Genomic DNA, 122,125 nt, shown 5'->3' with positions numbered 1-122,125 from the left:
CAAAATACCCGGCAGTGATCTCCTACAGCAGAGAAACACCAGCCCCAAGGTACTCCATGGGTCGCTCCAGCCTCTTCAGCCTCTAATTAGCAACTGTTTCAGGCACTGCCCTTTTTAGAGCAGCATTTACAGCTAACTAACTGGTTATGTGCCCAAATGTCATTGATAATCACCAGGGCTTTCACATCCCTTCCTCTGGTTTACAGGAGAGAGCACTGCTGCCTCTGTTTACCTGCTGAGATGTTTTCAAATTCACTTCTGTTCTCAGTCAGGATGAGACCTTGATCCTAGATCAGATAGCAGATACCAGCTAAAAACCAGACTAACATAAATCAACAACAGAACTGCTTGTTTTTCCCAGGCTGGAGGTTATGTATCTATGCAGGTGGATCCCTGTGCACATCCTGAACAAAACCCAGGTGGGCATGCACGTGGGAATTCACAGCTCTGTTGTTAATAAACCCAGAATTCAAGCAGTATAACCATCTCCAAACTGCAGCCCAGCCCTGGTGGCTGCTGGCAGGTGCCCACCGGGTCACATTCCTGTTTCGCTTTCGAGCCTCTTTCGTTTTCATCCCTCTCAGCCCTTTACTCGCAGGTCCAGCACACTCCAGCTGTTTGTGACAGTAGAGTTTCCTTCTTCACTGGATTGGAAGCAAAATCTTTTTACTTAATACCACAGTTTCTAAGCCAGTTTCTGCCCAGCCTCCAGCCTGATGTGGGTCAGTGGAATCACTGACTTTGCCCCAGGAGGGGATTTTTGTTCTCAGCCAAACCTGCGCTGACGAGCACTGCTTGAAGCTTCCCTCCAGGCAGGTCTGCTCCTCACGCTCCCCCAGCCCCTCTGCACCTATTTTCATCCCTTTTGTATAACTTTTCTTCTACAGGGAGGCAGGAAGCAGCTCTCAGAGCTGTCACCAGCTCAAAGCAGGAGCTCAGGGAGCCTCGTGAGCGAAACTGGTGCCTGGGCTCTGCCTCGTGCCTGGAAAGGGCAACGTCAGCTCAGCTGTGGAGAGTTTCTCAGTAAAGCTCAGTCACTCTGGTTAAATAACCACAGGAAGGAAGCAGATGGAATCCTCGTGCTGTACAGAGAACAAAGGTTTCCAGAGACCTGATGCCACAGGAGTTGTTTGATTCAGAAGAAGGAGGAGACGGAGCAAGTCAGCATTCCGGGTGGGATGGCTGCCTGCTCGTGGGGGATCAGCGCGGGAGAGGAGGTGGGGAGAGGCAGCTGAGCCCCTCTGAAGCAGAGCTGGGGAGCTGGAAGGACTACAGGACTACAGAGAGGGCTCCCAGCCCCAGTCACAGGTCTGAGCCGGGGGGACATTCCCTGCTAGATTCCATGCAAGCCACATGCAAAGATGTCTGTGCCATTTGTCACCAAAACACGGGGATGTTTGTGTCATGACACAGATCTGGTGGGCAAAAGCATGTAAACATATCTCATCTCTGACTAAACATACGTATCATGTCCGAGAAGATTTAGGAAATCCCAGCAGAAGCCATCTGGGAAACCAAAGGCAGCACCTCCCCTGGAGAAGTGACATTTCCAATGGAGGAGGAATCCCCGTGATCCATTTCTGACCATGTCCTCCAGCAACATTTTCCCATTGCTGGACCAGCCCTGTCCACAACAGCCCATCCCTGCTAGGATGCTCTGCTTAAGTAAACCTTCTGGGGGTTTTTTTCCCTGAACTGGGAGAGTCAGGGCGCTGTCACAAGTCATCCAGGCGACTCCTGGCACCTCCCTCCAACCAGAATTCCAGCACCAGCATCACTCAGTGTCTCTCCAGGCTGCACCCTGACCCAACACCTATGTAGGGAGCAGGAAGACCCTTTGGGCCCCAACATGAACTCACACATGCCAAAAATATCAGTGTCTGGGGGGGGGGAACCAACAAAAACCAGTCTTTGAATGCAGCAGCACGATGCCATCACAGACTGAAGCAGCAGTGGGTGAGATGAGCTGAGCTGAGCTGCAGCACTTGGATGGGGTTCAGCCCTGCCTCTGCTGTGCTGGATCCCACCAGCTGCAGGATGAGACCCCAGGCACAGAATCACTGAGTGGTTTGGAAGGGACCTTAAAGATCACAGTAAAGATCACCCAAATTCCAAGCTGCCCCCGCCACAACCAGGGACAGCATCCTCTTGCAAGCCAAAATAGGACAGTGTTCCCCTGCAATCCCCTCCTGTGTTCAACCTTCTGCTTCCCCTGCAGCCCCAAAAGCTGCTGCATGGGGCAGCTGTGTGTCCCTTATCCCCCAGCACTTAGTGCTGAGGTAGTTCCTGCCAATCTCAGTGTCGGTCTGGGTGTTACAGTAACAGCACAAAACCATCGCCTAGATCAAAGGAGGTGGTTTTCTGGTTTTGTTATCCCACAGAAGCAAATGGTTTCCTTGCTGGGTATCTTCCCCCTGAGAGCACAGCCCGCTGCCTGATCAGCAGCCCTGATGCCTGGGAGCCTGAGTCATTCACCTGACCTTGGCTGTGCTGACACAAGGATGAGCTTCCCACCAGCCCAAAATCTGCATCTCCACCAGGTGCCACAGAGCTTTCTGTCTGCTGCAGGCTGCATGTGGTTAAAGCACTTCTCAGGTTAAAAAAAAAAAAAAAAAGTTTAAATAGTAAACCCTAGAGGAAAATAGAGTTGGTCTAAATACAGAGAAGGATTATCAGACCTGCAGTTCCCTGCTCTTGAAGAGCAGAGAATCACCATTAGGCCAGAAACAAACCTGCTGTGAACTCCATGACCAATCCAGACATCATAGCACAGCCAACACTATATAAAAATCCCATTTCTGCCTCCCAGCCAGTCAGTCAGGGAAAAAACCGGTGGTTTCACAAGTGCTTTGGTTCAATTGCTGTCATTTGTGCACAAACACCCAGAGAAAAAACTCCTGAGGACTCCAGAAGTCTCTGAGCATCAGCTGCTCCCAGGACACGAGAAAGTTTCACTTGAAATAAGGAACATACCAAGGGCAGCAACATGAGAGCATCTGCTGTCTGGGGGAGCTGCTGCTTCTGCTTTTGCTTTTTTCTTTTTGGAAATTGTCCTCAAAGCCATAAGCACCCAGTGCTGGACAGCATGCACTTGCTGTCAGCAAAGTAATTAACCTTTGTCATCTCCTGTTGGCCAACATGGGGAGGGCAGACGAGCTGATCCCAAGCTGAGCACCGTGGTGGAAGTGTCTCCTGGACACAGCAGGACAGACAGACTTCTCCTCTCGTGGGCTGGGATTGAGGGATGAAACCACACTGGCCTCTTGGAATAGGAAAAAATTCTCAGTTGGCACAAAGCAGATGAGAACCTTTTCCAGGACCCTTCAACCTCCCAAGGTACCACGAGGACAAGGGACACGTCTTTTGGTGACAAGAGGGACCTTTAAGCACAAAAGGAGCAAAATCAAAACAAGCAAACTCTGGGGTTTTTTGAACTGCAAAAGCTTTCAGAACTTTCCACGTTTTGCTGCGGTTACAGTTAACATTTGTCATTTAACTTCAAATGGCTGCAACCACTCAGCCCCACGCAGCTCCTGCTTTTCTGCGCCCTACATTTTGGCAGCTCGTGACCGAAATTGGGGCTTTTGGCATGAAAGAGGCCAGAGGGAGCAGCAAAAACAGGGCTGTGAGCCCCAGCTGGGCACTTACATCACCCGGGGGAGAGGAGGGAAGCAGCACAGCCCTGGCTCTGCCACTTTCTCATCTCAGGTGGCGAGAGCCTGACTAATACCGGGTGCAGGAGGGCACAGGATCACTAAAGCCAGGGGCTCAGTGCCACAGCTGCACCTTCAGTGCTCAGGGGCCCGGTTTCTGGGAAGGGCTTGTCTCCATCTCCCAGGGCCAGTGTTCCTTGGGCCCGCTGGGGTGCAGCCAAAGGGCAGGACACCAGCTCTGAGCAACCCTCTGAGCCCGGGGAAGCAGCACATCTCCCCCCTCCCCGTGGGGCTCCACTTTCAGTGTCTCAGCAAGTGAAATCTAAGCCTGACACCCTTTCATCTGTGCTCTGGCTTTACACAAAAGCTGGAGCAGCAGCAGTTCCAGTTGTCTCATAGTGAGAATTCAGGGGCACCCGTGGGGTGTAGCACACGTGGAGGGGCTGGGAGCTGCCCTGTCCCACTCTCAGCACTGCCAGGAGTCTTTTTGGCCTCAGCATCAGTGCAGGTGGCAAACAGGGCACCCACAGGGCTCCCACACGAGGCTGATGGTGGGTGCTTCTGCTTTCAAGAACCAACAACACTCTCTGTAAGGGCAGGCAGGTGCTGGCAGCATCAGCCTTGCCTGTGTCCCTCTCTGGGGACAGAACCCAGAGCTGCAAAGTGGGAACCCCACAGAGCTACAGGTTATACAGGAACAGGCTTTGCTCCTCTGGGAAGCCAAACAATTGTTCAGCTGTCACTTTGTGCCCTGCAAAAGCCCAGTCATCATTTTTCTAAAGGCTTTAAAGTCTGAGGACGGATTGTTTGGGAGGAAGGATTTCACCAGCTGCCCTGACATCAACTTTTCATCTCTCCTCTAAGGCTGCACAGCAGAGCTTGCCCTGACCCTTTTCTGAGCTCTACAGGTTCCTCTCACAAACTCATCTGCCCTCCAACCACATGGGAAGACACAAGTAGGAGAAAAGTTAGGTTAATAGATCCTAACAAAAAATGAAGCCCTTAAGAACAAGCCAGCACAGTGATCATTGATCAGGCCCTGTACACAGAATTTCCACCCTGCTCCACCAGGAAGGGTCCAGCATTCCAGTGCAGAGCTTCGGGAGTCACCCACCTCCCTCTCCAGGTGCAGCACCAGGACAGTGAGGGGAAGGGGGTGTCAAGCAGCCCCAGGACTGCACCCCACGCCCCCCATCACCGGGTTACAGACAGTGGGTGGAAGGGCCCCCGGGTTATAGGAGCAGAAGGGATTCAGCCCTGACACCCCAACCCGGTGGAAACCTTGCACGATTCCTGCTGACAGTTTAGAGCAGGAAAAAAGAAAAAAACAACAAAAAACATTACAAAAGGGGTTATGGGACCAGGAAAGCCACACCATTCCCCCCGCAGACGGCGAAGGGGGGGGTTGAGTGGTGCTGCAGAGACGTTTGGGAGCGCCGGGGTTCTCAGCAAGGCGCCCGGTTTCGGCGAAGCTCCGTTTCCCACGTGCCGCGCCGGGCTCCGCCGGCAGCCGAGCCCCCGGGAGCCGAGCCCCGGCTGCCCCAGAAGGTTTCACAATGACTCAGGGCCGGTTCCCTCAGCGGTACAGAGCCCAGGCAGGCTGGGGGAGCAGCACCCGGCAGGAACAGCCGCCGCTCTCGCTCCCCGCGTTGCGCTGAATCGCTGGGTCCCGGCACATCCTGGGGCTCCGGGGAGGAGTCGGCTCCAGGCATCAAAACTCAGCCCTGGGGAGGTTCATGAGCAGGGAATCACAGGCTGGTTTGGGTTGGAAGGGACCTTAAAGCTCATCTTGTTCCACTCCCTTGCCATGGACAGGGACACCTTTCACTAGCCCAGGTTGCTCAGAGCCCTGTCCAACCTGGTCTTGGACACTTCCAGGGATGGGGCAGCCACCACATCTCCAGGCCACCTGTTCCAGTGTTTCACTACTGTAAAAACTATCTTCCTCATATCTAGTCCAAGTCCACCTTAGATTAGTTTAAAACCAGTATCCCTTGATGTCTCACGACAAGCCCTTTTAAAAAGTTTGTACCCATCTTTCTTAAAAGCCCCTCTAAATACTGAAAGGTGACAAAGCAGCAGCCTGACAGCATGAGGCCACAGAGATGCATGAACCCTGTGACACTTCTGAGTGCCACCCCAAGCACCAATCCATTAATTTATGGCAGTCTGTGGTACAGAGGCACTGACTCGCTCTTGGGGCCGTTAGATGATGATGCAGAGGAAGGAAGGGGATTGAAATTGTTCCCATCCGTGCCAGATCTTCAGATGCTTAAACCAGAGTGCTTCCCTGGGCTTTTTGATGGAAGAGGAGATGGAAATTTCAGGCCACAATGCAGGGAGATAACCCCAGATGGACAGGGATGGCAATCCAGCAGTTTAACCCAGGCAGTTCTCATTTTCTGCCTTGTGACCTGCTGCCTTTCATCTCTTGGCAGGGTCTCTCCACCATTTCATCACACCCTGAAGCAACAAAACCATCTCCTTTGCTCCAGGGCTGGACTACAAGGTTCCTTTCCTGGCAGTAGCACCAAGTTTACTTTTCCCTGAGCTGAAACTTCGTTTCCTGACTCTTTTGCAATGCTGAGCCCAACTGCTGCGACCGGCACATCTCACACACCCTCTGCACAACCTGCCTCCTGCTCCTGCCTCTGCCAGAGCTGCTCTGATTTTGCAGAGCACTGAGGAACAGCTTTGCCTTGCCCTGTTGGAAAAGCTGCTGCAAAAGTCTAGAGCCGGATTCCTGAGGGCCTCTTTTAACCTAACGGGACAATTTCTGGAGGGAAAGTTGCTGTTAGCAAAAAGCACACCTTGTTCCTTTGCTTTTACAGCCAGGTTTCCATTAGCCCCCATCACTACCTGTCATTTTCCAGCCAGCTCCAGCCAGCCCTCAGCAGGATCCCTCCAATTCCAGGTCTGAGCAAGCCTGATGCCAACTTATCTTTTATAAATCCAGCATTTTTGAGCATTAAGAAATTTAGCTGTGCTCATCCCAAGCTTCGCAGCAGGAAATCCCGACAATCCTCTGATGTGCCCGATTCTAACTCTTAAAAAAATACAATTTTTGCTTTTTTGAGTTGTCCATCTTACCAGCAGCTGTACCCAGGGTACAAACCAACCTAGGGCAGAAAGGCAACCAAGTCAAAGCCTCCTTGGCCAACAGAAGACAACAGATGTCTGCTATTAGATTTAGAGCAGGTCTGCAAGTACTGAGAGCCCAGGCACAAAAAAACATCTAGCCTCAAGAGTAAATCAGTACAATAAATAGTAAATAACCCTCATAATTAGAAAACAAGGGGCAAAAGTGAAAACAGCAACCAGCTGAGTACTCCTCTGGTGCCATTGCACAATGTGCCTTCCTGTCCTGCACATCCACACAGGCCACAGAACGTTTTGTCCTCCTGGGGTTGTCCAGAGTTGACCAACACCACGGGAGCACAGCAAACCACCTCTGGAGGAAGGGGAGAGGACAGGTTGTCGGCCATCCAGGCTTCACCTCCATCCTTGCAAGAGCAGCAGCTCTTTTCTTGTGTTGACAGACTAAGAACAGAGCCCTACGTGATTCATCTCTCCGGCAGCAGCAAACACCGATGATCGACCTGGAGCAGGGCCAGAGTTTTGATCAAAATCGCCTCAATAGCGAGAAAAATATATTTTTTTTTTCCCCTCAGCAGGAAGTTTGCTGCTAAAAATAAAGGGTGAGGAGAGAGGGGTTATTTTCCTGCCAGCTACTGAAAATTAAAAATATTGCAGTGAACCTTTCACATATTCCTTTGGAGTCAGCAGGTCGTGCATCCCCAGGTTTCCGTGCTCTGCTCCCACCGCAGCTGACTCCTACAAAGAGCCATGGCCATCATCTCCCACAGGTCCCAGGCCAGCACCTTAATCAAAGATATTCTCTCCTGGCTCCCCTTGGAGTGTTTTTCCCAAGGGTGATAGAACCACAGAATCCCAGAACGGTTTGGGTCGGAAGGGACCTTAAGGCTCAACTCGTTCCAACCCCCCTGCCGTGATGTGCAGCATCAACCTCACATCCCCCAGCCAAAAACCAGATGCCTTCCTGCTGTCTCTTCCATCCTTACCTGATCCCAGGAGCACACAGCCCCCCAGCATTCCCCCAGTTCTCTCCACTGTTCTCCAGCCGATTTATTTACAGTGCCTCGTGACCAAACCTGCCCCAAAATTTTGCTTTCAAACCTAAAGCAACAAAATCTCGCCCTGCATGAGTAAGCCCGTTCTCACCCGCCGCCCACACTGCCCCAGCTATTCCTTTTAGTATCAACAGCTTTACAGAAAACAGACCTGGGGTTTATCCACCCAGGCACTGAAAGCAGTGACAGAAAGAGAGAGTCTGGGTGCTGCAGCGAGTGCACGGCCCCTCTGAAGGGAGATTTCTGCTGGGGAGGGAGGAAAAGCGGAGGGTGGAGGGGGTGACACCATGGGCACCCCCTTCTCCAGGAGTTGGGATGTTCAGGAGAGCCCTGGGAGCTGCAGGATTACCCTGGGAGACCTGCTCTGCACTGATGGCTTCAATAATGCCAAAATGGGGGGGATGGAGTGGGGAACCAGCCCTGGGAGCAACCCCACAGCTGGATGGTCACCGGTGCTCGTTCCACGCTGCTCTTTCCTCCCCAAAACCAGACAGAAAACATTTCAAGCCACAAACCTTCCCACTGGAGTCAAGATTTGTGTCAGTGAGCCCCGTAATTTCCAGAACAGGATCTCAGTAATAAAGGAAACCTGAACCTCAGCCCCCTGAAACGACCTCAGGGTTGGGTTCATTACCAGGATTACGTTTGTTTAGGAAACCTATTCTTTTTTTCCAAAACGTTGAAGCTGCGCAAGCCCGCGAGCCCCTGCGGCTGCTGCGGGATGGAAAATCCTGCCTGTGCTTCACACCTCTGAGCTCTGCTGTCCACGTTTCCTCCCTGTGCACGCAGGTGTGAGGCACTGCCGGGCTGTGAGCTCACTGTTTTGGAACTCAGCAGCTGAAGACGCAGCTCCTCCCGGCTCGGCTTCCGCAAGGGAAGACCAGAGGAGGACTCTGAAGCTCCAGCTCCCTCCTCGCAGAACCTCTGTGGGATTTGACCCCCACTGCTGTACCTGCCCACCCCGGCAGCCCCTCAGCTGCTTAGAGTCACAGAAGGGTTTGGCTTCAAAGGGACCTTAAACCTCATCTCATTCCACTCCCTGCCATGGGCAGGGACACCTTCCACCAGCCCAGGTTGTTCCAAGCCCTGTCCAGCCTGGCCTTGGACACTTCCAGGGATGGGGCAGACACAGCTTCTCTGGGCAACCTGTGCCAGGGCCTCCCCACCCTCACAGGGAACAATTTCTTCCTAATATCCAATCTAAACCTGCTCAGTTTGAAGCCATTCCCCTTTGTCCATACTCTTGTGAACAGAGCAGGGATGCGCAGGAGAACCATGAGAGCTGTGGCAGGACCATCCTGCTTCTTCCCCAACATGAGCAGGAGGAGGATGAGGAGACCACTCCCTCCAGCTCCCAGCAGCCCCAAATCCCAGCACAGAGGTGACAGCAGGGACCGTGCACAGCTGGTGGCAGCCGCAGTCCCCGGGGCCACGTGTGCCCGGCACCCACGACACCGGATGCGCAGTGTCCCCTGCTGGCACCCGGGTGCAGCACCCACATCCACCTCCCGCATCCCACCTCCCACATCCTGCATCCCGCATCCCACATCCCGCATCCCACCTCCCGCATCCCACCTCCCGCATCCCACCTCCCGCATCCCACCTCCCGCATTCCGCATCCCACATCCCGCATCCCACCTCCCGCATCCCGCATCCCGCATCCCACCTCCCGCATCCCCCATCCCACGTCCCGCATCCTCCATCCCACGTCCCCGCATCCCCCATCCCACGTCCCCCATCCCACATCCCGCATCCTACATCCCGCATCCCCCATCCCGCATCCCACCTCCCGCATTCCGCATCCCACATCCCGCATTCCGCATCCCACATCCCGCATTCCGCATCCCACATCCCGCATTCCGCATCCCACATCCCGCATCCCACATCCTGCATCCCTCATCCCACGTCCTGCATCCCACGTCCCCCATCCCATGTCCCCGCATCCCACATCCCGCATCCCGCGTCCCACGTCCCACCTCCTGCATCCCACCTCCTGCATCCCACCTCCTGCATCCCACGTCCCGCATCCCACGTCCCGCATCCCACGTCCCGCATCCCGCGTCCCGCATCCCGCGTCCCGCATCCCGCATCCCGCATCCCGCATCCCGCGTCCCGCGTCCCACGTCCCGCATCCCACGTCCCGCATCCCACGTCCCCCATCCCACGTCCCCCATCCCACGTCCCCCATCCCACGTCCCCCATCCCACCTCCCGCATCCCACATCCACGTCCCCAGAGCCCCAGCCCAGGAGAGCACGCACGTGCTGGGGAGGAAACCCTGTTTGCAGCAGCCGGGACAGACACAGCCCTGAGATCTCAAGCAACTGTCCCCAGGCAAAGGGATTCTGTGTCACTGGAGAACATCCTGGGGAGCTCAGCCTCTCTGGTGGAAAACCCAGCAATTTGAGAGAGGCCACCCAGCCTGGAGCACTGAGGGGTCTCTTCACAGCCACACAAGCAAGGAGGAGAGACTGGGTGACGCTTTAAGTGTCTTTAATCCAAAGGACTGAAGAGCAGACCGGGAAGATTAGTATAAGCCAACAGACAAAAATAATTAAAAAAAAAATAAAAGGAAAAAAAAAAAAAGGGATAAAAACCGGTTCTTAAAACAAATTGAAGTTCCATACAGTGTCTAAAAGATCACCTAAAAACTAAACATTGCCTTAAAAAATCATTCCCCCCCCCCCCATTCGAACACATTTAACGAAGTGAAACATCGTGACAAATAATAATAATAATAATTCATGGACTAAAGACTTCAGAGCAGCTGTCCTGCTCCCAGCAGGAGCCACGCTGGGGGGGGCAGCAGGACCCCCAGCTCCGGCCAGGGAGGGGTCAGTGCTGCTGTCCTGGCTCAAGACACAGCCTCGTGCCACCCGCTTGTCCCCAGGGACCCCCCAGGACAGCATCTCCCTGGAGTGGGGGCTGTGGGATCAGGGAGGGGCAGCAGGGACACATCTTTTCCCCAGATCCCTGCAGAGCAGGGGGATATATGGGGGGGCGGGCACTGGCCTCCTGCTCACCCCCCCTGCCCACCCCTGAGGTCAGAACTGGATTCCAGGCACAGGCACAGACTGTGGCGGCCACGGCAGGGGAGCCACGAGCAGCTCCGGGCCCACGGACACGACACACACCCCACGCACAGACAGACCACACGGACGGCGGGGCAGAGGCCAGGCTTCCAGCTCAGGGACAGCTGGGGGGCTGGGTTTGGCTACTGTGCTTTAAAAGCAGCAGTTTCCTGGCCAGTGAAGCAGCACGGTGACCACAGGGAACCCCCCATGCCAGCCCTGCCACGTAGAGCAGGACAGGGGGGAAGGCAGCTCTCCTTCCCTGTCCCCCCAACCCACTCCCAAGCCTGGAGCCCACCTCTAGCCAGCATCCACACAGGGAACACGCTGCCTGGCTTTCAGCTCTACAGTAGTTTGTTTTTTTTTAAAAATATTTATACGTTATATACCCTAAAAAGGTCACCACAGGCGTTTTCCGTGTCTTTGGAAGGAAGGAAGGAAGGAAGGAAGGAAGGAAAAAAAAAAAAGAAATATAAATCAAAATCGTCTCACGAAAGAAAAATAAAAATCCAATTATCGGCGGCGTTCACCTACAGGACAAAATCCCGGGGGGGCCGCAGGTGTGGATCTGATGGGGATCTTACCACCTGCTCCAGAAAGGTCAGAAACACAGGTGAGTAGCTAAAAATAACTAGTCTGGTATAAATGTCTGAATTCCATGCGCTCGGTACAACAGTCCGTCTCGTCTTTTTTTTTTTTTTTTTTTCCTTAAAAAATATATAATATATATAGTTATTGCTTTCTCGGGGGCCGGCGGGCGCGGGGCACCCTCAGTGGGGGAGCGCGGCGGGCTCGGTGGGGTTGGCTTTCTTCCTCCTCTTCATCAGCAAAGGGTTCGAGGAATCTTCGATTTTCTTGATCTTGATTTGTTCGTAGTCCACTCTCATGGTGGCCAGAGCGCTTGTCATCTCCTCCTGCGGGCAGGAGGCACAGGCAGGGCCGTCAGCAAAGCCCCCCCAGGACCCCCGGAGCAGTTGGGAATAAACTGCAGCAGGGCCTGAGTGTCCCACTGATCATCTTTCCAGCTCCCTCCCAAGCACGGATCTCCCTGGGAGCCAGCGCGCTCACACCAAGCCCAAATTGGAATCATAGAATTGTTAAGGTTGGAAAAGCCCTCTAAGATCATCATCCGACCATATTCTTCCCCATGAGGGTGTGCAGACCCTGGTACAGGGTGCCCAGAGAAGCTGTGGCTGCCCCATCCCTGGAAGTGTCCAAGGCCAAGCTGGATGGGGCTTGGAGCAACCTGGGCTGGTGGAAGGTGTCCCTGCCCATGGCAGGGGGTGGAATGTGATAATCTTTAAGGTTCCTTCCAACCCAAACTGTTCTATGATTCTATGGTTAACCCAATACTGCCAGGTCCACCACTAAACCATGCCCCCAAGTGCCACATCTACACAGTTTCTGAGCAATCCCAAGGCTGGTGAATGAGCCTTTTTTGCAGTGAGAAGGCAGGAGACGACAGTCCCCAGAGGACACCAGGGGGCAGAGCGTTGCAGACAGCAAAGGAGAGAGTTTTTTTACCTTCACATCTTCCCACAGATCCTTCTCCTCTTTCAGCACCCGGCTGGTGTGCAGCGGGGTCTGGGGCACCTGCATGGATTGCTGCAGGGAGAGGAGGAGTGTGAGCTCGGAGCTGCAGCCATCCTGTACCATCCCATCCCATCCCATCCCACCCCTGCCCCATCTGTACCCCCCCACCATCCTGCTGCTCCTCCCCCCAGCACTCACCATGATCCAGGGGTGGTTCATGAACTCCGTTATCGTCATGCGCTGGGTCGGGTCCGTCTTCAGCAGGTTACGGATCAGCTGCTTCACTGGAAGGGTTTGAGCAGGGTCAGGCATCAGCAGGTCCCAGGGGAATCTCCCTAAGCTCCCACCTGAGCCAGCAGCCCCAAAATACATGCACACACACCCCTTCTGTGCCACAGAGCTCACCCTGGTCAAACCCTTCAGCAAAAGCCTCTCAAGGAAAGAGGTGAAGCTGCTGCATCACTGAGAGCTGACCCATGACGTGCCCAGGCTCCCCTCAGCCCTCACAGCACTGCTGGACACAGGGCTGACCCCAAAGTGAGACCTCAGCCTGGGGACGAGCCACCACGGGGCCCACACTTACCTTCCTCTGACACCTCGGACCATTCAGGATTGGGAAACTCGTACTGGCCCATTCGGATTCGCTTCTTCATGCCAGGAGAGATGGCCAGGCCGTGGTTGGAGTAGAAGGGGGGGTACCCACACAGCCTGTGCCAGGAGAGGGAACAGAGTCAATGTGTCACCCCAAAAACCTCCCCAGCAGCACCTGCAGGGCACGGGGCAGTGCCAGGAGCAGGAGCAGCTGAGAAAGGTTCTGCCCCCTCTTCTGACCCCGGGAGGATGGAGAGGGATCATCAGACTTACAGAATGTACATGATGACACCGAGGGACCACATGTCACAGGACTTGTCATACTTCTCTGGGCCCAGCACCTCCGGGGCTGAAAGAGAGGAAAATTCCTGAGTCCATGTGGCAGCACCGGGTGAAAGAGGTGTGACCATCCCATGGATCCACCTGCAGCTCCGGGCACTCTCGGCAGCGCTGCTTGGAGCAGTGGAGACTGTTGTCCCCAGCACCAGGCTGCAAATGGGGCTCCAGGCTGGATGCAGAGGTGATGGGCCACACGTGGCACTGCCCAAACCCCCCCAAGAGCTGCCCTCCAGCCCAGCAAACCTGCAGACCCCCCAGGCACTCACCCACGTAGTACGGCGTGTAGCACGGAGTGGCCAAGGAGTTGTGCGTGGTGGTTTCTTTAGCAAAGCCAAAGTCTGTGAGTTTTAGCACAGCATTGGGCCTTTTGGAGGTGTACAACAGGTTTTCAGGCTGCAAACACACAGGGAAGAAGAAGTGAGCAGCAGTGCTGGGGCAGCCTGGCATTGGCACAGGCCAAGGGGGGTGAAGGTGCACTGTACCTTCACGTCCCTGTGCGCGATGTTGATCGAGTGCAGGTACTGGATGGCTTCCCCAATGCTCTTCATGATCTCTGAAGCCTCTGAAGCAGCAAAGAAACCATCATCAAGCCTTCATAAGCAAGTTAAAATGAGCACTACTCCCTTGAAAACTCTACAAACCAAAGAGCCTGGCTGAAGCCAAAGGGGTTTCCTCTGAAACAAGAGCTCCTTTCCACAGAGGCCCACCCAGCACCCATCCCTGGGTCAGGAGCCTGCAGCAAATGGGACAGAAACTCCCAGGAGAAGGGATGGAGCAGGCTCCAGCCCCTGACCCCAATATCCAAGGAGGGGTTCACACCACTAAGTACCCCCAGCCAGCAGGGAATCCAGCTGGGAAAGCTTTCTCCGTAGGATGGGAAGCCAAGGGGGCAACAGGCTCAGGGTTTGGGTTGTGTAGTTGCTTTTCCTGGCAGTAAGAGTAAAAGGGATGAGATGAATGAGATTCATGAGAACCACAGCCCCTGGACTTCATTTTTTGAGGAAGGCTGGAGTTTCTAAAGATCACTGAATCTCCTACCTGCACTGGACTGGGACAGAGAGGGTGTGGGGGCAGCTGAGAAAACATCCCCCTACTCTGCTCTCAAGAGAACGTGAAAAGCAGGAGCACTTGCACCCACATTCCTCATTCCCTGAGTGCAAAACTCTGCTGGGGATCCAAAGGAGTCACTGAGGGAACAGGCTAGACCAGAGACACTTCTATAAACATCAAAACATGGACCAAAGACAAAACCCCAGCACCCTGTGGGCTCCATACCCCGTTCTGTGAAGGCCTGGTCTCCCCTGTCTTGAATGCGGCTGAAGAGCTCCCCACCATCCAGGCTGGAAGAGAAGCAGGCGGTGTTAGATGCTGCAGGTCCACCTCACACCGGCACAAGCTGTGCCAAAACCTCTGATGCTCACTCAGGAGCTGCACAAGCTCAGCAAGAAACAACCCCCTCCTCCATCCAAGCCCTTGGGTCGGTGCTTCTTGGGCGTGGGGCGTTTCAGAGCCTCCTCCTTCCAGAAATGAGCAGGGCAGAGGCTCCGTGCCGGCCGTGGGGACGCCGGGTGCAGGCGGACGTGGTCGCCCCGCCAGCCCACAGAAAACACATTTACAGTAAAGACAGCAGATGTGGCTTGAAGGTGGTGAGAGCACTCCCAGCACACCCTGCCCTCCTTTTGCTCACCAGACAACCCCCTCACCGGCACACAAACCCCGGGCAGAAGTGCTGAGTCGAGCTCAGGGCACGGGAGAGGCGTCAGCAGCACCGAGACGGGCTCAGCAATGGGGTGGGGGAGGCAAAGGCTGGACCCCACTGCAGCACAGCAAGGTCTCATGCGAGGTGCTGGAGAAGCACCATGGGATCCTTGGTGTGGCTCCCTCCCTGGGTATCCTGAGGAAAAACTCAGCTCCCAGAGAGATCAGGAGTGAGATACGGGAGAATTCTCCGTGAGCAGGGATAATGGCGTTTCCTGTCCCTGCCTTATCTGAGTCAAGCAGAAACAGTTTCTTGCTTTCCCAGCACTGACAGCATCTCCTGCCAGCGCCCCTGACGTTCACTAGACATCTGCAATACCAATAGTGGGCAGCCCTCAGGGCCCTGTGAGGATGGAGACACACCGAGCTCACGTCAGAACCAAACACTGCCTTGTGACAGGCGCTACACCCAGAGCACCCTCGGACAGCACGGAGCTCTCACAGACACAGCCCTGGGGACCTGTTTTCTACCACTCAGCTACTCCTTCTTTCCACACCACACACACCTTTCCCACCCCTGGCTGCCCAGTGTGGTTCTCGGAAGCCTCTTCCCCCACAAGAGCTGCTGCCTGTGCCGCCTGCCCCAGCGCTGCTCCTCGCACCCGCTGCCCCCCCGGGCAACCTACCAGCTTGCCAGAGGAGAGGTTTTGGCAAGGAAGCTGCATCAAATCACAGCTGCGGTTGGGATGTGGTTTCAATACTTTCCCCTTCATTCCTCCTCCTCTTCCCCAGGTTGTATCAAACATCTACCCAACTCGGAGCCACCTGACTGCTGCTGCAGGAGGTGCCACAGCGTTAACAGACGTGTCGGCTCGGCGTGGCTGCTGCTCCACGGACCCACCACAGGCTGCCAGGCTGCCAGGAACATGCTGACTACCCCAAATTTCAATGGCCAAAGCGAGTTTGGTTATGATCTACCTGTGAGAACCACAGGCCCTCAGCCTCCCGACAGCCAAGCGGGTTTTCAGAATGACTCAGAGCCAGTGCAGCTCCCGCCGCCCCTCCAACACCAGCACTGCAGCTCCTCTGCCAGGGCTGCCATCCCTACGGCTCACAGGCCGCATCCCCCGGCACGGCACCTCCCCGGGGTCCCCAGCACCCCGGCAGCAGCACTGGAAGGTGCTCACCCCACTTCTGGCATCACCTCACCCCCCTGCAGGGCTGGGGGTGCCCCTCAGCCGGGGACTCACCACTCCATGACGATGAGCAGACACTTCCTCCCCTGGTAGAGGTTCTCGTAGACGTCCATGATGCGGACGATGTGCGCGCACTGCGACGCCCGCCAGTGCAGCTCCACTTCCCTGCGGGCCTTGGGGCAGTCCTGCAGCATCTGTGAGAGAAATGAGACCCCCGTCAGCCTCGAGCCTCTCAGAAGAGCCAGGCCATGACCCCTTGCTGGCACAGTGCCCACCCGAGAAGACTCAGGGGCCGAGCAGGGTGCTCCCTGCGGGCGCCGGGAGACGCGCTCTGACAATGCCTCCATCCCCATCTAGTGGGAAGAGTGAGAAGCCGTTTGCCCTCAGAAGCTTCTTGCCCTTCCTTCCAAGGCTGGCAGAAGCTTATCCCAGCTGCCTGTCACCTCACTGCCACCCCCAGTGCCCAACCAGCAAGACCTACTGTTTTCATGAGCCAAATTCTGCACCCTGACACCTACACCACTGCACCCCTGAGTGCCACCAACCACCCTCACACCTTGCTTTACGCAGCCCCTGGCACTTCCCATCCCTCAGCCTTCTGCTCCGTGGGTCCAGCAGGACCCTCCTGCCCTTACACGTGGGCTGACCACAAAAGCTCCCTCACCACAACTTCAGAGGCCACCAGCACGTGGCCACGTGTGCCTGGGGAGGGGACAAAGCAAACAGCCAGATGTTCCCTAAATAGCAGCTCTTCTCCCGGGCACCAGAAGGTCTTTAATGAGGCCCCTGTCCTTCCCAAAGACAACTCACAGTTCCCAGGTGCAGGAAGGATTTGCTTGTCTGCCACAGACTATTAATTACCGTGTTTGTCAGGATAAACAACCAGCCTTAATTATGCTCCTAAATATAGAGCAACAAACGTGTCTATCTTGAGCACAGTTCATTTTCCTTCCTGTCTCTGGCAGCTCTCAGTGAAACACCCTCTGGAGCAGGTCTGCATCTCGGAGCAGAGGGATGTGGAAACACACCCCCCCCCTCCGTGTGCATGAGCAGGAAACAGCAGGTTTGGTCATTTCACCAAGATTTTGACAGAAAAGTACTTCTGACCCCCCTGGCCTCTCCTGGACAAGCTCCAGGAGCATGGGAGCATCAGCCCTGGGATGCTTTGCTGGCCTGGTAGGACGCAGAGTGGTGCCCAGCACAGGGGGGATTTCACAGGAACAAGGTTAATACTCACTGCAGCCCCAAAATCCCACCCCAGTGAGTGTTTAGAGATGAAACACTCACTGATGGTGCCCTGGCAGAGTAACGGCAATCTGCACTCCTTGCCTGGAACTGTAACTGTCCTTTGCCACAGGAAAAGGCAAAACAGGATGTGCCCTTCAGCCACCCACCCACAACCCCATCCATCCATGGGGTTGGTTTGGTCACACCTCTCCCACCTCCTCGGCTCTCTGGCTTCCTGAGGTGGAGGAATCCCATGCCAGTGGAAACCTGTGACAGCACATGGGGTGTAGGGTGGCATCTGGAAGCTCAGGGAGGACCAAAGTGGCCAAGCCAACCTTTGCACAACTGCTTGACATCATCTGCACCGACAGCCTCGGGGTGAAAGGAAGACAGGGCAGGAGGTTGGACGGCCCCTCCTTGCTCCTCTATTGCTTAATTACCCTAAAAACTGGATCCTGCGGAAGCCAAAACCGTAAGCAAACATATCACCAGCCCCCCGAGGAGCCACGCAAGGAGCTTTGGAGAAAAGCTTGGCTATTTGCAGCCCCGCTCCGAAGATCCTGGCGTGGGGAGCCAGGAAGCTGAAGAGAAAAAAAAAAACCCGATTTGTAATTATGCGCTGGGAAAATGGAACAGCAGGAAGCAGCTAGTTAACATCATTCTGCACAAGACAAACAGGAGAGGTACAGCAAAATACATCCCATTTTTAGAGGTCACTCAGGGCGCTTTTAAAGGAGATTAATTGTATTTTTAATGAAGTAGGAGGCAGCAGGCTCCATTACCTGTACCAGCACAGCCCTGACGTTTGTGTCTGTACTCGGGCACCCGCCGGGAGCCAACAGCTGCCCCGGTGCTCTGGGAACACCCGGCTGTGATCCAGCTGCTCCCTCCACTCCCCTGCCAGCCAGGGATGGAGATGTGATGGAGAGGCTTTGAGAGGAGCAGATTAAGCCTTGTTAAGGGAATGATTTGGTTAATTTAGGAAATGTTCCCGGTGGCGGAGGACAGCGGCGTCACGGGGAGCTGAAGGCCAGATGCGATGAGGCTGTGTGGGGAAGGCCATTACCAATGCAGGAAGGACAAAGTGATGCCCAAGCCATGGCAGAACCAGCCCACAGGCCCAGCATCACCTTCTGCACCCCACAACATCCTGCCCTCAGCACAGGTACCAGCTCCCTGTGCCTGGGGCAGCCGGGGATGTGCTGAGCATGACACGGGGGTAGCACATCACTTAGGTCCTGATCCAGACAGGGCAACAGCAGTGCTTCCACCAATTTCTGCTCTTTAGGTGGGTGCCAGAGGCTCCCACAGCCAACAACTTTCCTTCCCATCCCTTGGCCACAGCCAGCAGTGAAAGCACTGGTGGGTGACGTCCCAGCTCCAGTCACAGGAACTCCACATCGAACGCACTTGGGGGGTGTGGTAACACTGCCCACGTCCCTGCTTCAGCTCTGGAATGCAGGGCAGCCTATGGCCACGGCAAGATTTGTATTTCTTGGCTTGCAACGAGGAGGCTGGGATGGGAAAAGCACCTCATGTTTCCCTGAGGTTCAACAAGGGTCAACTGCCCCCATCCCACCCCAGCAGATTTTGCAACAGCAGTAATCTGGAGCACAACCAGGGTTAACCCTTTGCAGAGCAGCAAGGGCAGCACATGGGACAAGCTGCTGGAAACCCCCCAAAAGCCCACAGCTGCTCTCAGTTCAGCTTTTCCATCTCCTGTCTTCTGTTCCCCTTCCAAGGGAGGGCTCCGTGGGGATCAAACCCTTCATTATTTCAGATGGAAAACGCTGCTCTACCTGCTCACTCTGGCTGGAGCAGAGGCTCCGGCAGCTGAGCCGGGCAGTAACCAGATCCCTGAGTTACACAAGTGTCCCCAGGAAAGGGAACAAGGGCAGTGCTGCAGAGGAGACTCCACCACCACCTCAGAGCAAACCCAGGCAGGATTCACACTCAGAGGAGTTGCATCCCTTTCCCATTAAAGTTGTTATGTGCTTTAGGTGTCACATTTGCAGCCAGTGCACATCTCCAACCATCATCAGAGAGCATCCCTGTATCCCTTCAACATGGCAATGGACAGAGGACAACCAGGAAAGCTGTGGCAACCCAGAGCTCTGCCCCATCCCGTTTCTGCTTCCCATTAGGGCACCTCCCTGCAGGAAAGGAGGGAGAGCGGGGAAAGGGACACTCCACCCTCCTGGCAGTGAGGGAGGAAATTCAGCTTTCAGCCACATTCCAGCTCCCCTTGCAGCAGTTTGACACCTCTGAGATTTCGGCAGACGGCGTTTGCTGCCATCCTGTGCCTTGGCTCAGCCCAGCTCCCCCAGGAGCCATTCCACACTGTGAGAGAAATTAGTTCTGAGCAAAGCTAAACACACTCATTAGCTTCATTAAAACCCTCAAGCTCCAAAACTGGTCCCATCAGGGGATGGCACAGCCCAGCCCCTACGTGCTCAGCACCCCGACAGCAGCAAAGGCTCCTCAAGGGCTCCTGCAGGAGCTCTGGGCTTTTCACCAACTCTGAAAGACAAACCCTGGAAGCAGCTCCTGAAAAGCAAACGGCTCATTGGGATGTCTGCAGGGAGATGGCACCCCAGCAGCAAACCCAAACCCAAACCCAGACTCAGCCTGCTCCCAAGGGCATTGAAAATGAACTTCAGCTCCAATGGAGGGCTGGGGGCTCTGTCCTATTTGCTCAGGAGCACGTGGAGCTGAATTCTCCCCCCATCACCTCCCAGCAAGCCCAGCAAAGGTGGGTGGGCACGAGGAAGGAAGGAAGGAAGGAAGGAAGGAAGGCACTGGAGCAAACAAGGGGGCTGGAGCCGCCCGCGCTCACGTTCCCTCTCCTGTGTGTGTCCTCAGGCACCACTGATTCAGTCTCGCCACCTCCTCCTGGGATGATGTTCCATGAGTCATGGCAGGTTGGAAAAGGAAGGAAAAGGAAGGTCCCTCCTCCACTGGCACGGCAGGAGGTCCCTGAGGACACTGTCCTGCCGCTCCTTGCCCTGGGTGCCACCGCAGCCCCAAACGCTTCTGCCCCTCGGCGAGCCAAGAACACGCTGCACTCCCTCAGATTGGCCAGACATCCCTGTCCAAGAGCTTGCACAGGAGAAACTCACTTCCCACAGGCTATTTCCAAGGAAAGTAAGGATCAGGCCCATACTGGCATGCTGAGCTGTTCATTTTCCAAGGCTGCCCCTCTTCACCACACGCTCACCCCGGGCGCTCCAGCTGCTCTTGCAGGCAGAGTGGTTTTATTTCCGTGTGTATTTTGATCACACCTGCTTCTCCACAGTCCCCCAGCAGAGGAGCACACCCCATGTGCCTCACCTGTGCAGCAACCATCCCTCTGTCAGGACCTGCAGGAGCTTACCCAGACCCCACACCACCCCCAGGAGCTCCCCTCAGGGCCTGCCTGCACCACAGGGGTTAAAATAAACCCTTCTTAAGTTGCAGCAAGAATAAACCTACAGCAAAGAGAGAAAAGCTGTCATCCTCCCAAGTTATCAGCAGGGAAGCAAAGCAGAGGTTCCCCCTGCCTGGATCACACACACAGGCTTCGGATTCCCCTGACCCGGCTGACACGGGGCAAGGAGCATTTTTTCCTAATAAAGCAAAAGGGTTTCTCTTCAAAGGATTTTCCTCTCCTAATCTTCCCCTGCAAACTCGTTGCCAACTGGCGTCAGCTGCTTTACACATTTGTAGAGCCAGTCCTGGAAGCTTTGCACATGCTGTTCCCACCTCGCAGCGCTGGGAAGGCAAACCCCATCACCCCCAGGACCCACAGTGCAGGGGGACCTGCATTGAACTGAGTCTTTAATGCCAGAATATCTGGGGAGCCCACAGGCAATCACCCCAAAGCTGCCCCAGTCTCTGGCAGACACGGTTCAGAGGGGAGGGCAGCAGAAGGACGTGGGAGCAGCAAAGCTTCGTTCCGCTTTTACTGTTTATGAACTACAGAAGAGAAATAAAATCACGAGTCCCAAAGCCCAGAAGAGGAATTATGTTACCAAACGGAGGGAAATTCATGGTTCGACCACAAAGCAAGAACAATTAAACGTGCAGCTCAGGAAACCTCCCCCACATCATCGTGGCTCTTACATAAACCTTTACATTAACCCCATCCCCGCTGCTTACACCCACCAGGACAGACAGAACTGGCGGGACTTTCCCAGGCTGGGGATCATTTCTGCCCTGCCCACGCACACAGAGCCACAGACAGAGAGTTTGAAGCCCCAACAGACCAGGCAAAAGCATCCTCCTCACTTTTGTTTTGCCCGGGGAAAAGCCAGAGAGGAGAGGTGACGCGTCCGGAGGAGGAGCCGTGCGTGGGTCCGGCAGTGTTCTGCCTGCAGCGTGTCCCGGCCTGCCACGCCAGGGTGACTGTTTGGAAGGGTGGCTGCTGCTCCCTCATGGAGGTGGCTTCATCCAACCTCATGGCTCGCAAGGCAGGACAGCACCAGGCATCAGCTACCCAACTTCCAGAGGTGCCATGAGGGCCCGGGAGGATGTTGAGGCTTTGACCACTCAGGCAAGACACGAGCGCAGCTGGCCCCATCCTTCACAGCCACGGACAAAAGGTTCCTCCACCTTCTCTTGCCTCAAGGAAGACGGAAAGGTTTGGAAGAAAGATCCCAGCAAGAGAGAATTATTCAGATTAGAAAGAGCTACAAAGAGGGAGCAAGACAGGAGACGCAACTCAGGCTGAGCAAACGCGAACTGACACACACACACTCGAGCTGCTCGGCCGCATTCTCACAGCCGGAATTATGGGAGCGCTCGGAGGAAGACCTGGAGCCACCGCAGCGAGCTCAGGGAAAGCCTTCCCAGTGCGTGGCCTGAGCAACAAGCCAGGCATGAAGAGGCGAGCTAAAATCCCTTCCGGGAGCAGCCGGCAGAGCAGAGGTAGATGTCGGAGCGGAGGCAGATGTCGGAGCGGAGGCAGATGTCGGAGCGGAGGCAGATGTTGGAGCGGAGGCAGATGTCGGAGCGGGCGCCTCGACCCGGCTCCTGCAGGCGATTTTGCAACGGGGCGGAGGATGGAAACGGGGCGAGGGGAGAGGCGGCTCTCGCTCTTTCACAAGGGGCCTCGCTCGCCTGCCGTGGTTGCACAACCCTCCGTGCCCGTGTGCTGCCGGTTCCCCTGCCCGCAGCTCCCGCGGGGGTCCGTGCCCGGCGGGGGATGCCCGGGACCCCCCACCCCGCAGCTCCCCCCCTGCCCAGGGCATCTGCTGAGCATTTCCTCGCCCCGCTCTCCCCCGCGACAGATGCAGCAGCTATTCAGCCCTTTCAGGCTGCAACAAAAGCCTCTCGAGGCGCACAAAGGCGAGGAGCAGAAGAGAGGCCTGGGCTTAAATAAGAGCCACCTGCCAGGGGCCCGTGCCCCCCGTGCAATCGGGGCGCTGCCCCCCGGCCAGCCCCGCTCTGCAGAGCCCGTTCCCCAAGCAGCAAAAAAAAATATTCTTGGCACACGGATTTCAAGGAGACCAAGTGCCAAAGTGGGTACCCAGGAACGGCACCGTGGGTGTGGAGGGAAGGGCACCAGCACGGTGGGGACACGGTGGGTGAGGAGGGTGTAGGGAGGAGACAAGGAGGTGGGTGGGAGGGGGCTGCAAAACTCACAGGGAAAAGTCAAAGCAGGTAAATGGCAACAAGGCAGCAGGCACGAAGCATCCCCACTGAGTCACGCAGCAGCAGCAGGTTGGAGCTGGTGTTTAATGAAGAGAAATAAAGAGCTTCAGCTTCATGTATCTGAGAAAAACAAACTTAGGGGTCTATTCAGTCCCACGTTTTTGTTTTGGGATCATCCTCTTCCTTCCATCCATCAGCAGCAGCACTGGGTTTTGTTGACTCACCGGATGCTCATCTCTCCTGGAGACACCAGGGCTGGCATGAGGAGCCAGGATCAGCCCAGGCATGAGCCATGGTTGGCAAGGTCCCATGTCCTGCTGTGCATGGAAAAGGTCATGCCAGAGGTCCCAGGGAGCAGGTCAGGCTGGAGTGATGGAGCCACCACCCTGGCCAGGACCTCCCCATGAATCCAATGGGAACAAAGGGGGTCATGATGGCCAAAATGCCTCAGCCCAACCCTTTCTACAGGTATCCAAGATGTCCCTTCCCACCAGGAGCCACAACACTGGATCTGAGCAAGGAAGGGACAAACTGTCTTGGGCCAGCAGAAGCCACAGCCCAGTTCCAAACGGAGCCACTCTGGGGGGGATGCTCAGAGACCCCTCTCTGCAAACCAGACCCCTGCACCCTGCACGCCTCTGCTGCATCTGCCAGGGCCTTTTATCTGCACAATACAAAGTGAAAGGAAAACAGGGAGCCACGGGAAAGGCGGATATGTTCCCGCGAGAGCAGCCAGCGGATCTGCTCCACACACAGCCCCTTCACTTCCACCCCTTTGCAGAGCTCCAGGCCGGGGTCAGCTCCTCCTCCCGACCCCTCCCCAAGCCCTGTCCCTTGCCAGGTTTCCTATCGGAGCTGACCACGTGGCGAACGGAAAAAGCGCCCATCTGTGCTTTTACGATAGGAAGTGGTTGATATTTGCAGGTGTGATTAACACCGAAGCAAACGCTGAATGTAAACCATTAACTCAGCGTTGACCTCTGTCCTTTGCGCTCCCCTCCCACAGGCACAGCTTGAAAAACCCCTTATCTCCAGCTGCCTCCACCAGCCCCATATCCCGGGGCTTCCCCTCCGCGTCAGACACACGGACCACGCAGCCCACGGACAGCACCGGGCACTCAGAGCATCTTTTTTGGGTCCCTTCCTCACACCAACCCTGGGGACAACCCTGCCTGACCCCACCGTCACCTCCGACCCCAGGGGCAGCTTTGGATTCCCCACACCTGCATCCCAGAACTGCTTTTGTTCTCGGACGTGCCCACCCCATTCCTTACGTTTAAGGCTGGAAGTGATTTCGGGGAGAGGCCTGGGATGGCCCAGATCCACGCCTGCAAGCGCTGGAGCCGTGAAGCCCTGCCAGAAGGCCCACAACACCCACCGCTTCCCGGCAGCTCCTGGGCTCGTGCTCTTCCCAAAAATGAAGTTTCTCAGGGCTCGGCCCATGGGCAGGGCCCCCCATGGGGTAGATGAGTGTCTGCCAGCCCCCCCCCCCAGCACACTGATCCTGCCTGCTGCCTTTCCACACACATCTTAGAGCAGCATAAATAAATACACGTATATTTAAAGGAGGGGAAAAAAAAAAAAAAACCAAACCAAAGCACAAAGCTGCATCAAGGCCAACCTCTCTCGAAGCATCATTCACCCCCGGCGCTGGGAGCAGCACGGCCTCGGGATGTGTTTCCTGCACCAGTGCCAAGCCTGAGGAGGGTTCCCATTTACGCACCCTCGAAGCTCAGTGACGACAGCACCGTTTTGCATCATCCTGTCCTTTCTCAGCTGTTTATTTAACACAGTTTCACCTTTGTCACGGGCTTAGTCAACACCAGGGCACAGCAAACACCTCCCTTAGATGAGCCCAGGGTGTGCAACCCCGCTGTGATGCTCTGCTTTCGCCGGAGATCCCTGCAGGGATGCAGAATGGAGAATCCCCCCGGCTGCTGGGACCCACCACCCACCTTGGAATCACCTGAGCAGTGCCCAAAAGGTGCTCCTGCCTGGTGAACCCACACCCAGCACGACATCCAGAGTGGTTCAGAGGCTGCCAGAGTCTCGGGGCTGGGACTGTGGCTCTTCCCTGGGTGAGACAAACAGCTCCCACGCTGGGTGGCTGCTGCGAGTTTGTTTGGAGCAGGGGAAGGCCAGGCCAGGAGCAACACGGGGATTTCATAACACACCTCTGTCTGGGCAGGGACCCAGCGAGGCAGGGGCCCCTCAGCCACCAACAGCCCTCCTCCTCCTCCTCCTCCTGCTCCCTCCACCCCTCACATGGCACAGCAGCTAAAAACCTCCAGCACTGTCAGCTCCGATGCAGCCAAAGCACGAGCCCACCCCGGGGGATGCACAGGACAGGGAGAGGGGCATCAATATGTGTAATGAGAGGGGACAGTAATGAAGAGGCAGAGGGAAAGGAGAGGATTGAACCCCTCTGGATGATTAAGAGCTGTTTAGGGGCAGGCATCCCCCCCATCTTCTCCTTCGCCATCTCCCCCAAACACCCACCAAAGCAGAGCTGATCACCAAGAGCCAGGGCTGCTCATGGCTCTCACTGCAGTCTCCCTGTCCAAGCCAGGCTGTCCTTGCCCCACAGGCTGCTCTCCTCCTCCCCTTCCTTCCATCACAGAGCTGCTGCACAGCCCCAGTGTTCAACAGGACCTGCAGAAGAGCTGGAAGAACCCGCCTGGGTTAAGAGCTGAGCAACACTTCAGACTTGAGACTCAACACTATCTAAGGTCACACACTCCACATTACCCACCACTGCAGTATTTCAGGGGAAATCCTGGACTGTGAAGCAATGCTATGAAAATCCAGGAGCCTCCTGCCACCCCCAAGCCCGAGGGGCTGAGCAGGGCACTCCTCCTCCAGCAGCCCCTCTTCCCACCACAGCAGCCATCCCGAGACTCCTTCAGCCAGCAGGAAAACACAGTTGTGCTTCTATTTTTAAAAAAAGCCCTTCTCTGCATCCTGCTGGCACCACATTAAAGCTCTCAGGACAGGGGGGCTATTCTTAGCTCCCTCCAGGCTTTTGGCAGCCCCGAGATCCTCCCTTGGCACCTGTCAGCAGCAGCCGCACGGCCCCGGAGCTGGGGAGGTTTGGTGAAGCTGGGACAGAGCCCGGACCACCAATGTCCCAGTCAGCACCATAACCTCAAAATACCTCAGCCAACAAGTGTGCAAAAATCGTCACGAAGCGCCTGGGTGCACAAACTTCCAAAAATACCACGGGGGGGAAACTCCCTCCTGTCAGCGTTACCAAGAGGGAAAGGCCGGTCTCTGCCACGAACACGTCCTGCCCAAAAGACAACAGCACAGAGTGAGGGGTCATAGAATCATGGAATGGTTTGGGTTGGAAAGCACCTTAGAGTTCATCTTGTTCCAACCCCCTGCCATGGGCAGGGACACCTTCCACTAGACCAGGTTTTTCAGAGCCCCATCCAACCTGATCCAGCCTGAGTTGACAGCAGAGGTTTTGTGCTCTTGCATCTTTTCATTCTACAGCAAAAACACACGTGGAAAACACGTGGGAAAGACTGGCTGATCCTCCCATGGATGTCCAGTAATCCACTGCTCGTCAGTGTTTACCAGCAGGCTACTTGATTTCTTACCAACTACAACAGGCAGCAAGTGGTTTGGACTCCTTTTGCCTGTTAGATTAAACCGGAAAGGGAATAAAAGGATAAACACAGGGATATTTAAACAAACTATCAAAAAAAAAAATCTAGTCCTGCAGCTACTGCTGCTCCCCTGGCAGACCAGGCTGTTCTTCTTGGACATTCCCATACCCAGCTTTTAAAAAGAAACCTCTCCCAACAGACAGCCTTAGAGACACCACCTCCTCCCAGGGCAGCATTAACCGGGACCCCCAGGAGCAGAGGCAGCCCCGGGGCACAGGGTGAGCAGGGGGCAGCTGCCCTCTCCGGGTCGGCCGGGGGCTCCTGGATCCTGCTTTGTATGAATTTAAGCTTTTTCAATCCCACTTATTCACGAAAAGAGCTCAGGGCTGGGGGAAGCCAAAGAGCAGACAGGGCAGCCTTTGTGTGGCTCGGCCGCCCGCCCACCCCAGGGCTCCGGCAGCCCCCACGTTTCCCCACACAACCCCTGCAGCAGCCTGGAGCTCTCTGGGAAGCAGCAGGGCTGGCATTGCCCCTGTGGCCCCACAAAGCCTGGAGTAACACCTCGAGTCAGCAGAGCTTCCGTTTCCTAAGTGAGAGAGAGAAGTTAAGCCTCCAGTGGCCCGTCGGAACAGCACCCACACCGTGTTACCCCCACGCCTCACACAGTGAAGGTTAAGGCTTTTTCCAGAGCTGCTGGGAGGGTTTGGACTTGAGGCAGGTAAGATCTGAGGAGGATAAGATCCAGATGTTCAGTGCTGGTTAGGAGTTAAGTCACTAAAACCCTCAAAGCATCACCACCACGTCCCAGGTGAACCCTCCTTTGGCGATGCTCACCTTGTTGTTTCAGTGCAATCCTTGGGGAGAAAGAAACACGAAAGGGATGTTTTGGTTAAAGCCAGAGGTGCTCGATCTGCCAAGGACAGGCTGCCCTGGCTGCCAGAGCCCAGCAAAACTGAGTTAATGGGCTACACCAAGAGCAGCCAAAACCCTCTCCTTGCTCTCATTAGCTGGACCCTGTAGGGCCAGAGTCCTCCCTGCCCTGCAGCTCCTCGAGGTGAGGCCCAGAAATGGGAATATCACCCCAAAGCACTGCACTGAGGCACACAGAGAACATCATCTTCCATGAACTCTCCAGACTGTGGCAGAGGGCATAAGCCTTAGACCTGCTCCAAAGCTCCTGGGAAACAGTTCCAGCTCCCAACCCTCCTGCCCTGCTGACACCTGGGAGGCGCCAGAGCTGCTGCTCAGCAGCACTCAAAGACCACATTTTAATCCGTTCAGAACCTCCTCAGCACCTTACTCACCCAGCCTTCATCAGCCCAGCATCTGCATCCCTAACGACATGCCAGGCTGGCTGCCTCCTCCAGCAGCAGGGAGCTGGGGAATCAGAGCACCAGGACACTTCCAAAGACCCCCGAGGACCTGGAGCACTTCCCTGCTGAATCCCACCACCCACGGGGCATCTCACATCCTGGCAGAGAGTTGCTCTTTACAGCAGCTCTGCCTTAGAACAAAAGATACCGGGAGTTTCAACTCCAAAGTGGAATAAGCAGGGTGGGAAAGGAGGTGGAGATGTGAGCATCCTGCTCCAACACAAACACACAGCTCCTCATCCCACAAACAGGGTCCTTCCTTGCAGGGAAAAGTACTTGAGGACAAAAGCAAAAGCCTCCACAAGCCTCTTCCAAGCTCCTGGGCCAGCAAGGGGGTTGATGTCCTCTCCAGAAGCTCAGGAAGGTGTCCAGCCAAGGGCTGCGACGCCTCCAGGCTCCCCAAAACAGCCGTGTCCCCGTGCCAGGGCTGCTCTGCCTGCAGCACAGGAGGCACCCACCCAAAAATGCCAAAGTCACAGCTCTGATGACTTCCAGGAGATAATCTGAGTTTAAACTTCCTGGCAAGCCCGGCCTTCCCAGCACCCGGCAGAGCCGCTTACGCAAGAGCCGCCCAGGTTTTCTCATCTGTCCAACACGGGCAGTGAGGTTGTGAAATGGCCCAAGAGGAAGAGAGCCTCGAGGGGATAGGGCTGCCCAGAGGAGGCTGTTACAGGTGACAGTGGCTCCCACAGCCTGGCTGCACCCAAAAGCAGCAGCCACAGGAGCTGCAGGGCCGTGGGAGCCAGTGCTCTGTGCTGACAGGTCACTGACACCCACAGTGGCACCTGTGAGCAAGCACAGCCCCTGCCTGTTTGCTAAAACAAGTGGAAATATAAGTTTAAATTGTTTCTAAACACTGAGCTGGTGGATGCCATAAGGCTGTCATTGCTGCTGAAATTAAAACCACATCCCTGTTACCAGAACACCACCCCTCGCTCTTTTGTTTTATTTACTACTTTCGTTAAATTAGGCTGAGGACAACACACTTACTTTCTGATTTGTTTGGATCTGACTGCATCTGCTTTGCCCCCCAGCCCAGGATTCCAATCCCATTTCCAAGCAAGGCCAACTTGGACCGGGCTCCCACCCGCACCTACGGGCGCGAGAGCCGAGGAGCTGCAGCTACTGGAACTGCAGCCCGACGGCACGCGCTGCCAAATTTCCTCAGCAGCCCCAGCTTGTGTTCCAGCCACATTTCCCTGAAAACACACACACTTGGCAGGACATCCAAGGAGCCTTTCGAGAGGCTGCCCCAGCTCGGTGCCATGTACCACGGCCGGAGGACACCGGGAGGGCAGAGGATGGGGACAGCGGCTGCTCCGGTTCCAAACGCTCAGCAGAGGATGCTCCCAAACACAGAGGTGCTGTAGACCTTTAGAAATGGACAGCACAGAGTCCCAGCCTGCTGTTACACAGATTTAGCCTGATGCATCATGAGAGGTGTATGGCAATGATGACCCCAAACCTGACTGACCCCCTTCTTCTGGGGCCAGCAAAGAGAGGCTGAACTCAAGAGGGGCACCCAGGGGATCCGCCCGCAGCCAAGGGCACAAAGCAAGGCAGCAAAATTAATTATGATGACAAAGGAAAATTAATCCAGCCTTCCACTGATCCCCAAATCTACAGACCAAACTGGATAAGGATAGCAAGAGCAGAGCAGCAAAGTCCCAGCCTGGCTGGGCGCCCCAGGAACATTCAGATCTGGGTTTGCATTTTGAACTTTATCTCTAGTTTAGGCTACGGCTCGCAGGACAGCCAGGCACAGAATCACATGCAGCCCTGACGCCAGCAGCTTGAATAATCTCATTACATATGAGGGCCAAGGCTGTGCCAGCTGCAGGCTGCCTGAGCCAGGGAGCTCACCTGCCCTCTCCACTGGCACAGTGCACTTTGTTACAGCGAGGCAGGGCACTGATATAAGGCTCTAATCCGTGGGAAAATGCCATCATCCTCCTGGGGAGCATCACACTGAACATGGAGCCACAGTGGTGCTCCACAGGCTCCCAGCAGCGCCCAGAGAGCAGCCACACTGATACCCTCATCCTGTACCTCCCATCCAACAGCAGATATCACCCCACCACTCTCCAAAGGATGTTTTTGTGGCTCACAGCAACTCCAGCAAAACTCGTGTTTCGGGTCATCTCAGGTCAGGGGGATCTACAGCACTCACAGACTCGTGGCCGTTAGTCCCTTCCCGAGGCCACAAAGGGAACAGCGAGTTAATGCAACCATTAAACCTGCCAGGCGCTGTAATCCCTGCCTCAAACTGGTAAGATCTTAAAAGGCTGAAATCTTTGAAATGACTCAGCCACCAGGTACAAAGGAAGAACAGTTTAAAAGGCTGTTAGAAGAGCTCTGTGCATTCAGACTTGCTCTTGCGTGCCCTGCTCCGGCCCCCGCGCGCTGCTCCCCATCCACCTCCGCAGGGACACGGCCTGGACGTGAGAGCCCTCTCCAAAATGAGCCTCCAGGCACCAGTCATGCACACAGTCCTCGTGCCAGGGCAGCTGAAAGGAGAGTACATTTCCACAGAATAAGACAATCATAGAATGGTTTGGTCGGAAGGGACCTCGAGGGTCGTCTCATTCCGAGCTCCCCGCCGTGGGCAGGGACACCTCCCACTAGACCAGGTTGCTTTTAGCATTTTGCAGTCACGAAGGATGAGGGACATCCATGGAGGGGACAAGACTCACTTTCAGTGGGATACAGGTCTCGGGGGCTTTTAAAAATCAACGTCCCCACCAGAGATGACCAGGATGCTCAACAGCTCTGGACCACACTGAAAGGCTGACTCAATGTGACTGCTCAGCCTGAAACAGGTTTTCTTGGGGAGCGGTCAGGCAAAGCCCTGCTCACATGCCAGCCTCTGGAGCTGGTGGAGGGATCACCCTGCTCCTCACAGATCCACCCCCTCCAAACTCTCCAGCCTCCAAAACCAGCCCTATCCCAGCTCCTCCACAAAGGGCAGAGGAGCTGAGCAGCCTGGGGTGGGCATGGGGCTGCCTGGGGGCATCTGGCAAAAGCCAAACCCCTCGAGTTGGCCGGTGCCGGGCCGTGGCAGCCACCCTCACCCACTGCAGACAGTCCCGGCGCGGCGCAGGGGAGGCAGCACGTTATTCTTGGAAACCAGGAGGTGAGGTCATGCTGCCTGAATGCTGCAACTTGAGGCCAGACGCGCGGGGCCAGTTGTGCTTGGAGAGGAGCCTGACTTCTGCAGCGAGGGCCGCCTGCAGGTCGGGGAGCCGGTTATGGTGGGAGCTAGGGGGAGGAAAGGGTTTCTTAATGAAGGAGGGCTCTTTCCTCTCAGCTTCTCAGCAGACAGTGAAAACCACAGCAAAAGGATGGGTTGGAAAATGGCGTTAGCTGCTGTCTCTGCTGCAAAGCCCTTAGACCACCCCGGTATGGGGCACGCGAGCCCACCAGGAAGGCTCAGGAGATGCCAGAACATAAACTCCAAGTCACACTGCTGTCCGTGCCACAGGGATGGCTCAACAGCCACTTCCAATCCGGCCACTCCTCTGGATGCCTCCCACATAACCTGCACCACCCTTCAAGACATCAAGAGTTCACCCATCTCATCAGATACCAGAGCACATCCTGGATGTTTCTGGGAAGAGAGAGGTCATCAACTCGCTCTTTCAGGCTTCCCTGGCAGGAAATTTCTGGGAGTTTTCATCACCTGTGCCTACCCATTGTCCACCAAGCACGCTAGGAGACCTGGCTCCCAGTCTGCACAGCTTCAAATTATTCTTTATACACTGTTTTGAACGCTCTGGAGCACGTGTCTGATAAATCCCAGTGCCTGCTCTGTGCCGGTCGCTACCTGAGGCAGAGCCACCACCTCCACAGCCCCACAAGCCAGTGCTGTCCCATACACTGGGCTCTCCTGACAGCACAAATGGGAGTTCAGTGTGAATGACAAAAATCACCCTTTTACCTGGTTGTACTTGGCTATTAAATCACACACACACAGGGGCTGTATTTGTGTTCAGCAGGACACCAGCAGCTCAGTTTCTCAGCCCGGTGTCGCCTCTGGCGGGCTGCAAGACCTTCAGTAAATCACTGCATCTCAGTTCCCCGCCTCTGAAAACATGGGAAACTTCTTTTGCAGGACCTGGGGTTGATGGCATTAGATTATTACTAAGAGGAAGAGCCCCACCACTTCCTGAGCACGTACCAAAGTGAAAAGCAAGCCCCTGCTCCCAGGCTGTTATCAGCCCATGGCAGTCTCAGGTCTGACTGCTCAGAACATGTAAAGTATTTAGAAGGGATTATGGCAAATCCTACATTTTTTAAACAAACTCAAACCCCGAGTCAGTAGACTCCTTTGGTCAATGAGATAATAAACCGCTGCTTTGGAAAAGTCCCAGTGATGTCACCACACTTTCCACAGCTTTTCAACCACAGCTTGCACAGAAGGCCACAGTGAAGACATTTCTGATTATATTAAATACATGGTAGAGTTAATTAAAAAAAAAAAAAAATCTTCCCACTGAGAGAGGGACAGAAGTACAGCAAACACACGGTGAGCTGTTTTCCATGAATATAAGCTCAGGATCTTCATCTACTCCCTCACTTCAGGGATATTTTCCCAGCTGGATTTTCTGGGGGACAAAGTATTTGATCTCAATCAGAGCTGCAGGGAACAGGGCTCTTTGCTCCCCTGAACACCTCTGTAAGAAACCTCTCCCCACGGTGGGAGAGAGAGCACAAGGCCACCAGCTCCATGAGCTCGCTCGGCCACAGAACTGCTCAGTTACCAGCTCTGAGACCTGCCCTAATTCCACCACAGGCATCTTACCAGAATGATAAACCACGAAAGCACCAGCCTCCTTCCTCCTTCTCCATCAGAGGAGCCATCACTCACAGATTATCTGATGAGGCTGAGAGTGAGACTGAGAGCGTTTTGCAAACGTGCCCCAAAGCACCGAGGACGCTCCAGAAACGGGGCTGCCAGAGAGGGGCAAATTCACGAGCCCTGAGAAGCTCTTCCAGCCCTTCCAAAGCTCACCAACCCAGGGGAGGATCTCCTGCTTTGAAGCTGGGGTCAGGAGTGAGGTTTGTTAATTTGTTTTAAAGGTAACCTGCTCCATGAAATGCCACTAGTACTCCTCACTCTCCAGCCTGGCTCACCTGTGATTTCCTCGCTGAATTAAGGCAGCCAGCCACCAACTCGGCATCTTGCCTAAAGATTAGTCTTAAAAGTGGAATTTGCAGCAGGCGAGACAGCCCTCACTCCCAGCCCCACCACTGCAGCCTGACCACAGCAAACCTCACCAAGTCAGGCCAGCAGTGACCTACATCCAGCAGCCTCGACAGAAATTACGAGTCTGATTTTGCCTAATAATAAATCACACCGAGGTACAAGGAAAAAAGGGGTAAGGAATCACTGAGACCTCATGTTTCAGTTCCATTCATCATTTCTCCATGGGCTTTATGTTCTCACCCTGCAGCAGATCACCGTGCATCACACAGGGTCAGGTCATGGGTGACTGGGACCGTCCGTGGCTGCTTCACAGCAGATAATTCAGGGATGCCACACTTCAGGTATTGCTTGGTACCATAAAATAAAATAAAATTGAGGGGGTGGGAAACTGAAAGATTAACAATAATCTACAAGAAAAATAAAGGAATCTCTCATTTTCACCTGGGGACTGCAAAGAAAGCAGAAGTGCCATCCATTAACTCACACACAGCATCATTTTATTTAATGATGCGTCTCTGCCACGGACTATTGCACTGGAAGGAGAAGAAAATTGGCCTTAATGTTTTCACTGCTGCTAGAACACTGTCTCCAAGCTCTCTTCAGCTTTCCTGAAGCACTGAAAAGTTCTCTTAAGCAAAGTGACTCTCAGCGAAACCCTTACCTAAGTGCATCTCTCAGTTTGGGAGAAGGAGTTTTAACAATATAATAGTTGCTCGTGACCCAAGAGGAAGCACAACACAACCAGAAGACACCACTAACATCAGGGAGAGACAAAACTGTGTCTCATCCTCCAGTGGAGGATTCCAGTGTTATACAAGACTCTGAAATATTAAATGTAAAGAGTTGACGTTCCAAATGGAAAGGTTCACTGCACAACCAAAGCAGGCAGCAGACAGATTTCAGCTGTGGCTCCTGGCGATGGGCCATCAGGATTCTTTTAAGCATCATCTGAAACATGACAACTCGATGCAATCACTTCTGTGGATCCTGCTTTAGGTCATCTTTCCACTCTGATGCAGCCCATGAGTAATTTGGACCCAAATACCTCTCCACAGGTCTCTTGCAGAGACATCATCCCGCCTGCGTACCAGAGGAGGGGATGAAGTCAGCACACATCATGTCTAGGGTAGTCACCCACACCAAGTTTGGGCTTGGCAGCCCGGTCCAAATAATACAATCAAACAACTCAAGTGTGCAGCTCACCCTCACGAGGACAAAGCGGGTACCCACCGGCTCGTCCCAGCGCCCAAACTCACAGCGTAGGAGTTTTTAAGGTGCTGGAAGGAATCACTTACAGTAGCAGCTGTGCTGCTCTTTGAGAAGCCAGGGACACGTCCAACCACTCAGCTGAACTTGTCCCTCCCCGTCAGGGACGTGAGAAGAGGCCGGGGCAGGGGACAGGGAAGACAATCCCTTTTCCTGAAAGGGATTCGGTGTCAAATATGCCTCACCCCCGGAGAGCTGCGCAGATGCTCCGTGGCACCCTCCTACATCACAGCAAGAAGTCCTGCCCTCCAGGACGCTTCTCAACAAGGCCAAGGAGCTTGTGGCAGCAAATTCTGCCAGACCCATCTCTGCTCTGGCACGGGCAGGGTGACAGCACCAGTCCCAGGTCCCAACTGCCCTGCCCACGCTGGGCAGAGGAACCGTCAGCGCTTGGTCTGCTGTGCCATCCTTCCCCTTTCAGGGCTGCAAAAGGGAAGTGCTGGGATCTGTGCTTTAAACACGAGTCAACTTCAGAGGCGAGGAGGAGCCCGTCTGTCAAAACAGAAGAAGATTTCGCTAATTTCCAACCCAACAAGATGACAATATATGTCACCCTGGAGTACAACACTCGTGAGAAATGCTGGTGTTTCTGACAGAAAAGTCAAACTTATCATCCAACTGCCCCCCACTCTTAAACCACAGGTGCTCAGCACCATCCTGTGCTGACCCCACCATCCCTGCAGCACAACTTGTGCCTCCAAAGCCCCGTGTTCACTCACTCACTCAGGTTAGGAACCCCGGACACCAACAGAGGGGCTCCGCTAAACACAAAAGGGGGGAATTTATGGGTTTAGGTGGGGTTTTTTGAGCCTTCCCAGTTCTCAGGGTAACGCCAAGGGTTCTAACAGCTCATGTGTGGGCGCAAATTGCAGGGATGCTGGAGAACACGGCGCTCCCGCTGAGCAGACTGCCTGTACCCGCGTCACCCAGCGCGTCGTGAATCCATTCAAACTTCCCAAAGTCTCTCCTGCAGAGAGACACGCTCTTCTCTTTCCTCAAAGAACCTCGTGTGAAAACGAGGAGAGGGTGGCATCACCTAAAACGCAGCTTTTCAGCCACTGTTTATCTGTGTCTTTCAAAGAGAAGCAAGTTAGGGGCAAAGGGCAACATCGTAACGCTGTTAAATATTCCCTGTGTGAAGGGGGGGAGGACAGTCACTCGGTGTTACAGCCAGGAGAGACCTGCCATCAAACGGGGATAGGGGCAGCTCCTGTGCTTACAGGACACGCTATGAACAGCCCCACGGAGGGAACCCCATTTCCACGATGCAGACCCCACATTTCGAGACGCAGACCCGAGCTGCGCATCCCACAGAGGGGATTCCAGCCAGGCCAGGGGCTCCTCTCCACTCGAGACCACCTCCCCTCTCCCCGCCGTGCTACCGAAGATGTCATTTCGCTTCGTTTTTCACACTAGGAAAGCTGGAAACCCACGTCTCGCTGCTCTCAATAGGGGGAGAGGGGGGGGGGGAAGATGAGATTAAAGCGCGGCCGGAGGGGCGGGCGGCAGCTCATTGTCCGGCCGGCCCCGCTGCCGCCGAGCGGCCCCCCCGGGACCCCCTTCCCCCGCAGCAGACACCTTCCATCACTGTCAGCGGCGCCGCTGCCGCTCCCCGGGCCCCTCCCGGCCGAGCGCCCGCCCGGTCCCCGCGTCCCTCCCTCCCTCCCCATCCCCGGCGCGCCGGGACGGGGCAGCGGGCGGGGGGGGGTGGGGGGTCCCTCCGCACCTTGAGCGCGAACTTCTCGCCGCTCTTCTTACTGAAGATCTCCAAAACTTTCCCGTTGATGCCGAGCCCCAGCACTTGCGTGGTGACCTTGTAGTCGTCCGTGATGGCATTCTTCCGGATCTGCAGGCCGCCCTTCCCCGGCAGGAACGGCGGCGGCGGCGGCGGCCCGTGCGGGGGAGCGGCGGGCGGCGGCGGCGGCGGCGGCTGCGGCGGCGGCGGGCTGGGGAAGCCGGCGGGCGGCGGCGGCGGAGCCCCGGAGAGCATGGCGGGCACGGCGCGGGCACCGCGGGGCTACCGGGAGGACGGCGGGAGGGCGGCGGGGCCCCGCGGGCCGCGCGGGATGGGCCGGGGGATGCGGGGGGTGAAGCAGCAGCAGCAGCAGCGCTGCCGCCGCCGCCCCCCGCCCGTGCGCCCCGGCCCCGGCAAGAGCGATGGCTCCGGTGCGGCGGCGGCGGCGGCTCCTCCTCCTCCGCCGCCACCGCCTCCTCCTCCTCCCCGCCGGGCCGGCTCTGATGTCAGCGCCCCGGCCGCCGGGGGAGGGACGGGGCGGGGCGGCCCCCGGGGCTGAGCCTGCGCCCGCCCGCCCGGCCCCGCCGCTGCCCAGGGTGGGGGGGCTTGTCCCGAGGGTACGGGAGACACCCCCGGCCCCGCCGCCGCCCGTGCTCCCGGTCCACCGGAGCCCGCGGTGCGATGGCAACAGGTCGCGGTGTTCCCGGTCCACCCCCCCAGTGACAAGAGGAATCGCAGAATATGCCGAGTTGGAAGGGACCCACAAGGATCATCGAGGCCAACTCTCAGCCCTGCACAGACCCATCCCCAAGGGTCACACCATGTGTCCGAGAAGACCATCCAAACGCTCCTTGGGCTCTGGCAGCCTTGGTGCTGTGCCCACTGCCCTGGGGAGTCTGGTCAGTGCCCGACTACCCTCTGGGGGAAGAACCTTTCTCTGAGATCCAACCTAAACCTCCCTGACACAAGTTCAGGCCATTCCCTGGGTCCTGTCCCTGGTCCCCAGAGAGCAGAGCTCAGTCCCTGCCCCTCCTCTGCCCCTCCCAAGGAAGTTGGAACTGCAATGAGGTCTTCCCTCAGTCTCCTCTTCTCCAGCTGGACACACCAAGTGCCCTCAGCTGCTCCTCAAGACCCTTCACCATCTTTGTTGCCCTTCTTTGGACACTCTCTAAGAGCTTAATATCTTTCTTATATTATGGCCAAAACTGCCACAGTATTCAAGGTGAGGAAAGATGAGTAGGTTTAGATTGGATTTTAGGAAGCAATTCTCCTCTCTGAGAGTGGTGAAGCCCTGGCACAGGGTGCCCAGAGAGGCTGTGGCTGCCCCATCCCTGGAAGTGTCCAAGGCCAGGTTGGATTGGGCTTGGAGCAACCTGGGACAGTGGAAGGTGTCCCTGTCTTCCCACTGTCCCAAGAGCATTCCCCAAGTGACAAAGGGCCACTCCAACAAGAGGGCAACTGCTGGTGCCCCAGCACCTCCATCTGCAACCACATCCCACAAAGATGAGAGATGTAACCACTGCCACAGCACACAGAGCATCAGGGGATGGGAAACCAGTCTAAAAAGAGTAGAGGTCATCCTGATGGTAACAAATTAACTCCTATTTCCATGTTCATTCCAAAATCCAATAAAAACAAGGCTAACAGAGAAGATATCCACTCTTGAGCTGCCCAGCATCCAGCAAAATCCAATGAACATTCCTTCAGCTGGAGCACAGTGGGAAATCAGGACATTTAATTCATGGACATAAAAAGCACCGCCTGCTCTCCACTGATAATCCCTGTTTTCTAAGTAAAGAACACGTGTTTTTTGACATCCATCCCTCTTACCCAGCTGTCCCACAAAAAGCAGGGAGTGTGCCCTGGGGAAGAGATGAAGGAACATGCCCAGAGCCATTCCAGGAGCCAACGGCAGAGCCTGGAGCGATCTCCCGAGGCCCAGTCACCGCTTTTGGGCAGCCACAGGCAGAAGTCCATCCTGTGTGGCACTGCCAAGAGACTGACATGCCACCAGGACAGCGAGGGGGACACACTCCCAGGCCTTGGAGTGTGTCCACGGGGCTGGGCTGTGACAAACAGCCCCAGCCTCAAGCCACCAATCTCGCTGTAAACCATGAGGGGCTCTGGAAGCCCCTCAGAGATGCACTGATGGAGGGTCCTGCTCAGAAACCACCCTCTCCCTCTGCACTGGTGTCAGCAGTTTCACCAGGGCCACAAGGACACAGCGAGCCATGGAAGTGGCTCCTCTTCTATTTCAAATAAAGGAGAGCAGTAGCAAAATCAAATGAGTTCAGGAGAGGGAACACCAAGCCCACAGTGCACAAAACCCACACCAAGTCCTCAACAAGCAGCTGCCACCAGAAGAAAGAAGAATCCTGAGCCTGAAAGGGAGAGGACAGTGAAGGGCAGGACAGAGAAGGGCAAGCTGTGACCTCTATATCCCTACACACAACGAGGCCACCCGGGAGCAGGAGGCATCTGGTCCACTCCTGCCACCCCAGCACCTTCTGTGGTCAACAAGATCCTCCCGTTATGTTTTTAATCAGCCCAATAAAGCTGCTCCCACGTTTGCACAGCCAGTTATTAACCCATGACCGATCAATAGGTGGGTGAAGCAGCGGATCCAGCTAATCAAAGCACGTCATTAGCAGCAAGAGACAGAGCGTCTGTCAGGAGGTGGCAGTGACAGCCACCAGATGGGAGAGTGAGTAAACCTACACCAGGCGCTGGCAGCTTTATAAATAAAACTCTTGTCGAGTGCCTCCCACCACGAGTCCTGAATTTCCCTGTGAAACCCAGGGAGCAGTGGAGGCCTTTGCCCGCTCCCGGCACATCGGGGGCTAAGCAAGAAAATTTCCTGCTGGGAAAACGGATTCGTTCCGGGACTTGCAGCATCTCCCAGAATCTGATCCTGCCTCCTTCACCCCAGTTAACGAGGAGTTTGGAGGGTCAGAGTAAGATCCGATGTAACCCTGTAACAACAGATCAAAGATGCTTCAAAGCTGCTGCTCTGTGGGGTTTTCCCAGCGTTGGCTTCCCCTCACTTGGGCTCGTCTCAGCACGTCTGGGGAAAGGAGCCTTTAAGCCAAGTTTTTCTCCACAGAGGAGTCTGGTCAAAGGAAAATGATTGACCCACTTTGTTGCTGTGTTTCCTTTCGTTTCATTCATATTTGCTTTGTAACCCGACCCTTCAGCTATTTCAAAGATAAACACCAGGAAAGAGGAGGCACAGTTTGGGAGCCTCGGGTCCTGGGTTTCCCATGGAATTACTCCTTGGTTACTCACCCGAGGCAAGGGCTGTGCTGGCTCTTCCATCACAGGCAAGGACAGCCTGGCCACCCCCCCCCCCCCCAGAGCTGAGACACCAGAGCCCCCACTTCCCTCTGCCTTCAAGCCTTGGGGGCTGACTCAGGGACAGGGGTTTCCTGATCTAATCAGCATGTTGATTATGAATTAATCATGGAATAGTTTGGGTTGGAAGGGACCTTAAAGATCATCCAGTTCCACCCCCTGCCATGGGCAGGGACAGCTTCCACTAGCCCAGGTTGCTCCAAGCCCCATCCAACCTGGCCTTGGACACTCCCAGGGATCCAGGGGCAGCCACAGCTTCTCTGGGCAACCTGTGCCAGGGCCTCACCACCCTCCTAGGGAAGGATTTCCTCCTGACATCTAACCTCAACCTCTCAGTTTAAAACCATTCCCCTTTACTTGTAGGGAGCTCATACTTGCACTGCTCCCTGTCTTGCTTGTTGATAAAGTAAAACCTTCTCTTAGAAAATCCAGTTTATGCAGACAGATGTCTTCTGTCCAGGTAACATATCGTTACACCTTTTTCCAGCTAAGTGCTACAGCAGAATCTTCCACCTGAAGTCCTTAGGAAGCAATGGGCCCTTCGGTGTAAATTTATTAAGAAATAAAATAGTTTATTTAAGAAATAATCAGGGAGGGGAAGGCAAGAGACGGCCCAGCATGACCATAAATACCTGATTTACAGTTCTGTTCTTCTCACAGCAAACCTGAACAGTAAAAGCTCGCGGAGCCTCGGCGAGGCAGAAGCACCTGGTTATGGCGATTTCTCCGACGTTATTCCAGTCTGTCCTAAAGATGGGATAGAGGCGTGCCGGGTCCCTGATTACGGGGGTGCCAGGTCCCGGGTCGCCGCAGAGCTCATCCCCCCGAGCCGCCACGAGGTGGCCCCCGGTCCCCGCGGGACCGCCGAGCCCCCGCACCGCGCGTGGCTGCGGGACACGAGCCCCGCGGCTCCCGGCGGCCGGACGGCGGGTCTGGGGTCCCCAGCCCTCCCCAGAGGTGCCCCTTCCCCCCAAAAGGGAACCATCCCGGTGGCTGGTGGCTCTTCCACATCACACGTTCCCGAGGGAATGGTAGGAAGCCGCATCAAAGGAGGTTCAGGTTGGATCTCAGGGAAAGATTCTTCCCCCGGAGGGTGGTCGGGCACTGACCAGGCTCCCCCGGGCAGTGGGCACGGCACCAAGGCTGCCAGAGCTCCAGGAGCGTTTGGACAACGCTCTCAGGGACAGGGGGGGATTTGGGGGCTGTCCTGTGAGACCTCCACTGCTCAGCCATGAGACAATTCATCCGGATGTGAATGGGAACCGATTTTTCCCTCCTTCCTCTCCCATTTCCATTAGGGATGGCAGCAGGTTCAGCCTTTGCATCTCCATGACACAAGCGGCTGATCTGCAAACACACTCTCCATAAACCAGATTGTTATTTGATTATAGCAGAGTTACCAGGAAAAAGAGACTATGAAGATTAGGGTAATGATCATGAAGGTTGTGTGCATCCTGTTCTTCTCCCTGGATGGATTTGTGGGAGCACAAGGCTGGTGAAAAGCTATCCCACATAAAAAATGATAATACCTTTAAATAATCCCACGTGCTTCTAGGAGAGGGGTAATAGAATGGAAAAGATGTTGTTAATCACCATTATAGCTATTAAGGCCACTTGTAAAGCAACAGAAGGATTGGAATAAGGACAGGAGGTAGCTCTGGAAGTCTAGCACTGAGGGTTTTTTCCATTGCTCTGGGAGCTCCAGCTCTGCTCTCACCAGCTGCTCGGCTCTCCCAGGAAGCGGCTGTGCCTCAGTGCTTGGAAGTGATCCTCGTGCATGGTTTGCAAATCTATTTATAAAGCACTGTGGGATCCTTCAGGATGAAAGGAGCTATTCTAACTTGGACTTATTTCCCAAAAACTTAACCACAAATTTTCTCCGCTTCGCCCTTCAGTCTCCTGTCTCAGTGCAAGTCTGAGCAGCAGCGTTTTTATGGAGACCCTCTGAGGTGGTTTGAAGCCGGAGCATGGGATGCTGCTGACTGGCAATATCAGCCCGTTGCCAGGGATATTCACCACTGGCACCACCCTTCTGCGGCAGAGGGAGATGGAGCAATGCCCCTTGGCACATGGTGGGGAGAGGCAGCAGCTCCAGGGCTGGGCTTCCCGTCGGCAGATTAGCACCCGGAGGGCCCCGGCGTTGCTCGCATACCCGAGCGGGACGGCTCCCCAACCCCTTCCCGCTGCACATACTCGAGCTGACACACAGAGCCCGTAATTGCAGGACACGGCAGGAAACGCTGGTCAGGATTATATCTGTCTGGCTGATGGGGATAAGGATTTTCCTCCCCGTTTCCAGGCCGCCCTGCACACAGGGCAGGGGAGGGGGGACACACCTCGGTCACTGGGCTCAGCAGGACATGAGGGACGAACCAGCTTGTCCTGGGTGCATCTTACGTGTGCCTACCTCAGGCAGTGTCTCCCCCCATGTCAGGGAGCGTTTAGCACAAGGAAAGAGAACACTAAAAGCACACAAACCCCCCCAGCACCGACCTGTTACTCTGCTTTTCTCAGCGCGGTGATTTTTCCGCCCGGAAACTGGATCCTGATTCATCGCCCACGAGGTGATGCCAAATGTACTTCCCTAACTCACAGTCACAAAAGCCACTACTCAGAAAGACAGAAATACATCAGTTCTGAAATAATGTGCTTTGAGAGGGATGGAGTCCAGCTGACAAGCAAAAACCCCAGATCCCACGCCAGGGAAAACCTAAGGCACACCTGAGCAGCAGAGCAGCCCCATGGCCTCAGAGCAAGGGGTGATCAGCACCTCATGTCCAGCCCATACATCTCTTTTTCCTGAATGCAGGTTTGTTTTATGTATTTTCTAAAAAAAAAAAAAAAACAAAACAAAACAAACAACAAACCAAAAAATCCCCAGTAAAGCCACTACAGATCAGGAATCAAAGAGCCTCCCATCTTTGGAATAAACACGTGTCCCTTGTGCACCAGGCATCTTGTTGAAGAGGTACCCAGTGCTCCACAGCTCCTGGGTCCACACACTGCCACTGTGGTCCCTGGGGATCTCCAGCCAGGAGTGTCATGTTTTGTGGGATGGAGCTGTCGATTCCCTGCATGGCACCTCGATGACAGGCGGGGGAGGCAGAGCCTCTCTCCTGCTTCCACATCACTCATCGCTCCGTGGGACTGAGCAGGCAGCTCTGGAGCAGAGATGGGGAGCCCAGAGGCTTTTCTCTGAGTGCAAAATAACTCACATGAACTTGAACAGACTCAGCTCCTCCAGCAGCAAGAGGTGGCATTGGACCGGATCAGGCTGCTCGGCTCAGAGGGACCCCTCAGAGGGGCCCAGCCAGAGATAGTGATGATCTGAAAAGGTTGTCATAGGCCCAACACAAGGAAATAAGCTAAACCAGACCCAGAGATGGACAGACAGTCTCCCCCAGCCTTGTCCCAGCTCATCAGCCAAGGGTGGCTGAGCCACAGGAGGAAATGCTGCAGGATCATGCAGACACTTGGCAATACCTTGGAGGTACAGCAGGAAGGGTGAAAAGCAGGCTATAAACTGGCAAAGGAGCACCCAGGGCTTACAGGCACCAGGCTGGGGCAAAGGGACTTGCTTTTAAAGGCAGCACCCTGAGACACACTGTCCCTGGACAGCAGCTCACCCACACTGTGAGAGCAGGACACAGGAGTGGAATCTTCACACCAGCCCCAGCAGAACCCAAACTGGCAGTGCCCCCCAGGAGCCCCAGATGTGCCTCCTCTCCATGCCACCTCCTAGGGCACTTATATCTGCTGGCATCCACATATAACCCAAATCCCTGCTGCTCTGCCAGCAGAGAGGAGGCATTTGTGTGACAAGATTATGGAGATTAGCTCACTCAGCATAAGCAGCTCCTGGGCTGGCCCTAATCCAGAGGGACATATGCAGCCCATGCACTGCTGCTTCCCTGGCTGTCCTGAAGGACCCACATGAGCTGGAGGAGACAATTTTCAGTGTCTCTATGTCAGGGTGGGCACTGTGTGCCAGTGGGGACCCCACAAATCCTCCCAGCCCAGCCCCTGCTAATGGGATGGCCACACTGGGATGAGTCTTTCTGCTCCCTCACAGCAATCACTGGGCTGAGAGGCAGCTAACACAAGTACAGGCTCCTCAGGGCAGAGTTTGCCCTCTGTATTTTTTTTTGACACAGCCTTTCCAGGTGCTCTGTACAGCAAACAGAGGCAGTGCCAGCGATCTGTAACCTAAAAACACCCACATACATGGCAGCAACTGCTCCCTGCAATTCTCCAAATAATCCTGGGCAGTTACACATCCCAAATGAACATCTTTACACACCTCACTGCTTGACTTGTGCCCACAGGAGTCTCGCTGTTGGGAGTCCAACTTAGCCACGGGAAGAGCCCAAAGCAAAGCACTGCAGGGCTCGTGGGATCAGCTGTGGAACAAGCAGAGATCATCCTCACCCTCCACAGCAGCACAGCTACTCCCAGCTGGGAGGGAGGACCAGCACTGCTGGAGGGGAACTTCTCCCATGGCAATTAATGCTGTTAATTGGCCTCAGTCAGGCCTCACTGAACCCCAGGCACTCAGGTGTGTGAGCAAGGAGGAGGCTGCCTGCAGGGAAGGGGAAAAGGGGGGTGAGATCCACGAGAAGATAAAAATTGTGTGATCTCTTGAATCCCATGAGAAGGTGGCTGAGAAGGGTTGGGAGCGATCATAGAATCACAGAGTGGCTTGAGTTGGAAGGGATTTTAAAGCTCATCTCGTTCCATCCCCTGCCATGGGCAGGGACACCTTCCACTAGCCCAGGTTGTTTCACCCTGGCCTTGGACACTTCCAGGCATCCAGGGGCAGCCACAGCTTCTCTTGGCAACGTGTGCCAGGGCCTCCCCACCCTCACAGGGAAGAATTCCTTCCCAATATCCACTCTGAACCTTCTCTCTTCCAGTTTAAATCCATTCCCCCGTGTCCCATCGCTGATGTCTCAGCGTAAGGCACAGAGTGGCCCAAGAGCTGCTCAGGCTGAGGGTCAGCACCGGTGTGAAGAGCCACAGTTGGGGCACAGGGGACTCCCACAGTCCCTGCTCTGGGTCAGGGGCTGGAGGGCAAGACAAGAGGTGCAGTGACTCCCCATGGGCACAGCCCTCCCCACCCCGCACAAGTGCTGGCAGCACCGGGGGCTGGCAGGGCTTTATCGGGGCTTTCTGAGCGTGCTGGAAAAACACTCGGGCCACCGAGCAACAGGCTAAAAGTGGCCGGGTCAGGGCGAGCAGCTGCCGGGGCCGTGCCGGGAGGGCTGTGCTCCCGCCCCGCCGCATCCGCCCCGACGTGCTCGGAGCGACAACACGAGATTACATTGCAGCAGGCTGGGGGCTGGCATGTGGAGCGAGCCAGAAATAAAACTGTTTGTGTAGCAACTGAAAACACAGCAACAGCAGCTAGGTGAGATGTAACTCTCTCTTTTTTTTTTTTTTTCCTTCTTTTTCCTTCTTTCTCTCTCTTTTTTATTTTTTTCGTTTGTTTTGGTAGGAAGAGATGTGTTCACCCTTTAAAGGGGTTTTTGCTTGGGATGTGAGCTCCCCGGGGCTGCAGGTGGCAGCAGGATGTTCCCATGCAGGTCTGGGACTCCTTGGCACCAGCAGCATCTTCGTTGCCCTTTCATGGACCACAGGCTTTTGGATGCTGGTGTGCATGGAGAAATGCTGGATGCAACACAAAATGGAGACAGCAGGATGCAGGTACAAGCTTGAAGCTGGTGTATCCCAATATTCAGAAGACATCTCCTTCTAGTCCCTTTCCAGCTGTTAGTGCACCTCGTGGATCAGGAGTTAGAAATTACTTCACATGGACTCAGGCTCAGGATCCAGGACTGTGCCAACACACCCCTGCAGAGGCAGGATTTGGGTGAACAGAGGAAGCTCCAGGGCTGGCAGACAGAAAATAAGGAGAATGGCCTGATAAATGAGTCCAAACAAGTTATATAGAAAATAAGAAAAATAACTGCCCTGTAATTATAGAGGAAAGGACAAGGTCACCCCGTGGCTGTGCCAGAGCAAGGACAAACCTCCCACCTGCCATCCCTCCTGCTGGCAGTGCTTAATCCCTCAGCAGTGCCACGTAGGAAGAACTCTGCAAATGGCATCAGGAAGGACAGAGAGAGGGAAAGGACAGGGGGAGCAGGCCTGAAATGGGGCCCTTCAAAAGCTGCATTTGTTGTGGCCCTGTGGGAAGGTAAAACATCTTCCTGTAATGCTGCCAGAAAGGGCCATGGAATGAGACCAGAACCTGAGAAAGCAGCTCATAAAGGCCAGTTTATCCTCTGTGTGTAACTGGACCCAATGGTGTGGATGATGCAGGGAGCTCTGGGTTTAATTTAACAGGGAAAAAAAAATCATCAAAGAATATTTATAAAGGTTTGTGTCATTCTTGTGAGTTTCTCATCACATGGGGATGTGTCAAAGGATCAGGCTTAGTCCTGCAAGTGCTGAAGAGGGGTCTGGAAATAGTTATAGCAAAGCACATGACCCACTAGACCAGGGAAAAGAAGAAGAAAACCCAGCCTGGAGGTCCTGGCTTTCTCTTACACCCCTTGCCACCTTATTCCTTCTCCTAAAGGCACCACCAGTGTCCCAAGAGTGAGAAATAAGGTGATGAGGGAGGTAAAATGCTGCAGCACATGGAACTGCAGCCAGAGTGTCACGGAGCCCTCGGTGGCAGCTCAGCTCCACGCAACTGTCGCTGCAAAAACATCCTGAATCAGCACCAGCTGGCTGGAAAATGAAAGCTGGGCTGTTTGCTCCCCTCTTGCACCTCCCAAAATAACCAGCAGCTTCCCTATACTCACCCCCCTCCCAGCCACAAACACTCCCACCTTCCCCAGCAATCAGTGACCAGCAGGAGCCACAGCCACGTCCTCCCTCACCCTCTCTGTGCCCCTACAAATGACCTACAAAGGGGCATTTCTGAAGATTACCAGGGTATACATGTCTGGAAAGTGTTGGAAAACACAGCTGCCCCCTCCCAGTGCCCGGGGTGCCACGCAGAGCCTGTGAGGTGCTGCCAAGACACCTCCAGCAAAGAGGCAAAATCATCTTAAAACCACCCCCGTTGTTTCCACGTGTATCTCCATCTAAAGAAGAAATGGAGCATAAAAGGGTGGGCAGCACATTTCTTCAGGCACCTTCAAAAGGCCAAGGAGCTGCAGGAGCCCTGAGAGCTGCCCTCCTCCAGCTCCTTTCTGTCCCAAGTCAGGCAGGGGCCGGCAGCATCGAGATCAAACAGTGCCAAAGGCTGAGCTCTGCACAGGAAACAGCAGTGAAGGGAATTGTGCAGGGCATGTACAGGGGATCTGCAGCTCATGTCTCAGAGATTCAGCCTCAGACAAAAACAAATCACCCCTCCCTGCTCGCCTGCACACATTTATTCTGTGCTCGTGGCTTTGAGAGCGGAGATCTGGTGTGAATTACTCGCACGACCTTTCCTGTTTGATGACTTTACAGCTGGCTGCACACACCTCCAACGTAATTTCATTTATGCCATCCATCATTAACACCTGCTGGGGAGACTGGCAGCTCTTATCAGTGACATTACTGGTGCTGCTGTCACCCAGGGCTGTGGCAGTGGCAGGACAGGGCACGGGCTGGGGAGGGATCACTGCACTCACAGCCCTGGGCAGCACATGGATGAGGGCCTTGGGCATTATCAGCCAAACCTGGCATAGTATGGAGTAAAATCCTCCTGTTGTCCTCCCCTTCTCATCCTTCACCCACGCCAGAATGAGCTCTCAGGCTCCTGCTGAGCGTGGCAGGGTGGAAATCATTTTTCCAGCTCTTTTTCTTGCCCTACAAGATCTCCCTCCACGTGGCTGCCCTTGAAGGCCACCAGCTGAGCTGCACTTTCCCAGCAACTTCTTGGTTATGATGGCTTGCATTTCCATGTCCACAGCAGCCAAAAAACCACCCAGGGCAAGACCTGGCTGCCTTATTTCTCATCTGGAGATGCCCTTGCTCACAGCCCCCTTCCCTAATACACCACATCCAACGTGTTCTCACAGTACAATCAAAACTGTGAAGAAATTCTTATTAAATTCAACCTGGCTTATGTCACTGGTCTGTACAAGAGCCTCCAACGGTGCATTCTGTGGGCTAATCAGGCATGGGGTTTATTGCTTTCAATCCCTTCTCAGCTATGCTTAATTACACTTAATTATAATAATCATGATCTCTGCCTTCCTACCTACAACCCACTTGCCCAGGAAAACAGTCCTCTCCAATGGGCCTCTCTGCTTGTAAAGCCAAATTCCAGAGCTTCCCAGCGGGAGGAATGCAACCCCTTACATGGCTCCTCTGCTCAGAGAGCCCGGGGCTGCCTCTCCTCATCTTTAGAAAGCTCCTCTCAGCGGTGAAGAATGGACAGACTTAATTCGGGCAACTATTCCAGCCCCGCAGACAAAGGGAACAAGCCGAAGGCCACTTAAGGAGCAATTATTTAAATCCCCCTTGCGAGAGCTGAGGGAAAAGCTGCGGGAGCGCTCCTGCCAACAATCCCATGTCCCTGCAGCTCCTGAGAGCCCCATCCCAAACTCTCCTCGGACTCCTTATAAGTTCAGTGTTCAGAGGTGCCTGGGAGCACAGCTGTCTGCATCTGCACCCAGGGGATCCCTGCACATTCATCAGTCCTGGATAAAAACCGGGCAGGGAGGAATTGGGACCGCAGGAAAAAAACATTCGGCGCACGTCACGTGTGCTTTGCTCAAGGATCTCAAAATTCAAGGGAAGGGAGAGCAATCTTCCAGAGGAAAGGGCATCCCTGACCCTCTGTGCTGCCCTAAAAGTGTTTGGAAAGCCCATTAGGGCTAATTTGACAAGAGGAGAGAAAACAACCCCAAAGCTGCCTACCACTCACTCATCGCCTGTGCCACAAAGAACTGAGTTTATAAAAAGGATTAGATGAATCATACCAAGACTGGCACTACTAGTTTGCTTGCTGATGCTTAAAGAAAATGGAATTACGGGCAAAATTCACCCCTTTGGTTCACACAGCCTCGAGCCATACACTGACCCACACTAAGGTCTCCTCTGGCAGGGAGAGCAGGGCAACATCCTGCATGGGGTGAGTCCAGGCACCAGAAGTCCTTTATATCATTAGTTACTGGAAGATACATGCAAAGTTTTCAGCCTGGTAATTTTGAGGCCCTCTGGAATGGCCCCAGGAACCTCCTGGCCCTTATTTGCAGAAAAATCAGCTCCCTTTAAACCTATCAAGCAGAAACCCCCAAATCTGAAGCTCCCAAACAGGACACCACTGAAGAGTCTTGGCATCCAGGTACTAACTACACAGGCAGCTTAAAAAAAAAGCCCTCAGCCCGTGTCTTTAAGCAGGAAAAAATTAAATGAGACAAATTTGTGCTATGCAACAACTCACTTGCTGGACTGATGCAGCTGCTTTTTAAAGCACTTTGTGCTAAATGAGTCTGGAACAGCATCAGCCTCTCAGCAGGCAAAAGTTAAACCCAATGAACCAAAGGAATATTGCTAAATGCAAGTAAATCTCTTCTTCTTCTGCCTGTCAAAATGATTCGAGAGTCTCCTGGTTAATTTTTCCATCAAGAAATCACATTAATTAACCACAGAATGGTTTGGGCTGGAAAGGATCTTAAAGTTCATCTCATTCCACCCCCTGCCACAGGCAGGGACACCTTCCACTAGCCCAGGTTGCTCCACCCTGGCCTTGGACACTTCCAGGGATCCAGGGGCAGCCACAGCTTCTCTGGGCAACCTGTGCCAGGGCCTCCCCACCCTCCCAGGGAAGGAATTTCTTCCCAATATCCCATCTAACTTTCCCCTTTTCCAGTTTGAAGCCATTGCCCCTTGTCCTGTCACTACAATAGCAGTTGGAATACACCACAAGTGACAACAGGCCAGATTCCAGGCTTCTGCCCCACGCTCTGCACCTTTGTGCTGGATGTTTTTCCATCACCATCCCAGCAGAATTTAACCAGGCAGAAAGAGGTGAACACAGCTTTGGGATCGGATTCCCGGCTCCTTAGCTGGCACCAAACAGTATTTCCCCTCCCAGGGCACTGTGCAGCTCAGACAGCAGAATTTGGGATACAATACCTTATCATGTTACATCAACAAGCATTACAGCATGGCAGATAAGCTTATTTTTATAAACTGAGGTGCTGTGCCTGAGAAAAATGCCACTCAGTCATGCAAAGTGACACTGACTGACTGTCCCATGGGCTCAGACTGAACACAGAGCTACACACACACACATATATATATATATATATACACACACACCATAAACATCTAAATGTCTGCATACATATATATATATGTATTTACTGTTTTCGGGTTGCAAACTTTTTAAAAATCGAGTATTTTCCATGAACACCTAAATGTCTGCATACATACATATACATATACATATATATATATACATATATATATATATATATATATATATATATATATATATACTGCTTTCAGGTTGCAAACTTTTTAAAAATCAAGTATTTTCCAGAAACATCTGAATGTTTGCATATATATATATATATTCTTTTACTGTTTCCAGGTTGCAAACTTTTTAAAAATCGAGTATTTTCCATAAACACCTAAATGTCTGCATACATATATACATATATATATATATATATATATACTACTTTCAGGTTGCAAACTTTTTAAAAATCGAGTATTTTCCATGAACATCTAAATGTCTGCATACATATATATATAATATATATATTTACTGTTTTCAGGTTGCAAACTTTTTAAAAATCGAGTATTTTCCATGAACATCTAAATGTCTGCATACATATATATATAATATATATATTTACTGTTTTCAGGTTGCAAACTTTTTAAAAATCGAGTATTTTCCATGAACATCTAAATGTCTGCATACATATATATATCTATATCTATCTATCTACTGCTTTCAGGTTGCAAACTTTTCAAAAATCGAGTATTTTCCACGAAACATCTAAATGTCTGCATACATATATATATACATATATTTTTTTACTGTTTTCGGGTTGCAAACTTCTTAAAAATCAAGTATTTTCCATAAACATCTAAATGTCTGCATACATATATATTTATATTTTTTTTTACTGTTTTCAGGTCGCAAACTTTTTAAAAATCAAGTATTTTCCATGAGCACCTAAATGTCTGCATACATACATACATACATATATATATATATACACATATATATATACTGCTTTCAGGTTGCAAACTTTTTAAAAATCAAGTATTTTCCATAAACATCTAAATGTCTGCATACATATATATACATATTTTAATTTTTTTTACTGTTTTTGGGTCGCAAACTTTTTAAAAGTCAGATGTTTTCCATTCACCCACATTAAAACAAGTTAAAAAAAAAAATCTCTTGGTGCTGTCTGCAAACTCCCCGCGCGTAACACACGTCGTTTAATCACCCAGGTCGTAGCTCCAGCCCCTTTTTACTGCAGCATGATTTCATCTTCAAACCATCCCAACATCCACTTGTGTACAGTAGGTTACCCATTTATAGGTTTCTAATAAAAGCAGATCTTCCCTAAGTGGCTATTACTGGATTTCTCCTTTCAGCCCGGGGGATAAGCGGGATTCTGGGCTTTAAAAAGACTCTCCAGTGGGGCTGAATAAGAAAAGTGACACTGGAGAATGTCATGGCAAAAACTCTGGTGGGTTCTAATTAAAGCCCCGTTAACGAGAGGAACATTTGTCACACCAGGGCACTCGTCACGTTCAGCACAGACACGCTGAAAGCATCTGCTCACAGAGTGAAAATTCTCTCTCCTCTCTAGTCCAGATGCCACAGGAGGTGGTGTCTGGCAGCACAAGGTAAGTCCCACCAGCTGGAAACAATTAATACCTTTTTTTTTTTCCCCCTCTTTTTAGGAATTTGCACACTCTATTGCTAATGAAAATCACGGATTTATTTTCTTTTTAAAAACGACCCGAAATACAACTTTAGGAAATCAGTGCTCGTTACATTTAGATACATGGCTTGAGGCTGACTTATTTCCAAAATGTTATACTCACGTGCACCTTCGATGCTTTCCAACATTCCCCACCATCTTACACCTCATCATAGTATTTATAATAGAAAGGCTAACCTGTGAATTCTGCAGACATTTAGTGGGAACATCTGCAATGCATAAGAAACCCTGGATGGTCGTTTGATTGAGACAGATGTTGGCTGGTGAAGTCCTAAGGCACAGTGCTGTGTGTAGGGGTCTCTTGTACAACCCCCTGAGCCCCTCTGCAAGGATTTATTTGGATTAAAGTCCCCGCTCCCTGTGAGTCCAGGACAATTTTCACCTCCCCACGGCTGCTCTGGGGAGCCACGGATTTCACACGGGACACTGGGAGCTGCTGGAAGGGACCTGTGGCATTTCAGAACATCAGGGCTCTCTAGTGGGATGTAGGAAGTGTACACATTTCCCAAAATCTTTGTTAAATTAATAAAAAAATATTGATCAGGTGGTGTCTGCGACCTTGTAGCTCTTACAACTCCCTGACAGAAAGGGGGAGCCGGGGGGGGGTCGGGCTCTGCTCCCAGGGAACAAGGGACAGGAGGAGAGGGAACAGCCTCAAACTGTGCCAGGGGAGGGTCAGGTTGGACATCAGGAGGAATTTCTCCCTGGAAAGGGTGCTCAGGCATTGGAAGGGGCTGCCCAGGGAGGTTTGGAGTCCCCACCCCTGGAGGTGTCCAAGGAAGGACTGGACGTGGCCCTCAGTGCCCTGGGCTGGGGGACAAGGTGGGGATGGGGCACAGGGTGGGCTCCATAACCCTGGAGGTCTTCTCCACTCAAAAGATCCTGTGACCCTGTGAAGCATCAGCATGAAAACACAATGCCCAAGTTCCCAAACTGCCAGGTAGCCACACTTCCAAGTGCTCAACACACGCAAAAGCCCCAGGTTTTCTCATTCAAGTCTCTGAGCCCAGTTTGTTTTGAACCTCAGCTGGGTGCTGCACACAAGTCCCACAGATCTTTCCATATTATTTTGGCTCCCCACTTCCACAACGGCATTAAACTTCGGCAGGCAGGGGATTTGTATCAATCATTTCAGCAGAGATCTCTGGGTGCAGCATCAGCCTTTTGCTTGTGTGCCTGGGATTAGCAAGACATTGCTGAGATCATCATGTATAGGTTTCACAGCCAGAACAGCTATTAGTATTAAACAAGAAAAATAAAATAAAATAAAAAAAAAAAACAAACAAGAAGAGCTGCAGCCTGCAGTGAACAAGCCTTTAAAAAGGACCCTGGGTTTGTTTCAGAGGTGGTTTTTAAAGAGGCTGATCACTGCAAGGAACCTCTGCTGACAAACTGCTGCTTGAGAAGTTTTCAGCTGCGTTAAATCCTAACAGGTAAAAAAAAAGACCGTAAGCAACACACCCACTCTTTCACAAAAGTCACATTAAATCTTTACAATTAGCCTGCTGTGAAATTTTAGGTCCCTGGACAACTAGGACTCCCATTCAAGCTGGCTGGGAAGGATAAAAACCACTAGTGAGGAGTGTCTGTTGTACCCAGAAGATCTCTAGAATCGGGTCACTGCTGTCAAACAAACCCCACATTGAGCAGCTGCTGTGACTGAGACCAAGCCTGCAAAGAACTAAACCCAGCCTGGGTGGGTGTTCCACAGGAAGAATTCCTCACTGTCCCACCGAATTCCAATAAAAACAGGCCTCTCCCTGGCCATGTGGACAGGCAGGACCCTATTTGGACCCTGTGTACCTGTCAGATGTGATGCTCATGCCCTGTCCCTCTTTTATATAAAAATATTCCTAAGCCAAATAACTCAAACTGCAGGCAAAAAGCAGCGTGTTATTCACCCCACAGAGGCTAATGGGGCAGTAAAACTTTATAAGCAACATCTGAAAACAAATTTGGGTGACTTTCAGAAATGCAATGCCTACGAACTCAGGCAGCCTGCATGTTTTGTGCTAACTTCCAAGAAGAACAGGACTGAAATTCCAGTGCTGGCAGATCAACAAACCTGCAAAGCAAAGCTACCACAAAAAATAATAGTTGTTCTCTTAATCTATTTTGACAAGTTTAATTTTAGACCACTTTCAACACTCTTAGCAGTAGCAAACTCAGGAAAATGATGGACACTGGTGATTTTAGACCTCACCAATGTTTAGCTCTCCAAAAAAACAAGTGTGACTTTGAGGTTTGACCATATCTGGTGAGCACAGACACTGTGACTGTGGCCACCCTTGATAAATGACAGTCCAGTGACACAGCCTGTGGTCCCACCCTCCACCAACTCACAGGGAATTCAACAAGTCCAGTACTACAGGGACAATTCCTCACCTCTCCCCCAAATTATTAGCTCACCTGGAGGCCTCTCCCAGTTTGGGAATACTGTGGCACACAGTTCAATGAAAGCAAGTGCTTTATGAAGGAAGTGGGGATTAGGAATTGGAAACAAGACCCCAATATTCTCAGCTATGTTCCCTGGGTTAGGAAAAAGCCCTTTCCAATCCAGCAAATATCTGCTGAGGCTGCTTCCTTTTCCTTCTCACCTGCATAGACAAGACACTGAAGCATGTGTTTGATTTTCAAATATAGTAGTCCCAAGTAACACTCAGTCTTAAACACAACCCACAACAGGCACCTCGTGCAGTCAGGGCATGTTGAACACAGTTTCTAGATAAAAAGCCATGGTTTTGCCAGCTAATTACTTTATCTGCAGCTTTACAGCACCAGCCTTAAGTGAGATTACTGTGAGTGCACCAGAGCTGCCACCTTAGGGGTTACCTTGGAGTCACTTCTTCCCAGAAGTCACAGGAGAATTATTATTCTGCATGTGGCACTTTATAGACAAAATGGTTTAGAAGCAGGACACTGCTGGGTGTTCCTAAGAGACCTGTTTGTACAGCTCCCAGCACACCAACACCCTGCTCCTTCTGCCACGCTCCATCACCATCATCCCCTTATAGCCTCTGCATAAACTGCTTTTAGGCATCTTTCCTACCAAGTTTGGCTCCTGAAGGGTTCATTTCTCCTAATCCACCAGGTATATTTTGTTTAAAAAAAAAAAAAAAAGGGCAGAGGAAGAAGAAGAATATTTCTGGCTTCTGAAAATGTGCCAAATCTATTAGAGATTCTACTAAAAATCGATGGTGTCTTCTGCCACTTCCCCACAAAATCCACTTCCCCTGGTTCTCCATTCAAATAAAACTTCACTCAGCCAAGCAAAATAAAAAATACCAGCCATGTGTTATGAGGAAGTGACCCATGAACATGCCATACATGCTGGTAGCTGCACAGATAAAAGCTAGACTGTTATTTTAATGTCATTACTAAGCTTATTGAATTGACACTTGGGAAACAAAACAACTCAGAAAAGCTCCGTACACGAGAACCTCAATTCCAGCTCCTGGGAACCTCAGTTTAAAGTCCTGGGAAGTTTGGAGCTTTGGCTCTGTCTTTTTGCCTTTTTTTTTCTAAAGGCCTCCACCCAGCATTTCCCCAGTGGTAAATTAACCCCAGAGAGGACAGAATGCAGCCCCATCTCCTCAGAGAGGGAGATTCTCCTCCTGGACCTCTTAAAAATCACCCTGGCAACTCCTTGTTTTAACATTCAAACCCTGCTACAGAGAAAAGTCATTCAGCTTAAAACCTTCTGTTCATAAAAGCTCTGAACTGCATTTAAAATTGTGTTCAGACACCTGGCAAGGGATCAGATGATTTTGGAGATGGACTCAGGCCATGAGGCTGCAAGAATGAACCACCCCAACAAGCTGTGCTGTTGTCATGACAGGTCACACCACCCTTGTCATGTTCTTGGAAGATAAAGGAAGAAGAAAAATACAAGCTCATGGATTTCAAGAAAGAGAAAACGTAGGCACCCAAAGGCCTGAAGGAATACAATTAAAAATAAAGCAGCTCTTCCCATATGATATTTTCATTTGGATCCACCAGTTCTTGCACTTTATCAGTCTTTCCTGGTTATGTTTTCACAGATTTTTTTTTTTTTTTTTTTTAAGATTTCAGAGCACACTTCCAATTATCACACGTGTTTTCCCCCACCCCCTCATTTTCTAGTCACAATCCCAGGCCTTAAAAACTTTTACTTGTCTGACAGGAGTGGCATGTTTGCATTTTATTAAAAGAGCTTCACGTAATTCAATGGAATTCACTCTACACAAAAAAAGATAATTTTTTTTTTTAAATGACCAAAATTTCAAACATCTATATAAACCAGTTCAACATTTTTGTTTTAGGAACAACACAGGAAAAATGAAGACACACACCTGGCAGAACTGGTGATTGAAATTTGAGCTCCAAAGAAACATAATTGCATCATTAGCCCTGAACAAACTGGCTCACACTTGTGAGGGACCAGGCCTGATCTGGAATTCTTGTGATGGACCAGGCCTGACCTCGAATTCCCCTACAATTCCCACAGACTTTTATGGGAAACAGCAAGTGTTACAGAAATTCATAGTTTTATTTAGCTATATCTTGTGGTTCATGGCATTTCTACGCTCCTTTGAAATTTTATCATCTAAGTGTTTTCCTTTCCAACAACAAATTCCTTTTTTGGTATCTACATCTCGTGGCATTTTTTTTAAAATCTCAGGATAGATAAGGGAAAAAAAACAGTGCAGAGAAATAAAATCCTTAAAACTTTAGCAATTTGCAAGTTCCTAATGCATTGCATTAATGCACTTGTGCTTTTGACAAGAGATGTAAAAACTCTCCCCAGAATAAAAAGAGCTCAGTTGGAGATAACTGAAAATATGTAGTTGAAATCAAGTTCCTTTTCTGTCTTAAGCAAAAGAGTCTGTTAAACCATGATAAGAAATAGCTTGATTTCTAAAACAACATTTTTAAACAGCACATCTGCCACGCTGTCCTTGTACCCACCAGCTGAGCTGACCTCCCCAGGAATGGAATATCCCCCACGGTGTGAGTGAAGCAACTGGATAAAAGTTAGCCCTTTAAATGTGAACATTTTGACTGATCTCTGAAAATTCAAGATGTAGCCCCTAACAAAAAGTAACTCCATTAAAAACCTCTGCATTTAATTTCCTTGCACGTCGTGAACAGAGAGTCAGAACACGAGGGGCGTGTTCCGGAAATCCAGCATTCCCCACTAGCTGACCAGCTTGGGGAGCACGGAACAGAGAGGAATATTGCTACCAGAGTCAGATCCCAAGTTAGCCCTCAGCTTGTTGGCTCCTGCAACCACGGAAGGCAGCCTGGAACCCGTCCCTTGGAAAGAACTTGTGTAGCTGGGGACCCTCCTGTTGGTGGTTCTATCCAAAGGGGGCGGTTTGGGCGCTCGTTTACAAATCCAGGGGTGCCGCAGAGCCTGGCCCGGGGTCATGCGTGCGGCGGGATCCCAGCTGAGGCATTCCTTCAGGAAGTCTATAAACAAGGGGTCATCACAGCCCTTCAGTGCTGTCACCCAGTCCTTGTTCCCTGGAGCTTCCCGAACTTTCCCCCGGCGCGAGCGGCTCCCGTTCAGGGTCACTTTGCCGTCCGCGTGCGTCGTCACGGTGCAGTAGCGAGGGTGACCCTTGGAGTTGATGAAGTTCTTGGCTCGCTTGGACTGATCCAAAAGCTTCTGGGGTGGCATTCCAAGAAGTTCCATCATACAGGCCAGCTGGTCTGCCTCATCCTCCCCAGGAAAAAGAGGGTACCCAGTCAAAAGCTCCACCAGGATACAGCCAAAACTCCACATGTCTATGGGCAACCCGTAGCGGCTTCCCAGGATCACCTCTGGCGCCCGATAGAATCGAGACTGGATGTACGTGTAGACTCTTTGGTGCTCAAAACAGCTGGACCCAAAATCTATAACCTTGATTGCACTCCTCCCGTACTGCTTTAGGAGGATGTTTTCTGGCTTCAAGTCACAGTGGATGATTCTGTTCCTGTAAAGAGCAGCCAAACACTGCAGGATGGAGTGAGCAAACTTCCGCACCAGCTGGAGACCGAAGCCCTGAAACTTATTCTTTTTAATCAGCTCATACAGGTTCACACTCAAGAGCTCGAAGGTCATACAGATGTGGTTCCTAAAGGTGAAGCTTTCCAGCATGTGAATGACATTCATAGTGTCTGTTTTATCCTGCTTCTTCAGGTGCTCCAGGATCCGGATTTCCTCTGCCGCTTGGCGATGGAACCTCTTCTCGTTACGAACCATCTTTAAGGCCAAGTGTTGGTGGAGTTTGTGATCGTAGACTTTGGCAACTTGTCCAAAACTGCCCTTGCCAATGATTTTGAGCACTTCATACCTGTAGGCAAGGTGGTCATGGGGCACGTGGATGTAGCTGCCTTGGTCGTCGTCGTAGCCGCCGTTGTTGGGGCCGCCGATGACTCCTTGTCTCTTTTTTGCAGCTGGACCCACAAAGTAAATCTCAGAAAAATTAAATATCTCTTGCTGCTCATAAGCAGATAACTGGTGCCTGTACTGTTTGACAGCCTGCTCTGGAGCTTGGGAAAGACATCTCAGTGCTCTGCCACCAGTTCTAGAAGAGCTTACGTTGTCTACGATTTTATCTTTTGACAAGGAAGGGAGAGGTCTTTCTAAACCAGAAACTCCTGCACACTGGAGAGAACTGCTCCTTTTGTTGCCAGAGTCCTCAAATAACTGCTCCACTTTGACCTGATTTCCAGGCAGAGACTGATCCTTCATCATGAGTTTGTTGATAGAAACCTACAGACAGAGGAAAAAAAAAGGACTTTAGTTTATCTTTTAAAGCACAGACTAAGAACAAAAGCTACACCAACATAAAACAAAATCACTAACACCAATGTGTTTGGCATTTATTGGGAACAAATATAAAATGCTGGATTAAATTAAGTTACAAGCACAGTTATAAAAAGGTACACAAAGAGAAAGCAACTCACTGAAACAGCACTTGCACGGACGCAACGTGCTTTTGAATCCATAAAGGGAAACCCTAGAGAGCCAAACACTCAGAAAGGACACAATACCTATCTCTAGTCAGCAAACTGCCAGGGAGCAGCTATGTTTAGCTTTAAACGTGGGTGCAGCGACACAACCAACGACAGATGCAACTTGCACCTGTCTGGAACAGGCAACGTAACGTGAACGTGCCGAGAAGCAGCAGGAATATCACACAGACAAGTTGCCAAAGGAAGACAAAGAAACCCCAGCAGGTGACATATGGCTGGTGTGCCCCAGCTGAGAGAGGAGCAGAAGGATGACAGGGCAAGGCAAGGTAAACCATCCTTTAAAAAAAAAAAATCTAACAAATATGTTTTTTCTTTGAAGGGCAAAACATCGTTGTATCCATTGTATGGCAGAATCATAAAAGTCCTGAGCTGGAAGGGACCCACAAGGATCATCCAATCCAACCCCTGACCCTGCAAAGGACACCCCAAAATTCCACTTTGTGCCTGAGAGTGTTGTCCAAACCCTCCTGGAGCTCTGGCAGCCTTGGGGCCGTGCCCACTGCCCTGGGGAGCCTGGTCAGTGCCCAACCACCCTCTGGGGGAAGAACCTTTCCCTGAGATCCAACCTGACCCTGCCCTGTCCCAGCTCCAGCCGCTCCCTTGGGTCCTCTCTGGTCACCACAGAGGAGAGAGAGCTGCACAACTATCTTAAGACAGACTTAGAAGCTTTGAATAATTAAGAATATCTCCTACTCCCACTCAGCTGACAGCAGGCCCTAACCACTGCCTCTCACTAAAATATTTACATCTGAAACGAGCCCACAGAAGGTGAGAAAAACACTGTGAAATGTTTCAAGCTTGTCATTTTTGCAGTTTAGTAAATGCTGCACTCCCCAGAGGTCAGTTCCCCACTAGCACAGCAGTTATTCCCTTTTCTGCTCACTGACACCCCACGCTGACAGACAGCACAGAGGTGTTGTCTCATCCCATGCAGCCCCGAGGAAGCCCTGCCTTTGCAGTGGCAACATCTGTTTTCCATTTTGTCCTTTAATCTAAAAATAAAGATCTCAGACACATGCCAAACCGAATCCCTGAAAACCAAAATAACTATACAGGAATCAAACAAAAAATATAAATAAACCTGTAGCCCCACAGCCATAAAACCAAATTCCTTTTTAGTTACATCCAGTCCAACATCTTGGCTTGGTCAGTAAATAAGGGAAGTGAATGTTCTCGCCAAAAACAACTACACACATCTCTGAAAAGGGTCTGTTTGTTGGTGCTGCCTTCAAATGTTAATTCTTGCTCACCAGCCCCCCAAAAATGGGCATTTCCTGCAGAAGTCAGTGCTTATCGATGGTGAGGAGGGGCCATTGGATACATCCTGCTAAGTTCCACTCCTCTGGGTCCTATCAACCCAAAAATGCAGTGTACTGGGAGAGACACGCCTTTGCAGAGAGTCTGAAGCAAAAACAACAAAGCCCAGCCCTGGTAACTCCGAATAAATGCCTTTTTCTTGGAGCCTGGCTGAACCTCTGAGATAAGAATGACTTTTTTTTTCAGAGCTGGCTAAAAGACTATCCAGTCCAGCAGACCCAAACAGCAAGTTTACAAATAAACAGAAAATATAAACACAGAACTAGGTTCACATTTGTTTTAATATTCTCTGTTCAGGAGCAACAGCAACTCTGCTCATTCTGCTGTTCATAGAAAACATTCTGTACCTTTGAATCCCTAAATAACCAAGGAATTCATTATTCCATTTATCCTGGAACGATTTCTTAATGAAGGAACCTTGGCTTTGGATTTCAAACCTGACTCAACAGTAGTAAGGTCTCAATTTTCATTCTTAGAGGACTCCCAAAATCATTTGCCACGTGATGGTGAGACACAAATATAGATCCATCTTCACTTGAACTCAGAAGAGCTGCACTCAAAGTCACACAACTTCTGGGCAGCACCAGCTTTATTTCACAAACCACAGCTTTTGTTTTACTGGTAAAAGCACTACCAGCAGGCAAGAAATAAGGCTGACAACTCAAACTCTTGCTTACAAAACTTCATTTTCATTGACAAGGAAACAGCCCAATTCCTACACAACTGGCTTTGCAAAAGTGCATCAGATATTTTCTGAACTCTGAATTAAACAGGCTGAATTCAACCCATGTATTCTCCAAGCAGAGAGACTTATGTTCTCCTACAGCTCAGCTGAAGGAATGGGCAGCTGCAGTCACCAGGACTCAATTCTCATGTAACATTACATCCTAACAGAAAAATCTTGCCAGGAAACTAAATATCACTTAAATCCAGATGCTTTCCCATTAAAATTGAGTATCATCCTTGCATGCTGTGCCTCAGTTCCTGCTTCCATGATACCACTGAGGTTGTATTCTATTTATGTATCATCATGGAAAATTGGGCATGTTATAATCCTTAATCTTGCCTTGGGAAGTTAACAGGCTTCAGGGTCAAAATACAGATGAAGATAAGATACACCAGTCAAACAAAATACTCATGGAGTTATACTTGTATTTAACTGGAGAGTTCCATTCTACTGACTTTTGTTCAGTAATGAACAACTGAAGTTACACTACAACTTAAAACAACTGCAATGTTTCCATATCCCTGCAAACAAAAAAACCCAACCAACTACTCTTCAAACTTTCCTGCTCAACAAAACCCTAAATTCCTTCTGCTCTCCCTCAACATTGCCAAAAAGGGAAGACACAGACCCATGCCCGAGTTTGCACAGACCACATTAATGACTAATACCTGTTACCATAAAATCCCACAAGGTGATGATTTCCAAATGCATCTTACTCAGGGACATGTCTATTTTCACTTTTTAGAGAGCGAGACTTTTTTAAGCTCAAGCTCCTTCCCTTCTGCCAGAACTGAACAAGAGCCAAAACACATTAAAAACCCATCTAAAAGACAGATCAGTGTACAAAAGTACAGCTAAACATGACCACTAGTGCTCAGCTGAATCAATTCAAGGAAAGATCTCCCAACTCCACAACTGCTGAGGGAACACAGCCCTTGTGGAGCAGCCTGTTAACACCTTCAGTCCATAAAGAGCTATTTTGGTAGCAGACGAAGTGACAGATAATGCCCAAGTTTTCAGAGGAGAAAGATACTTTTGTGAGATGTTTGGCAGCCATGCAAACCCACACTGCTCCTTCTGCTGTTCCTAAGTACTTATCCGTTGGAATTTTCATGAGGGAAACTAAAATGGAAACGTGCAGGAGGTAAAGCAAAGTGTGTGTGGATTTACTTATCAGCACAAGGTGACATGGCAGAACACTTCAACCCTCTGTAAAGCGACTTTTTTGATTAAAACACAAGCTGAGGACACTCAGATGGGATTCCTGAGGCTGCCAGCAAGTTCTACAGCGAACACAGCACATCACTTTTATGCTTAGTGAACACAATAATGTTAATAAACTACTACAGATCTGCAAAATCCCACTTTTTTTTTGGTCTATAGGGAGATATCTCACTCCTGGATAGTTCTCACAGCCACACAACACAACGTGAAGACACAGATGACTTTGAAATACTCACCTGAGGTCTCGGAAGGGAAGAAGGTCCAGAGGCGCTGCGTTCTTCATTTGAAGGCTCTTGGTATCTTAAATCATCTATCCTCATATAGGAATCATATAATCCATCTCCAAACCTGCCTGGAAATGCCCCATATACAAACCAGTTAGTCACAACCACTCACATTGATAAGAGACAAGAGTCAAACGCTGACATTTATCTCCCTTACCACCTTTTCATCTGCAAAATCATGGATCCTCATTCATTTATTAAAAGATCCTCCAAATTTAACTCTATTTTAATACCGCGACAGAGCCAGAAGCTCTTGGGGAATCCCGATGTGCGACAGCCACTTCTCAATTCAGAGCTCCTCTTTTGTTAATCAAGTTCTGCACTGCGAACACATCCTGGAGAAACCCTGAAAACACCACGCTCCCTGCAGAGACATTTAAACCCACCACGCTGCCTTCAGAAACGCTAAAACCACCACGCTCCGCATCGGTGTTTTTCCCCATTTTAAGCAGGGTAATCCCAAACGAGCACTTAAAACCACTTGATAGCGGGCTATCCTTTAAAGCAGGTTATCCCTTATAGAAAGAGAACGAGATGTGCGAATTACACTTGGGGGGGGGGGGGGGGAAGGAGGAGAAGGCGAACGGGCGGAACCACGCGGGGTTCCCCCGACCCGCAGTGCCCCCCTCCCCTCCCCCGAGCCGCGGGACCCCCTTCCCGCCGCCTCACCCGCTCCGAGCGGCCCCTCCAGCTTCCTGCCGAGCAGCATCGTGTCCGGGGGAACCCCGACCCCGGCCCCGGCCCCATCCCCGGCGGGTCCCGCTGCCCAGCGCCGCCGCCCCGGCCCCGGCCCCGGCCGTTGCCCCGGGAACGGCCCCCGCCCGCCGCCCGCCCGCGCCTGCGCAGCGCGGCCGGGGCGGGTTTGACTCGCACCCAAATCTGCCGAGTTTCGCCTCCTGCTTCTCTCCCCTCTCTCCCCCTTCAACCCCTTAAAGCCTCCCTGGCTCACTTAAGGGAGAAGTGCCGTGAGGCGCGACCGCCCCTGCGATGTGCAGCAAGCCCTCGGCGGTGGTTTGGGTGAGGTTCCAAGTGCGGCGCTGTGGGGGTCTCTCGTGCGAGGATTCTTGCGAGAGTGTATTTGGGTTAAAGTCACCGCTCCCCTGCGAGTCAAGGGCAGTGTTTGCTTAATCGGCGGCTGCTCTGAGGAGCCGCGGGTTTCACACGGGAATCCTGCGTTTGTGAAACAGAACTGGGAGGTAGCAGTGGCGTTTTACAACATCAGGGCTCTCTTACAAGTGTATGTATGTATGGAGTGTATATACTTCACCAAACCTTTATTAAATTAATAGAAAAAATAATAGTAAAGTGTTGTGTTTGTGTGACTTTCTCACTCTCTCCAACTCCCTGACAGGAGGGGTGAGCCGGAGGGAATCGGGCTCTGCTCCCAGGGAACAAGGAGCAGGAGGAGAGGAAAGACCCCCAAGCTGTGCCAGGGGAGGGTCAGGTTGGATACTTGGGGAAAAATTCTCCCTGGAAAGGGTGGTCAGGCCTTGGAAGAGGCTGCCCAGGGAGGTGGTGGAGTCCCCGTCCCTGGAGGTGTCCAAGGCAGGACTGGCCGTGGCCCTCAGTGCTCTGGGCTGGGGGACAAGGTGGGCATCGGGCACGGGGTGGGCTCGGTGATCTTCGAGATCTTTTCCAACCTCCAGGGCCTCTGTGGTCCCGTGAAGGCTGTAGCACTGTATCGCTCCTACCCACTCCACGCTCCTTAACCTCGCGCTAGAAATCAATCAATCAATCCAATCAATCAATCAATCAATCACTAAGAGCCCAGCAAATCGCAGCGAGAACGGCCCCACTGTTAAGAACAAAACAAACACACACACACACACACCGAATCTCCGAGCAGCCCCGTAGCGACGCGGGGCTCGCATCCCCTCCACCTTCGTGCGGGGGGACGGGGCACCGGGACCCCCTCACGGTGTCCGGGGGAGCCGGGAGGGCTCGGCGGGGGCCGCTCGGGAGTTCGGCGCCGTTTCCAGCCGGACGGTTTGTGGGCGCGGACGGCGCCATGGCGGCCGCCGCGGGCTGAGGGGGACGGGCCCGCCATGTTCGCCAGGGCGTTCCGCGTGAGGGCCAACACCGCCATCAAGGGCTCCGATCGGTGAGTGCCGCGCCGGGACCCCACGGGGGACGCGCAGGGAGCGGGCCCGGGCTCGGGGGGCTCGGGGGCTGCGGGCGGCGCTGCCCCCGGGACTCGCCGCTTTCACCTCCTGCTCGTGGTAAACTCCCGGCCGGGGATGGTGCGTTTCGCGTGAAGGTGGTGCGGTATTTAAAGCAGGTTTAATTGAGTTGTTACGGTCGGATGAGGCTTCTGTGCTTATTTATACCGGCTTCTTGTACGTAAAGGGGCTGCAAGCGAGACAGAGAGGGGCTTTGGGTGAGGGCATGGAGTGACAGGACAAGGGGGAATGGCTTAAAGCTGAAAAAGAGTAGGTTTAGACGGGATATTAAGGGGAAATTCCTTCCCTGGGAGGGTGGGGAGGTCCTGGCACAGGTTGCCCAGAGAAGCTGTGGCTGCTCCATCCCTGGAAGTGTCCAAGGCCAGGTTGGACGGGGCTTGGAGCAACCTGGGCTAGTGGAAGGTGTCCCTGCCCATGGCAGGGGGTGGAACCAGATGATCTTTAAGGTCCCTTCCCACCCAAACCATTCCAGGATTCTATAATTCTGCTTCACGTTCCCGAGCAGCGATGCTGGGCTGACTTACTGATCGCTCAGATTCACTTGACAGTTCTGTGAGTGGCCACACGAACCCACTCTGTGCCGGTCATGTAGCCTTAAAATCCAATTAAACGCCAATTAAAACTGGGAGACGGGGAAATCTGGCTGCCCCCTGTTCCCCCTGTGGCTGTGAGTGACGGGCTGAGCAAGTGGGACACTCCCAGGGTTTGTGCTCAGGAGCTCGGAGTAATGAAATCACAGCACAAAACAGAGGCAGAGGCAGCAAACAGGAGCTGTAAGCAGATGTTTAAGGAAGATATGAGCAAGGCAAGTATCTTGGGCCTTTTTCCAGTATTCCTCCACCATGCAGCTCCCTCATTTGTAAACCTGGGCACAAATTCCTCAAATTATCATCTGGGAAAAGGTGGGAATCTCAGGAACAACCAGCAAACTGATCTAGGAATTATTCTAGATGGTCTAGAACAGCTTGGTAACACATTTGTGGCTTCATCATTGCAGGAGAAAGCTACGAAATGATGTTGCAGCAGCTTTTCCCAACTTTAGTGCTGAACAACTGGCTGAGTTTATTCCATACAAGCAAGAGCTCAATGTCATCAAAATATACTGTCACAAAGGGGAGGCCGTCACTGTTTACATGAATCAGAAGAACCCAATACTGTTTGAAGTGGAGAAAGCTCTGTATCCAACAGGTATGGGGAGGGAACTGAAATAATCCTCCCTCTTTATTTAGCTTTCTCCAAAATATTTCCTTGACTTAAGTACTTATCTGTTAAGTACAACTTACTGTTGTGTCTGTACACTTCATAATCTCTAGTGCATTTATTCTACCAACAACCCTGGAACTGGGCAGTGAATTACTCTAGTATTCTATGCTTTTATTTTTCTCATATGCAGTCTTACCTGTTGCAGTGGCATTTTAGCTCAAAGTGTCTGTGATTGAAGGAAAATAATGCAAAAATTTATCTGTAATCTTCATAATAATTCATAAGAACTTGAATCAATTAGCAGTTTGCTTTTCTCCATCACATCTAATAATTATTGCAGGATTATCCTAACTTCAGATTTCTTGATTTTTTTTTTTTTGAAATTTGGTTCTGTTTTGGGACAGTGTACTCTCTGTGGGCCTACCCAGATCTTCTCCCTGCCTTTTCAACATGGCCCCCTGTGCTACAGAAACTTGCAGGAGGAGCAGGTAAGAGAACCAGAACTCTGTGACTTTGCACTGCAAAAAAGAGTTGCCTTCAGGTTTTTTGGTTTTTTTTTTTTTTTGGTCTTATCTTTCCCAGTGGCAAAAATATACCTGAAACAAGTATAAAGAATTAAGTACTCGAAGGTAATTCGTGGTGGTGTCCTAAAAAGGAAAATAAATTAGCTGTAAAAAAAAAAGATTTATGAATGAAACAAAGTAGGTTAAGCTGTTTAAATGCAGTAACCTGTTCCACGTGGGAGTCTCAGATTTGGAGATGCTTCTCAGGGTGATGAGCAGCTCTGAACTGGGACACAGAGCTGCCTGAGCCACTGGTCTGTCTCTTTTATAACTTCCCTTGAGCAGCTGAGTTCCTTTGCTCCCACCCTGCTTCCTGTCAGTTCTGAGGCGAACTAACTCATCCTGTGGATAAATTCACAGAGGTGAGTTTATATTGGAACCTGCAGTTGCAAGCACTGTCAGGTAAATTGTGGATTGTGCAGGTGAGGTTTGAGTTGAATTCCTGGGCTACTGGCTCTACCACCTCATTATGGATCAAGACTAACAAGAAAGGAGTCTGTTTTCTGGAACCTGCTTTGGATGCAGTTCAGCCTCAGGAGAATCAGGTCATTATAAACTTTAAATTGCTGAACTGCTCAAGCAGAAAAAGATTAAATTGTAGCTGCTGCAGCCTTGTTCTGTACCTGGCAGCGTTCACGTAGGAAGAGATGTGATTTTCCATTACACAGTGTCTAAAGTACAACTCGGGTCCCTTTGTTTGCTTTTGGGAAAATAAAGTGCTTGAATGTGTGGCTGTGATAGACATCTGAGCAAGCCTGGCTGCTGACTTGTAATGACCCAGTTTCTGGGGGGAAAATAAAAAGACCTACTAATGGGGGAAGGACGTGGATGAAAGGGCTGTGGGTCATTCATCGCCCATGGCAACCAGGCTACCTCTGGGTAGGATCCAAAGATAAGAAGCTGCCCAGGAGACAATGGCCACAAAGGCAGTGGGAGAGGTAGAGCCACTTCTCAGAAGGGAGAGGAAAGGCATGAGCAGTTCTGCAGACGTGGAGTGGGGGGGAGCAGATTTGGGGAGCAGTCAGTTACAAGGAAAAGCATAGTAGTGCTTTTCCTGATATCTCTTCCATGAATTCCAGTATCTCCCATCTGCCCTGGTTACTGACATAATTTAATGCTACTTACCTGGTCCCATTTAGGTCTTTATGTGGTTTCTGTCCTCAGCAGTGTGGAGCTTTGGTTGCAGTTGCAGAGTTCATTCTAGATTGGCTGAAAGTATTTCTGAGAGTGAAGGGGGAGAAAAAAAATCTTGTTGGCTTCTTCAGCATACACATTAAATGTGGGATGCTGAGGAAAAATGGGTGAGATGCCTTCAAAAGCACACAAGTCAGTGCAAAGAGCTGCTGTGGGGGAGAGCAGGTGCCCTTTACACAGTTTGGTGATGGCATCATGCCATGCCAACCATCCTTTACTCACATGCCAGGCTGCTCATCCCAGGTGTGGAAAGCTGAAGGAGGCAGGTGTACAGTTTCTGTCCAGATCAGCGAGGAGATGGTGAAGGCATCTTCCTGAGAATGCCCAGCTGAGTGCAGCTGCTCTGTCACATCCAGGAGGGCTGGGGCACCAGTGGCAAATCTCAGGCAATTTTCAGGGAGAGAGCTGCTGGGATAACTTGCCCTTGGCACAGGAGAGAGGAAATTATTCCAGATACATCTCCTTGTTCCTTTCTCTTTTCATGTCATTAATGAGGAGTGATGCTCTCTAGGCTGGGAGCTCGTACCTTTCTGTTCAAAACAGTCCCTCAGGCCTGAGCAAGCTCTGCAGTTTTTTGGGATGTGCCCAGCACCCTTATGAACTGGATCCCTTACTCCACAGGGAAGAAGTGCTGCCTTACTAGGAGAACTGGAGAATGAGGTTTTCTCTGCCATGTGCTCAGCTGAGAACAGGCTCGTGTTTCTGCTGAGTAACAGGAGGGAGGGAGTGGAGGAGGTGGTGGCTGAGCCTTTCATTGAGAAATGGATGCTCTTCACTCTTCCCTCAGATCTGATGCTGCCAGGAGTTGTGGTGCCATCTTCTGGCTTCCCTCAGGTGGAGCAGGGCACACTCTGTGCTGTCACCCTCCTGGGAAACAGGTACAGGGGATTCTTTATTTCTCATCCTTTTTAGAAAGCAAAAATGAAACAAATGAAATTTTTTTTTTTTTTTTTTAAACAGGAAGCCTCTGGGGTTTTTGAGACCATCAAAGCAGAATTGTTCCCATGCATTTATCTGATGCACTGTGGACTTAAAAAATGGAAAATACAGCAGGAAAAAAAGAAATCCACTTAACTTTTTGGGTGGATTTGAGCTGAGGTGGACAGCTTTGTAAATTGGTTCTTTTGGACTGGTGGGGGCACGACTGGTAGATTTGTTTTGAAACAGAGCAATTTTTTTTGCAAAAAATTGGATTCTACACAATTGTCTTTCTGTCTGTGAAATTCTGAGTGAGGGAGCAGTGCTAAAGCTGTTGTTTTTCCCCTCACTGCTAATCTCTTTTGGCAGTGCATGCACTTCTGGTAATTTATTAAAAGCAAGAATCTGTGACTGCACAACCTTCACTTCATCCCAGCTGCACATATCCTTGGGATTCTTTGGAAGACTTTGCACAGCAGAAAGATAACCATAGACCACACAGATGCTTAAAAAAAACCCCCAGGTTCTAAAGAGCAAGGATGTTATAAAAGAAATTCAGTGTATCCCAGTGGCACAGCCTGTCCAACAGCACAGTGTGTCTGTGGTCCTGCCCTGACATTCCCTTCTTTTCCCAGGGCTCCTGTGGCAGTTGCAGTTGCCACCATGTCCACTGCACAAATGCTGGCTGCTGGAATGAAGGGGAAGGGCTTTGCTGTGCTGCACACTTACCTGGATCACCTCTGGTGGGTACCTTGCCAGGCCTTTGGGAGGATGAGTAACAAGTCCCACTGTTCACTAAAATCAAAATCCGTGCCCCACTGGTCAGGTCAACTTATTGAGTTATTTGGGTACAGCTTAGATATGACCATTATTAAGGTTTCAGCTGCTTGATTTGGCTGACCACAGTTTTCTGACAGAAGCAGGTGCCTGTCCTGACATCTCTCCTTTATGTATATTGGAAATAGATATATAAAATTATTCACTTGATTCAGTTCCTTCAGCCTGAGTGTAATTATTATGGAAATGAAGTTAGAGCAGTCCTGCTACCCTTATTTTAGAAAATCTTGTCCAATGCCAGGTTGGATGGGGCCCTGAGAAACCTGGTCTAGTGAGGATTTGCTGTCTAATTTGGCAATCCTAGAGCAGAACTGGACAAAAGCAGATAAAACTGGGGAAAGCCAATGGAAGTGTCCAAGGCCTGGTTGGATGGGGCTTGGAGCAACCTGGAATAGTGGAAAGTGTCCATGCCCATGGCAGGAGGTGGAATGAGGTGAGCTTTAAGGTCCCTTCCAACCAAAATCATTCTGTGATTGAAATTAAAATAATTTTTGCTTATAATCAGTCAACTGTGCCAATCTCAACCAAATAAATGAGTTGCTCTGCATTTAGATTCAACTGGTCTGCCCAGTTTTAAATTAAGATTGATGGGGGAACATAAGAGTTTATGGAGGAAGATGAGTTAAAGTTAAATTTTATAGTTTTGAGAATGCAGAAAAACATCTGTGCAGCTGCCAGTGCCTTGTTTTCTCAGGGTGACATTTGTTCATTGCCCTGTGGGTTTCAAAGCTGCGTTTTCTTCCTTTTATAGGGAATATGGTGACAAATCTTATCCTCCTGCCTTAGCTCCCTTGGTCCCAGATTGTGCTGGAGATGAGGAAGAGCAGGAGGGGAAAGAGCCTGTCAGCAGCTTCCCCCCTGACCCAGTGCAGCACGTGGACATGGGGGATTTGAGCCTGAAGGAGCAAGACACTTGTGCAGAACTGCTGGGAAAGGAGGAATCCCATGAGAACAGAGCTGCAGAACCAGCTGAAAATGCCAGCACAGAGGATCAGCAGCAACCTGAAGACACCAGGACTCCACAAGGTATTTTGGCACCCAAATGAAACCAGACTGTGCCCCTTTGGTTTGCTGAAGCCCACAAACAACTCACAGCCTACTTGTCCTTTTTTTTTTTTTCTTCCCCCTGCAGAGCAAATGGATGCTTTATTTAATCAGTGCTTTTTTCATGCCTTAAAATGCAAAGTGAAGAAGTCAGATCTCCCTCTGCTCACCAGCACATTCCTACGAAGCCACATGTTCTCCTGCTGGTAGGTGGTACAAGGATTGCCTTGGGATTTGCATGCTGGGATTTGGGCTTTAAAACATGGAGATTGATATTTAGGATGAAGGTTTTTGACTCAAAAGTAGAATCCAGTCCTTATCTACGATGATCTAAGATTATGCTCACTTCTGACATCAAATGCTTTGATCAAATATAATCCTTACATCAAATACTTGGATGTAAGGATTGTCCAGACCTGGATCTGCACTTGGTAGCCAACTTGAGCTGCCTGACACTTGTTTCAGGATGATTTATTCACCTGAATGGCTGTTTGCCTGTCCACAAGAACATCAGCACTAGTTTCACTCATCATGTTCTATTTATTAGCTTCTTAAGTAATTCTTTCTCTGTGTGATTTGTATTTCTACTGTTAAGAACTTCTAGCCTAAGTAGCAAGATTTAAGAAGAAATGAAGGGTGACTTATAACTAAAGAACTTTTAAAAAATCCATTTGTAGCCCTGCTGGACAACAACTGGACATAAAGAAATCAAGCTATAAGAAGGTGAGATTTTTCTGGTGGGTGTATTTTTTTCCCCAATAATTTAAATAAGAAACAGGAGGAAAGAAAAAGGTTGAAGTCAGAATTGTTCAAGTGTTAGTAAAACATGCAAACCAAAAAAAATACCTAGAAGCTGTTCTTAAAAGCCAGGTTCTTTTTCTCAGCTCTCTGCTCCTGGGGGATCCAGGGGGAAAAGTAATTATCTTGAAGGCATGAGCATGGATCTGCTTGGAATGCAGCTAATGCTGCCACCATGTACTGAGACCTACCAAAGGAACACTTGCTTTTACTCTGTTTTACAGAGGCACTCACTGCTCCTCGGCAATTGAGAAGCAAAGGTGTGGGATGTGGGTTTTTTCTTCTTTAAAAGAAGTTTTTCTGATTTAGCAAGTAAGTTTAGGGTAGTCAGAAACACGTGAACAGCAACTTAAGATGCTTGACTCCACATTTCTGATGGTTGTTTCCTTCAGTTCTCTAAATTCCTGCAATCCATGCAGAACCAGAAGATCCTACAAGTGAAGGAGCTGAACAAAGGTGTGGAGAGCATTGTGGAAGTGGACTGGAAACACCCAGAGTACGTAGAATATCCCAGTCTTTAAACAAGTTGGTAATCTCTGAAATAAGGGAGTGGAACCTGCTGCTTCCAGCTCTATTTCCTATACTCTGCTTGAATTCCTGAATAGCTGTAGAGCCCTCATTTCCTGATTTTAATATGCTCTTGAGGGGTTTTATACCCTCTTTCTGCACCTAATTTCTTATGTTTCCTGCTCTTGTAAAGTTCTTCCAGGTTAACTGGACTCCCAGTGCAATGGAAGTGAGAACTTTCAATCCCTTTCACTCACACCAAACAATCCTTATTTCAGCATTAAAGCATTTGCAGTCCCTGAAGGATCTTCTTCAGCCTCTGCTGCCCAAGACAGCAAGAATGAAGATGGGGAACAAGTGTACCATGCCCCTGAAATCATTCCTCTTTATGGGGTCTCAACCCAAATGGTCCCACTCTTCCAGGAGTCTGGACACGGGTAAGCACTGGAGAAGTACAACAAAACCATTGTTACATGAAGAGAGGGACAAACAAACCTCATACCATTTATCTGCCCTCCTGGGGAGGGCCCTGCCAGGCTGGGATGCCACTCAAGAAGAGATTCAGTGCTTCAAAAAGGGAAGAAAGATGAGAGGCTGTGGCAGCTGCTTTCAGCAAGTGCATCACTTCTCCCACAGCTGAGGAGGTGATAGCTCAAGTGTCAAAATTGATATGTTTTACTTGGATTGTCTTAATTTCCCATTGGATGAAGCATATCCTGCCCACCCACATGTGGTTTACTTGAAAGAGGTATTTTAAAGAACTCACTTACCTCCTTGTGCCCTTACCTTGCCTGCTTTGGTGTAGTTTAGGTTGTACTCAGTCTTTCTTCAGCTGAGGCTTTGTGTGCATTAGGGTCATCCCCCCAGACTAGGCTCCCAAAACAAGTTTAGAATCTCTGTAATTATTGCTCTGAGCCTTTAATCTCAGTACAGCAACTGAGGCATAGCAAGAAACCACTTTTTAGCAGATAAATATCAGTATTTTGCTGTTGCTACTGAATGCAATCAGGGTAGTTGCTGTTTGTGACATAGTGCCAGAACCCAGCATTCAGATAATTAAAGTAATAAGTTCCAAATGTTCTTTCTCTTTAGAAAAGGCAGCGTCCTCTCAAGCAGTGAGGTGAGAGACATCATCATTAACTATGTGAAGACTAACGAGTTGGTGGATGAATCAAACAAAAAGTGAGTTTTCCTGCCCTCATGCTGAAATTAGAGGGCAAAAGTGATTTGTTTCTAATGCATGTTTTTGTTTTGTAGCCTTGTGAAGGTGAATGCCATTCTGTGTGATTGCCTGTTAGAAAAATCAGAACAAGATGAGATCTCACACCTTACATGGGATGACCTCTTGAGCAGGTGATTGTTTTCCCAGTTTTCAGAATCACACAGGTTTATTGCATGCAACTCAAAGCCACATGTTGGGAGCTGTTAAAGTTTTAACTTCCTGCTGGTAATACAACAAAAGTAGCCAGAGACCTCCACTTGAAGGATCTCATTCTTTATTTAATGAGTAGATACAATTAACTACTGTTGGAGGGTTTTTTTGTTTACCTGGTAACCACTTATCAAGGAACACTTCCTAAACAAACAGTGGCTGGTTCTGTGTATAATCCATGTGTACATATTTATAAAGTCATCTTTGCAGTAGATAACTGAACATGCCCTTTGTAGGTAGTCAGCTTGCTCCTCTGTGCAGCACAACTTCAGAGACTCCCAGAATGGGTTGGGTTGGAAGGGATCTTAAGGATCATCTCATTCCAGCCCCTGCCATGGGCAGGGACACCTCCCACTAGCCCAGGTTGCTCCAACCTGGCCTTGGACACTTCCAGGGATGGGGCAGCCACAGCTTCTCTGGGCAACCTGTGCCAAAGCCTCCCCACCCTCACAGGGAAGAATTCCTTCCCAATATCCTCTTTCAGCTTTAGACAACTTTTGCATTTATGACCTAACTCCAGCTTTTAGATCTAAAAGCCCCAAGTATCTGACACAAGATCATTTCCATATATTTTGCCTAAATATATTCAGTGTCTTTATTACCTTGAGTTTCTTCATCACACCATGTTTCAGAGGCTCCTCCAGCTGCTTCCTTTGTTTCTGAACCCAGCTTTGCTCGTGGATCAGGAACACAATTTATGCTGAATTTTAAACTGAAGTTGCTTCACCAGTCTGTGAAGAACAGCTGAACAGTAGATTAAAGGCCAAATGAAATAAGGTTTTTCCTCTGCAAGAACTAATTTGTACCTGGTAAAACTTAATCATCTAAGCTATAATTTTTGTGAGTCAGTAGACTTGCTTTCTTTTTAGTCACTCCCTTTCTTTAAATCATAGCTGGGATGCAGATCTTTTCAGGAGACCATCTTTCATTATCTTCTTAAGATACAAATTCTTATTCCACGTACAGTCTTGGCTTTCTTGTACTTCCAAAAACCTGTGAGAGGCTGCACAATGAACTGCTGTACTGAGTAATTGGGTGTCTAAACTTTATTCAGGTGCCTTGAACGACTGCAGCCCTTCCACCAGGTGACATTTTCCGGACAAGAACCTGTTGTGAGGAAAGGATACATCGCACACATCGACATAAGCATAGCCCAGAGATCATCAAATAAGAAGGTAAAAAAGAGAACTGAAATTAGGGTGTTTGGGCAGAAGCCCAGATCCCAAGAGCAGCTTTGGCAGCTCCTTTTTCTGGGCTGAGGGAGCCGTGATTTGCTGATTCCTCCAGCAGGGGTGTCTGAAATCCTCATTAAACCCCCAGGTGACAATTATCAAGAACCTGGAGCCGTATGGTCTGGACCCACAGTGTGTGGCCAACACCCTGCAACAGAAAGCCCAAGCCAGTGCCACCCTCAACCCGGTACCAGGAGCAAAAGACAGAGTTCAGGTCCAGATCCAAGGGAACCAAATCCATCACCTGGCCAAGATCCTGCTGGGTGAGTGGATCCTGGGGCTGGGCCGGGGCTGGTTGCAGCGGGAATGTGATTTTAATTCTCAAGCTTGTTCACCTGAAGTGAGTGAACTCTTGCTTGTGTTGCAGAGGAGTATCAGCTCCCTAGGAAATACATCCGAGGCCTGGAGAAGGCTCCAAAGCTCGGCCGGAAGAAGTAGGAGGAAAATCTGCTGTTCACAGGAGTGTTTTCTGCCAACAAATGGAGGATCATGTGCAGGCCCTGTTCGTTCAAAAACGAGTCCTGGATGTTTACAAGGTCTGGAATTCACCCAAATAATGATATTGCTCCAGGTGTTCATTTTTCATGAAAATAAAAAGCTCAATAAAACCCCTGGGTTTATATCCTTTTGTGATATTTTGTGGGAGTTCCTACTGAAGCACTGATTTTCTGGCTGCAGTGGCTTTTGGGTAGTTTAACATTCTTGCTTTGCATCTTTGATCAAGGGCATGTGATAAAATGTGAGCAAAATGCATTCCAACACATCATCCTGGGACAGCCTCAGTGCTCTGCCATAATTATGTTTGTCAGAAGTAAAACCCATTTGCCTTTAGATTTTAGCCTTTTAAACATTTCCAGGTAACAAAACAGACATTTCAGCACTGAGAACAAACTCTATTAGCTGGACTTTCATGGTTTATGTTATTTATATATATATAAATACATTTTAATGTATGACATTAGCTGTAATTTATCACAGGTAACAGTTCTGTTAAACCCAGCTGCAATATTAAGAAAGATTAATGGAACACTCGGGTCAGGTTCCACAGATGTTCTATAGCTCTTAAACACTTTACAGTAGGGTTAGAAAATTTAAATTCACTTCTAGGGAGGATTCCTATTTTCCCCTTTAGACTTAATGCATGGAAGTTCCATAGGAGGGCGCCAGAAAAAGAAAGTAAAGAGATTTCTTTAATCACTGACAGTTTTATTATCATTGTCTCTTACACTGTCTGCATATGAACAAGTAGTTTCAGAACCTTCAAAAAAAGCTGAAAGTGAGACATTTTTTAAAAATGCCATAGAATTACTAGGGAGTAGTAAAAATAAATTACAGCATTGCAAAAAATGCATTTCACTTTGCCATAGAAGCTTTGCTATTCCATCCTATACACAGTATTTTACATGTTTTACAGTAGACATGAAAAATAAACTCACACGACCTAGGCAAGACAATTACCAACCAAAGGCACTGCCAACAGTATTTTGCTTAAAGAAGGGGCAAATACTTCTAAAAACAGCTCAGCTGACCTACGAGAATTGGAGTTTCAAGACCCAACAATTCTTCAAACGCCCCTTTATCTTGGGGAAAAAAAAAACCCAAACAAAAGAAAGAGCCCTCCTCTTGGCAGGAGGTTTTCAGCAGCATCCACAGTGATTGCATAAGAAGCCATGCCTTCTACAAACTGTCAAAGACATGCTGGGGGCCAGGGAGGGAGTCACCAAAACTGGTAGAAAAACAACACCACCAACCAAAAAAAAAAAAAAAGAAGAAGAAATCTGCACAACTTTCAGCCAGAAAGAAAAGGGATTTAAAACGGTTTTAAATCCAAGCATGTGGATTTTACTTCTCAGAACCAATGGCAGTTGGTTTTTTTTACAGTGTTTTTTCCCCTGGATGGAACAGAAGTATTTATATGGTGCTTTCAAGACTCGAAGCACTAGATAAAATGTTATTTAAATTGCTTCACGAGTGAATAGTGAAGTAATAAGTCTTCTTGTAACTGGACAAACAGCCCCAGAGCATGGAAATTGCTGCTCTGTGGCTGCCACCACGTTGTTAAAGGTCATTGGGTGTAGAGTACAGTACAGCTGGAGGCCCTTCCTGCCCTGGGAGCAAAACCCTCTCACTACTGACCAAAACAGGAGCTGCAGAAAGTGGCTTTAAGAGATGCAGTTACTCTCAGTTTACTCTCATATGGTTTACAAACAAACATACTCTCTAAATCTGGAAAAAAAACCAAAATCCCAAGCAGTCACCTCTCAGAAAGAAACAAAACAGTTCCTCGTCCCTCTGCAGACAAAAGCAGCCTCATCACACCAGTACTTTGGGTATCTGGGGGGGCAGGAGCGTCGAGGCCTCTTGACAGAAGCCCTTTCCAGGTTCCTCCTTAGCCCAAAATGCAAAGTTTTCACACTTAAGGGAAAAAAAAAAAAGGCACTGAGGTAAATTTTAGACTCCTCCACGTTACCCAATGACCTGTTGCCTCCCCTCCCACTTGATGCAGGTGGGATCAGAGCAGCCCACGAGCTCAAAGGGACACTTTGAGCCTTTCCCGTGCTCCATCCCAATCCAGCAGCACTAACATTCCCTTTTCCCTGCGCCTTGTTGGGGTGTCCTGTGTAAACAGAGGCAGGGCTGGCCCTGGCTGTGTGCAACGTGCTCGGTAGGAAGCACAGAGTAAACGTGGGGCCCATCCTGTCCCACTGGAATCCCTGGAGCCTCCCCTGGTGCCCGGCCCTGGCACCGGCACCGGCAGGACTCTGGTCAGAGTGAGGGCAGGAGCTGAGGCTCCAGCCCGAGGAGTTTTCTGAGGGATGCTCAGCATGTGCATCCAGTGGGAGCCCTGAGATAGGGAGAGAGACCTGCTGTCCTCTCCTAACTCCACGGAGAGAGCAGGACCTGGGAACCTCCCTGGGTGAGCACCGGCTGAGAACAGGACCCAGAGTGGCACAGGGATGGGGTGTCATGGACAGCAGTGCAAGGAGGGGGTGGCAGGAGGAAGGACAGGATGGGGGGGGAGCAGAAAGCATCCAAGGTCAATAATTCCCTTGCTCCTGGTCTTAAGGCTTTCTCACGTGCTCCTGGTGCCACCTCCACACCCCAGCCCTGGTTGGAGCTGCTCCCCCTCGGTGCCAGAGCTGCTCACAGCTCAAAAGCAGTCTGATTTGTGAAGGGGTTTTGAGCTTTCCTGGGTTAGTCTGTTGGAGATGTATTGCTAAACATTCAATACTGAGCCATCAGCCTATGCCCCAGCCGTCATCTTTACACTTTTCAAACAGAATTTCCTAAAACATAGGTGCCAATTCCTACAGAGCAGGAAACTCATAAAACACTGGCTTAACTCAGCTAAGCATCAGGGGTATTTGCTTTAACTCACCTTTGCAAAAGTAGAAGTCAAACAGAACCAAAACTAACGACTTTTCCTAGAATTAATATTACCAAGTTTCAATAATACTTATCAACAGCCTGTTTGGGTGTTGCAGCTGCCTTGGTGTCATAACTTGGCACTTCCCTGGCTACCTTAGCCCTGAACAAGTCCGTCCAGCACTGGTTACAGCTGCAACACCCACGTGGTTTGGTGCAACAACCTCCTCCCCTTTCTCTGCTGCTTCCTGTGCTCTCCTTGCAAAACCAGAACTGGGCCACGTGGGCTGGAGCACCTCTGAACAGGAACGAGCCAAGCTGAGGGAGGAGCACGAACAGCAAGTGTTGCCCTGCTCAAAACATTTGGCCAGGAGATGTTCCTGTCGGGTTTAACAGGGAGGATTTTCCACGGAGCCTCTCCATCGGATGGTGCAGCTGAAAAGCCAACCAGCAGCTGTGTTTGGTTTGCTGACCTGTTTTAGAACAGGCTTCCCGTTCTTGGACTGGCTCTGGTCCTGGGATAGAGAGGTTTCAGAAGAAGAAAATGCAATAGGATCATTTTAGGGGTGCTGGGAGCCAAGTCCTTAATGGAAGGATGAAGAAGGAGAGTGACTAAGGTGTCCTGAGAAGTGTCTTTTCATTCAAAAACAGTATCTAGCTTAGTCCGATGCCTGGTGCCTCCTGAAGGTTATCCAGGTTTGCCTCTGGCTTCTTTCAAGGTCTGTTGAAGTCTCTGTTTAAACCTCTCGTACTTCCTGTGCACTTGCTGGATTTTGTCCTTTTCTTCTTTGTCCAGGATCATCAGGAAGTTCTGAAGCTCTGGGATGGAGAAGGCATCCCACTGCAAAACCAGCAGAAACAAAGTGAGCACACCCTGTTCACCTTATGGGTTTGGTGGGTTATTTTCCCCCCTCAACCTGTGAAGTGGAACAATAAAAGATATTTAACCATATCTGATCTCCAGGGAGCTTAACCTCATATTGTGAGAGAGATGGGATAAGGGGCTACAGCAGGAAGGACCATCCCAGTCCTGAGCCCCTGAGACTGTAGAAGCAATAAAAATCATCTTTACTCAGGTGAATTAAAGCTCCCATTGCAGGAGATGCCACAATTCCCTAAGGAACTGAAATCCATGCAGGAGTACTGGATGTGACATCCACCCACACTTGTTGGTACAAGGGGAGCGAGGTCCCAGTGGTGACTCTGCCCAGAGGAGCCAATTCTCTTGATTTTATTGCAGTTATCCAAACTGTTTGAGCCTCAGTAAAGCCCTTGGCACACACAGGCTGCTCAGCTGTCACCTGACAGCAAGGGACAGGCAGGACACAGGCTGATGACTCTGATCACTTAATAAATACTGCTGTGTGCCTGCTCAGCACTGCCACAGGAATCCAGCATTCCCATGGCATCCTTCCCAACCCCAGTCCTGCTCCTCTGTCAGCACAGCACGTCCCAGCCACCCCACAGCACATGAAGAAGAATCCCACAGGATGCAGCAGCTCCCAACATTTCCCTTCACTGTGGTGAGGAGCAAGATTGCAACCAAAAACTGATGTGAATTTGTTACCTGAGCGTCCCTGGCTTCCACTTAAACACGTGGATTATTTATGACAGTGTTCAGCTAATCTAATTAGTGAGGATTAACTCAGGGGTGGCACTGCTGGGTTCCACAAACAGATTATGGGGTGGCCATCAAAACTGGCCTCGGCATTCTCGCAGCTCGAGTTTAAATTGTTTTAAAAATCCAGATAATTTAGGAGCAACAGACGGCCAATCCAGCCCCAAATAAAAGGAAACAGCCTTTCTGGTGTGGCACCACTTCACCCGTGCTGCCTCTGCCATGCACCTCCCAGCTCTGCCACGTGCTCCAAAATGTTCATGTGAAAACCAAGGCAAAGAGGCCCCCACATACCTCAACTTCCCCTGTTTCGTTTTCCTTCAGCACAAAACTCAGCACATCCGTGTCAGGGCCTGCCAGCAGCCGGAGGTACAGAGGGTACTCGGTGAGAGGGAGCTTCTGGAAGAGCACTGCAAGGGCACAGCAAACACCCACAGTGAGGTCGTGGCTGCCAGGGTATGGGAAAGCTCAGGAGCTCAAGTGGAGAGTGTAAAAGGGGTTCATGCTGCTCAGGATCATGGGGGAAGGGGCTGAGTCTCTAACACAGGTCCATAATGATCTTTATAAGGAGGTTTCAGCTTCTTTTGAAAACATAATTCCCCCGTTAACTTAAGCAGCATCCCCTCCTGGGGAGCTCTGTCCATTTAATCACCTGGATTTAGACTTTGCCTGCCTGACACCCCACTGGCTCCTACAGGACTTTGGGTGCATTTCTGCAACACAAAAGAGAAGCAAAACCCACCAGCCACAGCCAAGCTGGCGGGGTCCGAGCGCCCGAACTCACCTTGCCCGTCCTTCCGCATCTCCTTGAAAAGTGCAAACTTCTGGGGATTATCCACCACCATGAACTTCTTCAGCAGCCCCTGGATCACCTCGCTCACCGTGGTCGTGCTGCTGATGTGGAGCTGCTTGATGGCGTCCAGGGGCAGGTAGAAGGAGGTCCTCTTGTCCGTCATGTCAGCCAGGTTCACCTCCTTGAGGGCATCGTAGATGGACTGGGGCCGGATCCCGGCCGGCACCGTCACGGGCCGGCGCAGCTTCAAGTGCACTTTGATGAAACCTGTGTACGTCCCATCCTCGTTCTGAAGCACAGGAGAGGTGGGTCAGGCTCCGGGGAGCCTTTCCAGTCCTTCCTCAGCCCCTCAGACCTTTCTGGTCTGCACCCCCACCCTCCTCGGTGCCGCTGGGGTTTGGGGGTTTCTTATTAATCATGTAAAAAGTAACCGGTAATTTCGGGTCAGTCACAGATTTTCTCCTGTTCCTTCCCCTCAGCAATGACTCAGCCCTTCCCCTGTGTGATCTTGGTTTACTTCAAACCAGCACTGCTACGAGTCAGTTATGGAAACCATTGCATGGAATTTGTAGCTGCATTTAAGTGAGGATTTGAAACCCCTGGGGAGGGCTGTGCCCTCGTGTTCAGCAGGATCTCCCAACCACATTCCTCATGTTTTATGCTGGGCTTAGGGGGTTCTCACATCACCATGTCACCAATCACCACTGGAGATCAGCCTGTCTCCTCACAGGTCCCTTACCCCACCCTCAGCTCTGTAAAAATGCAGAAATCAGGAGACAAGCCTGGTTCTGCACAGTCCATCCGTGGGTGCCAGGCAGGAACCAGCTGGGTTCCTGCTGTGGTCCCACCACCAGCAGCTGAGTCCCAGGGCCAGATCAACTCCCAACACTGGGTTTTTGCTAAACTCCAGCAAAGCAACTCAAGACTAAACATTTGGGTCCCAGCTGACTCCTGTAAGTCAAGGGGTGATCAAGATCAATGAGATGAAATTCCAGCAGAGTTACTGTGCAGCCTCCACTGAGGCAACTGTTGTAACAGCTACTGTTCTAAATAAATTTCAGGTTTATTTTCAGATGACGTCAAGAACCAGGGAGTTACATAGCTGCTATTCTTGGAAGGTCTAGAATTTAATTATTTTACTCTTTAAGAAGCTCTGTCCCCTCTCTGTAAGATCCTGTGAAGTTTGTACCTTTGTGTTGTTACTCCAGTGTGCAAAAGAGGGGATTTCCTTGTTTCCTCACCACATATCATCAAGGCTTTACTTAAAGATGGCAATAAGCAAGTTTGCAATAAAAGCTTCAAAACACAAAGCTTCTTAGACCTCTGTTTAAGCAAGTCTGGCAGTGGAGAGGGGAGAAGCACCTCTTTCTAGAAAGATTTTTGTGCTTTTAAATACTCCTTACGTTTCTGAACTGCAGCGTCACAGCCCCAGTTCCAGCCTGACTCATCCCCGCCAGAACAACGTGGGCTCATCTATTTGTGGCAAGTCATTGCCAGCACAGGCTGGCCAGAGATTACTGTGCCAGCCTGAAGGGATGGAGGTAGGGAAGGGTTATCTGCAGTGCTGGTCACTAGGGGAAGCCAAGCGGGATGAAAAGCAGCTCAACAGCCACAAGCCCTGTTGCCCCAGTGACACCTGGCTCAGCTCACAGCACCAGCCCCTGTGGATGAGACAAAACCAGCCCAGTACTTACCAGCTTCATCAACAGGCAGTTTGTGACCTTGGCATTGTACTTCTCAATCCTCTGTTTGATCTCCTGGATGGTTGGAGGCTCGGGCTTTTCTTCTTCTACTGTTTGTGTCACATTCTGCAATCAGAAGAGAGGGGCTTGAGCTGCTTTGTGTGTTGGGTAACACTCCACCTGCTCAGCTCTGCTTTTCCTTGGGAAAGCAGGAGCAGACCCTGCACAGATCCTGAGCTCGCAGTGATGATGCAGGTGGGGATGGTCCCTGCAGCCAGGAGGCCAAATGTGCAGGGTGCCACACCCCTGCCCCCAAACCACCCCTGTACCCCAGGAACAGGCAGTGGAGGGCAACACAAAACCCGCCAGTTAGTGACACAAAGCAGTAAAACACCCCAGCACAAACCAGGGCAAAAAATCCAGCCTTTAAAACTCACTTTCAAAGCAAAGCCACCTGCACCTGCGAGCACTCAGTTACTTCTTGTGATGCAGTTTGGGAAAAAAAATCACGTCCCATTTCCAATATTCATGGCTCTGCCTCCCCCAAAACCCAGGGTGCTCATCAAGCAGCTCCCGGCGGGTTCACCCAGGCAGAACCTGAAGTTAAATCTCTCACTGCTCCTGTCCAAAGCTGTGGAAATTATAGCTCAGAGCAATAATACCACACAGGCAGCAAGACTGCTGCATGACTAATAAATCAGTCACTGCAAAGCCAGTCAGAGCATCCCCAGCCCGTGTCAGAGACCGTCTGCCCACACGTGGGTTCACAGGGAGGGTGACGGCGGCCGCTGCTCGCCTGGGTTTGGGGGAATTTCCTCTTGGGAGGCAAAACCAACAGATCTGGCATGTAGGTGGGCTTCATCTGAAGGCCACCCATGGAAATGTCACTGATGAATAATCACAGAATCGTCAAGGTTTGAAAAGACCTCTAAGAGCGAGTCCAGCTGTTGGCACAGCGCTGCCGTGCTCACCACTAAACCACATCCACAGGCCTTCTGAACACCTCCAGGGATGGTGATTCCACCACCTCCCTGGGCAGCCTGTTCCAATGCCTGACCACCCTTTCAGTGAAGGATTTTTTTCCTAATATCCACTCTAAACCTCCCCTGGTTTCCCTCCAGCCAGGAGAGCAGGTCTCCTCTCAAGCCCCGCCTGCTTTATCTGCTAAATCTGCTGCAAACAAGCCCGTGTGTGCGTCTTGGGCAATGCTCAGTGGGCTGGATCTCCCAGCACAGAGCTCTGCTGCCTTCCCAGAACTCACCACCTTCCCTGGAGACAGCCTGTGAATGCATTTTGCCAGCACTGCCTGGAACTATGCTCAGCGCTCCCAGATTTTCTGTGGGCTTGCTCAGAAGTTGGCATTAGCAGAGAGCAGAAAGCGTGAAGGGATGTGCCATCAAGGCCAGGAAGGCTCAGAATAAAAACTGCAACCTTTGACAATGAAAAGAAAGGGGGAAAAAGGCAGCTTTGGGAACAAAGCTTGTCTCTTCCCAGGCAGCTCCAGAGCACACAAGACAAGGACGCAGCAAGCTGTAAATAAGCCAGTATTGCCCAAGGCTACCCATGATATTTCTTTTAGGAGGAGAATCAAGCACAGGACAAACTGAGAGACCCTGGTTGCAATCTGGAGAGACAGCTGCAGTCCTGGGACTCGAGAGCCCCAAATTCATTCAAGCAAACCCCGAGTGACAGGTTCACAAACTTCACAATTTCCGCTCGAGACGAACAAACAGCACGAGATCTCTCGAAACACCGACCTGGAGCAGCAACCCCAGGGAGAACACTGACACTGTGCTGCAGTCTCCTCATCCAGTGCCTTCCTTGGGGCTCCAAGAGAGCTGGAAAGGGACTTTGGACACAGGCATGGAGTGACAGGACAAGGGGTGATGGCTTTAAAAGGGGAGATTTAGATGGGATATTAGGAAGGAATTTTTCCCTGGGAGGGTGGGGAGGCCCTGGCACAGGTTGCCCAGAGAAGCTGTGGCTGCCCCATCCCTGGAAGTGTCCAAGGCCAGTTTGGAGCAACCTGGGCTAGTGGAAGGTGTCCCTGCCCAGGGCAGGGGATGAAACAGGATGAGCTTTAGGGTCCCTTCCTACCCAAACCAGTCTGTGCTTCTAGGAAAATAAATGACAAGTATTCCTGGGGTATTTAAGAATCTCACATAAACATCCACTGATCATTATGGCAATTTCCACTCCACGATTTGCCAAATACACAATTTGTGATACATCAAATGCAGCAACTCTTATGTGGCTGCACACAGGTGCTGGGCTGGCAGGGGAGCCTTTAAAAAAACAATGCCAAGGGTTGAGATTTTCAAAAGTAGGAAAAAATAAAGAGAAAAGCAAACAAACAAAAACAACCCCTTCCCTTTACGTTAACAGAGGAGGAGCTGTCAGAAACCCTGCACTTCCTCATGTCACCCATTTCACAGCACTGAGACAGGCACAGCCTCCCCAGGACTGACCCCCACCCCAATCACACAGGGAGAGAGCCCAGGGGACCCCCAGGACCATCCCCTCTTCCATGCACAGAGGGTTGTAGCTGCACAGCAGAGCTGAGGGCTGAGGCTGTGCACGTTCACCACACGTCACCCGTGGCACAAACACATCCATCCACCCATCCATCCACCCAGACACACGTGGAAAAAGCAAACACAGCAGCTCAGCCTGTCCCTGTCACTGCCTCTTCCCCTCCTGGGATGTTTCCAGCTGAGGGACACAACGTGTGCCAGCAATTAAGAGCCCTGGGAGCAGCTCGTGTGCCGATGCCGCCCGGTTTCCATGGAGGACACACGGAGCACCCGGGAACACGTGAGCCTGGAGCAGTGCTGGGCCCCAGGGATCCACAGCAGGCACAAGGCAGGTGGTGTGGCTGTGGGTTCCAAGAACAGCAGGAGGAAGCCTGGCTCGGGGCACGTCACAGGTCTCACACCATGTCACCACACGACTGCTTCAATAAACCACTGCCCAGCCTCGGGCAGTCCTGCCTTCCCCAGGCAGGGCAGATCAGATGGACCTGCTGCTCTCATGGCTTGCTCAGCCCCCTGCCAGCTCACCTTCCTCCTGCACCCTCCCGCTGAAGGGAGAGGAAGGTTTAACAATCTCCTTCCGTGCAGCCACCCCGGCACAGGCACAGGGGTGCAAGTCTGGGTGCAAGTCAGGGCACACGCTCCATCCATGGCCAAGCAACGAGGTCATGGGAGAAAAGCTGTCCCACAGGATCCAGAGTGGGGCTATCCCAGCTCCAGCAGCTATTTAGGGAGCTCTGTGGGACTATAAAGGACACTGGGGGTCCAAGGGCTCAACCTTTCAGTGATGCTCAGTCCTGGCTGTGCCATGAACCCCAGCAGGGACCACCCATCCACGCCAAGCCTGCACTCCCCACAGCTGGAGACTGTTTTTCTGTCCTACAGAGCAAAACCCGCCTGTGAGTGGGACCCAAAGCAGCCCAGCAGCACCAGCCCCACAGTGGGGGAGCCCTGGGAAGGGGCCTGGGAGGAGAAGTGCTGCTCCTTCCTCCCGTGTGATCAGATCAGCCACTTCTTTGCTCTTCACAAATCCACCCCGACCTCCGGTTGTGCAAAGTTTCTGGTGCAGAATCTGCAATTCTGGCTAAAGGAAGAAAAAACCAGAAGCTTCAACCATAAACCGTTGCCACATTTCCTGTTGCACCGGGACGGGAGGAAACGAGCTGTGAACAAAACAACAGCTCTGGCACCTCTGCCTGCACCTGAGCCCGGGCAGGCACTGCAGCTTTCCTGGCTGGAAAACAGGCAAGAGCAACCCCAGCCATCCTTGGGGATCACCTCGTGGCCTCACAACAGGACACCCACGTGCCAGCCTGCACAACCAGCACGTTCCATCGTGCCACCCTCCTGTGTGACCGGCAGGAAAGCGACGGCAAGGCTGGAGCTGCCAGGGTGATTCCACACCTGCTCCATTAAAAACTTGATGCAGAACATGGCATGGCTGTGGATGCCAGAGGTTAAACAGGCTGTCAGCTCGCTGGCAGTGTTTAAACTCAGCTGGTGAGGGGTTTGCCAGCCTGTGTGACACTGCCATAAAAGAACTCACAGAGCTGCAGCGACACAGGCACCCACAGACTGCACAGGACCCTGCCCACGTCCTCCCCCTGCACACAGGCTCCCTTCCATACCCTGCATTATCCCTCTGTTGTAAGAAAGACCAGCTGCAAGAAATGACTCGAGCCTCATCTGGCACTTGGGCTAAAGCTCAGTGGGATAAAGGCTGCCCAGCTCCTGGTGCACAAAGCCCATGGCCCGGGGCTCGGGCAGCCACTGTCCCCACGAGCTCCCCACACCAACCCCCTCTTTGCAACCCACCACTCAGCTAATGAGCCGTGAGCTTGTGACAGGCTGTTATGGAAAACCCACAGGCCCTGGTGATTGTGGTGACACGCTCTCAAAAGAATTCTGAGCCAAGAGAGGCAACAACGAAGCCTCTGTGACAGATATTTCCATTTATCGGTTTGAGAGGAGAAACACACTCCCCATCCAGTCAAAGGGCATCCTTCCTACAGCCTCTCACCTACCCAAAGTCAACCCCCAACTTAAAAACCTTTTTAAAGCAAGCAAAGGCAGCAGCTCTGCACCATGTTGGGAATAACAGCTCTAGGTGGGACCCAGGAGCTTTCTGGTGCCACTTCAGCAGTGTGGGTGGATGGTGCCCTCTCCCATGGCTCCACCACAGCCCCAGCTGGCACAAAGGAGCCGTGGTTACAATTTGGATGCACAGCCCAAGAGGTGGAAGACCAGCAGTTCATTATGTTGGTCTTTGCCATGAGCTTCACCACCAAACCAGACATGGAAAGGCACAGTAGGTAGAAAGTCTGATTGTGTCCTTCCCTGGGACACTCCTGCTGCTTCCCTGCAGCCCCAAACCAGCCTCAGGGACACCATCCCTGCCCCCTCACTCCCAGTCAATTCTCCTCACCAGCTATTTAGTTAATGAATTTGAAGAGCAGAACAGTGGAGATGGATCTGGCCCAACATCACCACATTCCTGGCATCGACAGTCTTATCTGGAGGTGGGAGTGGCCAAGTCCTCCCTGGTGTGCTCAGGCACAGCTCCATCACCATTTACATCAGCCACGCTGGGACAACTTGCACTCCCAAAAACACAGCCCAAGCTCTCCCTTTGGCTTCTGTGTTCAGACAGCAAGAGTATTTCAAAGATCTCTTCTGAAAGGATTATACAACTCAGGGCATCAACCCTCAGTTCTCCTGCTTATTATGGAAAGATTTGTCCTAAAATATGAGAAAGCAAAGCCTGGAGAGCACGTCTGGGCCACAGTTCAGAGAAGCATCACCAGCTCACATCCTGTGCCCACTATCACACCACAGCACAAAGGACTGGAAATAGAAGTGAATGCTTCAAATCTGAGCCAGAAACAGGAGAAGCAGCAGCTCAGAACTGTAAATCCAGCTGCAGCAGGGAGTGGTGGCAGCTTGGGGATGTCAGGGCCAAGGCAGTCACCAGAGCTGGGATCTCTCTGCTCTCCCAGAGCTCTCCATCACTGCTCAACACCCAACACTTCCCCTTCACCACCCACTCCCACGGTTCACAGCGCTGTGCTGGGAAAGGATCCACTGCTCCACCACAGACAGGCAGGGGAGAGAATCACACAACAGATTTAGACCAAAAATCACCCCAAAAAAACCCTAAATACCCCCAGCAATTCACTCCCTTTGAGAAATTCAGATGAGAGGCTGAGGTTTGCTTTGGGGTTCAGAGGAAAAGGCAGAAGATAAGAGAGCTGTGCATTTCTAGAGGAGGGGAGAGGGATGGTTGCTGCATTTCAGAGAGGTTAGAGCAAGTAAAGATGGGCTCAGTGTTTTGATTGCCATGGAGATTTCACTTAGAAACCGTTTTTCCTGCCACATCTCTGCTCAGCAGTGAGAGCTGAGAAGGTCCTCACGAGGAGCTGCATCTCAGGGGGGGTCTGGGCTGGACAGGACACAACCACACCAGTGTCTGTGTGCACAGAGACCCTGGCCCAGAGGGTGGATCAGAGGGATCTGCTGATCCTCAGGAGCAGACCCTGGGAACTGGTCACAGCCTTGCAGGGCCAAAAAAGCTTCTTCCCCCCCTCTGTCCCCAAAGAGGTGCCCCAGGGCCACCCCTGCAGGAAGACTGTACCTGCCTCCCCTCTGGGAATCACTCTGTGCTCTGCAGGACAGAGACAAGGGGACAAAGAGAGGACCCTGAACTAGTCCCTGGGCTCTGGCTCCTCTGCAATGCCCACTTTGCACCCCCACAAACCATCTCATCCAGCCCCTGCTCAGCTTCTGTCCCTCCTGTGTTTTCTGTTCCTGGACAGACACTTGCCCCTCTCTCTCCCTGTCTGAGCCAGCTCTCCCAGCAGCCACTGATGCAGGACTCCAAGAGCAATTTTGCAGAGTTTTAAGCAATCAGGCTTCAGGCAGAAGCCACTGAAGCCATTCAGCTGGAGAGGCCTGAAAATGCCAAGTAATGGATCTCCAGGGATGAGGTCACATGTGAGATCTAAAACGGTTCTTTGCTAATGAAGAGTGATTGCAGTGATGGTTCTGAAAATAAAAAGGAATTACAGCAATCCTGGAAAGAGGCTCTTCAGGTTAATACAGTTATTTCAATCAGAAAAATCATTTCTGTAATCATAGAGAACAAATTCCACTCAAATTTCACTGTTTTAAGTGACTGGAGACCTGTATGTCTCCTCCTACCCCCCACATTTCCTCCACAGAGATGTTTCCTATGTCTTTCAAGACCTGTATCCCTAAGTTATCCATATTTAGCTTCTTCCTGCCCAGTGCAGGGCATGCCCACAGGTTGATGGGTGCCACACTGTGCATCCTGGATTCAGGAATCATTCCTGGGCATCTAAAGATGGACAAACATCACCATTCCCAAACACACCCCTCAGGTTAACTCATTTTTGGGTCTAGGCTGATGTTCTCTGGTCGTGGCCAGGAGCAGGGACCATACTTGGGGAAAAACAAAGTTGTTGCCACAAGCAGCTCTTGTATTAGTGGGAAGGTTCCACATCCAATAATATCACTTAATTAAGGTGCCAAGGTGAAAAGGGGAGACAGGGAGTGAGCAATATGAGATGTCCACCACCTCCTCCTCCTCCTTCTGCATGACCTGCACCACCACTGACCCCCAGGATGCCACGAACCCCCCAAAACCTTCCTCCCCTGAGCCCTGACAGTGGTTTCCACCTCCATCCAGCCTGAGACACACGAGGACCCATCCCCACACGTTACACAACATCAGTTGGTTTTAAGCAGCACATTTTGTGTGGGTTTTTTTTTTTTTTTTCCTTTCCACTCACAGGAACCATTTCCTCCCCATAACACCAAACCCCCAAAAGGCTCCATCTTCTCTGGCAGCTCTGCCACCCACACTGGTCACATCCAGGCAAGGAGCTGGGAAAAAGGGGCTGCAGCAGCTCCAAATCCCTCTGTGAGGGAGAGCTCCTGAGCACCAACAGCACCAGGCTGGTTTCCAAAAGGTACCCAAGGATCTGCAGCGCTCTGGCTCAAACAGAGCAGCACCAACACCCCGATCTCTTACGTCTCCTACACAGATGAATCATCAAATGACATTTAAAAACCAACAGCAAGTGTCGGTTAATCATAGTGAAAGGGAGCTGCTGGCCAGCAGGGAATATCCCACCTTAAACCCAAGGGAGTGTTTCCTCAGAGAAATTAAAATTCCCAGCAGACTGAAGCTCTCCCCCAGAGCAGCCCCACCTTCCCAGGGAGAGCAGGGGAGAGCTCTTGGGCTGCAGGAGGATGAGCCCCAAAGCACCTCCTCAGGATTGCTGCTCTGCAGCCTCAGGTGCAAATGCAGCAGAGCCTGAACAGGAGTGTGCCAGTGCTAATGGTTTACAGGGGATTTTTAAGTGAAAAAAGCTGCTCCCTGGGCCAGATTTGACCTCTGGGTGCTGCAGGGCTCTCGTTGTGCTGTGAAACCCCCACTTCCGCAGCAGCACCTTCTCCTTTTGTGCTCAGCCCCGGTTGGGGCCCCAAAGTTTATGACAGGGATTTTTAATTTTATTTAAATAAACGCTTAAAACCCACGAAGCAGCCCTGCCAATGTTACTGAGGCAGAAATCTCACCCTGGGGTGAAACACTGCCCAGCCAAACCCTCTCCTCCTTCTCCAAGGCCGGTGCACATGGCCCAAGGCGCCCAGAGAAGGATCACATTCATCACTGTGTTAATAAGCTCACGGATTAATTTAGCCCTGAACTTTCCCATCTCCCCCACCCGCAATTTTTCAGCAGTGCTGCAGATTTTGCGAGGCCAAACCACAGGTCCCTGGCCGGGAGCCTGACCCGTGGATGACAGCTGGCAGGGTTGCTACAGGATTTCACCTACCGCTCAAAAAAAAAAAAAAAAAAAATCACATTTAGAGTCGGCTCCTCCAGCGTGAATCCCCCCCGGGGAAGGGGGAAACCCGGCGTGTAAAGGTTGAGATGGCCGAGGAAAACCTGCAGCAGCGCAGACCCCCCTGCACAGGAGAGGGAAGAGCCCTCCGGCAGCTCTGCCCTGAGTCCAGCACGAGCTCATTTTGGCAGCACCCGCAGCCAAACGTGCGGGAACAACCGACATCCCCCCTCCTCCGGTGTCCCCCCCTTCCCCAGCGCATCCCTCCTCACTAGTTCGGAGCCGTTACCTTGGCAGGGACCTTGCTCTGCGCGCTGCGGAAAAAAGAGGTTTTTGCCGTGAAAAAGCAATCCTCGAGGTCTTCATCCAAGCTGCAGTACCCGCTGCTCATGCTGCTGCCGATGGTCATCGAAGCCCGGCAGAGGCGAGAGGCTGAGGGCGCGCGGGGGTCGCCGGGGGGCTCGGGGGGCCGGCGACCATCGGGGTCCCCGCTGCGAGCCCGCGCTCACATCCTCGGCTCGCCGGCGCTTATCTGCGGCAGCAGCTCCTTCTGCTCATCCTCCGGAGCCAGCCGAGCTACTCCTCTCTAACAGGCAGCCGTGCCGGGTAACCCTTCCCTTCCCTCTCCTCCTCCACCCGCCTCCCTGCGCAGCGGCGCCGGGGCAGCATGGAAGGGGCAGAGCCGCGGGGTCGCTCCCGCTGCCGGAGCCCAGCCCGGCGGGTCCCGCGGGTGCCCGCGCAGCATCGCCCTCGCCTTCGCCTCCCCTTCCTGCCCTCGCCTCGCTCGGCGCGGCCCCGGCCACTTCCTCTTGCAGAATTTCTCACCCCGCTCGCAGCCGAGGTGCTGGGCACTGCCAGCCCCCCCCCCGGGGACCCCCGGCACCACCTTGGTGACCCAAAACACATCGCCAGGGAGGGCTGGATGCTGCTCCGTCCCTGTCAGCTGCCGGGGCATCGCCCGGTTTGGGGAATCAAGGCCAGGCTGGACCAAAAGGTGGTATGGAAAGCGGGGGGGGGCTGGTGAAGATGCAGCCTGAGACCCTCCTCGGGGTCCCAGAGACCCCTGGCCATCACAGTGCAGGAGGCACTGGGTGCCCCTCTGCTCTGCAGATAATTTTAGAGCAGCAGGAGCAATTTCAGCAGCACTGGCACCCAGATGAGGCAGCTTCAACTGCAGCCCAGGAAAAAGCCTTTCAGCTCCTGGGTCCTGCTTGCAAGAAGCTCCAGGCTCATGAAAATACTGTGTTGGCCTTGGAAAGAGGCTCAGAACAAGAGCATCATCCCTGCTCCCCTCTCCCCCCCAGCCCTGCAGGGACCCAGCTCAGCACTGACCCACCCCAGCACTGCCTGCTCCATCCCCTCCAGAGCTGCCACCATCCCATCAATACCCTGTGATTTACCCAGCAGCTTTTAAAGCAGCTGTGACCTTCCTGCTTGGTGAAGATCACAGGTATTTCTGGAGCCAGGCAGGGGAAGAGCTCTGCTCCCCACAGGCTTTTCCTCCTCCCTCAGTGGGGGATCCCGTGAGGGGCTGTACATCCATGGGGAGCACATCCCAGCACATCCACAGCCACCTGAAAACACATATTTGTGAGCAAGTAGAGGGGACTGAAGAAAAGCCTGCCATGCTGTGTTATGAAAGACCCTGCTTAGGCAATGCAGTATTAATGTACGTGCTAAGAATTCTTCACCACACTTCAGAAAAGGAGGAGGGAACGAGGCCTGAGAGCACAGAAAGGTTTGGTTTGGAAGGGACCTTAAAGTTCATATCATTCCACCCCCTGCCATGGGCAGGGACACCTTCCACTAGCCCAGGCTCCTCTGAGCCCTGGCCTTGAACACTTCCAGGGATGAGGAATCCACAACTTCTGGGCAACCTGTGTCATTGCTTCACCACCCTCACAGGGAAGAATTCCTTCCCAGCACCTGAGCTAAACTTGCTCCTCCAATTGGTCCAAAAGGGCTCCATCCAAGCCCTTCACAGCCACCACCCTGCACAAAAACCTCTTCCCCTCTTGACAGGCTGCAGATGGAGCTCCAAATCTGTATCTGTCAGTTGAAGGACTTAAATTACTCCGTGCCCCACTGCCAGCAGCATCCCAGGAATACAAACTGAGATGTACATGGCAAAAGACTGGAGGGAGGAGGCAACATCTGCATCTCAAAAAGAGGAAGGCAAGAATCCAAGTGGCTTATTTACAAAGCAACTGGTAACAGTGTGGAATAAATAAGCCATGCTCTCAGCAGCAGAGTCCTCCTGCAGCAGCACAACCCCCCCTGCTCCACAGGGATATATTTAGAGGAGAAAGAGGCTTAAATTGAGCATGTGCAACACAAGCAGAAAGTGAGTGTGTTGGGCTGAAGATCAGCACTGGTGTCTCCTATGAAGCCTCAGCCCCAGGAGTGTCATAGGGGAACCAGGGGGCAGCCCCATGTGAAGCTGGGTGCTCTCCCTCTGCACTGCTCCATGGGATTCTCCAAGAAACCCTCACTTTTCCATTGCAGTCCACCTGCGTGGGAGATCAGCTCCATAAAAAAAAAAAAAAAACCAAAACAAAACAACCAAGCCAAATAAACCCAAGTAATTTTGGCCTGTTGGTTCAGCAGCAGCTCTACTTAATGGTCACCTGCACATCAGCCCCCCTGCACCAGTTCTCAGGTGGGAAGTACATGACCAGCTCTGACAAATCCAGGGACCAAACTCCTGGTGCTGCCAACACCAGCTGAGGTTTTTGCCAGCTGAGTGTGGATTTCAGCTGGGCAGGCTGATCTGGGACCCAAATGTAACACACTCTTAAGTATTTTACTGGATCAAAGCCCAAATTATTAATGCCTGGTATTACAAGGTAACAGCATTAAATATGTGATATTAAAGTAGTTATTTCTCCGATGCTTCCAGCTTGCTTAATTTTGATAATACTATTTAATGACTTCCAACTCTGCCAGCTATTAATTTTTCCTATGTTTCCAGTGTGCAATCCTCTTTCCCTCCTGCCAACATATTCAGGCATCCTGTTAGCCTCCTGCTGGAACACTGACACTGCTTTCCCTCCATCCTCCTCCTTTCCAGCAGCAAAACCTGCTTGGCCAACAGAAACACTCCAGGAACGTGGCTGTGTGCTCAGCTTTACGGGCTCAGATCAAGTAAACATGATTTTCCCCTGATTATCCAGTATCCATAAAAGAGAAGGAAGCCTTATTGCAGTGATTTAACCCTCATTAACCCTCAAACCAGCCCCCACACCTCCAGCTTCCCCCAGCACAGGCAACAAGGCTCAATCCAGCACTTTACAGTACGAAGGGTTTCGAGGGACGATCCCCGACCAGGACCTTGGGATTGGGTTTATGGATTTCTGTTTGCTGCTGGAACTGGAGAGACACTTTTGTTTCCTGGGCACAAAATGCCTTCCCCCCCCTTCCCTGGGATCCCAGCAGAGCCATGTCAGAGTGATGGATTGCCACTGAGCACGGGCTCTGTGTTTGTTATTAGGCCCATCAATAACCCCGCCTGGTGTTATCGCCCCGAAGATGAAACGAGCCTTCCTCATTTTCCTGAGAACCAGGCTTTTCCCATGCTGCTGGGGGAAGCCCAACAACATCCACCACAAATCTGCCTTCACATCCTTATACAAACACCTCAAGGCTCAGTGGGGAACCCACTCTGAGCCCCTTTGTAACACATAACTTAGAAGATAAATCCCATCTCCCTTCAGATCCCTCCTGACCAGTTTATTCTGAGCAGCACCTGCCCAGCCACGTGTCAGCCAGATCAAGCTCAGCAGACCTTGCACAGCAAAGGATGGATGACAACCAAACCCTGCACACCCAACAGAAACCCCGTGTTGCCTTTGGAAAAGTGCATGTTTCCATCCCCAGTTCTCCACAAAGAGGGATATAAACACAGCGTTATAACGGAGGTGAAAACACAGAATCACAGAACCATTAAGGTTGCAAAAGACTCCCAAGATCATCCAGTCCAACCTTCAGCCAAGTACCCTCATGCCCACTAAACCATAGAATGAAGTGCCACATCTACTCATTTTCTGAACACTTCCAGGGATGGCGACTCCACCGCTTCCCTGGGGAGCTGTTCCAAACACTTTAAAAAAAGAACACACAGAGACTGAAAAGGTTCCGTTTTCAAGTCAAATCCACTCCAGGCAGGTTTCTAAGCAGTGCCTTAAGCTTCCAGCATTAAGTATCTTACAGCCCACCTGGCGTGAAGGGAGTCTCTGCACCCTGCAGCCTGTTCCACCCACGCTGGTTCCCAGGACACCGCGGCACAGACACCACAGGACCCTGGGGGGATTAAGCCAACAGCTAAACCTTCCGGAGTAACCCCGGGATTACTGCACATGCCTAACGCAGATTGAAGGGTCTCAGTCCCCTGGGACTACTGAAACTCTTAAAACAAGGCCATTAGCCAGGACTCCTGGTGAAATCTGCACCTGTGCTCTGCCGCGACGCAGGAAAAACGCACCTTTGCTGCTGATTTACAGGCGCTTTGCTCAATTTAATGACAAAATTTAATGCCAGTGTTGGTGATCCCTTGCAGGCACAGGGACATGAACCACGTGACAAGGGGGCTGATGAGCCCTCAGGGCACTGGGACACGGCCAGGCTGCAGAACGTGGACCAGCATTCCTGCATGGCACCGCTCCTCTCACGTCCACTCCGGAATGGGAGCATTTTAAACACAACAAAGCTCCACACACACACCTCCACAGGGAGGGAGGTGCCCACATGCCCAACCTCCAATCCACCAGATCACATCCACCCAGGCAGGACACCTGGGCATGGTGTTTACAGTCCCTCAGTGACGCCGCCTGGGTCTGAGCTCTGACAAGCCCTCCCTCCTGGAAAACCCTTTGGGAGCAAGACATCAGCTCTCTGGAGGAGATGCCATCAGTCACCACGAGGCTGTGCCCCCCCTCCCAGAGCCCCCTCCCCGTGGTACCTGGCTGCAGGGTGGCAGTAGGGTGCTCTCTGGGGACAGCTGGCCCTGGCACGGCCCCGGCCGGCGGCAATCCAGCTGGATGAGGCTGCGGCACTCCTGGTGACACGTGTATCTGCAGTCTGCAGGGAGAGAAGGAGAAGGTGAGGAGCCCAGACCTGCAGGCTGCGGTTGAGGGGTGGTGGGGGAACCCTGGGAAGGGATTGGATTCCAGCTGGAGGGCAGACAGATGCTGGTGGGCACCAGCACAGCCCGTTCAGTGTCCCTGCTCAGGGGGGAAAGGCACCAAAATACCTCATCCAGAGCAAACATTCCTCCCCTGTCCTCTCCCCAGCCACATTCCTGCCATGCATCCCACTGCCTTTCCCCAGACCTGGCACGCTGACACACAAAGCATGGAAAATGCCCCAACCCCACCAAACCACGGGGTACCCACTCCCCAGCTCTGCTCCTGGGAGGAGTCACCTGCAGAACACCTGGACCAAAAGCTTGAGCACTGCACAGGATCCTTCACCTTTCACCACCAGGAGGGAAGAGACGTCTTTGTATTAGACAGAAGTCAAAGTATTTAAGGTCACTAAATATCACAGAATCACAGAATGGTTTGGGTTGGAAGAGACCTTAAAGAACATGTTGTTGAACCCCCTGCCATGGACAGGGGAACCTTCCACCGGCCCAGGTTGCTCCAAGCCCCGTCCAACCTGACCTTGGACACTTCCAGGGATCCAGGGGCAGCCCCAGCTTCTCTGGGCAACCTGTGCCAGTTCCTAAGTATGAACACTGCAAGGGCCAGTTACAGTGGCTAAGGCATGGATCCACCTCCAGGCTGCCAGAAATCCACCCCTGGAGAGGGCAGGGACACATCCCAGCTGGAGCAGGGGCCGTGACCTCCTGTCCCAGGTGCAGTAATGCATTTGCACAGTGGTTTTTTGGCTGCTGACCCAATGTCAGACATTAACTAGTTCAAGGAAGGAATTGCACAGACACTGCTGAGCCCAGGTTTAACCCCTTCAGGCACAGGGTCCTGCTTGCCCACAGCTCCAGAGGGGCAGCCTTTGGCACAGAGAGCTGCCTCCCTCCACCAGTTATCCCACACTCATGGCCATCACTCCCACAGCCCTTTCCCTCAAAGCCCCAACTCCTCCAAACCCACCTGACTGCAGCAAACAACCTCCTTCCACTTTAATGGCCCATCTGAGCCTTTTAATTTTTAACTGCCGTTCAAACAGCATTAAATTTACTTTTACGCTACCCAAAATTCCAGAGAGGTCACCAACCTGAAAAAAAAAATTTAAAAAAATTCCCAAAGCAAGGCAAGAGGGTTCACCCCAGAGAGTGGAGTGCCTGTCCCTGCACCTGCCCTGTGACCCCACTCTGAACCACCAACCCATTTTAAATACCCTTCTTTTCGCTTTTCTTTTTTTTTTTTTCCTTTTTTCCCTTTTTTCTTCAGCATTTTGGGTCATTGGTTTTGAATATCTGGGGCTGGCAGGAAAGCGAAGGAACATCCCACGTTTGCTGTGGAAACAGTGATTTCTGCTCAGCTCTGGAGAATACTCCAATGCCCCAGAATGAATGAGAGGAGCTGAAGCACTGCTGGGAGCTGGTGCCTGAGGGGGGAAGCATCAATCTCCAGGGGAAAGAGGGAAATCATTTATCATTTAACATTCATCTGGCGTGAGCTGTCTATCATTCTCCTATTCCAAATCAGTTGTCTCAAGTCAGCCTGGGGGAAAAGCAGGAAATCTTGCCTTTTTTTTTTTTTTTAATTAGAAATAAGCTGCAGTTACACAGTAATTTAATGCATGACCTTTTGAGCAGCTGGAACAGCCTTTTAATAGGGGACATTTGCCAAGTCTTTGCTGGAGGTGCCAATTGGAGAACACTCCAGCTGTGGGTTCACCTGAGCATCTGGCACCAGAACGTCCCTTCTGCCTGTGTGGCCCCAGATTTTCACTTTTGGGCAGCTGCCTCCTGCTCTTTCAGACCTCTTGGAGTGGGAAGAGCCCTCCCAGTACCTGGGGTAAAGGCAACCAGAGGTGTGACACACATAGCCTGGACCACAGAAATGCCAGTTCCCAGGCACACCTCTGGATGAGGCCCATTGTGGCCAGGCATTTCTTTAGGGGATTAAAGTGTGACACCTCCTTAGTCACCATCACCTATTAACAGACCTAATCATCCTGTATCCGGCAGGGAACACTAATTTTAGAAACCCTGCACAGCTTTAGGAAGCAGCCACGTGACAGGTTAGCCAAGAAGAGCAGGATGCCTCCACTTACATTTTGAGATAATTTCCATTCCAGTCAAACAAAGGAACGCTTGGAAATGTAGTTTCTTTAAAAAAAAAAAAAATTAGTCTGATCGTGATACTGTGAAAAACTTGGGTGGTTGAAGGGAATTTCCCTTTCTCCAAAGATTAAAGTCTCTCAGGGGGATTAAGTTGGATAGAGTAAACCAGTCCAATACAGATGCTCATCTCAAATGCCTAAACACAGGGCTGCAGTCATAGAATGGTTTGGGTTGGAAGGGACCTTAAAGACCACCCAGTTCCACCCCCTGCCACGGGCAGGGACACCTTCCACTAGCCCAGGTTGCTCCAAGCCCTGTCCAAGCTGGTCTTGGACACTTCCAGGGATGGGGCAGCCACAGCTTCTCTGGGCAACCTGTGCCAGGGCCTTCCCACCCTCCCAGGGAAGAATTTCTCCAGTCATCCTACCCAGTTCCATCCTCCCACCCCCACCTCCAGGATACCACAGACCCCCTGGGGCACCTCTCAATTCGACCCATCCCATGTGGAGATGGAAACAAAAGGAGAAGGGAGGCTCTGCTGGAAGGGGAAAATGTGGCAGAACGCTCCAGAATCCTTCAGGGGCTCTCACACATCACACAAACCTTCCAGTGCAGGCTGCACCCGAGGCTGGATTTTGCTGGGTGCCTCTGCCCACACCCCACGTCACCGGGGTGACCTCAGTGACGGCAGCAGGATGTGGCCCTGTGACACCAGACAGTGGTGTCAGGCGGCTCCTCCTGCTGTGAGGGGACAGGGCAGGACCTGTGGCACCACCACAACCATCAGCACCCCCAGAGTAATGCAGGGCAGGGGCTCAGTTCTCCTGCAAGGCACGTCCCGACACCCCCCCGGCGCTGACCCAGCCCCGTCTCTGCAGCCCCCTTTGTGTCGTGGGGTTTAGGTCTAAACCAGATGGTTTGGGTTCATTTGTTGGCAAACACAGGCAAAGCCCCAAGGGGGTGTTTCTGTTTGCCCAGAGCAGCCAAGGCCCCCTGGGTGATGGCCACCCCTCTGTGAGGTCCCCGCACCGCTGCAGCACCTGGAGCACAAACCCAGCTGCTGGCAGATGCTCTGGAGCCTTTTTTTACTAAAAGGCAGATTTTCTTTTACAGTGGAGCAGCTCCTGCCAGAGCAGGGCTGAAAAAGGAGCCAGAGCAGAGGTTGAAGCCTCCTGGTGTCACAGATGTGGTGGCAGGAGATCATGCCAGCCCTGTGGCAGGAGATCATGCCAGCCCTGTGCCAGCCCCGCTACCTGCCAGGCAGGACCCCTACGGCTCTGCAGTGCCACAGGAAACCCTAAGAGCACCCCAAAGAGCAGCAGAAAACCTGCACACAGCCAAATCCCCCCCCAAACTCACACCACCACCTACCTCTGAGCAGCAAGACCTCCCTGCTCTGCCTCCTGGGCGGCTGCAGCCCCTCGGACCAAGGCTTGGACTTGGGGAAATGCCGGAAGATTTTGCGAACTCTCTTTGTTAGGAGCCCAAAGCAAGTGGCTGCTCCTGCTTTGCCGTCTGTCATCCTCGGGAGAGGAGATCCAGAGCTCTCCAGGCACACAGAGAGCGTGCTGCTTCCACGAGGGGCCTTTCCTCCCACGGAGATAAACCCCTGACATTGCCCATTCACAACCTGCTGCCACTCGACGGGGTTATTTATTTATTTTTCTTGAGCAATGAGGCAGCGCCGCAGCTCAGAGCTTGTGCATCTCTGGGCCCGTCCCGTAAGCCATGGAAAACTTTCTATTTCTGGGGCTTTTTGCTTGATAAGATAAAACAACCCAACGGGAGAGATTAGAGAGAGAAAGCGCAGGACCCGGCCGTGAGCTGGGAGGTCTCTTCCCGGCATCCTCCCTTTGCTTTGCTGCTTTTCCCTGCACTCTTTTAAAGTTTGGGGGGGGAAAAATGTCCCCAGTGTTTAAACAGAGATTAAATTAAAGAAATACACTGAGATGAACTACATTTATAGGACTGAAACTGTATTTATAACATCGATTTAAACTCTGCACATAGCAAGGGTTTCTAGATCCTTTCAGAGCAACGAGAAAAGTCACAGCGTTATAAAAAGGAGGGAGTGTGACCTTTTACACAGACAGGGGTAAGGGGAGTGGTTTTAAACTAAAAAGGGGGAGATTTAGATTAGATATTAGGAAGAAATTGTTCCCTGTGAGGGTGGGGAGGCCCTGGCACAGGTTGCCCAGAGAAGCTGTGGCTGCCCCATCCCTGGAAGTGTCCAAGGCCAGGTTGGACAGGGTTTGGAGCAACCTGGGCTAGTGGAAGGTGTCCCTGCCCATGGCAGGGGGTGGAACTGGGTGGTCTTTAAGGTCCTTTCCAACCCAAACCATTCTGTGATGTATCAGTTACAACAATATCATGTGTCAAGCGATGGGGTGGGACATAAACATCAGTTTAACAACACACTTGAAATCTGCTACTTTGTATCCACTACACCATGACCGTCCCCTCTCTGCTCAGAACTCCTCTCATGAGCAGACCAGTCTCCAGTTTCCAGCTCCCTGCACAACACACTGGCTTTTGCCAGCAAAGATGGAATTTAACTAATGCTAGAAATCACACCAAGCAGCACAAGCAATGAGTTATCACAGGGGGCTTTCTTATTCACACAGACAGCACCTCTGCAGCTACACAAATCCCTCCTTCCCACGTGGAGAGCAGTGAACTCAGCTACACACACACTGGGCCAGGGATGAAGCAGAGGAAGAAAAGAGACAGCCCAAAAACTAACCTGCAAGGCAAGAGCGGGAGCCTCGGCCGGTGTGTCCCTCCATAAATCCTTCCTAAGGCACTGGACTGGATTGCAGCATGGAACATGACCCTAAAAGACCTGAGCTACCCCAGGATCCTGCCACACAGCTCTGGGCAGGTCACCATCCCATCGCACACCTCCATCTCCTCCCAGGGAAGCGAACGCCCTGCCTGGGGGAGCCACCCCAGCACCCCACCCCACCCTCACCCAACCTGGCAAACGCCATCCCCACCTGCCCGAGTCACTTGGCAGCAGGACAAGCCTCAGGAATCTGTCTGGATCAGCTAAATGGAACAGAAATGCAAAGTACTGTGGGTCCTGTGCTGTTAGCAATTATTATTTGCAGTGGCAAGACCAGAGACACGACTGAGTGTGGGAGGATGTGATGGAAGAAGAGACATGAAAAACCACCGTGTCCTGCAGAGCTCCAGTGCTGTGAGCAGAACCTCGTCCCAGCCAGGCTGGGCTCCTTAAAGAACTTGTTATCTTAAGCAAACATACTTGGGAACAAATAACATTGGAACTGCAGTTTGCTCTACAAATTAGAAGGAGAAATGGAGTTTTACCAGCTCCCTTCTTAAGGAAATAGGGACTGATTCAGCCCAGAGCCTGAACACAGAAGGAGGAGCTGCTCTGGGAGATAAGGGTGGCATCAGACCAGAGGCATAAACCCAGCTGGACGCTGAGGTGCTTCACTGAACCAGATCGTGTCGCAAGACCTACAGATCAAAAGCTGCTTCAGGTGCAACTGCACTTGCCACTGAGAACATCAGGTGCTGGACGTGCTCCAAGGCTTCCCTCGAGGCAGTGCCTCACAGGCAGCCTTCCCACAGGGAAGCACCGAGACCTGCAGTGGATTTCTTGCAAAGAAGCACTTCAGCCCATAATACCCTATTTTGGTAACACCCTGATCATCAGAAACCCCGAGAGCCAGGGAAGCACTTGAGCCACCTCCCAAACCTGACCCATCGCTGCCCACCAGTGTCCACCCTTCCCATCAGGAAGCTGCTCCAGTGCCAAGCCCAGCCCAGGTTTCTCTGCTGTCCCAAAGCCCAATAAAACACTCTGAGGGCTTTGAAGCTGCCTTAGTCACCACGACACCCAACTGCACCCGCCCCACCAGAACACACCAAAAACCCCCCTGGCAAAGATGCACCTCTGCAACCTGCCCATCCAGCCCCCTTCTCCCAGCTGCTCCTCTGCCAGGAAAAGCTGCTGGCAGCAGGACAGACACATTTACACTGCGACACTGAGATTATTTACTTTAATACTGAGTCAGGCTTTGAAAGGTGCCAGCAGCACAAAGCCACAGACAGCAGATAGGAGATACTCAAGGCACAGCATGAAATGGCACAGCTACTCCTCCTGCCCCAGTGCATTCCCCCCAAGACTGGAAACAAGGATTTTTAAGGAATGCCAGCAGGATGGCTCAGGGCAGTCACTCCCGAGCTCCCAGTTCCTCATCCCTTCACCTTGATGCCAGTGGGAGCAGCATGCTGGATGTCTGTCACACATGGGACAGACTTAAACACTCCCACTAAAAGCAGGGAAAAGGCTCCCATATCTCAGATATCCTCATCACCCTCCTGACAGGGAGTTGTAGAGAGCAAGAAGGTCCCCCCTGAGCCTCTTATTCTCCAACTCGAACAATAAATAATAATAAATGACAATAAATAAATAAATACCGCTTTCCTGTTTTACTAAATACAACCAGATCTGATAGAAATAAAAATAGGCCAGAACTGTACAAACAAAACCCCGAATATCCTCAGGCTGCAAGTCAAAAGCAAACAAGCAGCAACTCTGCATCAGAAGAAAAAGAAATTATTCACCAAGGGAGGAGAGCACACCCCGTCTGCAGCTCTCAGGCATTTTTAATGGGAATCACTATTGGGATGACAGGGAATGCAGATGATGTTATGAGTGTCCCTCTTCCCCATCCTGGTTGTTTAGGGAGTTTTTTTTGAGGCAGAACTACTCCCACAGTCTGAATAATTCTCTGAAATGAAAAGGGAAATAGAACTATTTAAGATCTGTTTCAATATAACTATGGAAAACATCCTGCCAGAGGAGAAGTCCCTCAAAACGACTATTCACAGTGTTTCACAACACCACGAAATTCTGTGAATTTGTACTTTAGGTCAGGGTTTCAAAGCACCCAGCCCAGCACCTCATCCTGCACCTGAGCCCTGGGACAGGTCTCCAGGAAAGACAAAAGCCCCGACAAAGTTTGTTTGCCTTCCAAGAAACGTTATTTTTATTAAACGTGCCATTTCTTTAAGCACAGTCATTCACACGTTTGCTCCAGTGCAGCAGACACGGCTGAGCTGCCGCCCCCCAGGGGGATAATCCGGCCCTTACCAGGTTTGGAGGGAGTTAATCGGGAACAGCAGGCGGAAAGCAAAGGTGCACCCCAGAAAACAGATTTACATCGTCCTCATTCAAACAACGCCCCACACAGCGAGTTCCCCGGCCCCGGCGTGTCCCCGTGTCACGTTGTGGGGACGGCTGGGTTACCTTTAATTAACAGCAGTCAGGGCTAAACCCTTAATGCGATGCAGCAGGGCCATATGGTGCGACTGTCGCTCCCAATTGCCCTTCACTCCAAACGGCACCAGGAGGCATCTGCGAGAGCCCCGCTCGCCCCGCGCCATGCAAATCACCACCAGAAACATTTAATTGATTCGTAATCTAAGGAAAGCCAAGCGTAAGGACCAGAACTGGCTGAGCGAGGCACTAATTGCCCCGGCGAGGCTGGCGCTGCAGCACGTGCCCGGCATAACCCCACCCCCCACCCCAAACAAACCCAAAAATGAGCAACGACGCCTCCTCCAGCCAGCCCTGAGCTCACGGTGGGACACGGATCGTCCCCAAATTGCCACCAGCACCAGCTACTTGCCCTCCACGCCGACACTTCAGGGTATCCTCACCCACGTACAGGTGGTTTTGTGTGAATGGCATCAGCACTAACAACTCCTGCCAAAAATCAAGAGGCTCAGCTGACCCCGACCAGCAAATTTTCAAGTCCCTCAAGGCCAAGTGCAGCACTTCAGCTCTGTCCTGAAAGAGAAGTTTCCCTCCAGACCGAGCTGGAGAGGAGCAGTCCCACGGTCAGCAGAGAGCACAGCACACGCTGCCGAGTTATCCCTGGCACGGGTCTGCTCAAACCTCCTCCTTTTTCCCCCCTGCAACAACTAACACGGGTCACACCTTTCCAGGGAACCAGAGCAGCACCCTGGGACATGGGACACGGCCCCGGCTGAGTCACCTCGTTCGGGCCCTCCGTGTCCCTTCCCACAGGATGGAAAGATGAATCTCCCCTGTCTAACACGAGCACCAGCACAACACGTATCTCACACGAGACAGGCACCTCACTGGCAGGAACACTCTTTCCCCTGGAGTTTGGGCAAAGCCTCAGGTAAATTTAGTAATTCCAGAGGACTTTACTCCTCACCATAAAGCTTTTACAAACGCCAACCCTCCCTGCTCGCCGCGATGCCAACCCCGCCCATGAGCTGACCATCTCCTCTTTCCTGGAAAAGCTTCACTTCCCAAACCCGCCCGGCGGCTCCGCGCCCACCGCCCGCACCCGGAGACCCCCACCCGGTCCTTCCCGGAGACCGGACCCACCCGGGAAAGGCAGAGGGACCCGCAGTGGGAGTCTGGGGGGTGCAGAGCTGGGAGAAGGGGAGCGAGAAGGTCCGGGGGGCAGAGTCCGGACAGGAGCGCGGGCAGAGCGAGGGATGCGGGACGGCAGCACCGGGTGGAGATGCGGGCAGGGCAGGGGTGCGGGACAGCCAGGCGAAGGCAGGGTGAAGGCAGGGGACAGGCAGGGCGCGGGCAGGGCTCAAGCAAGGCTCCAGCACTCACAGTCGCAGCGCAGGGCGCGCTCCCGCACCGCCTCCCCGCACAGGTCGCACCATCCGCGGCGCGGGAGCCGGGGGGCGAAGCGGTGGCCGCGGTCTCGCTCGGGGGGGTCCCGCGGCGCCGCGAAGATGCTCCGCACGTCGGGCAGGAGCCGCGGGGCTCCCCCGCGCCGCCGCCGCAGCCGCCGCGCCCCCCGAGCCCCGCAGGGGCTGCCCGGGGTGGGCGCGGCGGGGCCCCGGCGCATCGAGGTGGGCACGGGGGGCGGCAGCGGGCGGGGGCACGGCCCCACGGCCGGCGATGCCATGGGCTCGGAGCGGCGGGAGCGGGGCAGCGCAGGCGCCTGGGACCGGCCGGGAGGGAGGGAGGAGACACGGCGGGGGTGGGGACCGGGATCGGCCCCTCGGGGCCGTGGGGATCCCCCCCCCCCCGGAGGTTTCGCCCTGGGACCCCTCCGTGCGATGCTTCCTCGTGGAAACGCTCCTCGCCGTGGGATTCCCCTCCCCGCAATAGCCTCCCCCCCGTGGGAATCCCCGCTCCCAGGGGACCTCTCCCCACTGGACGCGCACCCCGACGGGGTCTGGGATGCCCCGGGAGGGGGGGGGTGTTCTGTGCATCCCCACCCGGGGGGGGTCCCGCAGCACGAAGCGAAGTCGGGGGCTTTCCAACCAGCGCTGCTGCCGGAGCGCAGCCACTTCCCAGCCGCGTCCCGGGCTTTGTCCCCACGGATCACGAGTGTAAGCGCAGCTGGATCCCCTCTCCCCGCTGCGGGGACAGCCGGGCTGGCTGAATTATCTCCCCCAGCTGAGGCTCCTGTGGTCGTGGGAAATGTGAAAGGGAAAACGTTGTGGCCAAAATTTTCAAGCGGCTCCGGCTCAGGGGACAGCGGTGCCTGGGGAGCTGCTGGCACAGCCCCGCCCTGGGCAAAGGAGGGTTTGGGGGGCACAAATGAGGGTGGCTGGACCTGGGGCCACTCCAAGTGACTCCCCCCTTTGAGCAGCAGGGCTGGATGTCACAGATGATGTGAAGGTCCCTGTCACCGTAACCCTTTCCCTGCGTCTGGGTGGAGCCCGGAGTTCAGAGAGGGTGACACATCACCCCGAGTCGTGCAGGACAAAACTGGCCCTTCTCTGCTGCTCTCACTCGTGTTGGCTTGAAATACATTAATTCAGCCAGAATTGCCCCCAAATTTCTTTGGTTTCCAGGTGAGAGGTGGCTGCAGTGAGTGGCTGGGTGAATCCTGGCTTCTGGGCTCGTGGGAAGCTGAATTTAGTGTCTCCTGTGTACTCCTGAGGACAGGATAAGCCAAGGATATCTAAATCCTTTTCAAGGATTCTAATTTAAAGGATGGATTAAAACACTGGTTCTGAATTACAGCAGACTAGTGCCATAAGCAGCCCCTAATAAGAGCTTCAAACTGGAGGAGGAATAATGCAGCTTGAAAAATTGCAGCTTTATTCTGTGCTAAGCAGCAAGATTAATTTTTGGAAGGTTTTTTTCTTCCCCGTTCAGGATCCTGATTCGCTTTCATGCCTCCTGCTCGTGCCAGAGAACAGCAGCAGATTTATTCCTCAATAAATTGTTTCATAAAAACCTGGAGTTTTATCCTATGTTCTCCTCAGGCTGTTAATTGTATCAGGAATCACCTCCAAGAAAGGAAATGACCTTTCTGAGGGCAAAGGTCTACCTGGCACCTGGCTGGGAACCTGTTAAAGCCATTCTGGAATTTTTTTTTCCCAGTGTCATCCCAGGACACGGTTTCAGTCTCCATTCTGCAGCACCAGGGCACATAAATACTAAATAAATGTAATATTTTCCATCCCCATAGGAAGATCTGGCTCAAACCTGCACAAGAGACCTGTCACAGTCTTTATCCTTCTCATATCTTTATCTCTGTCTCTGCAGGTACTCAGGGCTGACAGCATATGAAGCTCTTGTAGGCCATGGGTTAAAATATTAGAGGGGAAAAAAACCACCCAACTAATTAACACTGGCAGGAAAATTCCCATTTCATTTGGATTCCAGGAGTCCCCTTTGCAGCTGCTGCGTTACGGCAGTTTAAGCATGACAAGGGCTATTAGCAAAAAAACTCTTTTTTCTTTTTGCCAAGAAATAAATCCCTTTCTGTGGAAGCCAAACATGTTCCAGGTCAAACTCTCAGCTGGTGCGAGTCAGTGCAGCTCCACTGAATCCAAGGAAGTGCAGCAGGAGCCCCTTCCTGGGCTCCCTGCCCTGTTCCTACAGGGAATATCAGCGAATTCGAGCTGGATTAAAAATCACGTTCATTAGGAAACCAGGAGGATCCTGGAAAATAATTTGTAGGAGAAAAGCTTTTAGGCTTTTTTTATGGCTCAGTTCCACCTCTCCGCAGCAAATAGATGGGTTTGACATTCAGGATGTTGGTCTTTATAATTAAAACAAATGGGAAGGTTTGGTGCCAAATTCCACTGGGGAAGGTTTCCTGGGCGGGGGGAGCTCCTGGGCACCCTTGGCGTGTTCCTACAAGAAAGTCAAGCCGGGCACAGCCCTGCAGCTGCTGCTCCTCGTTCCCTTTTTTCCCTTGCTGAGGCTCAGGGCAGCAAGATGTTCAGCTCCAGGGATGCACTGTTTTGCCTTGTGTCCCCATATATTATTTAGGAAATTAGGAAGACATTCCTCCCTGTGAGGGTGGGGAGGGACTGGGATGGCATTCCCAGAGAAGCTGTGGCTGCCCCATCCCTGGGAGTGTCCAAGGCCAGGTTGGATGGGGCTTGGAGCAACCTGAGCTTGTGGAAGGTGTCCCTGCCCATGGCAGGGGGTTTGGAATGAGATGGTGTTTAAGATCCCATCCAACCCAAACCATCCCACGATTCTGTCTCCCAGCAGAGATTACAAAGAGTTGCTTCTGGGTCCATCCCAGGAGCATCCACAGCAGGCAGCTCCTTGCCCTGTCTTTGCTGTCTCTCAACCCCTGGGCACTGCCAGATAACCTGAGTCCTGGTTCTTGGGCTGGGGGCAACCCTTGGACAGCCAGAACAGCCACATCAGGCCCAGACTCAGCTGGAGGTTAGGCTCAGGTGTCACCTCCAGAAGAGGTGCTGGGGAGGGAACTGGAGGAAAGGCGAAGGGCTGAGCTGGGTGCTGTGCTTTCCCTGGAGGGCAGGTCTGGGCAGGCCCTCTGAGCATCCCCACTGCTGACTGACACGTTTGCTTGCCTGGCTGATGGCTCAGCCTCTCCTTCCAGATGCACAGTCAGTCCCTGGGAGCTGCAGAGGGTCCCCCACCCTCGGACTTTGCTGGTGCTGATGTTCCCCAAAGCCCTGGATCCCCAGTCCCTCCTCCAGCCTCCTTTATGCCCAGCAGCCAGTCCCAGTTTGCACCCTGGAGTAACCAGGCTTGCACAAAGGGAAGGGCTTTGTGCAGGGAACAGGAATGAATCCCAACATCTTTTAACACCCCCCCCTACCAGTGCAACCTGGGAGGCATGAGCTTCCCAAGGCCTGTTTGCTGCCACTGTGAGCCTCAGCACTGCAGCCCCTTCCCCAGCAGGAGGATTTGGGGGGCCAGGGCTTCCCAGAGAGCCCTGGGCAGGGATTGTTGTGTCTTTGCACTGTGTGTGTGCCAGGGAGGGGTGGGAAGAGCCAAGGCAATGTGCCCACTGATGTGCCAGGAGCCCCCCAGGTGTAAATCCCTATGTCTGATCCCAGTGGGATGGGAGCTGTTGTTATGCCCAGCTTTGGATGCAGCTGGAATGCTGCTCCCCTTTGCTGCAGGATGGGATGTGGGGGGTGGGATTGGGGTGACAGCCCATAAATCACACTGGGGATGGGCAGGGAGAGGTGGATGGGGGGAGGTGTGACAGACCCTTCCCACAAATATCTCCCTGATACCATCTAATGCTCCTGAGATCCCAGGCATCCCATATCACTGCTCCTCATGCTGCTGCTGGCTGATATCCAGGGAATTACAGCTCCTCATCAAACCCAAGGTCACAAACAAAGCTGGGACAGCCCTGCCACCAGGGTCCTCCCACAGTTCTCTGGGTGCTGCCCTGAGGGACAACAAGGAGGGGGGTAACGTGTTTCCTCTCCAGCCTCATTTCTCTGGAGCGTAACAGGAGTGAAATGTTGGGAATGCCATTCCCAAGGCAGCTCCAGGTGCTCACAGCCACCCCCACAGAGCACCTGCTGGAGTCCCTCCTGTCCCCATCTCTGCTCTGCCACCCCCATGGGTGAACACATCCTTCATCTCAAAGGCAGGGGGGGCTGCTTGGGATTTCTTTCCGTCTTTTATCTAAAAGAAAAAGGAATATCCCTGCTTTCTGCTGCAGTGGTGTGGCTGGAGAGGGCTCCTGGGAGTCCTTTCATCTGAGATTTTGCCTTGGCATTCAGTAGCACCCTCAGGTTCAATGGCTGGAGCCACGTTTGGAGTCCAGGGTTGTTTGGAGAAGGCACAACCCCCACGTGCATCCACAGAACGAGATTATATTTATAGAAATGTACCAAAAAGGAGAAGCCTCCCTTGGCTTCCCCCTCCCACAGCCCTCAGCAGCCCAGGCACGGGGCTGGGCTGAGGAGAAGCCCTGCAGCAGGAGTAGAAGCTGCAGTGCCCAGGGGCAGAGGTTTGTGACTCCCACATTCCCTCTGCCATCACCTCCTGGGCTGGATCCGGTCTCTCATCCATCAGCAATCCCTCCTGCCCCACTCCATGATGCCCCAGGGAGAAGAAGTAGGTTAAAAGTGGGAATAATCCCTAAATAAGTAAGAAGACAAAAGGTCTGGCCTCTTCTTCATCTGACAGGGTGATACAGAGAAGCCAGAACACCACGGAGTCCTTCAAGCACTTTTTAAAAATAAAGAAAAACGAAACCCCACTCAGTGTTCTGGTCAAACTTCCAGAGGCTGAAGGCACTCAGAGCTAATGCTGGTGAACGTGCAAAAGTGCTGGGGCAGAGAGGTAGGACACAGAGAGCTCCTCAAACACCAGTGCCCCACGGCTCCCCCAGGGCTGGGGTTTCCCCGTGCTGGGAAGTGGTTTTGCTTCAGCAGCTGCACATTCACCACGTCCCTCAAACGCCAGGGGTGGGAGCAGCCCCTCCCAACCTGCAGGGACAAAACCAAAGGCTTTAGGCTAGAGAGGGGTCACCTGGTCACTACAGCTCTAGCCAGGCACTAAGCTTTGGACCTGTTCCCGTGTCTTTTGGGATGAGCTCTTCCTAGAGAAAGCAAACACGACCTTTCTTATCCCCTTATTCACAGTGGATGTGCTGCAACACCCCACTGGGTCCTATAAAAACAGGGCTGGGGTGAATTTGCAATTTCTTTTTTGCTTTTTTAAACAGTCTGACATTCTGATCTGCATGTTCTTACTCTCGATTTGCCTCAAGAGCCTCAAAAAAGGCGGCAGAGGAGGAAAATCAGGGTTTTTTTCAGCAGTACATGCTGGGTTTACACAGAGTTTTATACAGAAGGAGAAAGCATCCACTTCTCTGTGGCAGTCAGCAGTTGGGCAGCACAGGAAAAAGGCTGGAAAGAGGGTGTAGAAATGACAGAGCTTTGCTGAGGATCATGGCTAAACCCCCAAGAAAGATAAACTCTTCTGCTGCCAGACCGTGGTGTAAATTTGGTGACATTAAAACCCCCACTGAACCAGCTCATGGGTGACTGTGGTTGTGCTCAGCACCAGGCACAGCTCCCACACTGGAGCTCCCAGGGAGCCCACCCAGACCCTCCACCCCCTTCCCAGGGGTGTGCCCCCATCTCCTGGTGCAAGGAGCAGGAATTCTGGCTCTGGGGGCTCTCACTCACCGCTCGATGATGCTGTTGTTGAACTGGAGATCACAACTTACTGACCTCATCTGCTCCAGCAGCTCCTGCATCCTGCAGGGACACGACCAGCCCCTTATTCCTGCACTGCTCAGCCCCTGCTTCCCACGGGAGAAGGGCTGGGATGTCCCAGGGGTCACAGAGCATGGATCAAACCCAGCAGAGCCACAGTGAAGGGCTTGGCACAGAGTTTTCCAGCCCTGTGGACACAGAGCCCTCGCCCCATTGCAGGGGATGAGCAGCAGGAGGTTCTGCTCCTCCCCAAGGAGCTGGGCTGTCCCCAAAACCCTCTTCCAAAAGACTTTCAAGAGACTCACCGAAGAGCCATCTCCTGGCGCGCCTGGCTCGGAAGGACGGGGGAAGGCACGGGAGGAACTGGGGCCAAACTCCATTTCTCCATCTGGAGAAACCTGTCCAGAGCCTGCAGAGATGGAGAGACCTGGCAGCCCCCACTGCAGGGGCTGTCTGGGGGTCTGACCCCGGGGGGATGCAGTGCCTGCCTGGGTAAACCCCCAGGAAGTGACAGCACACCCAGCACATCCACTTCTCCAGGACAAACAAAACAAAACCACCAAAGGACCAGGACACCTCCCAGGAAGTTGTGCCCCAGCTGATCAGCCACTTTATCATGGCAGCTGGAGGTGAAGCATCATTTTTCTGCTGCTGCAGCTGCCATTTGCTGGGGACAGATCCCCTGTGCCAGGCAATCCTGACGACCTGGGGTTCCCTTGCCAAAGGTTTCCCCATTCCCTGCTCACACTGTGGGGGCAAAACAGGATCTCCAGTGTGGGATCAGCCACAAAGAACTGCAGCAAGTTGTTTAAAAACACTCCAGGGTTTCCCTGCTTAACCCAGGTGCTCCTGCACCCGGTGGGAGCTGGGAGAGGGGAGCAGGAGCATCATCAGGGAGCAGGGAGAGACTGTAGAGCTGCATCCCTGGCAGGACCCCCGGACACCTACACCCTGCAGGCAGTCCTGGCACTCCATCATCTCCACACTGCAGGTGCTGATGCGGTTGCTGAGCCTCTTCAGGTGCTTCTTTATCTCACAAACTTTCCTAGGAAGAAAAGAAAAGGATTACAAAATTCCCAGTCAGTGTTTGGCATCGGTGGGCATCATTAATTTTTTTATGTGTTTTAACTCTGCACTGCTTTCTGCAGACCTTTCTGGATCCGAGTTAAAACCCTGAAGGAAAGCAAGTGAGTCAGAGCAGTGTTGAAATTACAGTTGCAGCTTTGTTAAGTCACCACAGCCAGGTTATCCAAACAGCATTAATAGCAAATTAATTAGGGAAAGTACTGCTTGTAAGAGACACAGCTCAGGCCCATCACTTTTGCCAGCAGCTCTGCACAGGCTGGTCCTCTGTGTCCCTTGGAGGGCTGAGAATCTACCCAAAAAAGCTCCCTGGTCCTACACCCAACACCCAACAGGCACATCATGAGTTGTATATTAAAAAAAAAATAAATAAAAAAAATTGTTTTGGCTTTAAAAAAAACAAAGGAAAGAATATTTCAGGTGGATGATCCACCTCCAGTCCCCCAAAAAAACGCAGCCACCACACCGCAAACCCTGGCAGGAAACAACCCAAAACAGGACAATTAGAACTGAAGCAGCAATAAATTAAAAATATCCCAGCTGTGACTCACGATGCTTTCTCCCTAAGGACAGAAAAACAGGTACAAAAATACTCCAGGAAAACATGAAGAAGCTTTTTTTCCCCTCCCTATAAGCAGAGGTAAAATCCTGCTTTAGTGTAGATGAGGCTCCTGTGCTGCATGGATTTTGTGGAGCTCCACATCCAGAGGAATCTCACCCCGAGACAAAATTCCCAGTGAAGCCAAGGGAGATTTCACTGCCTTGGGATGGGATGTGTGTGTGGGGGGACTGTGGGACAGAGCTCCTGTCCCCAGAGTGAAATCTGCCCCTGAGTGAGGGTTTGCAGCATGGGAACCCCCGGTGGCAGGAGCTGGGAATGGGAGAAGGCTGGGAAAAGAGTGGGAGAAGGCAGAAAAGGAGGCAGGGAGAAGGCTGGGAGAGGACAGGGACAGGACAGATCCTGCCTGCGGCTTCTGGAGCATTTCTGAGACAAACTTCCAGCCTAAAAATCCCCCCCACTGGCAAATCCTACACGGGGCTACTCCCCATCAAAACCAGGACCAGGTCAAAAGCTGGGTTTAATTCTAAGGAACTCCATAAACTCCCTCTGCCCACACTGGCAGCTCAGGGCACTGATGCTCCTCTCTAAAAGCAATGCAAATCCAATTCTTTCCCCAACTGCCTCCCCCTCCCTGCTCTTTGTTGCTGCCCTGGTCGGTGGATTGCTCTCCATCACCACAGGGTAATTTGCTCTGCATTATTCCCCAAGCACCATTTAACAGAAGATCATTCCCTGTAAGTAGATCTCTCTGTCTCAATACCAATTTTGTCCTGATAAAATAACCTCTCCCCACCCAGAGAGCGAGGAAAGAGCTGCCTGGACTCCAGCTGCAGGTTTAGGGGCTTTTTTAAAAATAAACTTTAAATAGCAGGGCAGAATACATGGCATGGGCTAGAAGCCACAAAGTGGGGTTTCCAGCTGCTTTGAGGGCTTGTTACCCCTTTGCAGTCCCTCAGCAGTTCCCAACATCATCATCTCCATCCCCATCTCAGCACTTGATCCATAGCAAAGAGAACTCAGAAGTCCTGGGTTACTGGAAAGTTCCCTCTCCCATCCACACCAGGGTCCCAAATCCAGAGCCCCCAAACCCCCAGAGAGGGCTGGTACCTCATCCTGCTGCTGTGGAGGGCCAGGGCATCCTGGTACTGCTGGACACAATCATTCTGGAAAATCGACAGAACCTTCCTGGCCAGGTTCCCTAAATTCATCCTAAAACCAGGAAAAAAAAAGAGACAACACTGTTACTTCCTTATATGTATGAAAATGAACATCACAGCTCACGTGGCCAGAGACCTAAAGCTGGCTGCTGAATAGAGAAAGAGGGGCTGGATGCTCAGTAATGAATTTTGGATCAGTTTTATAGAGAAAACAAGCCCTAATTGTGATGAAGAGGAGCAGAAAGTTTTGGAGGGGATGCTCAGTTGGGCTGTCATCCCCTCCAGGGCACTTCTGAGTAGTCTTTGCCTTGGAATTTAAGGCAAATGTTCAGTGTTAGACTGAAGATTAATTAAGTTAAAGGAGCTGTCCGTGAAATTTCACCCTTCCTAGTATATATTGAAGTGGGCATTTTATTTCTTGCCTGTGTTAAATTCCCCTGATTTCAGCGGAAACAGAAAGGAGGATTTTTAAAGGTACAAAACCCATCAGGCACTTCACTCCCAGTGGAAGTTAAGCAGATATGAAAGCAGGGACACTTCCTAAATCAGCATCTCAGTATTAAATAGCCCCAAACTAAGCCCTGTGTGAGCAATGGGCTGGAATGTGCTTATCCCCACAATCAATACAAGGATTTGGCCCAACAGCAGCTCTCTGTCCCCAAAAGTTCTCTGACTTCTTCATCTGAAATAGTTCACAGCTTGAAAACTTCCCTGTGAAAGGTCCTGCCTGGATGAACCATCACAGGAACCTCTTACAGGTGCCCTCTGACAACACTGGTGACCAGAGAACATTTTATATCCCTTTAGGATTCAATCAGAACCACCAAACACCGGCCTGGACACAGCAAGGGGCAGGTCCTGGAAAGGGGAGAGGGTTGGGACTCACTTATCCAGCTTGTGTATTTGTTCCTCATTGTAGCCCAGCCCTGGGGAGGAAAGACACAGGTCACCACTCACCACATATTTTCCTGTTCACACCCCAATAAAGGGCAATTTCACAACACAAAGGAATCACTCAAGGGGATTTTTAGGGCTCAGCCCTTGGGGCCATTGTCATGGCACAGAAATAGATGATCTGTAAAGTCCCTTCCACCCCAAACAGGTCTGTGGTTCGATGGTTCTATGAAATAACTTAAGCCCAGCAAAGTGAAACCATCCATTTTTCCACCAGCGCAGGGACATTCCTGTTGCAGCCCCACACCTCATGCCTCCCCCTCCCCATCACTCACTCAGACATGTCCTGGCCTTCTTGAACTGCTTGTAGATCAGCTGCATCTTCTCCAGGCAGCACTCGATCTGCTGGATGCTGGAATGGGACAGGGCAGGAGGCGTGAGGCCCCCCGAGAGGAAGGGTGGGAGGTTGGGGTGAAATGAGCACTTTTGGGGTGAAATCTGAGCTCAGAGTCACTGCTGCTCCCCGTGTCTGTGTGCAGGGACATCACAGTGAGGGCTGTGCATGGCCCTGCATGGATCCCCCAGCAAAGCTGCTCCATCCAGGGGGGAACAGCGAAGTGTCATCAGGGATTTCACCACAAACCTTTTGTCTTCGTGCACTTGCTGCCTGTCCTTCACCAGCTCGGACAAAATCCCATCCAGAGCCCCTTGGAAGTCAAAGATGTTGTGGGAGCACTGAGAGAGCTCCTCTGCAACCTGTGGGTGAGGAGGAGAGGTTGGGACCGGCAGCTCTGGAAGCTGTGGATGCTCCTCCACCCCGGGGTGGGGGCTCACCCTCTGCAGCCTTGTCTTCACCATGGCCATGTCCATCACAGCTGGCACCCCACTGCCTGCAGGAACAGCCTCGTACCTGAGGAAAGCCAGAAAATGAATATTCCTGGAGTGGAACATGAGCCAGAGGCAGCATCACCTGGGCAAGGAGAACCCATCCCACGGCGGAGCCAGCGCTGGATTCCTGCGGAGCTGGAAGGTGGTTTCCTCGGGCAACAACTCACCCAAAGTTATATCCAAGGGGTGACAGAGCTGAGCCACAAGATGCAAAGTGCTGATCTGGTAAAAACTCACCCCGTTGTGGCCAATTTGTTCCAAAAATTGCTGGTTTCATACCCGCTGGCTTTAGGCCAGATCAGATGCTGTCTGGCTCCCTGCAGCTGGCACAGGAGGGCTAAGTCAGCAGAAATATCCCTGATCCAGAGCATGTTGGAAGGGATGGATGAGCCAGAGCATCCAGCTGCAGCATTACTGCTCTTGGCACTACAGCCCTACTCTAATCCCGCTGAACTCAATGGGAACCATGTGTCCCTATTTTATTTTTTTTTCTTTTTTTGAGATGAAATGAAAATTAAGAGACTTACTAAATGGCAAAGAATAAAGGAACAGCTACCCAGCAGCAAAGAATTTTTCCACTACAACTACAACAAAAGAGAAGAGCAAAATATCCTTGGGTTGCTTTTTAAATGGGTTCAGCTTCCCCCCTCCCAGGGCAGCTGGGTGGGAATGTGGGGACTGGAAAGGTCGAGGGCAGCCCAGGGTTCCTCTGTAATTCAGCTCCATTAGTGGAGACTCTTTAATGGAAACCAGACATCTCACTATGGATGGTTTGAGGAGGGATGCTGGATCCATGGGAATGCAGCACCAGGGGCTGCCATCCATCCCAGCACTGCTGATGCTCCCCGTGCCCAGCTCTCCAGGGCTGTTTGCAGGGAGAAGGTTGTTGTTGGTGGCCAGACCCCCTGGCAGCTGGTGCCATCCTGCCCATTATTTTAAATCAGCTCTTTTTCCCTTTACCCTGAGCTGGAGCAGCAGCCCTGTCCCATTCCTGCACTTACTCTGCAGCTCATGGGCTGTAACAGTCAGAAAACCCTGGAGAAGGAGCCACAGCCAGGATTAAACTCTGGGCTCCTGTGAAACCAGGAATCATTAAAAAGTGAAGCAAACAGGGACAAACAGCCAGAGGGGCTCATTTCCTGCAGCCTCAACACACAGTGAAAAAGCCTCCTACCTCCCAGATACCAGGTTATTCCTGGAATTGTCCTGATTTCTGATAATTCACCCTTGAGAGCCCCATATTTTCTCTGCCACAGCCCAGCACCTGCAAGGCCACACTTACAGCACACGGGTCTTCACCTCGGTGAGCTGCAGGCAGCTGAGCACTGAGAGAGCCCCCCTCCTCTGCTCCAAAATCCTCGAGCACTCTGTTTTCAGGTCCCCTCTGCCAAGAGAGAAAACAGCCCGTCCAACACGTGCTCCCTGGAATCAGGAACTACATCCCAGGGCCAGCTGCATGTGGTGGTGGGGAGGATGGAGCTGGTGGCTTCTCTCAGAAAAGGGGGGCTGGATGCACCTAAAACTGGGTGCAGCTCCTGGGTTTTGGTCCTGCCACTGCACATGAGGCTCCTGCCCTGAAGGAAATGGGTGGGACAGTGAAAATCATCATGGGATCATGGAGCGGTTTGGGTTGGAAGGGACCTTAAAGATCATCTCATTCCAACCCCCTGCCACAGGCAGATCCACCTTCCACAGTGATATGCACAATGATGATGATGGTAATAATAATGATGATAGCAATAATAATGATGATGGTAATAATAATGATGATAATAATTATTATAATGGTGATAATAATAATGATAATAATAATAATGATAATAACGATACTTTTTCCTCAGCATCTCCTAAACTGAAAAAAGTGACTCAAAACTAACAAGTGGGGACAGAACCACCCTCACAACACTGAGGGGTATTTTCCTACAGGTGCAGCCCCCTCACAGCCTGATGTGTCCCCTGTGTGGGTCCATCCTGGTCTTTATGTTCTGCTCCCTCCCGGTACCCCAGGACCCCGTCCCACCATCCCCAGTGGTCCCGCACTGGCTGAAGAGGCTGGAAAACCCCAAGTGCTTTAACTGAACACCTGGGAAGGGACATGTCCCACCTTCTGCCACCCTCCCCAGGGCGTCCCCGTCACTCACATCACCCAGTGGAGGCCTCTGGCCAGCAGCTCCCGGCCGCGCCGCAGGGCCTGCCCGATGCGCAGGGTCTGGTGTGCGGCGCCCACCGCGCTCTGAGAAACAAAGGGCACCAAAAAAGTGGCCTGAGGCTGCACCACGGGCCCCTCCCCGAGCCCCCTGGGCACTGCCACCTACCTTGGCTGCGCTGCAGTCGGCCACCACGTCCACCTTGGGGACAAACTTCGGGAACTCAAGTGCCGCTGGAAAGACAGACGGCGGTCAGGGGGCTTTGGGACAGCTCACACCCACCAACAAACCCTGCAGCCACTCAGGAGCTTGGGCACAGGAGCTGCTGGGTTGCTGGAGGCTCAGTGCAGCCCTCCAAGATATTTAGGAAACATGGATAAAGGCAGGAATTGCCTGCAAAGCCCGCTGTGGTACGTGGGGCACCAGCACCTGGCAGGGGAAAACTGACCCTGAAACCTCCTAATCCTGCTCCAGCAGCACAATCCCTCCACCTCCTGCCCTGCACCAGGGAGCAGAAATGGGACCTGGATTTGGCACTGGGAATGGGAACTGGCAACAGGAATGGGAACTGGCACTGGGAACTGGCACTCCTGACTGCTGAGAACAGGGATCAGTTCTGGGAATGGGGACTGGCTCCACCTGAAGTGGGAAATGGGAACAGCACTGGCTGGCACTGCTCCAGGACCTGGGGACCGGTCTGGTGAACTTGGAACCCTGCTGGGAACCGGGATCAGGGTCCAACATTGCTCAGGCACTGAAACCAGGGATCACCCACGACATGGGCCCATCACCCAGACAGGGAATGGGAATGGGAAAGCTCTTGGGATAAAAACTGAAGCAAATCCCTCTCGCTACACCCGCCCTCGTGCCATGAGCATCTCCAACCACGGGTACTCACGGTCTCTGTACCGGACCCCCACCACGTCCTCGGGGTGCTCAGCTGTGCTCAGCAAGGTCAGGGGGCTGCTCTCTGTGGTTTTGCAGAAATTGTGAGCTTGGAGATTGGGATCCAGCTCGTACAGGTGTCCTTCAAAAAAGTATTCTTGATGGTGAGGGACTATGTTTGTTTGTTTGAAGACAGCGTCTAAAAACTTGGTGGTACTGAAATTGAAAAGGAATGAAAGGGTGGGGACAAGCTCAGATTTCCATGGCTTTGGCAGCCTGCTGCCCTCAAAACACCAAAATGTTGATATTTTCTCTTAGCAAAATATCCCACAAGGTCAGCAGAGCCCTGGACACCTCCCTGGAATTCTCTGTGTGCCCACAGCTCCCAGTTAGTGTGTTCCCAGCAAAGGCTGTTTTGAGCCTGGTTTGTTTTAACCTGGCTTAGGTGTGGTCCAAGGGGAACAGGTGCTGCCCCAAGGTTCACCTAGTGAAATGAGGGGCTGGGGCTCTCAAGCTTGACTCCCAAATTTGCTTTTAACACAGCCTTACGTGTTGTAGGAGTGGATGTAGATGCGGTGGGAGGAAGCCTGCTGCAGGGAGAACACGTCCACCACGATCCTGTGCAAAATGTCATTGGTTCCTGCAAAAAACTGGTCGAATCCCCAGCATTTTTCCTGATCAGCCTCCAGGATGTTAGCCAAAATGGGGATCAGCTGGTCCTTCAGCCCCCTGCAACAGCAGAAGGAGAGATGTTTGCACAGACTGGTGTAACCCCGAGCCACGAATGCGGCGGCCGCAGGGACGGGAGATCCTGTGCTGAGCTTGCCCTGCCTTGCACCCCTTTTCCTGGCTGTAAAGCAAAAACCTGGTCTGAGAGCTGTGACACTCGCAGATGAAAAGCTTATCTGCCTCGATAAACCCACCTGTCCTGTCTGAGGTGGTGCCAGGATGTGGGAACTGTGGTGGGATCCCACCCTGGCACGGGACACTCACATGGAGAGGCGGCAGGTGATGGGCAGCTCGTAACTCCACTCGATGTTCCCATTCTCCTGCCTCTGGATCCCTGCAATGGCTCCAGGAGGCTTCTCAGTGGTGATTTTGTACCTGTGGAAAGGGAATTGCTGCTGAAACGAGCCAAGTGAGCTCCGTTTGGGTGTCTCTCGGGTAGGGAAAGGGCAGAGTACGGATGGGCTGGGAAAGAGAGAATTCACAGAGAGAAAAAAATACCCAGAGGGAAAATGCTGCAAGAAACAGTCACAAACTTCCAAGAAGACATTAACCCTGTCTCCTCTTCCAGCTGTTTAGCCACAAAGTCATGGGAATGCATTTTATAGAATAATAGAGTCATAGCATGGTTTGGATTGGAAGGGAACTTAAAAGACCATCTGGTTCCAACCCACGAGATGCCACCCACTAGATCAGTCTGCTCAGAGCCCCATCCAACCATCCCATTCAGAGGGAAAACCTGGCAAACACGGCACAGATTCTTTCCCACGCAGCACACACACTTCACAGGTGAATGCCAGGTACATGTCAGGGCTCTGAGGTCTATATGGGATTAAACAAGCAGTAAAGTGCATCACGGAACCCCACGGTGCCACAGCCCCCGGGGGCCACCGGCTGCGGTCCCACCTCCCCACACCGTGGCTGGGCACGGTGCCTACATGATCTCCTTGGTACCTACATGATCTCCTTGGTACCTACATGATCTCCTTGGTACCTACATGATCTCCTTGTTCCTGCGGGGCCCCCCGAAGGGGACGAAGGGGAGGCTGCCAGTGGCAGCGTGGTAGAAGGTGACACCGATGCTCCAGAGGTCGACGGTGACCCCGTACGCCTTCTGCTGCGGCTTGCGCAGGACGGCCCGCTCGTACATGTCGGGGTGCTGGGGGGGGAAGCACAGCAGCACTGGATCCTCCCAAAAAGCAGCACTGGATCCTCCCAAGAAACCATCACCTATAACTCTGCAACAAAAAAGCTGAGCCTTCCCCCTTTTTCAAAAATACGGACCCTTTAAGATCAGGCTCTCCGTGTCGCTGCTGCTCCCTACAAGTCACCCAGCTGTCGGATTGAGGGATGGGCACCAGCCTCCCCCAGGGGCCACCAGACTGGACACTCTCTACTCACGAGATATTCCTCCGTCCCGTAGACAGACACAAACTTTTCATCGTCCTCCAGCTCTCGGGCGGCCCCAAAGTCGGTCAGTTTGTAGACGCTCTGCCCGTCCTCCCCCATCAGCCGCATGATGTTCCCGGGTTTGATGTCTCTGTGGACAACGCCGTTCTCACGGAGGTGGTTCATCCCTGCCACTGGGCACACGGGGAAGTTCCTGCGTGGGGCTGGGGCACTGGGCTCCAGCGGGCTTTGCTCGAATTTAGGAATGTGAGAAGGGCTGGAAAGGGGACAAACCCCAGGGTGGCTGCTCTGAAGTGGGGACCAGTGTGACTGTGGGGATGGAGAGGATGTGTGAGCACAGGAGCAGTGCCCTTGTGCTCCTCCATCGTGGGGCACAGCCTGTTCCCACAGCTGCTTCCCAGAGCAGCTCTGCAAGGAGAAACCCTCAGACCCGTGGCACGGAGCTCAACCCCTCCCCGTTCAGAGGTGCAATTCCTGGCCCCTCATTCCAAACCCCTTGGCTGGTGCTTGCAGGGTCCCACCAGCACCACGAGGTCCCCAGCCTGCAGGGTCTCAGTCCCGGGGGGCTGGTGGTCCCAGGCCCCCCCACTCACCCACACACTGCAGCACAATGAGGAACTCGGACTCGGCCAAGCCGAAGGCGTTTGCTGGGTCCTCCAGCACGTTCAGCAAACTGCCACTGGAGCAGTATTCCATCACCAACACCTTCTGCTTGCTGCTGCCCTGTGGTGGGAGATGCTGTGAGGGCTCAGCTGGCCCTGTGTCCCAGCTGTGGGCCTGTCCCCCCCACCCAGGCAGGACTAGATCCCCTCCCTCGGCTGGTGGATCCCTGGGTTTCTCCTGCTTGGCCAAACCAGTGCTGGAGAATGTCCCCACTGTGCCAGCTGCCTGGCCAGGGGACAACAGTAGGTCACATCCTTGCTCCAGCCCGGTGTCCCAGTGCCACCAGTGCTCCCAGTGCTGAAGGGCTGGGCTGAGACAGAGGGTGGTGAGAAGAGGTGGTGGAGCGGGACCATCACTGCTCTCCTGCAGCTCAGACCACACCCCTGTGGCACTGGCCCAGTGGGCACAGCAGGATTCCCAGCTGAGGGATTCCCAGCTGAGGGATTCCCAGCTGGGGTCCCACTTACTGTCTCCTCCACAGCAAATAATTTGACAATGTTTTTGTGGTTCAGCTTCCGCAGCATCTCAAACTCTCTCATCTGGACCTCCTGGGGCCGGAGGTAGCTGGCATTGTTAAACACCTTCACAGCGACCAGCTCCCCTGATTTCTGGGAAAAGAGGAAAAAGAGAAAAAGGAAATGGGAGGTGATGCCATTCTCATTCAAAGGAGATCCGTTACTGATTCCACATCCCACCTGGGATGCAAATGACGTCGACTCTCCTCTGCACAAGCAAACTGCTGGTATTCACCTCCCTTTGCTTCCTGTCCCTGCACCCACGTGCTGCGTGTCAGCGTGTTTATTCAGCTCCATAAAAAGTTCCCAGCTGGAGCCGGGGCTGGCAGCTCCTTGTCAGCTCTGCACGGGATGGGGATGTTCCCAACCCAGCCTCGCAGCCGCCTCTCCTGCCCTGCGCCTGCAGTTTGCTCAATAAACTTCAAAGGCTGGTGAGCAGAAGAGTCTGTTCCAAGCCTGGCAAGTGTTTGCATGAAGTATGCAAATAGCCGGGGATGGGGTTTTCAAAACCTCTGGGCATTCCCCAGAAAACAGCTTCTTCCCCCTTGCGCTGCTCGGGAATCCGGCAGCCGGCGAGCAGGACCCGGCTGTGAGCACCCCAAAAACCGCCCTCCACCCGCAGAACCAGGGGAAGGAGCCACATAGAAAATGAAAACAAAACCCAGAGCAGCCCCTGGGCTGCTGCCCAGCCTGGGAGCTGCCGGGAGGGCGAGCGGAGGGGAACAGGGGCAGGAGGGATGGGGGGCACGGGGGCTCCGTGGCTTCGGGGTTCCTGCCCCCACCGCTGCCCCCGCTCACCTTGTTGCGAGCTTTGTAGACACAGGCTGTGGCTCCCTGGCCCAGGAGGTCCTCGGTGCTCCAGAGGTAGTTGGGGGTGCTCTGCATCTCCAGCGGGAAGCACAGGGGTCACCCCGGGGGCCGCTGGCCACCAAATCCCAGCCTTTGATCCGTCCTTGCCTGGCAAAGCGCAGGGAAACGCCGGCCAAGGATGTTCCCCTGGGCAGCTCCAACCTCGCCGGCAGCACCACGCGAAGGCTGCGCATGGACCGAGCAGCGAGCGCTGCCAAAAACCAACCCGGCCGGGACCTGTCGGGGCTGGCAGCGAGAAGAAACTCTGACAGATGAAAAAAAAAAAAAAAAAAAAAAAAAAAAAAAAAAAAAAAGTAATTACGAGCAAACAAGCGCGGGGCGGCGAGAGGCACCTCCCCACCCCGGGAACTGAAACCTACGGATTGCAAAACCCGCTCGGCAACCGGCGGCCTCGCTGGAGGAGGAAATGCTTCAGCTTCCTGCTCGAGGAAAAAAAATTCCCAGTGTTGCAGCGATCCCCGGGCGTGCTGGGCTCCTCCGGGGGGCAAATAGGGCTGGGATGGGCTCCGGGAACGCCCAAAAGGTGCCGAGCACCGGCCACCGTCGGATTTGGGAAGCAGAGTGGGATCAGGATCCGTGTCCAGGGTGAGAGTCCAGCCTTTGTTTTCTGTGCCAGCTCGGCCCTGGCACGGACACAGCATCACCCAGTGGAATGTGTGTGCCACTGTCCTCTTGGGATACCCTGGCAGGGATGTGGGATGGGGGGAGGAGATGCAGGATGCAGAGCAGGCTATGATGTGAAAGGCAGCACAGGATATGGGATGCAG

At 52.2% G+C, this 122,125-nt stretch overlaps 5 protein-coding genes and 1 long non-coding RNA gene across 14 annotated transcripts; 1 reads left to right on the top strand and 5 right to left on the bottom strand.

Annotated features, from left to right (window-relative positions):
* Positions 1-10,279: 10,279 nt before the first annotated feature.
* Positions 10,280-36,535, bottom strand: MAPKAPK2 (MAPK activated protein kinase 2). 2 transcript variants are annotated; one of them, XM_032710612.1, is made up of 10 exons: positions 36,272-36,535; positions 16,286-16,425; positions 14,613-14,677; positions 13,820-13,899; positions 13,604-13,730; positions 13,272-13,347; positions 12,991-13,115; positions 12,606-12,691; positions 12,399-12,479; positions 10,280-11,788 (listed from the first exon to the last, which is right to left on the bottom strand). In XM_032710612.1, the coding sequence occupies exons 1-10, from the start codon at positions 36,533-36,535 to the stop codon at positions 11,645-11,647; spliced, it is 1,188 nt and encodes a 395-aa protein (XP_032566503.1). In that variant the 3' UTR covers positions 10,280-11,644. The 2 variants fall into 2 exon arrangements, with proteins under 2 accessions (XP_032566503.1, XP_032566504.1); XM_032710613.1 differs by lacking the exon at positions 36,272-36,535 and adding an exon at positions 20,578-20,634.
* On the bottom strand, positions 30,528-36,065 carry LOC116798300. Its single transcript, XR_004360869.1, has 3 exons — positions 34,575-36,065; positions 31,145-34,359; positions 30,528-30,580 (listed from the first exon to the last, which is right to left on the bottom strand). It is a non-coding gene; the product is annotated as an uncharacterized LOC116798300 (long non-coding RNA).
* An 18,991-nt stretch (positions 36,536-55,526) lies between the features above and the next one.
* On the bottom strand, positions 55,527-62,889 carry DYRK3 (dual specificity tyrosine phosphorylation regulated kinase 3). Its single transcript, XM_032710785.1, has 3 exons — positions 62,773-62,889; positions 62,056-62,171; positions 55,527-58,288 (listed from the first exon to the last, which is right to left on the bottom strand). Exons 1-3 carry the CDS (start codon positions 62,810-62,812, stop codon positions 56,726-56,728), a joined length of 1,719 nt encoding a protein of 572 aa, XP_032566676.1. The 5' UTR covers positions 62,813-62,889; the 3' UTR covers positions 55,527-56,725.
* Positions 62,890-64,074: 1,185 nt separating this feature from the next.
* EIF2D (eukaryotic translation initiation factor 2D) lies at positions 64,075-74,619 on the top strand. Its single transcript, XM_032710504.1, has 15 exons — positions 64,075-64,204; positions 65,281-65,471; positions 65,891-65,974; positions 68,031-68,121; positions 68,797-68,904; positions 69,750-70,024; positions 70,131-70,248; positions 70,720-70,765; positions 71,233-71,336; positions 71,626-71,784; positions 72,440-72,529; positions 72,605-72,700; positions 73,834-73,954; positions 74,100-74,274; positions 74,379-74,619. The coding sequence occupies exons 1-15, from the start codon at positions 64,149-64,151 to the stop codon at positions 74,447-74,449; spliced, it is 1,785 nt and encodes a 594-aa protein (XP_032566395.1). The 5' UTR covers positions 64,075-64,148; the 3' UTR covers positions 74,450-74,619.
* A 577-nt stretch (positions 74,620-75,196) lies between these two features.
* RASSF5 (Ras association domain family member 5) lies at positions 75,197-103,765 on the bottom strand. 8 transcript variants are annotated; one of them, XM_032710508.1, is made up of 8 exons: positions 103,749-103,765; positions 96,726-96,840; positions 95,976-96,099; positions 94,826-94,944; positions 81,483-81,596; positions 79,780-80,077; positions 79,290-79,405; positions 75,197-78,218 (listed from the first exon to the last, which is right to left on the bottom strand). In XM_032710508.1, the coding sequence occupies exons 3-8, from the start codon at positions 96,052-96,054 to the stop codon at positions 78,066-78,068; spliced, it is 879 nt and encodes a 292-aa protein (XP_032566399.1). In that variant the 5' UTR covers positions 96,055-96,099; positions 96,726-96,840; positions 103,749-103,765; the 3' UTR covers positions 75,197-78,065. The 8 variants fall into 8 exon arrangements, with proteins under 8 accessions (XP_032566399.1, XP_032566396.1, XP_032566397.1 ...); XM_032710505.1 differs by lacking the exon at positions 103,749-103,765 and adding an exon at positions 98,486-99,270; XM_032710506.1 differs by lacking the exon at positions 103,749-103,765 and adding an exon at positions 97,105-97,318.
* Positions 103,766-108,189: 4,424 nt separating this feature from the next.
* Positions 108,190-121,774, bottom strand: IKBKE (inhibitor of nuclear factor kappa B kinase subunit epsilon). The gene is made up of 21 exons (XM_032710967.1): positions 121,718-121,774; positions 121,287-121,602; positions 120,441-120,581; positions 119,904-120,033; positions 119,302-119,483; positions 118,899-119,059; positions 118,168-118,278; positions 117,724-117,903; positions 117,188-117,390; positions 116,458-116,522; positions 116,284-116,375; positions 115,425-115,526; positions 114,089-114,164; positions 113,898-114,010; positions 113,590-113,666; positions 113,247-113,286; positions 112,311-112,412; positions 110,507-110,603; positions 109,864-109,967; positions 109,529-109,600; positions 108,190-108,823 (listed from the first exon to the last, which is right to left on the bottom strand). Exons 2-21 carry the CDS (start codon positions 121,371-121,373, stop codon positions 108,790-108,792), a joined length of 2,169 nt encoding a protein of 722 aa, XP_032566858.1. The 5' UTR covers positions 121,374-121,602; positions 121,718-121,774; the 3' UTR covers positions 108,190-108,789.
* Positions 121,775-122,125: the final 351 nt, after the last annotated feature.

The sequence above is a fragment of the Chiroxiphia lanceolata genome, chromosome 25 (assembly GCF_009829145.1).
Source record: "Chiroxiphia lanceolata isolate bChiLan1 chromosome 25, bChiLan1.pri, whole genome shotgun sequence".
In the NCBI taxonomy this organism is placed as follows: domain Eukaryota; kingdom Metazoa; phylum Chordata; class Aves; order Passeriformes; family Pipridae; genus Chiroxiphia; species Chiroxiphia lanceolata.
This window is presented reverse-complemented; position numbering and strand designations above follow the sequence as displayed.

Bases quoted from the DNA above. Each gene is read 5' to 3' on its own strand.
- MAPKAPK2 (XM_032710612.1), bottom strand. From the start codon at position 36,535: ATGCTCTCCGGGGCTCCGCCGCCGCCGCCCGCCGGCTTCCCCAGCCCG. The intron at 16,426-36,271 runs GTGCGGAGGGAC...TTTCTCTCACAG, and splicing joins GCGAGAAGTTCGCGCTCAAG to ATGCTGCAGGACTGCCCCAA. The intron at 14,678-16,285 runs GTGAGTCCCCGG...CTTCTCTTCCAG, and splicing joins CTGCTCATCGTCATGGAGTG to CCTGGATGGTGGGGAGCTCT.
- DYRK3 (XM_032710785.1), bottom strand. From the start codon at position 62,812: ATGCTGCTCGGCAGGAAGCTGGAGGGGCCGCTCGGAGCGG. The intron at 62,172-62,772 runs GTGAGGCGGCGG...GGGCATTTCCAG, and splicing joins GGAGGGGCCGCTCGGAGCGG to GCAGGTTTGGAGATGGATTA. The intron at 58,289-62,055 runs GTGAGTATTTCA...CTCTGTCTGTAG, and splicing joins CTTCCCTTCCGAGACCTCAG to GTTTCTATCAACAAACTCAT.
- EIF2D (XM_032710504.1), top strand. From the start codon at position 64,149: ATGTTCGCCAGGGCGTTCCGCGTGAGGGCCAACACCGCCATCAAGGGC. The intron at 70,249-70,719 runs GTAGGTGGTACA...ATCCATTTGTAG, and splicing joins AGCCACATGTTCTCCTGCTG to CCCTGCTGGACAACAACTGG. The intron at 72,701-73,833 runs GTGATTGTTTTC...AACTTTATTCAG, and splicing joins TGGGATGACCTCTTGAGCAG to GTGCCTTGAACGACTGCAGC.
- RASSF5 (XM_032710505.1), bottom strand. From the start codon at position 98,730: ATGTCAGGGGTTTATCTCCGTGGGAGGAAAGGCCCCTCGTGGAAGCAG. The intron at 94,945-95,975 runs GTGGGTTTGGAG...CTCTCCCTGCAG, and splicing joins AGGTTGTTTGCTGCAGTCAG to ACTGCAGATACACGTGTCAC. The intron at 78,219-79,289 runs GTATGTGGGGGC...CTGGTTTTGCAG, and splicing joins ACGAAACAGGGGAAGTTGAG to TGGGATGCCTTCTCCATCCC.
- IKBKE (XM_032710967.1), bottom strand. From the start codon at position 121,373: ATGCAGAGCACCCCCAACTACCTCTGGAGCACCGAGGACCTCCTGGGC. The intron at 116,376-116,457 runs GTAGGTGGCAGT...TTTGTTTCTCAG, and splicing joins CCGACTGCAGCGCAGCCAAG to AGCGCGGTGGGCGCCGCACA. The intron at 112,413-113,246 runs GTGAGTCCCAAC...TCCTGGTTTTAG, and splicing joins CAAATACACAAGCTGGATAA to GATGAATTTAGGGAACCTGG.